Genomic DNA, 143065 nt, shown 5'->3' on the forward strand with positions numbered 1-143065 from the left:
AAGGTAAATGCTGTTGAGTCGCATGGGGCACTAACCACATTTAAAACTTGCCAAATACTTTTTCTAAGCCCTTCAAGTGCTTTTTGACAAACAGGACTAAAAAAATGACTGATTCCTTTGAATCTTTTCAAAATAAGTTTTGTTTCTAGTTGTTTTTATTAATATCTTTGTCACGATTTTTTTACGTTTGATCGGCCCGTGTACGACACAAGTTTTAGTCATCCGAAGGAAGGTACGATAGGTACATGCTGCTCAATTTGTGACATTGCGGTATGAAAAAGAAATGTTTTTCTTGGCAGAACTTTCATGTCAATGTTCGTCACGCATTTTTCGACACGTTACACGAGACGTTACATAAACTGAAGTGTAACAGTGATACCCCTATGTAACAGTGATTACATTGTTTCACGTTATTGTGGTATCACTTTTCTGACCCGTATCAAAGCTTTATCGCACGAGGGAGTGTCGGTTTAACCCACAGGCGATCCTTGAGACTGATCGTGCAAGGCGCGGATAGATCTCGAAACACCTTGAGTTGTGAAGTGCTTTAGCAATCATGGAGCCCGCTAAAAGCTCGGAATTAATGATTGACGATTCTTCGAACATCAAGTTTGGAAAAGGGCCATCAAAAGTGAGAATACTCACACTTGTTGTGTTAGCCGTTGGAATCATCTTCTTAATTGTGGGAATTGTCTTGATTGCAATGGCAGCAGCCGACAAGAAGAGTGAGGAGAAATCGTCAGGTGGCAATTCCAAACAAGGCGGACAGGAAGATAAAACAACGCCCTCGGTTCCCCCAACAACGATGCGCTCATCTACACTCGCTCCAACATCAACCCTCGCTCCAACTGCGACCACCGGACCCTCAAGTAGGTGTGATTACTCTGAGGAAGCGAAACGAGTGGGACTTGGTGAATTTCTCGCTCGAGTCAAGGCAACGTATTACAAACTTCACCCCTACGATGTCTACTATGATCCTGATGTGACCACGGATAGAGTCAAAGAGGAATACGTTGCCTACGATCCTACACCCGCAGTTATCAAAAACCGAACGGATACTGCTATAGCTTTGTTGAAGGAAATAAACGATAAAACGATCAATGCAGACGCGTTGAAACCCCGCGAAAGGAAAGCGCTCGCTCAGGTCAAGCATTACCTTCAGCACGTGTTTGGTCAGCCCTATGATGTGAATTACTATGCTGGGGATTGGATGATGGGACCGAATTTGTTTTGTTGGCAAGAAATTTGCTATCATGGATACGGTGTTTACAACGGACTGGGTCGCCATCATAAACCCAACAGTGTCTCAGATGTAGAACTGATTGAGACGAAACTTAAGACTCACAAAGCAGGCATTTTACAGTACATCGAAAACATGAAGATGGGGGTGCGTAAAGGAATGATTCGAAGTGTGGAGGAGTGCCAAGCTGGAATTAATTCCATCAAAAGACAGTACTTAAATGTTTCCTTGTACAATGCAACAGGTGAGAGACTATTGCACAATTGTTTTTTTTTTTTTTTTGCAAAGTACAAACAGTTCGCGCTAATCTCCGCCACGCTATTTCAATAACTATTAACAAACACATACGACTATAATAATTTCCGCTTTCAATTCAACAGAACACGCGATGCTATGTGAGCTTAAAAGCTTATTAAATCCACTCGAGTTTTCCTTTTGAGTGAAATCGTGCCAGAAATTTATCAACGCATCAGACCACCAGTTATTTTAGAGTCAAGCGGGTTTGATCTGTGTTGACTTTTATTGTACCGCGCGATGGAAAAAGGCTTTGTCTTATTAGCTTATCTAGAATGATTGACAAGTATTGTGAGAAAGTTGTCCGTTAAGACAATAGATGATTCTGTGACTGCTTGAATTGGTCATTATAATTACATGGAGCCAATCATGCAAACCCTTTCAACTATCTTCACCGAAGTCGCAAAAAGGTTGCCAGCAAGATTCCCTGATCACTCATCGCTAGAATGATTAATGCATGTACAAAACACATTCATTCTGCTCCTTATTGACGTCACTTTGATCACGCGATGAAACTTTGGTCACGCAAACTGAAAATCACGAAATTCAACCAGCAAGATTCAGAGCATGTTGGTGCCTGACAACAAAGTTGCTTTATAGTTGTTTTGATTCTAACTGTGAAATATCTCTCCCTTTTATCCTTGTTTTACGTGACTTTTTTTTTTTCTATGAAATATCGGAGACAATAATCTCCACAGTGGTTTCAAAGGGGGCGTAACTTGCGCCAGGTTGTTGTTTTTTTATAGCACGTCTGGAGGAGTTGTGATTTTTGGCGTCCGGCCTGCGAACTGATAACTTTCTGCCTGAGGTGCCGGGAAATTAGTGTTGTGTCTGACAGGGGAGTTACGATTGAGTAGAGATTGCCAGTACAATATACTATACTACAGTAGCCATACAACCAGCCATAAGGTCCAGTTTACACGAGCAATTTTTGTGTGACAATTTTCATATGAAAATTGTTGATTGCATGTGTAAACGAAAATTATTCAATTTTTATGTGACAAATATATCTGTCAAGTAGCTGGCATGTTAGTTTTTGTGTGACAAATAACAGTTGTCACATGCGAAAATTGCTCCTTTAGACGACTCTTCACAAAAAATGTGGCAAATATTGCGTCAGTATTGGTGGTCCACAATCTCCCAATCTCCCCCTGGGCACTGTGCAAGCTTTGAATCGATAGTGTGGACGGAAAAAATTTGATCCGTTTTCGCATTTATCTGCATTAGTGTGGACCGGGTCTTTTTGCTACCTTTTCACGTGTGGCGACTTCAAATTAAAATATCGCGGGAAAAAAAGCAGTAAGCCACTTCCTCCCTAAAGCGTCTATTTTTTCGCCCGTTGTAACACTTGCTCTATTGTTTTCCAGGGCTAGGGGCATTTTTGTTTTCAAAACCAATAATTTTATTATGTCTGATTTCAAAACTAACTGACATGTCCCATTCCGAGGGGTATTCAATGTAAAAGCCCGTTTATTAACCCTATAGTCAGATTATATGGTTATCTGTGTTCGCGCTCATTTTCTTCGAAATGTATTTTTTTATTGGACGAGAACGTACCACGTGACGCGCGTCAAACTAATTGAACTCCCTGGGGCAAACAAAACTCACTAGCTTCCAGGCCTCTTTGGACTTTCACGTGATCAGGAAGTACGGCTCGAAACCACTGTGTGAACGCGAAGCAAGTTTAAGTCGTGGACAAAAGCAAGCTTTAATTTAGTGTTTTGTTCGTCTGTCGGGACCCAACAGTTGAAAAATATAAAAATTTTGGCCCACAAAAATTTCGTCGGACTCAAAGAAGAATATATCTCAATACGAATTCGAAAGATCAAAGCATCGCGAAGTATTAATGAATAAATTCATGCCGTTTTAAGAAGAACTAAAATTTAGTGGTGAATAATGAAGACAGCAGAGCGTTTAATTTCGGTTTAAACTTTTTCATTTCCTAATAATAGCACATCGTTTTATTTATCATAGGTGTCCTAAAGACGTGGTTCGTTCGACCCTTGCTGGATCCTAACTACTACAGTAACATCACAGAAGAGATTGATAACCAATGGAAGGCAAAACATAATGGAAAAAATGTCAGCGATACTGTAAAGGAATACCTTGTGACGTATTTAGGAGAACCACTTCACCAGTTGTTAAGGTACTGATAGTGGAAGTTTAACAATAAATGCGTTGCTTATTCGCCGTTAATAGTCAATTATTAATTAAGTAATAATCAATTATTTGTTTTGGCGGAGGAGGGACATCTGCTAAGAAAAACTATCGTTGCGTATGCGTAACTAGTGTCAGCCCCAAAGCGTGTGTAAAAATCCCTAAAACTTGGAGGAAAGAAGTTAGAGTTCCGATATTTTTACGAATAAGAGATGACATAGCCTTCTTTATAGTCTGACGAATGGAATTACCATTTACACGTAATAAATGACCGCTACTGAAGAACGACTGTAAGTACGGGCGCTTATAAAAACATGCGTAACAATGGGTGTTCTTTATCTATTGGCGCTGATTTAATTATTTTCATTTAGTCTTTATGTCATTTTTTATTTGACTTTTTTTTTAATTCTGGTCACGTGACTTGTCAAACATGACCACCAAAATATGACAGTTGAAACCTTTTTTAGCAACAATTTTGCAGTTAAGGGGAACTCCTTACTGACTTGGCTTGTCCCTTGGTAAAGACCGCTAGCGAAGTTCAATCAAACCACAAAAAAGCAGCATTCTGGCGACATCAAGGTTGTTTTCAAATTTTTTTAGCTGTGAAATGTCAAATAAAACGATTCAAATAATCACCCCCATCCTAATAAAATAAAGGTGTGGTGTATAAGAGAAAAAAAAAGGACAAGCACATTCTTGTCTTCAAATCCTTGGAACATATAGTTTTAATTTTTAATTGCAGATATGTCGAATTTGAACACATCCGTCACTGCGTTCCAAGCAATGTGTCCAGCGGTTTGGCCAAACTTCCTCTCAAGTATGTTTGGGTGGATAGAAACGAGAACAAGTCCTGGCCAACAGATCCAAATCTGCCATTTGGTGAACCGCTGAATGGTTCTTGGGCGTATTCCAAAATAATGTCGTATTTCACAACAAACGCCATGACCCCGATGGACGTCCACGAGCTTGGTAAAAAGCAACTGGATATACTATATCCGATGGTGAGTCTCTGCAAAACAACAACAACTCTTTTCCCAAATGCTTGAGGGATAAAAAAAGATATTGTTTGCTCATCAAAGGCATTCCAATTATAAGAAATAAAATCACATTTTATATTTTTCATAAGGCCTGGTTCACACTAGCGACCAAACGATGTAACGGCAAGGTCGCGCAAATGCAAAAAAACACCTTATGTTGATGTTTTATGTCACCAGTGTGAACAACATAACATAACGACATAGTTGGAACATAATGACATAAGCATAACGACACAAGGAAAGAACTGACCTTTTCTTTATGTCGTCATTTCCATGTCGTTATGTCCTTATGTCGCTAGTGTGCTAGTGTGAACTAGGCCTAAATGATAAGATAAGTTTAAACATGTTACTTAGTTACCGTCATCGATCATTGCCACAACGCTGTCTTTGAACCACTTCTTCGCCAATTTAAGCCGTTTATCTGCCACCATGCTATCCGTGCATAAGTTCCTGCTATCTTGCATCTATTTCTTTGCCATCTTGCATCTGTGTTTTAACCTTGTTGATCTTTAATGCGTTTTTTCTCCATCATGCATCAGTTTCTGGAGGGGGGGGGGGGGGGCACTCCCCTATATGGCCTATACAGGGACGTGACGCTGGATAGGGTATGGTTTTTGACTCCTCCGGCCCTCATAAGAGGCGAGCGCGCCGGGCGGGCGGCGACCGCCGCCCAGGACCGGCCGCACCGACGACGACGAAGCCAAACCAACCGAAGCCCACCCCATGAGACCCCTCATTAGGGTATATGATTTCATGCTCCTCTGACCTAAAAAGGGGCTGAATTTGTCCTAGACAGGGTATGGCTGCAAAACTGTCGTTGAGTATTTACATTGTTTTTGCTTTCGCTTCAATGAAAAGCATACCTAAACATAGGTCAAGTACGCCCCCCCCCCCCCCCTCCGGGGCAGTTTATCCACTATCTTTTATCATATTCATATCTGGATAATTAAGTTATGAAAACCAATTTCATTAAAGCCTGATACTCAGGCTTGACATGTTGCGGTTAGCTTGCAATGCAGGCGTTTTCCGTTCCGTGGGCTAAACATCCGCCATGTTGGATGAGGGCGGAGAGAGTTCAGCCTCATTCCTTCTCCCTGGGACGCGTTTGCTTCTTTCCCCAATCTTCTCCCGAAGACGAATCCAAGATGGAAGGGCTCTCGCCAGATCAAACTGCGTTCGCTCGCTAGGCTATTTACCACAGCTGATTTTATATGTGCCTATTTTTATATTAGTATTTATTGTAAATAATTTTTGTAATTTGTTCTGATTGAGATATCCTCAGTGCGATATAACAAAGTTATCTTATCTAGAAAATTTATTCAAAACTTCAAACCTTCGCCCTCCTTTCTACCTGCGAGTGTTGCATGAATTTAAAGAGAAATTTAAATAAAGATTTCTTTTATTCTTTTTTTACAAATCAGGATTTTAAATGGCTTCTTTTCTATTTCTAGGTTGTCGAGGTTGCAAGGCAAGTGACGGGAGAATCGAACAATCAGACCGCTATAAAGAAATTCAGAGAAAAACTTAATTCGTCTGAGAGTTACTTTAATGAGGAACCCTTTCCTGCAAACGAGTCCGATAAAACGGCACATAGAAAATGCAGTGATATTGAAGGAGCAAAGAAATATTGTCCTAAGCGCTGGGCTGCCCTGGAGCTGTGGATGGCTGAGTCAAGAAAGGCAAGTTTCTTCGTTTTAATTGTCGCTTGTTAGGGCTGTAACCAGACCTTTGGCACAGACGAGGCAAGATTTTTCTAGGAAGTTCTGGGAGCACCCCCTTCAGAAAATGTGGAGAAATAGAAGCTCCGATACTCTTTTTTAACATTTTTCATGTATTTCTTGAAAAAGATCAATCTTGTTCTTTTTTTTTAACATTTTTCAGGTATTTCTTGAAAAAAATCAATCTTGTTCTTTTTTTTTTTTTTTTTTTTTTTTTTTAACAATTTTCAAATATTTCTTGAAAAAATCAATCTTGTTCGACTGGTAATTATTTTCTTTCCAACTAGACATATTTTCTGGGATAAAATCAAGACAAGGCAAGTGCCTCATCGTACCTCTTGCTAGTTACGGCCCTGCTTGCACGTGTAATGCCCAATTTTCTGCCTCGTCCCCAGGCGTCCTCTTCTTTGTTCGTGCCGTTCTTTGTTTTGTGGGTGCCGTTTGTCTTTGGGCCTGGGGGGGGGGAGGGGACGGCCCCCCGCCCCCCCCCCCCCCCCCCAACCCCCCCCCCCCCCTCTTCCCCCCCCCCCCCCCCCCCCCCCCCCCCCCCGGGGGGGGGAGCCCAATTTTGATGTTTTAAAATTCAGACTAAAAGAAAAGACATCACAACGAGTCTCTGGGCAATAAACCCCACAAACTCTATAGTTCATTCACTGGAGCCTCGTACTGAGGTGTATTGTTTTAAGCTGAATTTTAATATATCGAAATTGGGCTATTGTCCTCTTATAGGAAGCGTCCTTTTGAATGCTGACCCTAACCCAAATTCTAACAATAACCCTTAATGCAGTGTTCGTGTGTTGCTAGTTGAGAGCACAAGTCTGTGTTTCCAGTCCTTATGTAGAGGTAAGAGTTACAGGTGGGAGGCCACTGGCACCGAATAAGACTACCTACCTACCTAATTTATTTCTTTTGACTATTTCAGGTCATGAGTTTGCTTGCGCCCAAGACAATTCCATTGTTCCACTTTACTGGAGATTATGCGACAACACCCATATGTCCAGTTGATATGCAGCCTAATCTGAACCCATCGAGTGGAGCTCAAAGCTACCAAAGTGCTGGCGCAGCCTGTACACGAAGTGCAAAATACAACCTGCCATTCTTCCTGGAAAATTTAGGTCCCAGGTTCTCTGAATGGAGTGTTAATGCTCATGAGGCGAGGCCCGGGCACCACACCCAGGTAAAAGTGTTGGTAAACTTGCCTTAAAAATGATAATACCATTTAGATTCATTATGAATATATAAACCTGTTCTGCCACTTTAATTAAATTAGGTGGCACGAGTAGGCAAAAGCCTGAGGTCGTTATTGGACTATTTAATTTTACGATAGCTATATTAACAATCCGATTATTCGCTACCGTTTTTCATGAACGCGCATAATTAAGACGCGGTGGAGTATACTCAGAGTTCACTCATGTAGCGGAGGCCGAGTTATCTGAGAAACTGAGTTATCTAACTGTTCTCGAATTTGCAGTAGAGCAGCCACAACGAGTGTTTACTTACAGGGCATATACAATTTCCCATTTTAATACACCCACATAATCAGATACAATGATAAAATGTTGTTATTGTGACGGGCAATAGACTGGTGTACTGAGGCAACCGACTACAAACTGAAGTAACGTACGTCGCCACAAAACCTAAGGGCCTTGTAGCCAAGTTTTAAAACACATTAGTCAGCAGGCTAAGGTTCGAACGCGAGTCACGCACCAAACTACCACGCGTGATTGACCAATGTCCATCTTCATCCTCGTACCCAGTGTCTTCGTTCCCATTGACCAGCAAGCGACCCTGGAAATTTCCGATTTGAAGTCCGAAAATATCGGACTTCCAGTTGGTGCGCTCCCTTTTTCAAAAGCCTCACCAATATTTTTTTTGTTTTTTTTCTCCCCTTTTTTTTTTTTTTTTCCACCCATTTTTCCTCCAACAAAATTTTCCCTTTTTTTTTTTTTGACAGAAAAGAAAGAAAAGCGGGGGACAAGGCGGTCTTCCTTTTACAGGTTCAGGGTAACATAGAACATTTCCGTGACAGCTGTGGTGGTGGTATTGGTTGGATTGATAGTGTCACCTATTACACGGCGTTTACAGAGGGATGGGCCTTATACGCTGAAAATCCGCTCATTGCGCAGGATACTGACACCTACAAAACCGAACCTATGCAGAAATTTGGAATGCTGAAGTGGCAGGTAGGGCACCAGATGTACGCATCTAGGGTCCCACGTAGTGATAAGGGGTAAAATGAGAACTGGGATTGAACTGGAAAAATCTGCATTGGGAAAATGAGATTTGGGTTACTGTGACTGGGATTTGTTCACTGGGAATTGGAATCACAGACATAAAAACAATATCAAAATGTTGATAACTTTAGGAACAGGACAACTTTCTTTAATTTTACAAACATGTTTAGATGGTTACATTCGTCATCTTCAGTGCAACGGTTGTTGTTACAAAGTGGACTTAAATAGCGTGCAATGTGAGCGTTATATAATACGTTACATAACAAACGCGAATATATTTGATTTAAACTTTCAACGGAACTACAAAGTGTGCGTGCACCTGGCCGAAAGAGCCATTCGTCAGCGTGCCTTCAAAGAAAGCGTTGAGTTGATGTGTTTGGCCTGTTGATTCAGGTCGGGCTTTTCCCATTTTATGCACATCGCTTCTTTTAGCTTAACCCTTTAACCGGCAATCGTACATATGTGTACGATAAACACCAGCAGTGATTGAAAAATCTCTAGCTTTTACATATCTGGGCACATGATAGTAATGACTGCTTTTTATGGCAAAGTGATAATTTTCACAGCTTTAAAAGCCAACTAACTGACTACAACTCCTGATTTCTGTTGCATATGGTTGTTTGTTCAGCAGCAAATCTGAAAATGCCCGTTTTCTACGTAACAGGACAACAACAACAAACACACATCTTTGCCTCCATTTTTTTAATGAAAAAAATAATTCTGACTTCAAAAATATACATTTGCAGCAAACTTCAACCCTATTCCTTTCCGTTCACCAAGGAAATTTCCCATCAATCATTCAGCAGACTCAGCAATTACTATTCGATTAGAGCTATGCTTGCAAACCTGTAATTTCCTCGTTGCTGACCGAAAGGGATGCTTGGGAAAAACAGTCATGGCGGCGGCATGAAAGGCTTCCTACCTTTATTCCATATATCCACCCAATCCTGCCGGCAAAATGTTGCACCGATTGCATTCTTTGGAAGTCAGAACTCGTCCAAAATGCCTTGGCAGGTCTTAGAATCCACCCACAGAACGGCCAGAGAGACAACTTTACCCATGAACCGCCATCTTTGGATTCGAATATTTCTGGCGTTCCAATCAAGACAAAATCATCTCTCACCTCTGGTTTCTTTCAGATGCTGGCCTCTACCCACCATTCTAGCTTAATGATGCCAGCCTGGGGGCTTCTGCAGTGAAAAATGACTCGAAAAATCACTTATAAACACAAAACGAGCCAAATCCAAGCCCAACAGCTCGCCTACGAAAGAAGCAACTGCCGACTACTGACGTCACAATAAAAATCTGAGCCCTCGGTGTTTCGAAACAGCACACATTTTTACTTGAACTTCTTATATGCAATCACGAAGTTCTACAGAATGTATAAGCCCAGAAAAAACCTTTAGAAAGTCACAGAAATCTGCCGGTTAAAGGGTTAACTTGGTACCTAGTTGATGAGTGTAAAACCTCAAAGCAGTCTGTTGAACACAAGGCAAGACAAGTCTCTGAACTCTGTAGATGTTTGAATACATTGGAAGATCTGTCCAATGATAAAGTACTCGTGCACACGCGTAGAAAATGATGCCGCCTTGTTTCACCAATGTAACAAGCATTACAAATTGCACATGAAAATTTGTAAATAGGATTTATACCCCTCCTTCAGGACCCTCTTAACAAGGCTGCAGACGCCGATCTTAACAATCAGTGAACGTTTTCGCTGAATTATAACAACGTTTCAAATGATAATGATTGCTTAATGATGCCATCAAAAAATTACTAGTTGCGTTATTAATTAAAAACAAACAATCAACAGCAGCAGCTGCAGCAACAACAACAACAAATCAAAATTTAATTTGTTTGCTTGTAATTAATTGTAGTGATACAATTATAGATTTTCCAAGAAATTATATTTATTTCCGACAATGACATTATTTCTACAGGAAATAGTTTTAGAATGCCTGGTAAATAAGGCCACTTCTAAGGAATAGCAAAATGACGCCAGTTTCGTCATGCAACAACAGCGCTTATTCTAAAATTGATGACTTTACATGCGTTAACGGAGGCGTTCCCCGGGACTTTGCTTATTATATTTTGTCAATGTAGGTTTGGCGAGCTCTTCGGTTGATCGTGGACACTGGTTTGCACTATGTTGGTTTCACAAGGGACACGGCTCTGAAATACTTCAGCGAGTTTGCCTGGGACGATACAGATCTTGCCAAGAAGGAGGTAAGAAAATACTGTCCGTAGTTACGGCAATAAATATCCACTTCCCAGAAAAACTACGTACATCATCAATATCGAAAAGAATTATGGTAAAATCTGTTATTATATGAGGGTTGGACAAGGTTGTGACCCCCGTTCCTTAAGCTATAACGCAAGGTACGTTATTGTTACGTTGTTCAAATAAGTTTGAAATGTAGTTAGGTCCGTTGTTCTTAATGCAGTTAAATAAAAGATATAGCGACTGCAGGAATCTTCTATTTTAAATGTAGCTATTGTTTATCTTAGATCTACTTATATTTTAACCCTTTGATGTATTTTTATCTTTTTATCCTTGTGCGTTTATATATATATATATATATATTTTATCACTTGATCCATTGATTTAAACTAATTATACAGTAGGAGAAGGGGGTGGTATTAGTTTTGTTCTTGTTTTTCATTCTATTTTTAATGGGTGGGATAAATTTTTATATTTTTAATAGCATATACTTAAGTGTATTTTAATTTTAGTCCTACGTTTTATACATGAGCCTCTGGCTCGGACATTGAGGGAGACCTCGTCCCACGTATGGACAATAAAATTGTATTGTATTGTATTGTATTGTATTGTATTGTATTGTATTGTATTGTATTGTATTGTATTGTATTGTATCGAAATGTGTACAGAACCGCCATTTATTTTGGGACAGTGCAAAACCGTTTAAAAACAAAGACAGAACAATTCATCTTCCTTAGAGAGCAAATGTACGACGACTCAGGACGTAGATTTTTTCTTTCAGTGTTCCCTGCATATGCTCGTTACCGTAAACTGGCAAATAATGATACCTACTTTTGCAATTTCATTCATCATACAGTCAGCGCTAAAGTACTTTCTACACGACAGAGTAACTACTTTCTACAACAACAACAACAACAACAACATCTACGAGACAAAAACAAAAACAACAACAACCAATAAACAACAAGCAATGGATGGTCTGCAATCTTAACCTTTGTAGTTCAGATCGCACCTCCCGTATTTAAACAGTAGCCGTGAAAGTATGACGAAATGATTTTATATCACAGGAAGACGAAAAACCTGGGTAACGAAATTCCTGAAGAGATCACTCGGACTGTCGTTTATTTATACAAAAACAAAACATCAAACAACTGTTCTTTTAATGCTCTCGTCAGGTGACTAGGTACCAGAGCGACCCTGGACAAGCTACCGCTTACATGATTGGTCAGTTGGAGATCAAGAAAGCCAGAAAGTATTCCAAGGATAATCTGGGAGATAACTTCAGCCTGCGAGACTTCCATTATCAGGTAAATTTCCTTTCACTTGCATTTTGTTGTGTTGTGGATTTTGCAAGTGTTAGAGAACAAGGGGGGGGGAGGGGGGGGGGGGCAAACGTATTAAAGAAAAAGGCAGCTATATCAGTTGCTAACTGACAAGCTTGGTCACCCAAACAACTCAAATTTAGTTTTTTTTTCATACGTGACAATAAAAGAAAAGGAATGTCCAAGAGAGAGAGAGAGAGAGAGAGGGAATTAGGAAAAGATAGATAAAGCAGGAAGCGTTTAGGGGTGATTTGAAAGTTGCAAATGTCGGTCTTACTCACCTAACCAAAAAAAAAAATATGCAGTTTTCCCTCCTACAGGCAAACAAACAAACAAAACACCTTATAAAATGATCGGGGGACGCTTTCTTAGAGGAAACATAAATTGTTCTTATGCCTCGAAGGAAAGCCAAACGGTCTATTAGGTAAAGACTTGTAGTTTATATCGTATGGTACAGTAAATGAGAAAAAATCGTTATACTTCAAATAAAGAAATGTTTCTCAAATAGAAGAATAGAAAAAATATTAAACCAACCTTGCTGATCCAATCCTGGTACAGTCAGACAAGTGTGCAGTTTTGATCAGCGAAGGAGCGAAATAAAGGATGCTTTGGTGACAAACTTTTAAAACAATTTTGGAACGATAATTCCTATTATATCGTAGCGAAATTAAAGCAGTGCTGTTTTCAGATTGAAAGTTACAGTGACGTAAATGACAGAGTGTGTATTTTGTTTTTTAAGGTTCTTGCCCAGGGATCCTCTCCACTCGCTTACTTAACCGATCACGTGAAAAAGTATGTGGCTTGCGTCAAGGATAAGGGAAAGGAAGGTTGTGACGTCATCCTGAACCCTCCAAAGAAAACTGAGGCAAAGAAAAGAACCAAGGCCGACCGCTGGCCAATGATACCAAAACCCATTGAGCACCACATATGAAGCATGGTCGAGGAATATTGGTACTACCAAGAAAACACACTCTTTCAGTTCAAATTTTAAATCGCATTAACTAGAAAATAACGTACTGATTTAATTGCTTGCTTGCTTGTTTGCTTCGTTGATTGATTGATTCTTTGATGAGTCCATATTATAAAGGGCAGGGGATTTTATCAAATCTTCTCCAATAATGAATATACTATTTTGCAAACCTCCAAACTATTTTGTCCGCGGTTGTCGCTGAAATGTAGTCGTAGTAAAGGGAAAATTATACGAGAAAATTAGCAGATGACATAAGTTGGTTGATGACATGGGTTTTGCATGTCATAAAGTGTCGAAAGTTAAGAATACTTTGTAAATCACTTTTGTTTCTTAATCATCCTAGTCCCCCCGTTCAGACCCTCCTAGTCGCCTGTGATTTAATCTGACCCCTTGTGGCAATCTAGGATTATGTGTAAAAACAATCATTCCACGTATATTTGTGCTGCCATTGTAATAAGATAAAAAATTACTTCGTTCTCAACGGAATTATGCAAAATGCTGAGTTATTGAAACTGCTTGTCATGCGTTTGTTTATATCTTTTTTTAGTTATAGTTGTATAGACGTACACGATTATAGCTTGTCAACTGTTTTATGTGAATCAATAAAGTCAATTTTTGTCAAACTCAGGTGACCTCGTGAGAGTGTAAAGTCGTCTCGACACAAAACAATGTATACAATGCGCTATCAGTTTTTTTTATAATTAGGACCTTTAGCGAAGCAAATAGGATTATTTTCGCTCTCCTTATAATTGGATAATGCTAGGTTTACCATATTTTTTTTAAAATTCCCCGACAACGATATTGTACTGGTACCCGCTAGGCGTAAAGAGAAGCACTATCAAGTAAAAGTTCTCGCCTGTAAAGGGCACATTATTCAAATACATAGAGTAGGAGTCAAACATTCCACCATAAGTACCGACCAAAGTCCAACCATCAAACAACTTAAACATCACACGCTAAGTAACTGCACAGTGAAGAAGTAACTGCAAAGTGAAGAAGACCTTTACATAACAGTGAAGCTTACAGCGATATATTTGAGCGTAGTTTAATTTGTAGTCCTTTATCATTTAGGTTTTCTGGTGTTGGATTGTGTTCACGGCTGGACAGACAACGATGTCAGTAGATAAAGCATTCATATCTTACATTGCTCCATTTGTCATTATGAACCCTATCTTCCCCATAAAAGCCTGACTAGTTTCCAGTCGTCCGGCTAATGAGGAAATTACAAAACGCGGAGGATGATGGGCAGGCGGAAATCTCTTCCCATCGTTTCCTCGTCTCTCAATATCATCCTCCTAAGGGGCGACTGCATTAAACCGTATCTAGATCAAGGGAGTGACTACAACCGACCATTTAAACGAACAGTGCAGGGGTAGTGCTTTAACCGATACTTAATTTCAAAGTTTTTCGAAATATCTCTGGTGTGTCTTATAATGGAACCCACTAAAAGCTCGGAAATGATTATTCCCGATGGTCCCGGGATCTCGTTTGGAAATAAACTTTCAAAAGAGCGAATCGTCACACTTGTTGTGTTGGCTGTTGCAGTCATCATCTTAATTGTGGGAGTCGTGTTGATCGCAGTTGCAGCAGGCGACAAGAAGACTGGGGAGAAAGCTTCAGGTTCCATTTCCAAACAAGAGCAAGAAGAGAAAACAACGGCTTCGGTTCCGTCAACGATCCGCGATTCAACATCAACCCTCGCTTCAACTGCGAGCCCCGGCCCCACAAGTAGATGTGATTTTTCAGAGGAAGCGAAGCGAGTGGGACTTGATGAATTCTTCAATCGCGTCAAGGCAATATATTACAAACTTCATCCCTATGAAGTCCATTTTGATCCAGATGCATCCCCGGAAAGGATCAAAGTGGAATACGTTGCCTACGATCCTACGCCGACCGTCATCAAAAATCGCACGGACACTTCCTTGGCTTTGTTTAAGGAAATCAATGAAACGGGAATCATCATAAACGCGTTGAAACACCGCGAGAGAAAAGCACTCGCTAAAGTGAAACATTTCCTTCAGCATGTGTTCGGTCAGCCCTATGATGTGAATTACTATGCTGGAGATTGGATGTTAGGACCGAATAACCGCTGCCTGCAGGAAATCTGCAACCACGGAAATGCTGTTCTCAAAGGGTTGGTTCGCCATCATAAACCTCACAATGCCTCGGATGTGGAGCTGATAGAAACGAAACTTAACACTCACAAAGCAGGCATTTTGCAGTACATTGACAACATGAAGATGGGGGTGCGTAAAGGAATGGTTCGAACTGTGGAGGAGTGTGAAGCTGGTAGTCTCGCCATCAATAGACGGTACTTAAACGTTTTCTTGAACGGCTCAACAGGTGAGGAAATCTCTTGTTTTCTGCCACGTTTACTATATTATAACCACTCTTTTTAAGACGTTAGATGATTCTGCAATACATTAGTTTTAGTAGGAAGCTCATGATACACAACCATTTAGCTGCTCTTTGCGACATTTATGACGCCAGTTTCGTCATGCAAAAAACAGCGCTTATTCTAAAATTGATGACTTTACATGCGTAAACGGAGGCGTTCCCCGGGACTTTGTTTATTTTATTTTGTTAATGTAGGTGTGGCGAGCTCTTCGCTTGATCGTGGACACTGGTTTGCACTATGTTGGTTTCACAAAGGATGAGGCTCTGAAATACTTCAGCGAGTTTGCCTGGGACGATACAGATCTTGCCAAGAAGGAGGTAAGAAAATACTGTCCGTAGTTACGGCAATAAAAATCCACTTATAGCATAATAAATTTTGCATTTACTGAAGAACTCGGAAAAAAATTCCGAGTTCAAGATGGATTTGAACCCACGACCCTCCGTGATCTAGTCGGATGCTCTTCCACTGAGCTACTGGAGACTCTATGGTGAGCAAGGGTGAAATGTGGGTCTTGACTAGAACCGCATCACGCAGTCACATAGTCAAATCAGTACAAGTACACATAGGACTCATAACTGCATCGCGCAGTCACATTAATTAAAGCATACCTGAGTTGCAACCATCCCGCCGCCCAAGTGAGTCTTTATGTGGAAATATAGCATGATAAATTTTGCATTAACTGAAAACTCGAAAAAAAAAATCCGAGTTCCAGATGGGATTTGAAACCATGACGACCCACAAAGAAAAACTACGTACATCATCAATATCGAAATGTGTACAGAACCGCCATTTATTTCGGGACAGTGCAAAACCGTTTAAAAACAAAGACAGAACAATTCATCTTCCTTAAAGAGCAAATGTACGACGACTCAGGACGTAGAGTTTTTCTTTGTGTTCCCTGCATATGCTCGTTACCGTAAACTGGCAAATAATGATACCTACTTTTGCAATTTCATTCTACAACAACAAAACATCTACCAGACAAAAACAACAAGTAATGGATGGGCTGCAATCTTAACCTTTGTAAGTAACGCTCAGATCGCAACTCCCGTACGTAAAAAAAAAAAAAAAAAAAAAAAAAACCTGGGTCAAAAAATTCCTGATGAGATGTTTGGAGATCACTCGGACTGTCGTTTATTTATATAAAAACAAAACATCAAACAACTGTTCTTTTAATGCTCTTGTCAGGTGACTCGGTACCAGAGCGATCCCGGACAAGCTACCGCTTACATGATTGGTCAGTTGGAGATTAAGAAAGCCAGAAAGTATTCTAAGGATAATCTGAAAGATGATTTCAGTCTGCGAGACTTTCATTATCAGGTTAATTTCCTTTCACTTGCACTCTGTTGTGTTGTAGATTTTGCAAGGTATAGGGGGAAAGGGGGAGTGCAAACGAAAGGGAAAGGCAGCTATAGAAGGGATCAGTTGTTAACCTGACTGACAAGCTTTGTCACCAAACAAATGAAAATCAGCTTTTCCATACGTGACATTGCCAAGAACGGGAGAGTCCGAGAGAGGGGCCGGGAGTACAAAAAGATAGATAAAGGAGGGTGTGTGGGGGGCTAATTTGAATGTTGTGCGAGGGTCGGTCCTACTCACCTATACAGCAAAAGTGTAACAAACAAGCACGCATGTTACAATGATCGACGCATGCCTCGAAGGAAAGCAAAACGGTTTATTATTTATTAGTTAAAAACTTGCAGTTTATATGGTACAGTAAATGAGAAGAGAATCGTAATACTTCATAAATAAAGACAAGTTTCTGAAATAGAAGAATAGTAAAAATAGTTACGTAAAACAAACCTTGCCGATCCAATGAAGGTACAGTCAGACAACTGTGCAGTTTTGATCAGCGATGGAGCAAAATAATAGATTGTTAGTGGCAAATTTTTAAAATAACTTCGAAGAGAGAACAATAATTTCTATCATGGCGGGACATACATGACACACTTGTATTTTGTTCTTGAAGGTTCTTGCCCAGGGATCCTCTCCACTCGCTTACTTAACCGATCACGTGAAAAAGTATGTGGCTTGCGTCAAGGATAAGGGAAAGGAAGGTTGTGACGTCATCCTGAATCCTCCAAAGAAAACTGAGGCAAAGAAAAGAACCAAAGCCGACCGCTGGCCAATGATTCCAAAACCCATTGAACACCACATATGAAGCATGTTCGAGGAATATTGGTACTTCCAAGAAAACACGGTCTTTCATTTCAAATTTTAAATCGCGTTAACTAGAAAAAACGTACTGATTTAATTGCTTGCTTGCTTGTTTGCTTAGTTGATTGATTGATTCTTAAATGAGTCGACATTATAAAGGGCAGGGGTTTGTATCAATTCTTCTCCTATAATGAATATACTATTTTGCAAATCTCCAAACTATTTTTGTCCGCGGTTGTCGCTGGAAAAGTAGCCGTAGTGAAGGAAATCTATACAAGGAATTTTCTAGTTTTAATCAGCAGATGAAATAAGTTTGTAGATGACATGAGTTTTGCATGTCATATAATATTAAGTGTCGAAAGTGAAGAATACCTTGTAAATCACTTTTGTTTCTTAATCATCCTAGTCGCCTGTGATTTAATCTAAGCACTTGTATAACTCTAGGATAATATGTATAAACAATCATTCCACGTATATTTGTGCTGCCATTGTATTAAGATAAAAAAAATACCTCGTTCTCAACGGAATTATGCAAAATGCTGAGTTATTGAAACTGCTTGTCATGTGTTTGTTTATATCTTTTTAGTTATAGTTGTATAGACGTACACGATAGCTTGTCAACTGTTTTATGTGAATCAATAAAGTCAATTTTTGTCAAACTCAGGTGACCTCGTGAGAGGGTAAAGTCGTCTCGACACACAACAATGTAGGCAATGCGCTATCAGTTTTCTTTATAATTAGGACCTTAAGCGAAGCAAATAGGATTATTTTCGCTCTCCTTATAATTGGATAATGCTAGGTTTACCATAATTTTTTTTAAATTCCCCGACAACGATGTTGTACTGATACCCGCTCGGCGTAAAGGGAAGCACTATCAAGTAACGTATCTTGTCTGTAAAGGGCACATTATTCAAATACATAGAGTAGGAGACAAACATTCCACCATAAGTACCGACCAAAGTCCAACCATCAAACAGCTTAAACATTACGCACTGACTAACTGCAAAGTGCCGAAGAAGACCTCTAAATAACAGTGAAGTTTACAGCGATACATTTGAACGTAGTTTGAAGTCCTTTATCATTTAGGTTTTCTGGTGTTAGATTGTGTCCACGGCTGGACAGACAACGATGTCATAAGATAAGGCATTCATATCTTGCATTGTTCCATTTGTCATTATGAACCTTAACTTCTCCAATCAAGTCTGACTAGTTTCCAGTCGTCCGGCTTATGAGGAAATTACAAGACAAGGAGGATGATGGGAAGGTGGAAATCTCCTTCCCATCATTTCCTCGTCTTACATGCAATATCCTCATATTAAAGACTGTAATAAGCCCTATCTACATCAAGTGAGTGACTGCTTGAAGAAGACGGCCGGCCACCAACCCTTTGAACGGATAGTACACGGTAAACGGTGTTGTTAACCGATTCTTAATATCAAAGTGTTTCGAGATATCTCTGGTGTCTTATAATGGAGCCCACTAAAAGCTCGGAAATGATTATTTCCGATAGTCCCGGGATCACGTTTGGAAGTAAACTTTCAAAAGAGCGAATCGTCACACTTGTTGTGTTGGCTGTTGCAGTCATCATCTTAATTGTGGGAGTCGTGTTGATTGCAGTTGCAGCAGGCGACAAGAAGACTGCGGAGAAAGAATCAGGTTCCATTTCCAAACAAGATGGAGATGAGAAAACGACAACCCTCACTCCAACAGCGACCACCGGTCCCTCAAGTAGATGTGATTTTTCAGAGGAAGCGAAACGAGTGGGACTTGATGGGTTCCTCAATCGCGTCAAGGAAACATATTACACACTTCATCCCTATGAAGTCCATCTGGATCCAGATGCATCCACGGAAAGTATCAAAGTGGAATACGCTGCCTACGATCCTACGCCGTCTGTGATCAAAAATCGCACCGACATTTCCTTGGCTTTGTTTAAGGAAATCAACGAAACGAGAATCAACACAAACGCGTTGAAACACCGCGAGAGGAAGGCGCTCGCTAAAGTCAAACATTTCCTTCAGCATGTGTTCGGTCAGCCCTATGATGTGAATTACTATGCTGGAGATTGGATGTTAGGACCAAATAACCGCTGCCTGCAGGAAATCTGCAACCACGGAAACGCTGTTTCCAAAGGGTTGGGACGCCATCATAAACCTTACAGCGTGGCGGATGTGGAACTGATAGGAACGAAACTTAAGACTCACAAAGCGGGCATTTTGCAGTACATCGACAACATGAAGATGGGGGTGCGTAAAGGAATGGTCCGAACTGTGGAGGAGTGTGAAGCTGGTAGTCTCGCCATCAATAGACGGTACTTAAACGTTTTCTTGTACGGCTCAACAGGTAAGGAAATGATGTATTTACTGCTAAGGTTACCGATAAGTCTTCTACCTCTCGCAGACATTTTTGCGTGAAATAAGCGATGTTATACGTAAGTTTATGCCAAGTATTCCTAAAATGAATCAGACAGCCGTAAATGCAGACAGCTGGCCTGCGTGATCTGCCCTGACCTGTATGATCGGAAACCGCTTTACCTGATAGGCTGATTACGTTATAAGCTGACTAAATTTAGTCAAGTATTGCGAGAGAGTGTCTGTAAAGACAAAGGATGATTTCGTATGAAGATCATGATGAAAAACCATTTAGCTATTAGTCGTCACATGACAGGCTATAAGTAATCTTTATTCACTTTTTCTTATATGACTGAAATTCCATTTCACTGGTTTGCGTGAAAGTATGTTTCAAACGTGATGAAAAAACAAAGAGGTGTACATCCTTAACAATATATTAAATAATAATAATAAAACTTTATTTAAACTCGAATTTAGAGTAGCTTGACAAGCTAATATTTCCGAGAACGAAATAGATAACAAAAAATTAAAATAAAAATTACTATTTACATATTTAAAATTGACTTATATTAACTAATTATAAAAATTGTCATTTACATGCTTTATGAATTGGCTTTGCAGATGTGTCTTTTAAAGTCAGATAAGTTACATAGCCTTATAAAATTATATAATAATGTACGCGGGAACAGCGGAACAAATGAATACGGAACTAAAAACGGGACTGCATGCTGCATTTAAAATAACTATAATTGACATAGAATTCCCAGACAAACGCTGTTTTCAGACCCCTTTTTAATTTCTCTTGAGCTCGCCGAGAGCACTAGCAAAGTCGATCTAGCAAAGTAAATTGAAGTTATCATTTCGGGAGCGAACGGCAGTAACGGCGAAACCGTAGTCACGCGGTTTCACGTGCTGTTCAGTACGTTGACGGCCTCATTTCCAAAATGGCGACATCTATCTTTTATTAAATTCCATTGATACCTGATTGCCAGTGGTTTGGTCACTGCAGGCGTCTTAAAAGAATCGTTCGTTCAACCCATGCTTGATCCTGACTACTACAGTAACATCACACAAGAGATTGATAGCAAATGGAAAAAGACACACAATGGAAAAAATGTCAGCAAAACTGTAAAGGAATACCTTGTGACGTATTTAGGAGAACCACTGAACCAGCTATTAAGGTATTACATTAACTTAAGTTAACATATTAAGGTTAACTATTTATGCTCAAAATTGTTATTTTTTTTCAATTTTCATACGAGGAAGGAGAGCGTATATTAATGAGGGTCCTCGAAAGGCCTTTCGGGATCCGGTGTTTGGCTTAATTGAAAGATTCGGTATTGAAAATACAAAATGAAATTGGCGATTTTAGGTGGCGGGATTCGAAAAATGCCACTTCGTTAGTAAAAGAACCCACACTAGGAAAGTCCGGTTACGAAAAAAATGTACTTGTAAATAAAATCAAGTTGTGGTTTTCGTGGACGTCGCAAAAAGCCGCACAGAGCGTTTATTAAAACATACAAAAGTTAACCTTGTTTTTCAAAGACTTCCATACCAGTGCTAGGAGAAAATATAAACCCACTGAATTTTATCGTTGAGGCAAGGGATTTATAAATGATTGGGATCAGGATATGCCGATAAAAACCTTCGAGATTACGGGATTGAGGGAAAATTTTAGCCGGGATGGCAGGATCCTGAAACCTATTGGGGACCCTCATTAATGTGTATGGGTGTCGAGTGTTGGTAAAGGAGAGTGCCAGTGATGTAGGGCCGCCCGGTGTACGTTTGATTTCCGAGTTTCTGAGAGTTTACTTTTCAATTTCCTGCAGTGGTGGTTCCACAAGTGTTCAAATTCGGTGTTATCATCGCAAGTCAATTACAAGCCAATGAGGTTAAAATTTAAGATTTTAGCTTTAGTATTTCCATACAGCCAGTTCTTATTCACAGCAAAAACCTTCTCTGTCCAGAACGTAAAGTTTTTAATTCATTTTTAGGTATATCAAGGAGGAACATAGCCGCCACTGCGTTCCAAGCAATGCGTCCAGCGGCTGGGCTACTCTTCCACTTAAGTATGTCTGGCTGGATGGTAAAGAGAACACGTCCTGGCCAACAGAACCATTTCTGCCCACGGGTGAACCACTGAACGGATCGTTGGCTTATTCCCAAATCTTGTCGTATTTCACAACAAATGACATAACTCCGATGGAAGTTCAAGAACTTGGTAAAGAGCAACTGTCTACTCTCTATCCCATGGTGAGTTGTTTTTGTCACGCCAATACCAAAAAAAGCCTGACGCGTAATTCTTTCGAAAATTTTCCTACGACGTGAAAAAAGGTAGAAAGACTGCAGAGAGATGTAAGGTTGGTTTGCACGTACAGCATCCCTAAAAGACCCTGTGGCATTGCTCACAGTCTCCTTACGATATGAATTATTTGGATCATGGTCTTGTCGCGTCATTACACGATGAAAACTTTATTATAAAAAGTTAGAAACAGCTTGTCTGGATCTGAACATAACAAACCTTAATGTTGTGTATTTACCTTACATCTACACGATACCATCTGATATCTTTATTTCCGCGTCTTCATTCATTTTGTGCGCCATACATACACATACATAGCCTTAATTTCAAGAATAGCATTTCTGCTAATTCCTTTGAGCAAACTAATGTTAAAGAAAAAGGAAAAAGTTAAAATAAAAATTAGCGAAAAAGAAAGAAATTTAAACATAATTTGCGAAAAAAAAATCTGATTTTGGTTCTGTATCGCGGATTATATTAGGCACTTTAGACCCTCATAACCCTCCACAAGTAAATATAAAATGTATATGCATGCATAACATTTATTTCAGAAAGAAAAAAAACAACCAAGTTTCAGAAGTTGCCAGTGTCATATAGCAATAAATCTTGCATGAATTTTGCATGGATTTGCGTGATATTGAATTGAGCAGAAATTAAATCAAAAATAGAATTCTTTCCTTTTTCATATTTTTTTATCACAAATTCTTTCCGTCTACATTTCTTTCCTCCATGGCGGAAATGTTTTGTTAAAGGTATTAATATTTAAATTTAGGTTGTCGAGGTTGCAAAAGAAGTTACTAAAGAAAAAGACAACGAGACCGCCGCCATAACGAGGTTCAGAGAAGAACTGAGGAATGCGTCGGCGATTTACTTTAATACAGAACCTTTCCCTGAAATTGAGTCTAATAAAACGGCACACAGAAGGTGCATTGATATTGAAGGAATAAAAACATATTGTCCAAAGCGCTGGGCTGCCCTTCAGCTGTGGATTGCCGAGTCAAGAAAGGCAAGGCAGTTTCATTGTTTTAATAGTCGCTTGCAGTTTGACTCTATGCACTGGGAAAGGGCAAAATCTTCCCACAAGGACCCAATAAAGGAAGAAACACTTATATTGTCCGTGCAAAGGAGCTTCATTAGAGAACGTGGATGTAGGGGAAATTCTAGTCGAGAGGGGGGAACGTAAATGCGCGCCTTACACTTCCTTTTTAAATTTACCTCAGTGAACAACATTTAGTATGACATGCGCATATGCAATCCTTTACATAGCTTGATGTTTTTATGGAAACCATACTTCAGTTGCCAGACATGTTTTTCTTCAAACTTTGTTAACTTTCTCGTTGGCTTCTGTTCGGAAAGCATGATGTGATCACGTTCCACGTTATTTTTATTAGGTCTCAACATTGAACGTACTTTATATCCACTCCCCTTCCCCCAAAATTTATTGTTCTTTAAACCAGGTGGGCTTAGAGTTTAAGTTTAAATATCTAGTAGCAGAGGTACCATGTATTTTTTTTTTTATTTCAGGTAATGAGTATGCTTGAGCCTAAGACTATTCAAATGTTCCACTTTACTGGGGATAAAGCGACTACGCCCACTTGTCCAATTGAAATGGACCTTAATCTAAACCCAGCAGTTTCATATCAAGGCTACCAAAGTAGTGACGCAGACTGCACCAAAAGCGCAAAATACAAGCTTCCATTTTTCAAGACAAATTTTGGTCCCAAATACGAAGAATGGAGCGTTAATGTTCACGAGGCGAGGCCCGGACATCATACACAGGTAAACGTGTTAAACTTAATGCTTGATTATTTTTTGTATTGCTTTGTCGTCTCTGTTTTATAGAATTTAGGTGGAGGGAAATTGAAATATTATCACCGAGATGCCATTGGAATTGTATAAAAATGATGAAAGTACTGTACAACCCCGGTAACTCGAGCTTGGATAACTCGAACAACCCTCTAACTCGAGCACACCTCAATTTACCTTGAATTTGACCCCATTTTTCAGTCATTTTTACTCGGTTAACTCGAACTCGGATAACTCAAAAACCCCGCTTACTAGAACTAAATTTCGTTTCCCTTGATCAAAATTTGGGACATATTAACCCCAATAACTCGAAATCTGGTTCTTGCAGCTCGCCAAGGACGCCCATTGAATTATACAGTGAGCTTTTATTGTCGTGTAATCGGATTTAAACAAACACTACAGCAATTTGAGTAGAGCAACGAATAGATCACGTATCTGACAGTCATTTTCCACTCTTGTCATAAAAATATTTGATCGTGTGAGATTTTCTGACGAGATAAGTTCAATTTGTACTGTACTGTGTACTAAAGTGCTCACAAATTGACAAACTATCAATTATTAACGTGCCAAATTGAATATTCAATCGAATTGTTTTTCGTTTCCCTTCAGAGTTCGAGTCGCTGGCGTTCTACTGTAGAACTTTTCGACACTGAAAGAGAATAAATAGTTCTCTAACCTGATTGGTTCTAGGCACGCTCTATCTTTCCAGAAATTGTAACGAAAGCAGGACAGGTTTCAAGTAACAGAGTGTCAAATGCAAAAACAAACAAACAAAAAAGTGCATGCAGCATGCGCAGCGCGCGCGGTTCACTGGTTCTATCATGTGACTTATTACTCCCTCTTTATACTTCTTAAACCTTTTGTCAAAGCTAAGCATGATGATTATAAGGTCCATTACCTCGTTTTACAGGTCCAGGGTTACATTGAGCATTTTCGTGATAGCTGTGGTGGTGTTATTGGTTGGCTTGATAGTGTCACTTACTACACAGCAGTCAAAGAAGGGTGGGGCTATTACGCTGAATATTCGCTCATAGGTCAGGATACCGACATCTACAAAAACGAGCCTATGCAGAAGTATGGAATGCTTAAGTGGCAGGTATGGCGTCAGAAAATCAAAAGAAAACTGTCTATGTATTTGTGCTAGTATAGGAGAGTTTGATTGAAATTTTTATGTGACATTTATGTGAGAGGCACAGTGGCCTAATGGTTAGTGCGCTGGACTCTGGATCGAGCGATCCGGGTTCGAGCCCTGGCCAGGATCATTGTGTTGTGTTCTTTTGCAAGGTACTTTTCTCTACAGTGCCTCTCGTCATGAATCGTGGTGTATGATTTGGTACCAGCCAAATACATGCAACCAGTGGCAAGTAGGGATAACCTTTGCAAGGTGGGACACTTCAGCTCGGCGCAGACTCACTTATTAATAGATGTAAATATTGTAGTTATGTCTTGAAATTACTTAATGTTATTCAGTTAATTGGAATGCCAGATATGGTTTTCATAGAAAATTTATCTTTCATCATTTTCATTTTTAATGCGTGCTAAATGAGGTCACTCTATGCCCATGCAAAGTTATCAAGCAATCAATTAACCATTTTTATCCACTAAACGAAAAGAAATGGTCGATCATTTTGACAGGATAAAGGAATGCACATGTTTCACGATGACTGTTGTGTAAGTCAGTTCTTCCATAGGGCGCAAAACTGGTGTTGTACTATCAAAATACGGCGGTAATCCTCTCGTATTCTTACAATTACAGGTGATTGCAGCTCTGCGGTTGATTATTGACCCTGGTTTGCATTACATAGGAAACGTTAAAAGGGACGCGGTTTTGAAACTTTTAAACGAATTTGCGTGGATGCGTACAGAAATGCCTACAGATATGGCACAGAAAGAGGTAAGAAAGATGGTTCCTTTTGTACTTAAATTACTCTTTTATATTACTTTATTTAGACACGGTAAGGATTATAGCTGTAAGCTTGTGGGGCTGTGTATTCCCGATCGAATTAGAATTTGGAAGTGTTGGTTTTTGTGGAGGGAGGAAAACCGGAGAACCAGGAGAAAAACCTTCGGAGCAAGGACAAGAACCAACAACAAACTCAACCCACATATGACACCGGGCCGGAATCGAACCGGGTCACTTTGGTGGGAGGCGAGCGCTCTCATCACTGTGCCATCCCTGCTCCTCCCTAATGACAATGAATTAATGTTTTTCATACATGGTCTACGAACTTGAAGTGAATACGCGTGGAAGGCTACGTAAAACAACTAAAAATAAAATACAAAAGCAAAAACTTCAAAATTGTTTGAAATAAAAGACATTCTATAATAGCAGTGGGCATACGTAGCCTTTACCATGACAGACCCGATAATTTTCAGACGCGCTTGCCACTCAGACAAAAGAAAACATTGCTGACAAATATGGACGTTACAAAGCCTAACCGAGGACAACGTTGGTCGGGCTAAGGAGGAAAAACTCCAGCTATTGACAGGATTACGGGTATTCAGAAACGATATTATTTTTATATGTGCACAATCTTCTTCCAGCGCACCGCACGCTATTTGTGCACATACTATTATAATTTAATTGCACAGCCACACTTTTTTAAGGATTCCTAGAAGTTTTTGTAAGATAGGATGCCATTGGAAGCATTGAAAATAAAAACACGAAAACCAAATTATAGTAAAACAAAAATAATATAGCTGACAAGAAAAACTCGGGTGTGGATAGAGAATAAAAGTTACGTGCAGTTATCGCCACCCACTACCACGGGTTATCGTCAAGCACAACAGAAATTTGCCCAGCAAATAAAAACACAACCACTTAGCCACGTCTTTAAATGGCAAATGGCGCACTAGAAACAGACACTGATTCAATCCATCCAAAATTTTTTTTTCTTTTCGAGCGGATATCACGACATTAGATATCGAAAATTATCACACGTTTCAGTTCGCCTACGCCAAAACTTAGTTTTACATTTCCGTAATCATTTTTTACATTTTGGCTGATCTGGCTGGCGAAATAATGTGTGCTGAGGAAGCTAGACTTTTGAAAATGCCCCGTTGAAAATTTTGATGCGAATGACCAAGTAGGTTTTAAAAGATTTATACGTAGATGTTTTCAAATTGCTGTTAGTCTAAGTGTGGCAAGTCAGGGCCTTAAGAAAATACTCGAGGTAAAAACAGTGTTGAAGTAAAATTGAATCTGTTTTTTTTTTTTTTAATTAATATGCATGTTCTTGTGCTGTTCTGAAGTTTTTACTACCTCACTAGGCGACGCGGTACCAGAGCACCCCCGGGCGTCCCACCGCTTACATGATTGGTCGGCTAAAGATTATGGAACTTAGAAAGTACTGCGAGTACCAGTTGGGCGATAAGTTCAGTCTGCGAGACTTTCATTATCAGGTAAAATCTATCTTTTGCTTACTGTGAATTTTATGACGTACAGTTAAATAAAAGGAATACAACTTAGCTAATAGCTTGTCGGAAGATAGTGCACTGGCAGCAAATATAAAGTATTCTCGGTTATCAAACCCAACCCATCCAGCGCAGAACTAATGTACCAAAGTTTGTTCTAATCACTTAAAGCACAACTTGTAGTTTTGATTGTAAAATTCTTTTTGGGACCATCTTCAGTTCTCGCCATTTTCGCTATTTCCGCAACACCAGGATGTCAATTAAAGTAACATATTTGTGTGTGTGTTTTTTTAGATTCTTTCCCAGGGAACTTGTCCACTTGCTTACCTATCTGATCACGTGGAAAGATATGTGGACTGCGTAAAGGATAAGGCAGGTGAAGGCTGTGACGTCATCCTGAACCCGCCAAAGAAAACTGAGGCGTCAACTTAGGCAAGGAAAGAAACCAAAGCCCTCCCAAAGATGCTGAAACCGATTATGAATTCGAAGTTAATGAATTCAATGAATGAATGATAAATTGATCGAACGATTAATTGATTGATTGCAACTAATTGTAAGACTGATTGATTGTTACTGATGATTGAAAGTTGATTATTTGTTTCTTTCTTTGTTTAAGTATAATGCTGCTAGAAAATTTAGGACGTGTTTTCAGAGACCATGGAAAATAGTTGACAGTGAACATTTTTTTTCTCACTTCGCTGGCGCCTTTCAAGCAAACACATTGCAGGCGCGGAACCAGACCGGTTTCCACCGTTTCACGGAAATCGGTCAACATCTTGTCCGAATGACTTAAAATACCCAGGAATGTTATTAAGGAAGTTATACCTAAAACTTTTCCATTCTCGTCCCCATAGCCCTTTCGTTTCTCTTAGGCGGCTGGGCCTAAGCACGAGGAAACGAAGGGCTCTGGGGACACAGAATTTCCAGTCCTAGATTCTAGGACTTCCGGTCCTCATGTATGCAGTCATGACGTTTCAAAAGAATGTATGACAGAGTCGTTTGGTTTTCGACTTCCGTTTAGGAATTCTTTGTTCCAAACAGCTAATCAAAAAAATTCGATAAATTCAAAAATCCTATGTCCCCAGAGCCCTGCGTTTCCTCGTGCCAAGCCGGCTAAGAGAAACGAAAGGGATATGGGGACGAGAATGAAACGTTTCCTGAAAAAGCACGCCCTAGACCTTCCTACGGGCTCCCGTCTTTGGCGTTCGAGTTATCGGAAAACGGTCGCGTATTTTTCTGGATCCGCGCCTGCATTGCTTATAAGCCTTGCGTAGTCTATTATTTCGGTTAAAGAACAGGTATACATTCTCTGGATAAAATCTTCACATTAACCTTAGGAAGTCCTATAAACCAACAGCTTTCAACGGTATCAGTTGAAAGGGAGATGGAATTCAGTACCACTGTATACTATTTTACATCCACCCCAGCTATTTTTGACAGCGATCCGCAACATAAAGGGATTAAGAAGGGAAGAAAATTACTCGAGGGGTATTTTTTTTTTATAAAAGATAATACTGATTATAAAATATATCAAATGCAATTAATATAAAGCTACAGCAACCCAGCATACATAGTGGTTTACTATTTCTATAGGTTCTCGTGGAAAGAAATGCAAGTAGATTAGTAACTGCACAAGAATAAAGTACTTTTGTTTGTTAACTTGTGTTTGTGTGTTTTCTTTATGACAATGTCACAAGAGCTGCCTCAAATTGTAAAAGGAATTGCCCGGGGGGGGGGGGGGGGGGGGGGATTCTATAAATTTTTTTCTCGGCCTGTTGGCGGGGAGTGTGCGTCGCAGCTTTTTGAAGCCCTACCTCAGGCTTTCAACCTAAAATATATCATTCAAAGCCTGACCAAAAAATCACTACCCTTGTGTGGACCTATTGAAGCTACTAGAGATGGCTTACAATCAAACTGGCGAATATATAGCGGAACAGTTTCTTATTAGTTTTATTCGCTGAGATAAGTTTCGTCTCTTTTGAAAAGTGCAAGAGCGTTTTCTCAATCTCTGATCTTGGTACAAATTTTGGTCATTTCTTGCAAAAAAATTTTTAGCGCGAACTTTAGAACCGAAGATTAGATTAATCGAAACTTGTTCCTTTTCTTTCACTCTTAAGGTGAAGTTATGAATCAAAATCAAATACAATTAAGAAGATTCATTTTGAATATTCAAGCCTTACGTCGACGAGCGTTCATGCGTGAAGCGTGTTGACTGTAATAGAAAATGTGACAGAGGATCAGGAATATTTGTATCTACATCATTGTTTAATTTGTTTTATGATGTCACCGTCCTGCTACAACAAGCCTTGGTCTCTGGGATTAAGGGAGTGGCTGTTTAGCCGACAACAAACTCTTTCTGACTGATCTTACAAGGCACAGAGAACATACGTCGTCAAGGTGTTTGCTCGATCGATCATGGAGCCTTCTAAAAGTTCAGAAATGATTATTTCCGACGGCCCTGACATAAAGTTTGGAGATAAACTCTCGAAAGGGAGAATCATCACACTTGTCGTGTTGGCTGTTGCAGTCATCATCTTGATTGTCGGAATCGTTCTGATTGCAGTTGCAGCAGGCGACAAGAAGACTGAGAAATCATCAGGTTCTGGTTCCAAACATAGTGGAGAAGACAAAACAACAACCCTCACTCCAACAGCGACCCCCGGTCCCTCAAGTGGTTGTGATTTTTCAGTCGAAGCGAAGAAAGTGGGGCTTGCTGAATTCCTTGGTCGTGTCAAAGCAACATATTACAAACTGCACCCCTATGATGTCCAGTACGATCCAGACGCGACCACAGAAAGGGTCAAAGCGGAATACGTTGCCTACGATCCTACGCCGTCCGTCATCAAAAATCGAACGGACACTTCCTTGGCTTTGTTGAAGGAGATTAACGCTAAAAAGATTAACGCAGACGCGTTGAGACCCCGCGAAAGGAAAGCGCTCGCTCAAGTGAAACACTACCTTCAGCATGTGTTCGGTCAGCCCTATGATGTGAATTATTATGCTGGAGATTGGATGATGGGGCCGAATCTGTTTTGCTGGCAGGAAATCTGCAGTCTTGGATACTCTGTTTACAACGGACTAGGTCTTCATCACAAACCCTACAATGCATTGGATGTCGAGCTGATAGAAACAAAACTTAAGACTCACAAAGTGGGAATTTTACAGTATATCGAAAACATGAAGATGGGAGTGCGTAAAGGAATGGTTCGAAGTGTGGAGGAGTGTGAGGCTGGAATTAATTCCATCAAAAGACAGTACTTAAACGTTTCCTTATACAACTCAACAGGTGAGAGAGTATTGCAAAATGTAGTAACTGTTGTCTTAACAAAGTGCAAACAATCTAAACTAATTTTCTCCTGGTTGTTAGTTTTCGGCCCTTTGTGATTTAGGCGCATTTAAAGATTAAATGAAATTATGACAAATATTTAATCAACCATACCACATACAAATCATTTCGTCTTTATGCTTCTGACAAGTTGCAATCAAAGCGACTGAAACATTGTGGGAGATTATTTAGTCTATACGCTCGCAACAGGAGAATTTGCCGCGCTTTTTCTTTCTAGAAGCGCAAGACCTCCCGATGTTGTTGAGGTTCCATTAAGCGTGAATTCAATCCAGGCTATACCGCAAATATTTTTTACCCCTCACTGATTTTCATACGTTTATAAATCTTTTTATGTTAATGTATGTGTTCACTTCGCGAATTAGTTGTGCGGAAATGCTTACGTTGTGCAGCATCAGGTCATGAAGTCAGACTTATTAGAGTAAGATCGTGAATTTAGAACACCAATGAGAAATTGTGGCCTCATTCAATGAGACCGGGGGTGCTAGTCAACAAAGTTTACGTGGAGGCTCATATATTTATGAGATCCAAACCATTACTGACACATAATTTGTGACAGAAAAGGTTACCCATCTTTTCAATACCTACATTAATTAGGTAAACTGACATCGTTTTGTATATCTTTGGACTGAACTTATTGAACCAAATCCCCGGATAACATCTAGCGGCCTACCTTTATCTCGTTTAAAACGCAAAATTCAGGCTCATTATTAGTAGTTATTTATTTTATTTTTCCTTTTTTTTTGGGGGGGGGGGGGGTGGGGGGATGGGGTTGGTGACGTATGCGGGTTTGAAAGCCACGCAACCTTCTCCCATCCTCTTCTTCCAACCATCGCTCTGTCAATTTAAAAGAAATAGCAAATTGGTTTTACCCAATTAAAATAAGAAAACCTTCGTGCCTTTCTCAATGTTATCAATGTTATCACAATAAACATTATGATAGATGAAATGATCAATCCTGTAAAATGTTTACAGTAGGTAAGAATAATGTTTAAGGGGACCCAGCTAGGAAACGTTTGAGAAAAATTCCAAGAATATCGATCAAAATCCTTCCGAAATCACGAGAATCAAGAAAAGAATTCCCTCAAATTCAGTTATCAATTTTTAGGCAATGTTATGTTTTACTTATCCTAAGTTATTTAATTGGTCTCTCCAAGATTTATTTCTCTTATTTATTTATCAATGTGGTTACTGCAGGTGTCTTAAAAGCATGGTTCGTTAAACCCTTTCTGGATCCTGGCTACTACAGCAACATCAGAAAAGAGACTGATGACGAATGGAAGGCAAAACACGGTGGAAAGAATGTCAGCGAAACTGTAAAGGAATACCTTGTGACGTATTTAGGAGAACCACTCGACCAGCTGTTAAGGTATTAATTGTAAAAATATTATAGCTAGAAATCAAGCCTTTGAATCAGTAATAAGGAAAATACCCTGAATTATAAATACGCCCCGATTTTGGTGCAGCCATTTGCAGAAAGTTTACACAAAATTAAGAGCTTTATAGCAAGCCTTGGAAAAAAGGCGGGAATCGGATCATGTTCTCATACATTCAATTAAATTTTCAGCGATCAAACGAGAGACTGAAAACTGTATAGTAGTTTAGTGAATATACATAAAAAATAGCGTCATATGGTTTGATTGATAAGAAATTTTTTTTTGTTTTGGGTTTTGGGGCAAGGTCTTTTACGGGGGGGGGTTGGGGGTTAAATCCTTTTTTAAAAAAAAAAAAAAATTAATGCCTCTCGTGTGTTTTTATAAAACTATGCAAACAAAACGTTGCCAGTTAATAACTTCTACTACCTCATCTCTATTTTTAGATATGTCGAAGATGAACATATCCATCACTGCGTTCCAAGCAACGTGTCCAGCGGCTTAGCCACCCTTCCACTCAAGTATGTTTGGTTCAATGGCACAGAGAACACGTCCTGGCCAACAGATCAATCTCTGCCAACGGGTGAACGGCTGAATGGATCGTGGGCTTATTCCCAGATCATGTCATATTTCACAACTAACGCCATGACCCCGATGGAAGTTCACGAGCTTGGTAAAAAGCAGCTGAGCATTCTCTACCCTATGGTAAGCTGCTACTTTAGTCTTGGCAGTACATGTAACTCTCTGTCAATTTTTTTTCACCAAACTTTTTCCTAATAGTATAGAGCGAAATGAAGATCCCACTACAAGAATGTGGCATCAAATTAACCTATTTTGAGATTAACAAGGATTTTAGAGGGTTAAGAAAAATTCCATATAATGTAACGATATAATTGCTAAAACTTACTAGACTTGAACCCTGCTCTGCTAAATAGGATGAAAGACTGACGCTGTAATCTAGTTTATGATGTCATCGCTACGCCGTCTTCATGGTCTGCATCCCCCTATAGGATCTGTGTTTTGGAGAGTTACCCCAAATTAAATTAGCTATACCTAACCAACTAGCACACGACAACTTTTTGTTAGCTAGCAGTCTATTTAACGTCTGTCATTCTAGTCGATTCCAGGTCAGCCTAAACCTTTTACATAAACAGCACATCCCTGCATGCCTCTGACGCCAATGACTGGTATTTATCACAGCAGAACACATGTCGTCGGTTTTTTTTATTTTCCAGGTTGTCGAGGTTGCAAAGCAAGTAACTGGAGAATCGGACAACCAAACCGCCATAACAAAATTCAGAGCTAAGCTGAATTCGTCTGCGAGTTACTTTAATGCGGAGGCCTTCCCTGAAATCGAGTCCAATAAAACGGCACACAGAAGATGCAGTGATATTGAAGGAGCGAAGAAATATTGTCCTAAGCGCTGGGCCGCCATTCAGCTGTGGTTTGCGGAGGCAAGAAAGGCAAGTTCCTTTTGTGGTGAACATTTAATTTTCTTTACGAATTTTGCTGGTTATTCCTACCTTTCTTCCATCCATCCATTGATTTATTTTTCCATCCAACCATCCATCCATCCATCCATCCATCCATCCATCCATCCATCCATCCATCCATCCATCCATCCATCCATCCATCCATCCATCCATCCATCCATCCATCCATCCATCCATCCATCCATCCATCCATCCATCCATCCATCCACCCTTAGGCATGAATAGATTGTGCTAGTAAATTCAAGAAAAGTTGCTTCACAATATACCCAAAAGTTGCTCTAAAGTTGCTCAAATATCAAAAAGTTGCCACCAAAATTAGAAAAGTTCTTGCTCTTAAGTTTTTTTTTAGATAAATACTCAAACTTTTTTTGATTGTTTCCATTTAAACATTTTCATTAATGTTCTTACAATCATTAATTAAAAGAGGCCAAAAATCCATTGTTATGCTGTGTGCTGCTCACTTGTATTTAAAAGCAAAATTGTTTTTTTAATTAAAAAATAAATAAAAAAAAATTGAAAAAAATTGAAAAAATCAGTTTTGATAAAACCAGTTTTACTAAAATCCTTCGAAATGAAACGACCTTTTATGGTTTGGATCGGTTTTATTTTATTTGTTGCTCAAAAGTTGCCAAGAAAAGCAAAAGTTGCCCTGGGTTGCTGGTACTACAAAATGTTGCTCAAAACGCTAAAAGTTGCTTAAAAGTTGCCGAGAACAATCTATTTATGCCTATCCACCCTTCGTTCTTTCGTTCATTCGTTCCTTCCTTCATTCCTTTCTTCGTTGTTTCGTTCGTTTATTCGTTCGTTCGTTCATTTGTTCTTTCCTTCCTTCGTTCCTTTCTTCGTTCGTTCGTTCCTCTCTCCCTCCCTCCCCGCCCTCACTACCTTCCTCCCTCCCTCCCTCCCCTCACTACCTTCCTTCCTTCCTTCCTTCCTTCCTTCCTTCCTTCCTTCCTTCCTTCCTTCCTTCCTTCCTTCCTTCCTTCCTTCCTTCCTTCCTTCCTTCCTTCCTTCCTTCCTTCCATCCTTAATTCCTCACATTCTACTACCTACTTAACTGCGTGACTGCCTGCCTCGCCTGCCTTTCCGCCTTCCTGCCTGCCTACCTCCTACCTACCTACCTGCCTTCCTAACCTAACTTCCTTTGTTTTAGTACTCATTTTAGTATTCATGTAATATTTAATACTTATTTATTACTCTATTTTTAAGGTCATGAGCTTGCTTGAACCCAAGACTATCCCAATGTTCTACTTCACTGGAGATAAGGCAACCACGCCTACTTGTCCAGTTGACTTGAAACCCAATCTGAACCCTTCTAGCGGAGCACAGAGCTACCTGCTGAGTAATGCAGACTGCACAAGAAGTGCAAAATACAACATTCCATTTTTCCTGGAAAATTTGGGTCCTAAATTCTCAGAATGGAGCGTCAATGCTCACGAGGCGAGGCCTGGGCATCATACCCAGGTAAGCGAGTGTCCAAACGAATTGTCATGATTGAAGTGCATTTTAATCCCTTAATGGCTTATTGCCTTATTGAACTGAGGATCAGTAAAATACGCTGAAAGTTAATACTTTTTCACTTTTATCGTTGCTAATATAATAATTGTCGGAGCTCGGGGCAGCTCGATCGGGTAGGAGAAATGTTTTGGCGGCCCGTACGCCAGGTCCATTCGATCATTCCTCGGGAATGATCGAATGAGGGCAAAAATCAAGACCAAAAAAATCCCTAGGGCTTCAAACAGAACGCAAAAAAAATCCCTGGACCAAAAAGTAACCTCCCCAAAAATCCTATGCCAAATCTCACACCTTAAATGTCTAGAAAGGAGGAATGATATTACACAAAAAAAAAAACATTAGAAAAACACGTTTGTTTCTACTTTATCCTTCTATCACCGATCCGCGTTACTTGAAATTCTGAGTTCCCTCCCCCCCCTCTTCCCCCTGGGGTTTCAGGGCAACCATGGGAACACCAGGTTTTGCGTTTTTTGGTTATATTGATGAGATTACGTCCTATAGATTTGTTTTAGTATTTGTTCATAACGTTCATCTTGTCCATTTCATACATAGGTTCAGGGCAACGTAGAGCATTTCCGTGATAGCTGCGGTGGTGTTATTGGTTGGCTTGATAGCGTTACTCGCTACACGGCGTTTACAGAGGGATGGGCCTTATACGCTGAAAATCCTCTTATAGCTCAAGATACCGACACGTACAAGAACGAACCTATGCAGAAATTTGGAATGCTGAAGTGGCAGGTAAGAACAGAAATGTATATAGTAAAACTAATTAAAATGTCCAAGCTTTAAGACTAACATCTATGTTCTAATTACTAACCTTACACATAGAAGCTAGATGCTGGTTGAGAGAATGAGGTCTCAGTTCATTTAACTTAGTGGTAGGGTCAGCACTTGCACTGTCCCTTTTCGTTTTTTTTTTTTTATTTTATTTTATTTTTTGGTCAAATTACATTATGGAACCCATCAAAGATTGCCAAAACTTGTCAGACGAAGTCACGATTACTTACAAACTTTGCGTAGTAACAAAAATCACCAAAATTTATTATGTCTTTCTACTGGCTGGTGAATTCTACATGTAGTTTCGTCAACTTGCCAATAAAAGGATTCGTAGTCTTTGAAGGAAAGTGAACTGTCCTTAAATGGGTCAAATTAAGACTGCAAATTGAGTCAATTCTGGCATTAAAGTTTCTTCGACATCCTGTTTATAGCTTCGGAACGATTTGAAGAGAACATGTTTGTCTAAGTTGTTTGCGTCGTTAAAAGCCATTTTTCAGTCTTTAGATTTGTCATTTGTCGACTAAAAACACGGCCAGCTGCCTTTTTGCCCTACCTAGACTCTTCCGTTTACTAAATTGCCCTTTATATGCTTTCAATAAATTTATTTTTAGGTGTGGCGAGCTCTTCGGTTGATTGTGGACACTGGTTTGCACTATGTTGGTTTCTCAAGGGACGAGGCTTTGGAATACTTCAGCAAATATGCGTGGGACGATACAGATATTGCTAAGAAAGAGGTACAAGAACATTACTCTATAGTCAAAACGTTGTAAAAAATTAAATGCTTAAATCTGTACTGAGTTAACATACCATAAACGTGCAATGTCAAAATTTTAGATTGAAATTTTTCGAAAAGCTGTTTACCTTTTTAAATGACTGATCATTTTTTTTTTTTTTTGCTTTTTTGCGTAAACATTGCTTACAAATGTGTTCTGACTTGAATGTTTGCACACGAAAGTTAAAAGAAGTGAAACTTTCTTAACCACGGCGCTTACCTTATTGTTACTTATTTTCGCGGGAACTTAATTTCGCGAAAATGGAACGGGCATATTTCGCGGGACTAAAATTTCGCGATTTGACCAAAAGAATACATTTAAAGGAACTAAATTTCGCGAAAACTTTGTTACAAAATACTAGTCTACATTAACAAACAGTAAGTCTCAAAATTAACCCAGGACCGATTTTAATTTTCTACGAAAGATAGAGGGGGTTTCCAATGGCACTGAACAAAACCATCATAACAAAACGAAGCTTAAAACAGTTTGACATGAGATCATTGAGGCACTGCTAAATTTGTCGTATTTTTAATCATTTTCGACATCGTCGTGAATCTCTTGTTTCATTGTTGCCTCAGGTGACTCGTTACCAGAGCGACCCCGGACAAGCTACTGCTTACATGATTGGTCAGTTGGAGATTAAGAAAGCCAGAAAATATTCCAAGGATAATCTGGGCGATAACTTCAGTCTGCGAGACTTCCATTACCAGGTGATTTGACTGTGACGTGCAATATATACCTGATTGAAAATCGTTGACCCATGAAAAGCATAAACCACAAACGATGCTACCTAAATGTTTACTGGGAAATCGGAAAAATATTATTATGACAGAATAAGAGAAAATAGACCGGATCGACTCTAGGTCCAAAGAAAGATGTCGATTATAAAAAGATAGCACCAAAGGTCTACCCAGATGCCATTGGGTCATATCGTCATGGATGCTCAGGAGTCAACGTTTCCAATTAGGTATATCTGGTAGTTTAACAACCATTATTATATGCACAATAGTCGCGCGCCATTGGCGGAGCGGGATTATTTTCTTGTAATGACCGGGAAGAAATCTCGGTCGAGGTTTTGAGTGGAGAAGCGAGGGGAAACAAAAAATGCCACAAAAATAAATCTGAAGAAAGAAAAATAAAGACGACCAGATGAGCGACGAAGAGACCACAGAGAGCGAGAGGAGAGCGAGTTACCTCCAGTGTTTTTCCCTTGTTTTATTTTATAGTCAGGAACAAACCTCGCCCGCAACGGGAATCTCAGACCTCGACCGATGGCCGCGTCGCTCGCATACATCAAGACGGGATCCCGATGCCTCACCGGTTAATAAGTAGTATTTGTTTGGTGGCACATTAGCCAAGGGCTAACTTACGACGTTGACTAGGTAGCTTGGTAGTACTACAGCATGGAATTTTAGGCAAGCGGGTACTTGCAGCTGGAACAGTGATTCTTATCAAACAAAATTCACTAAGACACGTGGCAATTTGACTAGGTAGTCCTTCATAGAAGATAAAGGATATTGTAACTTTTGTAATACTGAGATATTTTAATCTTTTAGTCACCAATAACATCCTTTTCACGACTTCTGTGGTGTTTCTGTTTTAGAGATCATCATTTCAGGTTTCCAAGCCTGAGAACAAAATTATTCGTTTTGTTATGTTCGGAACTCAACCCTAATTCTCGTTTTTTCTATATATATATATATATATATATTTATTCAGTCCAATTCATGTAAGGTTTGTTGTTGTCGTTGCTGTTGTTTTTAATAGTATAAAAATCTGAATCTCATCCTGATTACCATGGACGATAAGTGTAGACTTCTCGTTGTTGCCACCTTAAGAATACCATCATCACCATCATCATCACTGTAGCAAGTAACACCCATGCTTTTTGCATTTTGTTTTTCCAGATTCTTGCCCAGGGTTCCTCTCCACTTGCCTACTTATCCGATCACGTGAAAAAGTATGTGGCCTGCGTCAAGGATAAGGCAAAAGAAGGTTGTGACGTCATTCTGAACCCGCCAAAGAAAACTGAGGCAAAGAAAAGTAGCAAAGCAGTCCGCTGGCCAAAAATATCTAAGCCCATAGAACACTATATATGACGCGTGCTCCGTATACTCCAGTCCAGGGCCTGGTTGTTCGAAAAACTAACCCAGGATTAAAAGTTGATCGTGGGTTTAAATACTCTTGTAAAAAAGTGTTTTTATTGTTTATGTTTTATGGAGTTTAATATTAAACGACGACAAAACTAGAGAAAATATGAACAAAAAGCATCGCTGAGAAGTTTTAAAAACTGAAATCAAAATTCTCTTTAATTCTAGATCTGGATTAGCTTATCGCCCTTTGAACAACCCAGCCCTGTGTGGGTCCTGCGTATAACTTGGCAAGAGTCCCAAGTGTTTTGTCTGCGGTTTCCTCTGAAATATAGATATAGTATAGATCAAAATTAATCATAAGAAGAAAAGGTTTTAAACAGGAATGATCTGGTAGATGCTATGCGTTTTTCATGTTATATGATAAATTGCTTTATAAAGAAACGTGAAGATAATAAATCACTCTACAAACATATAACCGCCTGCGTTTATTAATTTATATTGTTAAATCTGTTTTTACGGTGTATTAGCTGTGAGGTGAATTAAAAAAAATAGCACTAGGTGGATTTGAAGTTTCCTTTGTGGTTTTATACTCTAACGCAAGATGATTTGTTACTAAACACAGTTAAAAAAAAACAATGAGGTTCAACTTTGTTTATTATAATTGACAATGCTACCACACAAAACTTATGTTTGTTGTTCCTGCTCCGGGGCAGTAAAGTAAACACCTAACATCTATACATCGTGACGCGACAATCAGTTAAAACACGGCTGTGCTTGATCATGGAGCTCGCTAAAAGCTCAGAAATGATGGTTTCCGAAGGTCCCGACATCAAGTTTAACAGTAGGCCTTCGAAAGTGAGAATCGTCACACTTGTCGTGTTGGCTGTTGGAATAATCTCCTTAGCTGTGGGAATCGTTCTGATTGTAGTTGCAGCAACCGACAAGAAGAATGAGAAAGAATCGACAGGTTCTATTTCCAAACAAGAGCAAGACGTGGGAACAACGACCCGCGTCCCAAAATCAACTCTCGGTGCAACATCAAAACTTTCTCCAACATCATCTATCGCTCCAACAACGGCCCCCGTTCCCTCAAGTAGATGTGATTTTTCAGAGGAAGCGAAACGAGTGGGGCTTGACGAATTCCTCAATCGTGTCAAGACAACATATTACAAACTTCACCCCTACAACATCTACAAGGATCCAGATGTGACCACAGATAGGATCAAAGCGGAATACTTTGCCTACGATCCTACTCCCTCCGTCATCAAAAATCAAACAGATACTGCCCAGGCTTTGTTGAAGGAAATTAATTCGATACAAAGATCAACACTGACGCATTAAAACCCCGCGAAAGGAAAGCGCTCGCTCAAGTGAAGCACTACCTTCAGCATATGTTCGGTCGTCCCTATGATGAGAATTACTATACTGGAGATTGGATGATGGGACCGAATTTGTTTTGCTGGCAAGAAAATTGCAATCATGGATCCGCTGTTTACAACGGACTAGGTCGCCATCACAAACCCAACAGTGTCTCGGACGTGGAACTGATTAAAACGAAACTTAAGACTCACAAAGCAGGCATTTTGCAGTACATTGAAAACATGAAAATGGGGGTGCGTAAAGGAATGATTCGAAGTGTGGAGGAGTGTGAAGCTGGAATTAATTCGATCAAAAGAGAGTACTCGGATGTTTCCTTATACAACGCAACAGGTAAGGGAGTATTGCATGATTGCGGCTAAGAAGTGTTTTAACAAAGTGCCAACAATCTGCGCCAAGTTTCGTCACAGTTGTCAAATCAGTCTTTGGCTCTCCGCGTTGACGTTAATTAAAAATTTAAATGAAAGTAGGACAAATATTCAAATTAATAAGTATTCTCAAAGCGATTGATATGTCATGAGAAATAAAGCTTTTTGTTCACTACCGGGGATTAAGCCAAGTAACGACGGCGGGTCACCTGGCTAAGATTATCCGGGCGTTAGGTTGAGATCATTCTTTTGAATACTTTGAAGACCAATTTTAACTTAGTCGCGAAATGCTTGAAAGACTGTTGGTTTTAGAAATACCTTGTACGTCAGGTCAAGGTATTTGTATGTGTTTTTTGAGTCAATTAACAAATATGAATGCCATGACAGAGGAAGAAATATAAACAAATACCTCAACTACTGAAAGCTAATTAGTTGTTACTCAGACCTCAAATTAGTTTTCAATCTTTGAAGAGGTATTCCTACGTGCAATAAATTAGAATAACGTCACAAATTGATTGACATTTTTAAAGGAAACATGACAGTACACGTTTTAGCACAAATAAGTTTGCAGAGATGTCCATATGCTGTTCCAATTTTTGCTCAAGAAGGACACAATTGGAAAGGACTAAATGAACACCAGAATAAGGAACTGAAGAGGAAAGTTATCATGCCAGCAGAAGTTTTCCAACCTCGTCCCTTGGAAAAGCGCCCTGGGGACGAGGTTGGTAGTTTTCTACTCATAATAAAAGAATATTTCTATATACATAAAAAAATCCATATTTTTATTTTGCGTTTGAAACATTTTAATTTACAATTGCCTCTACAGTTCTTCTTCTTTGTTGCCTTGTCACAATCTTCTTATTATTGATTCTATAAAACTCTATTCACCTCCGAAAACTCGTGCGAAAAAATTGTAATATTCGATAAGAATAAACTAGTCAAAAATCATCCTTTTGGGCTATATTATTTCACTGTTTTATTATAAACTAAAACAACTATTCACCTTAGTTTCGGTGGCTAGTGGTGAATATTTACCGAGCCGCGAATCCACCACTAGCCACCTCCACTTCGGTGAATAGTTGTTAAGTATTCATCTCATATTCATTTCTCGATCTGTAGCTTGTTTTGTAACTGACGATGACAATGGACACTTGAATTGTTGTATTGTTTCTTAGGATGCAATCAACTTGTAGGGCCTGATTCACACTAGCGATTCACACTATACTGGCAAAACGGACATAGCGACATAAAAAGAAAAGAACATTTTTTTCTTATGTCGTTGTGTTCTTGTTATGTTGTGTTGTTCATCACAAAGCATTACCGTAATGATTCGATTTAGCGCCCGGGGCGCTTATTTACTTTTGGCACCTCAAGGGAGGGCGTTTATTCGAGACAGGGCGCTTATTCGGGACAGGGCGCTCATTTAATTTTTTGAGAAACAACCAAATGTATCTAACAATAACAGGAACTATAACAGTTAGAAATTGTTAAAAGTTCAGTAAATATATACATGGACTGTACGGTGAACAGTCAGTAGTTCATCTAGTTGACGTCAGTGACTTCAGTAGGGGCAATTATCCACAAAAGGGGCACTTATTAGAATAGCGGTGTTTATAAGAATGGGGGCGCTAATAAGAATGGGGGCGCTTATTTACAAAAACACATTCGAAGGGGGGCGCTTATTCGGAAGGGGGCGCTTATTGGAAGGAGGGCGCTAAATCGAATCATTACGGTAAGTATGGTTTGATAATTCCGTTCATCGCTATATACCAGAAGCATATAACCCCGAAGCGTATAGCTCGCGGCCACAGCTGGGGATTTTTAAATCGCGCGGGGAGCCAATCAGATTTTACTTCCTAATATGGATCAATTCATCGCACGCGCGACCATCGCGCGAGTATCAGGGAAAACCTCAAAATGTCCGCCATTCGCTGTAGGAATAAACAAACCTGTAATGTAAGAGAAAACTCTACTTTTGTGAGGTAAATTTGACCACAACAGTTATACATATTAAGAAAGATGCCTAGGCTAACTTCGCAAAGAAAAAATCCGGTTGAATTAACAGGAACTAAGAGTGAAGGCGCGAACAAGGGAAAGATCCACTCGGCAGCATTCCTGTTCAAAAATATCGATGTATTGCTCCTCGACCACAGACAACGAAATCACCCAGGCTAATAGCAACGAACTCTGTAAATAAAGAAAAAGAATCCGAAAGTCCAGGAACACCAAGAAGTACGATGCTTCAAACATGCCTAACGGACAAGAACGTTGAGCGTGACGAGTTTTATTTATAGTTTCGATCGAAACGGCCCTTCGACATCTTCATCCAAATTCATGGATCGGAGTTCAGCGATAAACACTGCCCTATATCCCTGCACGATTTTATCCTGCAAGGATCCAGACAAAGTTCTTAAATCAGCGATGCATTTGGACAAATGCTACCTCTCTTTAATAGCTAGGTTTCAGTTCTCACTCATTTTCCAGGCCTAGAAGCTCCAGCGATCAAGTCAGCATGAAGAGAACGGGGTTTTCCGTTTAGAAAAACTTACAGCCGAAGCACTGCCTTTTAATTTTAAGTTGATTGCAATATAAAAATGAGCGGGGTGGAGTCTAAAGAAAGGCACAAAAAAAAAAAAGATAAGGAAAAAAGAAAAAAAAGAGAAGGTGAAAAAAAAAAGATCTCCCTAAAAGAAAAAAAAAGGACGAAAAAGAAAAAGACCATAAAAAGAAAATGAAGAAAATAAAGAGCAACGAAAAAAGAGAGAAATTAAATACGAGAAAGTTTAGTAGCTCTGTAAAAGCCCTCCCCACCCCCATTACTCCCCCAAAATACCATAATTAGAATATAATACAAAAGAAACAACCCCAGAGTTACGTAAGATGAGGGGTGAGGTGGGATACCAGGTAGGAAGTGAAAGCGCCCCCAACCCAATGTCGAGTCACAAGAAAGGCAGAAAAATAGGCCGGCGACATCGAGCAACCAGGACGGGTCGGAAGGTAAATCAAAATCAAGGAGAGATACCCTTTTTCTCACCGACGACATGCCCACTTTTCCAGCACAATCAAAACCTACCTGCCAGGGCCAGATTCAAGACTCCTCTTAGCTCGTATAGCAGGTGCGAAAAGTCAAAGACCAAACGCTCTGCCCAGTCGGATAAGGTATTTAATGAAGCAAAAAAAAATTGTAAATGCTGAGCAGTTGCCGTTCTGCCCATCTTTCTGCACAGATCCAACAGAGTTTTCTTTTGTTTGTGAATGGATGAGCGAAGACACCCAGGGTTTTAAGAAAGAAGCGACACCACGGTAGGACATACGCACCTGAGGTAAAGCACACGACTTACTGATCACGAGGTTGAGGCAGTGTCCATGAGTGAACGTACGTGGCTAACGGGGCCTCCTTCTTGATCCGTGCTTGTACGCATACTGTGCTAGATGACAGTTCTTGCACCGTCGTATCCTTGCCACGATTTGTTGCTGGTATATTGTTCTCTTTGAGAAACGCAGGATGCCTCTGCAATCTTCTCACCAGTTATCCTTTCCAGCTTAATAAATGTTAAGAACTCCTCTCTAACATCTTTCTTTTCGTCACGAACCGGGCCAGAAGCAAGATGCTCTTGTTGTGGGACGTTACCTCATCGGCTAAAATAGAGTAGTAAGTGCAGATAAATCCACCCTCAAATAAGTGCTTGCCCATGACCTCATATTGGTGACATGAAAATGACTTTACACACTGTCTGCACCCAACAGGGAAATTCCAGCTAGATCCTCATATCGCCCCAAAGCATAGCCCACAAACAGCACCGCTCGGGAATCAATTTTGCGGAGTTCCAGACCGGATCTGACAGACTTCCCCAGACCGCCAGGCGACCGAACCCCGCCTACCTAATTAAAAAAAAATGGAGACGCAAATAAACCAGCATAATTTATTTTGCACTAAACCTCTAGCCTATCGATCTGTGCACAGGATCGATTTTTAAACTTTGCTTCGCCTTCGAAAGCGATTGCAATGTATCTATAGCCTCATTTATTTTAATACGAATGACGACAAAAACCTAGTGACGTAGTCTAAGAAGAGAAGCACGTCCCCAACGTAATTGATGTACATGAACTAACACGAACAAACTCTTCATACAGGCAACACATAAAGACGACTCGAACGGTTCAAGAACGACCAATGACACTGCTGCACAGACTCGCAACACCTACCTGCAACCTTGAAAACCTGACTGAGTTTAATTCCCTTCACGTTCTCGAAAAAAAAATTGTTGTACGCTCAAATCTTCAAGAATAATTAACGGAAACTATGCATGGCCATGCATTGGTTACCGCGACTCGAGTTGACTTTCCATTCGCAGTTAATGCTCTAAATTCAACCTCAAACGCATCCCTGACCTCCCTGAAGACCATTTCAAACACATTTCCTTCTGTCTTAGACTTTCCTGTCGGCTTAACCACCAGAGTCACCTAAATCGTTGCTTTTGAGACCATCTTCTTTGACTTTTGTGGGTTTCCCGTAGCGGCCGCCATTTTTTGGAGCTGCACACGATTCATATAAGGGCAAAAAAAATCCGCGTTCCTGATTGGTCAGCTGGGAGCTCTAATAATCCCCCGCTTTGTCCCAAGGTCATAAAGGGAAGTTAGACGCTTCGGGGTTATATGCTTCTGTATATACCTATTAGAACGTATTTTAACGTTGCTTGCTTTCTTGCTGGTTTAACTTTGGTTTTATAGGTGATGCACGGCCTAGGCTAATACTAACGCAATTTTCAAAGTAACGTGGTGTCCATTTCAAAACCTGGCACCCACCAAGAAAGAAGTGTCGCAAAAAGAGTTATATACTCTTTTTCCAACGAGTTGTATACGGAGCCGTTTTTATTTATTTTTTCTGTTACGCACCGCCATACCCATATGCATTTAAAACAAAATGTAAATAAGAACTAGTTTTACGAATTATTTATTAATATGCAACCTACTGGCCTGCCTTAATTTTAATAGATATATAAGCAGTGGAGCATTGATTTTGCATTGACCAGTTGAAAGATAATGAATATTTTGCCCAGTTCACTGCTGTCTATTTATTTCCTTATTTGGTTATTGCAGGTGTGTTAAAAGCACGGTTTGTTCAACCGCTGCTGGATCCTGATTTTTACACTGGCATCACAGAAGAGATTGACAACGAATGGAAAGCAAAACACAGTGGAAAGAATATCAGCGAATCCATTAAGGAATACCTCGTGACTTATTTGGGAGAACCACTGAATCAGTTATTAAGGTATGCAGGCCGTTGAGTTCAGTGTAGTTATTATGGCATCCTTTAAGCGACTTTCAAGAAATACAAATACCGTAGGCTGATTCAAATTTTGTGCTACCGTCTGGGCAGATCGTACAACATTTCAGCATTATATATAACGAGCTGCGAGAAAAAGCGGTGGAACGTAGAGATCTAGAGATAATATATTAATAAGTATATTCTACAAATGTTTATAGCCTAAAATCATAAAATTATGAACTTGCAATGTGTTCAAATTTAACCAGGTTTTCTAAACGGTCAATTCGCCAATTGGTTAGTGCCTTTATCCTCCGGTCTAGCAGTCCAAGTTTTAGCTTGTCTTGGATGCTGTTGTGTCTTAGGCAAGACACTAATCAGAAATAGAGCAAGACAACATTTTATTAATAGAAAATGGCGTGAGTTGTTTCGTCACACGAATACAGTTTTAGAGAATTCAAAAGTTTGTGTAAAACCAGCCACAGGAAAAGTCTTTCGTTCCATTTTTTTCCAATCAAGAAGCAGCCGGGAAACAATTTTAATTTATCTTTTTAGATATGTCGAAGAAGAACACATCCGTCACTGTGTTCCAAGCAATGTGTCCAGCGGATTAGCCAATCTTCCACTCAAGTATGTTTGGCTTGATGGTAAAGAGAACAAGTCCTGGCCAACAGATCCATATCTTCCCACTGGTGAACCGCTGAATGGATCGTGGGCTTATTCCCAGATCATGTCGTATTTCACAACAAACGCCATGACCCCGATGGAAGTTCACGAGCTTGGTAAAAAGCAACTTGACATTCTCTATCCGATGGTAAGCTACCAAATAAGCAGAAATAATGTCGTTATATATCATCAGCATACGCTCAATGCTAATGTCGTCGGTTTTTTTATTTTCCAGGTTGTCGAAGTTGCAAAGCAAGTAACTAAAGAATCGGACAACCAGACCGCCATAAATAAATTTCGAGATATACTTAATTCTTCTGCGAGTTACTTCAATGAGGAGCCCTTCCCTGAAAACGAGTCCAATAAAGAGGCATACAGAAAATGCAGTGATATTGAAGGAGCAAAGAAATATTGTCCTAGGCGCTGGGCTGCAATGGAACTGTGGATGGCAGAGTCAAGAAGGGCAAGTTTTAAATGTTTAATTTTCTTTTTACGACCTTCTAGGGAAGAACACGAAACGCTCTACTTCCCTTCCTTCTTTAATCTTACTTTATTCTATTTTTAAGTATTGATTGATTGATCGTTCGATCGATTTAATGATTGATTAATATCTATTGTACCACTGATTTATTTTTAAAGGTGATGAGTTTGCTTGAGCCAAAGACGATCCCAATGTTCTACTTCACTGGAGATAAAGCGACCACGCCTACTTGTCCAGTGGATATGCGACCCAATTTTAACCCATCGAGTGGAGTACAGACCTATTCCCACAGTGATGCAGACTGTACAAGAAGTGCAAAGTACAATGTTCCATTTTTCTTGGAGAATTTAGGTCCCAGGTTTATGGAATGGAGCGTTAATTCTCATGAGGCGAGACCCGGACATCATACACAGGTTGAAATGTTTTCAAACTTTGTTGTTCTGTTGAGAGAATTTCGGATGAATGTATTTTTATTGGAACCCAAATGTCTTATTCCTCATAATTACAAGTGAATTCATACCCCACCGTAGTTCAAGTACGAGTTGATGGTACGTCACCTTAAAGGTTCGTTCTGAAAAGGGAAAGCAAAATTAAGTTACAACGGATAGAAAGCCCTTAGCTTTCTTTACAAGTTGACGATTTGTTTTGGCTTTAATGTCGTAAAGCACCATTAGATCCACCATTTTGAATCCACCATCTTGGATTTCACTATATTTCCTTAGAAAATAAAAAAAAAAAAGAAAAATATAAACAAAATCGATCCATAACGCAAATGTGAAAAATTGCCCAGTCGTACAGCTTGGGCACGAGAAATGTTATCATTGCGACCGATTTACTTGGTCCAGAAAACACGTACGAGACTCCGTAGCTTCGTTGTTTGTCGTAGGTTGTTTGGGTTGTTACATCCTTAAAGGTGGATTTCCACTGAAGCGTAATCTTTAACGTGCGTTTACTTGCGTGAAATTTAGAGACAATGAATGAACGACTTGCGTAATCGTTCATACATTGTCTCTAAAATTTTTCACGCACGTGAACGCACGTAAAAATTACGCGTCAGTGGAAATCCACCTTAATCTTACTCCGATGTTTCGATACATTATAGGGGTATGTGTTATTTAAAATCCCTTATCCGCCAGCGCCAAACAGCTTTCGCTCGTGGAGATCTGGCTTCTTTTCGCAGTTTGCGAAATCGTGTAAATCGTGTGCGCAAGTCGTGTCGCACAAAATACTATGCTTCCAAGGTAGAGCACTGAGGAATTGTGACCCGCGCACTTGGTGGAAAGAAGTGAAGACCCTTGGGGGCACAAAGTCTGCTACTCGATCAGATCCTATGTCTGTCCTAAGGCACATTGACACAGGACTTAATTCTGGTCCTACTACCCTTGCTAACACGATCAACAAAGCTTTCCTTGATCCCATGAGCATTTTCGTACCTCTGGCCCCGGACGCTATCACAGATCACCGCCACTCCAATCCACCTTTGGTCTCTGAACACTGCGTATTCAAAAAACTCTCCACACTAAACCCAGCCAAGGCTTCAGGACCGGACATGATACCATCCTGGCTGCTGAATGAAAACGCGGATTTGTTGGCCCCAGTTGTTACTGACATCATCAACTGTTCTTTTGCCGAGGCCCGACTGCCGCTGACCTGGAAGCATGCCGATATTGTACCGATACCCAAACAGGTGCCTGTGTATGACGTAAACAGGCATTGCGGCCAATTTCCCTAACACCTGTACTATCGAAAGTGGCTGAAGAGTTTGTAGTCGATCAGCACATAAAACCTGCTGTCCTCGCGAAAGTGGACCCTCGGCAGTTTGGTACTATTCCAGGTTCAAGTACCACAGAGGCACTCATCAGTATGACGCATGCGTGGAACTGTGCCACGAGGAAACGGGGACTAGGGATTATTCGACTCGAAGCACGATGACTTCCATCCAAAGCTTCGCCTTGACTTCATGAGGCCGTCATCGCTTGGATCTTCGACTTCCTATGTTGTCGCAAACAACGAGTGAAACGTCAGGAGTTTTCAGAGTGGTGTGATGTCCCGGCAGGTGTCCCCCAAGGGACCGGGCCCCTGGCTCTTTTTATAATGATCAACGACCTGATGTCCCTGGATTGAGTTAGGAAGATGCGATGATACCACGACCTCTGAAACAATACCCAAGGGACAAGCAAGCAACATCCAGACCGCTGTGGAACTTTTGCCTCCGCGCAGCCGACAAGTTCCAGCTAAACGAGGCTAAGTGCAAGGAACTGAGGAATTTAGTACCAAGAACACTCTCGAGCTTGATCCTTTTTTAATGGCAGGCAAATTGATACCGTTAAGTATGCTAAGATTCTAGGCGTAACCGTTTCGAGCGACCTAAATGGAACCATCACATCGCTGAAGTTGTTAAGAAAGCTAGAAAACGCCTTATTGTCTTTCTCAGTTAAAGCGTTCAGGCCTAGGTCCTAACGAGTTAGTACAGTCTATCGTACCTGCATTCGCCCTATCACTGAATATGCCTGTCCAGTGTTCAATGAAAGTCTACCTGCGTATCTTTCCCGTGAGCTAGAAGAGTGAAAAGAGGGGATCGCATCATTTTTCCGTTTTTTACGTATGAAGAAGCGCCGAAAGGCAAGTCTAGTCACCTGTCAGGTGACAAGCCCACGACAATTTACAACATTTAGAGAACAATGACAGTAGGCGAGGAATTTACTGCCCCCATCTTAGTAGTTATAACCAGAAAGTCCGCCAGTTTAACCCTTTTTTAAGACTAATAATAAAATAGTTTTATTTCTCTAATGTACTAATTTGATTTATCACTCTTTTTTTTATTTTACTTTTTCGTTAGTTTTTATAGCTATAAATTGTAAATATGACATAAATCAACCTTTTAGGTTGCGAAGTTGTATTAATAAACTATCTATCTATCTATCTTAGTGCTGTCGATGGAGGAACCTTCTATATAATCAATGTAGTTATTTGTTTGTTATAAGTCCGGTTGCCCCCTTTCACAGGTTCAGGGTAACATAGAGCATTTCAGTGATAGCTGTGGTGGCGTTATTGGCTGGCTTGATAGCGTTAATCGCTACACGGCGTTTGCAGAAGGATGGGGCTTATACGCTGAAAATCCTCTCATAGCTCAGGATACAGACGTGTACGAGAACCAACCCATGCAGAAATTTGGAATGCTGAAGGGACAGGTAAAGAGAGAAATGTTTAAATAACTAAAATTTCCAGCGGGTTTACACAATCTGCTGGCCGATTAAAATCTAAGTTATCATCCCTAATCTTATCAATTCTTCAATGTCAGTAAGAGAATTAGGCCTCAGGTAGGATCATCTACAGCCTGCTTTCTAAGCCTCAGAATTGACATAAGAGTGTCAAGACTAAACAAACACGTTGTAGAGTGGCAACAGAAACACTCAAGCGTGCATCACCGTAATCCATTACGTCACTATTATTACGTCATTGTCATCATTACGTCATTCTACTACTTTATTATTATTATTTCATAATTTATTGATATCTACTACCTCAGTCTACCGACTGACTGATTATTAAGAAGAGACGAGGATCTAAAGTTTTGGCTATAAAACGTTTTCATCCAAATTTAAAACAGAAAACATTCCTTCTCCAGTCTTATTTCATATTTGTTACCTACTGATAAGTAGAATTCTATTTATTGAGCCAAATCGAGATTGTGGATTTAAAGAAGACTTTCTCTTAAATGGGTTGGCTCTAGGATAATTTGTATTCTTAGATATATTCTCCATAGTTTCAGAACATTTAAAAAGGAATAGGTTTGTCTTAGTAATCGGCCATTAAAGCCAATTTTAGCGTCTGTAAGGGTAACCCCTATTGTCAGTTGATCTATAAACGTTCAGTTAATATATTTTTAGGTGTGGCGAGCTCTTCGGTTGATCGTGGACACTGGTTTGCACTATGTTGGTTTCACAAGGGACGAGGCTCTGAAATACTTCAGCGAATATGCGTGGGACGATACAGATATTGCTAAGAAAGAGGTACATGCAAGAACATTACTCTAGTACAAGCGTTTGGAATGCTTTTACCTCTACTTGATTTTAAAGGTATCGACTAAGATGGTTCCACAAAAAGTTTATAATTATGTCTTTGCGGCCTGTCACTGGTTTTCGAATTTGAAATATCAACCTAGTAAATGGCCCAGCTCACCACGAGTCTCTCGTAGCTCAGTTGGTTAGAGCGCCCAACCGGTATCTGGGAGGCCATGGGTCCGATTCCCGTCGGGGACTCAGAATTTTTCTTTATCCCATGCTCGTGTCATTGTTGAAAAATTCATCTTCAAGTTTAAACAATTAACACGATACCGCAACTCAAAGCGTTATCATCCTTCGCACCCAATATATATTATTGCCAACGAGACAGCCGAGCCAAGAGGCGAGGCTGTCGAGGCGGCAGAATCATAGAGCCGTGTGCGTGTGAGTGTATAGGCAGAGAAAATCTTATGTTCTGCGTAAGGGACTTTTTTTTTGACCATATTTGGGTGTAAGTAAACCCCATATTTGGGTTGTATTGTTCTTCCCAACTGGTTCCTAGTCTCTCACTCCTTGCTAGAGAGCAAATGACCAAAATGGCGTCCACGCGGCTCGCTGTTAACATTTTCAATGTGGTCATTCATCCCTTTACCGATAAAGGGAATTATTAATCGAAAGAAAATACCCTACAGAATATTCGACCGCCGAAAAAATTGAACATCAAGGTCTTCAAAGCGACGAAATAATCTTTCGACAGTTGGAGTCCTTTGATTTACGATCGAAGAGAGACATGAAAATTAAAAGCGGACTGTTGACTTCAAATAGAGTTTTCTTGACTTATGAGAATGCTTAAGTCGGGTAAATGCTTCCTTTTAGTGTTGATTGTGTTTATAGTAATTGTTTGACCGATGATTTATTCCAAATCAAATACCGTTTATATTTTATTTGGCACGCATTTTCGCTACGCGTAGGAATAACATCAATACAAAGCGACGCTTACTAAAATTACTGCATGTCATACACACAAGAAAGTCAAATGTTTTTTCTTCTAACGGCAACTGTTATGTTAACTTGAATAAAAATTTTGTCTCCAAATAATCCTTGACCGTTCAAGTTTTGTTTTCTGTTCAAATTTTTCAAGTTTTGCGTAACTGAACATTACACTTCGCATGCGAGACTGAAATCTGACCCGTGCATTACTGTCTCTGATTACTGAAAATTATTTTTAAAAAAGCATCTTAGCAGTTTTGATTTTGGGATTTGACTTATAAGAAGTTCTTCAAATGCAACTATCCCTTTAGTGAAACATTTTAACCATCGCGTGTTGTATTTAAAAAACAGTGATTAAACCTCTTGAAAAGAATTTAAAGATGTGTCAAAAGTTATCAATCTGTCAAAACCGTAGCCTGCGTAGCAGACATCTGTGTACGTTTTTTAGTGTGTTTAAAAGGGTGCGCGATCGCGGGAATACACGCGCTGGAAACTACGGCGCCTGCTACGCAGGGTATCAAGCCTGTGTCATTTATGAACACCAGAGAAATAGTAGCACTTTTTTTGCATATTACCTAAAATACAATTTACCATATTTTGGTCATTTCAAATATAGTTCTATCAAAAACCATTCAATATCTGTTCTTATGAACAAACATGAGTATTTCGCTCGTTGGCACTTACCGATAGGTACAACTAGTATATCTTCATTACATTTATATGTTTGGCTGACTAACTGCCAATTTGAAATCTAATTGGCTACACAGGTACCATCATGACGATTCACTACAAAAGATCGTTCTCGGAAAAAGCATTTTAGTTGAAGCTACTTGTTAATGTTTTACATCTTGCTGAATTTGTTGCTCTTTTATTATATTATGACATCAGGTGACTCGGTACCAGAGCGTCCCCGGACAAGCGACCGCTTACATGGTTGGTCAGTTGGAGATAATGAAAGCCAGAAAGTATTCCAAGGACAACCTTGGAGATAAGTTCAGTCTGCGAGACTTTCATTATCAGGTGATTTGACTTGAAATGTGAAAGATAAATAAAAATAATAGAATTAGAACTACAGTCGAAGCTCTCTTAACGGACACTCTCGTAAGCGGACAGCTCTACTAACGGCCGCCTTGTTTGAAACCCCGTTTTAACTCCCATACAAACTCTGTATTTTTACATTCTCGTAAGCGGACATTCCCGTAAGCGGTCGCGGACACTTTCAGAGATTACGACTTAGACTTTTTCTTTGTTTTTAAGCTCCCATAACCGGACACCCCCAAAGCAGGCAAAGAAAATCCTATTAACAACCTCTGTGTCTTGTTTTTATCAACCGACTTTACATCGCCGTTTGTCACAATGATTTTACAGTAATTACAGTACCATATTTCAGTGTTTGTTTTGTCGACATCCACGTCCAGTTACATTTCGAAACACCCTTACATGCATATTAGCATTATGTTAGCTGGGCAAGCTCCCGTAAGCGGCCATCTATCCCATACACCTCTAGTGGCCGCATACGAGAACCATTCTGGTAAGCGGCCAGCTCCAGTTGCGGACACTTTTTTCGGGTCCCGAGGGTGTTCGCTTACGAGAGCTTCGACTGTATATAAATTAACTAAATAGATATTGCTCATTACAAATTCCTTTGTTAGAGTAGTCAGTTTCAAATGTTCGTGCTTTGTTCTTTATTAGATTGCGCCATACACTTTAAAAATATAAATTTTCTTGAGTTCGCAAACTTAGCACTTACTTCATATGTTTAGATTTTAGCCCCTAATTATTGGATGACTGTGTTATTTAGCAGTTTATGAATAAAATGTCAATCTGAACCCGATTTAAGAAGGCAGAAAAAACTTTAGGAATTATCGCTGCTGACATCTTTAATATTTCAAGCTAAACCTCGCCATCATAATATTAAAGTAACACTTACGTTATATGCGTTCTCCGTTTTTACAGGTTCTTGCCCAGGGTTCCTCTCCACTTGCTTACTTATCCGATCACGTGGCAAAGTATGTGGCTTGCGTCAAGGATAACACTATAGAAGGATGTGACGTCATCCTGAACCCTCCAAAGAAAGCCGAGGCAAAGAAAAGAACCAAGAAAGCAGTCCGCTGGCCGGAGATGGAGAAACTTATTGAGCACTATATATAAAGCTTAGCTAAGCTTGTTCGCTGAATCACTGTCGCTGAATTCATAGTCGCCAGTTTGCTTAGTTATTTGAACATATAGTGCAGCCAACTGACTGACTTACTGACTGACTGACTGACTGACTGACTGACTGACTGACTGACTGACTGACTGACTGACTGACTGACTGACTGACTGATGATGACTGACTGACCGACTGAACAAGTTAAATACCATTAAAGGGACTGTGTCACAGCTGTGTTAAGTGTGCGTTTTGCCAGATATTGCTATTAAACAAAATTTTTGCAATTTCTAATCCTGTGGACCCAAATGACAAAACCATAGCTTCGTTGTAACCAAATGTGTCTCCATAACTTTAAAACTCTTCAGCCCTACAATATTTCAAAAACCCATATTGCAATCCGTTCTAATCTTCATCTGCCTCGTCACTCTTGGCCATTTATACCTTCTTTTCTATTTGCTGTGTTATTGAAATGTTCCTTAACTGTTTTAAGAGGTTATTTTTGTATTTCACCGAATTTGATGGCCGTTTCCGATGCCTTAATTAATTTGGCTAAAATCCGTGACACAGTCCCTTTAATAAAACAACCAATCTAACGAATAAACTATTAAAACGAAGCAACGAATCAATGGTATAATTTGTAGTACGTAATACCCTTCTCGATCAATGACAGGAGCCCATTTATTGAGTAGAGATAAATGAAATCGAGCACAAGATTGGAGAAACTCTCACTGTTTTTAGTCATATACATGTACAACAAAGAAAGAATTCAATTCATTTAAGAAATTTCCCTCTATATCCATTAATGTCTCAAGTTTGAGCGAATTCTCGTGCATTGTTTAGACTTTCCAGGGCTCTTTTATATATAAATTGAGAACTGACTTTCCGAGCGACCCACGACCGACCGATCGATCGACCAACCAACTGACTGACTGACTGACTGACTGACTGACTGACTGACTGACTGACTGACTGACTGACTGACTGACTGACTGACTGATTGCCTTCCCGCCTGCCTGAATTTTTAGTAAGTGTTTTAGGATCAGCACCCGATTTTGAACAATGAATATTCCATTTCCCAGTTAATCATTTGCTTCTGTTTCAAAAGGAGACTTGGCGCAAAAACTAGGATGTACATTAAATCGTAGTGTCCATATTTTTTAGTGCAACATAGTGTACGTAGCATCCTCTTGTTCACTATTAATAAATTAGAGCGCCCGTGTGCAGTTCCGCCCAAACTACACGCTGCCATAATGCAAACTTGCTGAAATTTAATATCTTAATCCGAACACAGATACAACCAGCAGAAAATACAAACCCGTAAAAATGTTCCTTAAAACTTTAATATACATAGAGAATTTAATGACTATTTTCTACTTAATTTTTTTTTCAACTTGTGTGAGATTTCTGAAGTTCAACGTTTTCAATGCTTTCATTGTATATGTTGTTGTTTAAATTAAGTATCGTTGGTTTAAACTTTTTTCAAACTGGTTTAACTTTTATTTTTCATTGCATGTTTTAATTTATACTCATTTTGATAATCTGAAACGTTAGGAAAAAAAATAAAACTGGTTTGAAATTGTTTTTAACCAAAGATATAAATTCACACCAGAACATATATATGAAAAGTCCCTTCTTACTGTAACAAACACCCTCGCAACGTGATTAGGTATATGTGTCGCAATGGTGAATTGTCCGTAATGACAGACTGCAGCAGTTCAGGGGCACCCAACGGAATATTTCGTTAAAATATCTGTTCGGAAGACGATTTGTGATCTAGAATTTTCGGAACATTCATTGTAAATTTTTTTCTTGCCTGCCTTTCCTAGGATTTTCGAATATCTAAAAAATGGTATAATTGTTCATTTTTAACGGATTTGTTACTCTAAAAAGGTCACCTAGAATTTTCGGGAGCCTTTCTCTGGCTGGAATTTTCGAAAAGGTAAGTTTTGATCCCTATAACTTTCGGATCACTAGACTTTCAGCTAGGAAATCCGAACAGATAAAAAAAATTTAGGGGATAAAAATATGCCTATATCTACCGTTTAAATACTAAAATACGTTAAACGGTGCTATTTTTAAGTGGTTTTGAACTATATTCTCGATGGGTGCCTCTGACAGTTGTTGTCATAAAATATTGTGCAGATTTCATCTGACCAATATGCAAAAAGTGACAAAATAGTGTGTCAAAACCGTGTCCGCAACTCTTGAATTTCAGCGAAGAAAATCACTTTAAACATCAAAGTTGCTCAGAATAGTGATAAAAAGCGCTCAAACAGCGACAGAAAAATGATGTGCTTTTATGCTTCATTACCAAAGTTATTGAATAACAACAGATGCATGAAAGGCGAGGCTTATTCATTTTCCGCTTTGTACTATTGTTTATGTCACGGATTATGCAACTTCGAGCACAAAGATTAAACCTATAGAAAAAACAGGCTTCAAACGAAGTACAAACGTGTAAAACTTCAAATAACAAAAGCAAACAGAAAAACCTCATAGCTCTTTAAACCCTTAGTTTTTGTTTAATTAGCACAGTCGCCTATGTTGTTGCTAAGCGTTGACGAAAATTTTACTTTGCTTTTGTTATGTCAGCTGCTATTGGCGTCAGAAAAAAAAAATATGAAAGACCAATTTTTCTTTTAACTACTCAGTCGAGCTAGCTATGTGCTCAACGTAATTTTTAATTTTATTACAAGTTATAGCGAAGAAGCGCTGGCATGGATGGCCTAGATTTAGGGGATTACACATTCACGAACATAAGATTAAACTCCTGCTAATTCTTTATCTAATTGAAAAACATCATTGTCCGTTTGGCAGCAGGTGTCAATATGATACAATGCAAAGAAAAAAGCCGCCACTTGATGGCAGAGTGAAATGTTTATTCTTGAATAATTCAAATTAAGAGCGTTTTCACAAAGAGCGGATAAAGACGCACATAAAACAACTCAAGATGGAGCCTTCAAGCAACAAAGGCTCGGAGTTTGATAATATGTTAAACGAGCCCAAAGTCAAGCAAGGAAGAAAACTCTCAAAAGAAAGAATCATCACACTTGTCGTGTTGGCGGTTGGAATAATCTTCTTAATTGTGGGAATCGTGTTGATTGTAATTTCTGCAACCGACAAGAAAACTGAGAAATCATCTGGTTCCAGCTCCAATAATGAAGAACCAACTTCCATTCCAGTGCCTTCCACGTGTTCTCTTTCAGACGAAGCGCAAAGTTCAGGTCTTGTTGAATTTCTCAGTCGTGTTAAAGCGACATATTACAAACTTCACCCTTATGACGGCTACTCAGATCCAGACGTCACTACAGAAAGGATCAAAGTAGAATACGTTGCCTACGATCCTTCGCCATCCGCTATCAAAGATCGAACAGACACTGCTTTGACTTTGTTGAAGGAAATCAACGATAAAATAATTAACACAGACGCATTGAAACCACGCGAAAGGAAAGCGCTCGCTCAGGTCAAGCATTACCTTCAGCATGTGTTCGGTCAGCCCTATGATGTGAATTACTATGCTGGGGACTGGATGATGGGACCGAATCTGTTTTGCTGGCAGCCAATTTGTTCTCACGGATATGGCGTTTACAACGGACTGGGTCTTTATCACAAACCTTACAATGTGTCAGATGTGGAGCGGATAGAAACGAAACTTAAGACTCATAAGGAAGGCATTCTGCAATACATCGAAAATATGAAGATGGGAGTTCGTAAAGGAATGGTTCGAAGTGTGGAAGATTGTCAAGCTGGAATTAACTCCATAAAAACAAGTTACCGAAGTGTTTCTTTGTATAATGAATCAGGTAAAAATACTTTGCAAATTTATTTTTTTTAATCTTGCATATCTATTTTGGGAAAGGTTGTCGGAAGTAGAGCAAAACACGTACGTGACAGTGCCGAAAGGTTTCATGGGTAGTAGTTGTTTATCTCCGTTGCTCGATCGAAGTTCACGGTATTTACAGCGCTTTTGAAAAGGAAAGCATGAATACGTACAATCAAACACTGTGAACTCTGACCAAGCAACGGAAAACATCTTCATTTATCTGTCTGTCGTATAATGCGGAAGAAATGAGAACATAACCTTGAAAATCGGTAATCGAATGGAATAAACAAATTCTACGCCATTCAAAAGATTTGAAACACCCTTCACACAGCTGGTGAACGCTATATAATCAATCACTGCCCATACATTATCTTAGCACAGCAACCCTCCCTCTGAATATACCTCTTGCTTCTATTTTTCTTTAAACATAAACATAACAACAGGGGCACCCAGTACCGTTTCGGTGAATATCTGTTCGGAAGACCAATAATCGCCTACGATTTTCGGATTAAAGTGTGATGAAAAACTGGAGATTTCTTTAACTCAAACTTTCGTGACATGGGAAAAGTAATGACCGTTGTTTTCGGAGAGAGAAAATGTCGTTTTCGGCACGAAAAAAAGGCCAGCTACGATTTTCGAGAAGGCAACAGCGGCTCGTAAATTCGGGTAATAAGATTTCGTTCCCTTAAATTTTCTGAAGTTAGAAAGTTCAGCTAGCGTATCCGAAAAGATACACTTTTCCTAGCGTTTAAAAATAAAGCTTTAAAACGCACAAAAAGGACACTTATAATGTAAAAAAGATGTCCCGAAACCTTTAGTAAAATTTTCTCGTTGGGTGCCCCTGATAACAAAGATCCTGAATACGATTGGTTTTTGGAGAGCGTGCATGTAAGGTGTCTATAAACGCGCGCGCTGTATTTAGTTCCCTCTTGTGGCTTCCACTTTTTCTACTTGTGGCTTTCTGAAACCTTTCACAAATGAATTTTTGTAATCTGTGAATTTTGCGTTAGAGACGACAACAGGCTTCCCTTTGTCTAAATTGTTTCCTCGTGTTTAACTCAAAACCTTGCTTAATTATAAATACACAAGGCATGCAAAATAAAGAACATTATGCCTGTTTTTGTGACAAGCCAGTCAAAACATCTTTATAATCTTTTGTCATATTATTCAACATGCAGGTGTCTTACAAGAATGGTTTGTTCAACCATTGTTGGATCCTGACTATTACAGTAAAATCACACAAGATATTGATAACGAATGGAAGGCAAAACACGGTGGGAAGAATGTCAGCGAAACTATAAAGGAGTACCTCGTGACGTATTTAGGAGAACCACTGAATAAATTATTAAGGTACCAGTAGTAAAATTTAAATGGTATTTAATACAATAAAAAGCATGCTAACCATGTTTGAGAATGATATGAAGGTAACTCGTATTATCAATCCAATTGACGATTCTCGTATCGCGATACCCATCTCGTACCTGACGTATTTCTTACAAAACTTATCAGTCTTCTTGTATTAGACGTTTCTCGTATCTCGAGTTAAACGTATCGGCTCTGTAAAAAAAATTCAGGTAGATTATATTATTATAAAGCGCTAATCGGGAATCTCTGTCAAAGACTCGTTTATTGATTCTTTATCTTTTGTGCTAACTACAAGCTATGTGAAAGATTCCAGCAAAGTAATGGAAGATATTTCTTAGAAGGGGTGTTACGTTTAACAGAAAAAGTACAACTTGAGTTACATTCAATTGTGTCCATTAGAAGTTAAATACGCCAATATGACAAGAATATTACTTCGTAACAAAATTGCTCGGTGTACGAGAGTGAATTGCCCAGCCCAAACTTTTTGACTTGTAATTTCTGGGTTACCACGAATTTTATTTAAATGTTACATCATCACTATCATTGAATTTTAGATATGTGGAGATGGAACACATTCGTCACTGCGTTCCAAGCAACGTGTCCAGCGGCTTGGCCAATCTTCCACTCAAGTATGTTTGGCTGGATGGTAAAGAGAACAAGTCCTGGCCAACAGATCCATATCTGCCCACTCGTGAACCCCTGAATGGAAAAAAGGCTTATTCCCAAATCATGTCGTTTTTCACAACAAACGCCATGACGCCGACAGAAGTACATGAGCTTGGTAAAAAGCAACTGGACATTTATTATCCTATGGTAAGTTACTTCAGATAAGTGAAAAGAAATTTAATCAGTTAAAAATGCATATGAAGCGAAGTTTTTTCTTACAACGTTTTATAATACTGCGATAAAAATTGTCGATTCAAAAGCGCTGAGAGTTGCGCTCTTTTGCCTTCAAAAGTGGCATTCGAATCGCGCGGCCAAAATACGACCTGACATCAAGTGTGACGTCAGTTTGGTTGCAAAAACTTAAGCAAATATGGCCGACAGCAACAACAGGAAGCGTAGAGGAGGACAATATTGCGTTACCTGTGCACCAAAAAACCAAAGTACCTTGCCAAAACACATCATACACCTGGGCGATTTAACATCACTACAGCGTAAAACGTACAAGCTGTTAGAATACTCCTAACTTAAGTTGCAGGGATCTTAATGTAAAGGTATTAAATTTATTGTAGAAATGCTTCAAATCATTTAACTACTATTTAGTAAAAATCAATCATTATTCTAAGCTCTTGTGCCAAATTTGATGATCAGTTAATCTGAACATTTATTTTCTTTTTATACACGAAATTAATTCTGAACCTAAGTATCACTATAGTTCATTGTTGAAGTGGTTCTTACGATTTTTTTTATCAGATTGTAAAGGTTGCCAAAGAAGTGACTGGAGAATCAGACAACCAAACCGCCATAACAAAGTTTAGAGCTAAGCTCAACTCATCTGAGAGTTATTTTAATGCAGAACCAATCCCTAAAAACGAATCTGACGCAGAGGCACACAGAAAATGCAGTCATATTGAAGGAGCAAAGAAATATTGTCCTAAGCGGTGGGCTGCCATTCAACTGTGGTTTGCTGAATCAAGAAAGGCAGGTTTTTTAGTGTTTCCTCCAACTCAGTGGTTAATATGATTTCGAGAAAATCGAGTTACATATATTTCTCAGATTCCCAGGGGGGGGGGGGGGGGTACTCGGGGTTTCAAGTGACGGGGATGATCAAATGGGGGCAAAAATCAAGACCCAAAAAAACCCTTAACCAAAAATTAACCCCCACGAAATCAACAACAAAACAGGTTTGTTTTTACTTTATTTGCAGAACTATGCAGCTAAAGCACTACCACAAATCTTAAGATCATTTTAAATACCCCCCAAAAAAAAACGGAATCGAAACTTTGAAACCCCAAAAAAATCCTTCTATCATCCCCGTCACTTTAAACCCCAAGTACCCCCCCCCCCCCCCCCCCCCTGGGCTCAGATTTAGAGTAGATTTCTCTCTTAAAGTGGCTTGTCTATTGTATTTCAGGTAATGAGCTTACTCGAACCTAAGACGATCCCTATGTTTCACTTCACTGGAGACAAAGCGACCACGCCTGCTTGCCCAGTTGATTTGCGACCTGATCTGAATCCGTCAAGTGGAGCACAGAGCTACAGTAGGAATAATGCAGACTGTACAAATAGTGCAAAATACAATATCCCATTTTTCCTGGACAATTTAGGGCCCAGGTTCCAGGAATGGAGCGTCAATGCTCATGAGGCGAGGCCTGGACATCATACACAGGTTATGAGTTACATTAATTGCTGATTTGATAAATTGGGTATTGAGTTAGGTTAACTCAGAGAAACAAATGTTTGAACATTGCACATTAATCTCCCATAGCTATCAAGCAGAGATAGACAAATTAAAGAGCTGTAGTAGTGTTATTCGTTGGCGCGATAAAATAATCCTTATAGAATTTAAACCACTGATTGCAATGGTCACACGCACATCTCCACGGTCTGTCCCATATAGAACTATGTAGGAGCTGTGGCTGGGACTGTAAAAGAGTCTCGGTAAACTAATGGGTAAGAAGATGTGGATCCACCAAATTAATAGGGTTGCATGTGTATATGGAGCTGGGGTTTAAGGTCATTACTCTGATTGCAGTGCGCATCCTTACTGGGGATTACGAGCGCGACAAATGATGGCCAGAGCTAGTTCGCGGAGAATCGTCGCTCCCAACGACATGGAGACCACTTGGGACCAGGGAATGTACTCAAGGAGAGGAAGACAAGGTCCCGCCACGAAATGGGGACCCCACTCCCGGCGGGTTTGTTCAGTTCTTTCGGGACAATTACCTAAACAACCTTTGAGTTCGCTCTCTGGAGTGAAAAGCGTGGTCTATGTTCTTATGTGAGTCCATTACGCCTAGACTTTGCCATGGTAATGATTCCTAACAATGACGAAACAGCTGTCCATGGCTGCTAATCTACGGGTAATAGGCTGTGCGCATGCGTACAAGTCCTGGCCAGACCGTGGAAATATGTCGTGTGACCATTGCATTCAGTGGTTTGTAAAATTCGGTTTGTGGTTGTACATGTAATAGCATCCACTCTCTCTCTCCATAGGTTCAGGGTAACATAGAACATTTCCATGATAGTTGTGGTGGTGTTATTGGTTGGCTTAATAGCGTCACCTTCTACACGGCGTTTGCAGAGGGTTGGGGCTTGTACGCTGAAAATCCGCTCATTGCTGAGGATACAGACACCTATCTGAATGAGCCCATGCAGAAGTTTGGAATGTTGCAGTGGCAGGTAAACACATACACAGGATTTTTCGAAGTTTGGATACAGGGATTTATCAGGAATGGGATTCGTGCCCTGAGTAATCCGCGTTGTACGGCAAGCGTTATTATTTATATTTATTTTTTTTGCTTTTCTCTGTCAGCCGTAAAATGTGCATGGCATTTGTTTCCGTTACCGTTCCGTTGCCGGTGTTATTTCAAGCAACCTCTGAATATAACTTGTTCAGAACTAGTTAAAAGAAAATCGAGAATTATATTTGCTGACGAAGAAATGCGTTATATGCCTCGCTGTCTGTTACCACAACTGTATGATCTCCACAACAATATAAAAAACTGGCAAAGGACTGTTTGTGTATGGTATCCGGAAGTACCGCGGAACGTTAGCATCTCAAAGACAGGAAAGATACTCTATATGTATTGAGCGTTACGAGAGCACAGATTTCTCTTACAAAACGTCCGTCGTTAAGAGCCATTCTTTAGGTCCGGAACGCTAAGTTAACATTATCAGCTGCCTTTTATCTCTAAGTAGACTCTTGTTTACCTAATTATATACTTGCCCTTTATATATACATTCAGTTAATTTATTTTTAGGTGTGGCGCGCTCTTCGCTTGATCGTGGACACTGGTTTGCACTATTATGGTCTCACAAGGGACGAGGCCCTGGAATACTTTAGCAAATATGCCTGGGACGACACAGATGTTGCCAAGAAAGAGGTATAAACGACTGGGATGATATTACCTTACTTCAGTCAAATTAAACTTCTCCCTCTTGCATTTTTGTTTTTTTGTTTTCTCTTAATTTCAATAAAATTGTATAAATAGATAAATAAATGAATCATGTTAACCATTTCAAGAACGTCACGAAACGTTTAACCTTGAAATAATGTTCATTAACAGCAGAAGCGGTGCGAACATCACTTGTCAAGTGTAATTCTCTCGACTGACGTCGATGAAACTATCTTGTTTCAATTGTTGCCTCAGGTGACTCGTTACCAGAGCGACCCCGGACAAGCTACCGCTTACATGATTGGTCAGTTGGAGATCAAGAAAGCCAGAAAGTATTCTAAAGATGAACTGAAAGATATGTTCAGTCTGCGAGACTTTCATTATCAGGTGATTCGCTAGCACTTGCAGTCAGTCCACATTTTAAGTATCATGTGTGAGTGAAAAAGTACGTATAGAAACTTGATATACAATTTAGTAACGATAGTTCCTGTAAGTATTTGAAAAAACAACGGGAAAGTCTCCTGTACGAGGTTTGTTGGTCAGTGGAGTTAAGGTAAAGTCTGCATACGATCCTAATGGCTCATCAGGCCGGAGCTTATCCCGGTTTCAGTAGCATAAAGCGACTATAGGAGTATTTCTACTAGCACTCCTCCCTGGATGGGATGCTAGTCCATCGCAGAACTAGTTGCCGGTACCCATTTATACACCGGGGTGGAGAGAGGCACTATGAGAGTATTTGTCTTTCCCAAGAACACAACACAATGACCCAAGCCTTTGCTCGAACTCAGCCCGACTGCTCGATCCGGAGCCCAACGCACTAAATAGGCCACCATTAGGCCACCACGCCTCCCTAACGAGGTTTGCTGAGCAAGGATTATTTTTATTCTGCAATGCCGATTTCTCACTGATAATACAAGAGTAGTAAACTGGCCACATTAGGGACAGACCAAAAACTCCCAGTTTCCCTTCAAGCAGCACTATGTTACAGTATCATACACTGGCTTTTGCAATTATAAGTTGGACAAGCAGTAAGCATCTGTTTTCTAGCAATATTTAAGTCAACTTTTAATAGATGTTGTCAATTTACCTCTCCTTTCAATACCAAAGGTTCTCGCCCAGGGATCCTCTCCACTTGCTTACTTATCCGATCATGTGACAAGGTATGTGGCCTGCGTCAAGGATAAGGTAAAAGAAGGTTGTGACGTCATCCTGAACCCGCCAAAGAAAGCCGATGTAAAGAAAAGACCCAAAGCGCTGGAAGTCCGTTGGCCAAAGATACTGAAGCCTATTGTTCACTACAAATGAGTGTTGCCTATCAATATTTAATCAAATCAGTCAAATGAGACGCTTTAGAAGAGGAAAAAGCTAGAGTTCCGTCTTGGCAGAACTTTTAAGTTCATTTAAATATCGTTTTTAGTGATTTCTAGCTTTAACAATTGAGGGCCTTATCGTCTGACACCCACAGGGATAGCTGACATATGCATGTATATGAATTTACTCTGAACACGGCCAATTCGTTACAATATTTTTTATGAACATCGTGTTTTTGTTGTTTTCTGTTTTCCTTTGCTTGAGACATGTTTCCTTTTTTTTTATTGAGTTACAGCTTAATCAATATCGACTGAAAGATTAATGGTATAATAGTTTCCATCTTATTATCATTTTTTATCCTTCCTCGCTTTTATTTACCCATTTATTTATTTATTTATAATTTTTTTTACGGTGCTGATTTTCCCATCTACTTCAAATTATAGAATTTCATGACAATTGTAATAAAATAGGATTCTTCTTGGACAGTTTTTGCCTAATTCATGTAAATATGCCTTCCAAACAATAAGATTATGAGCTGGAGATTTCTTCGCGGTGGCTGATAGTGTTCGATAGTTCAGCCAATCAGATTGCAGCATTTGTATTAGTATACCAGTAGAATTTTACTAATTAACAATTGGATTATAAGCTCAACACTTCTATGAGGCATACACAATTTAAACGAATAAAGGTGCCTTTCAATAGGTATTTCATGCGTTTATTATCATTTTCATTTGACTAGCTTACTAGACTTACTAAGATACGACATTCGCACCGGATTGCTCGACGGCCTGTCTTCGACACTGCGTTTATGTAACTAGAGAAAAACATAGACACGAAGAAGATCTAATATAAACCATAGGCTAGATATTGTCTGTGTATCCCTTAGAACAGTACCAGATATTGAATTTGTTTCTGCATTACAGCGATTTCATAATATAGAGCAACTATGACCTTGCCTTCAGCTGTCAGCCGCCATTTTCCATAGCCAAACAGCGAATCAAGAGGGTAAAAGCGGACTAGTACCAGTCCCTCTGTAGCAGAGACGCTTGTATGCATGCCCGTTCCACCGCCCTCTGACGCTTTGACACTGCTAATAAGGGACGGACCATTATTTTTTTGGAGAGGGGGGGGGGGGGGATGAAAAATATTGAAAAAAATTGTTTGCAGGGCCTGGAAAGACAAAAGAAATTGTTTGCAAAACGATATGTATAACAAAAAATAGTAAGAATTTCGAAAAAAAAAGTTTGCAGAGGTGCATAAAGTAAAAAAAAAGTTTGCAGAGGAAATTTTTTCACCCCCCCCCCCCCTCCAAGAAAATAATGGTCCGTCCCTAATAATACTTGTGTAGCGAAGTATCCCTGGCCCACTTACGTTCACAATTTTATTTAAGAAAAACTTTACACGTGATTTGGCGTGAAAAACTTAAAAATAAAAATAAATAGATAAATAAATAAAAAATTCTAAAAATAAAAAAAATTGTTTTAGTGCTAGAGTTGGGAGGTGGGAGGGATTTGGGGGTAGGAGGTTATACGGGTAAATACCAATCGAATGATTTTTCATCTCAACAATAGCACAGAGGCAGTGAGTAGATTTTGTATCCCCAGCGTTGATTGACTTGTATTAAACTCGATTGTGTACTTTCGGTCACCAAGTTCCCCGTTTAGTCATATTTCAGTCATATTTCAGTGAAGTTCAACGCTTTTCCAGTTACAGTTCAAAAGTGGGTTCAAACACACAAAGCAGGAAAAACCTATCGTCACAATACCAATCGCGTGATTTTACATCTCAACAATAGCACAGAGGCCATAAATAGATGTTGGTATCCCCCAGCTTGCAGTCACCACGAAGTTATGTAAATAGTTGGCGCTTAGGTAAACAACAAGCTATCTTAGCAAAGCTGTTTTTGTAGGCATATGAAATCTGATCTGATTTCCGTGCTGGGAGCTGGGAGGACATAACTAAAATGCAGGTCGATGAAACTCTTGCGTTCAAAGGCAACAAGTCCAAGGGTAGGATTTGGCTGATTGTCTTTGCAGTAATTGCTGTTATCGTTTTGATTGTGGGGGTTGTGTTAATAGTTCTAGCCATCAAAAAAGAAAAAGATTCAGAGGAAACAGAGAACAAAGGTCATGGAAGCACGGGCGAGCAAACTTCTTCGACTTTTTGTGAGTACTCCAAGGAAGCAAAACGGATTGATCTGGACGGCATTCTCTCGCGCGTGAAAAAGGCATACTACGAGAAGCTTCCTTTTAGGTTACCAGATGATCCCGATGCGACTCGTGAGGAGATTCAGAAGAAGTACAGCGCTTACAACCCGACGCCTGAGTACATCAAAGATGTCACAGACACGGCAACAAATCTGCTCAAATATGTGAACGAAGTAAAAGTGGACTCCAACAAGCTGAAGCCACGGGAAAGAAAAGCGCTGTCGCAGCTGAAGCATTACTTGAAAACGATGTTTGGACATCCTTTTGACATGAACTTTTACGCTGGGGATTGGATGATGGGACCGACCTTCTATTGCAGCAAGCAACCCATCTGCGAGGTTGGAAAGTATTTGCAGGGGATGCTAGAAAAACTAAAGCCTGAAAACTTGGACGACTTGAAACTGATTGAGGACAAGTTGAAAGGTTACAAGGAGGGGATTTCGAGGTACATGGAAAACTTGAAAATGGGAAAACTCCACGGGATGGTTTACAGTCAAGAGGCGTGTGTATCGGGACGAAATGCGCTTAAAAGGAAATATCTGAACATCGGTTTAAAGAACGAAACAGGTTAGTTTATTTTTATTGATAGACGTTATTAAGGTACGGGGAAAATGCGATATCTATATTGTGGTAAATTCCGTGATATCTATTTTTAATTACGAAAGAGTGATTTTCGACATAATTATTGGAAGTGTTATAGTTAAACATTTTTGATGGAGGTTAGGTCGTGCTGCTTTTTAGCCTTGCGTAGTAGTCTTCAAAACTAGTCAATATTAGTTAAAAGTGACGTGGAAATACAATTCAACTACTGAAAAAAGCCACATTAGTTTCATTTGGTTTGAATACCTGAATTGCGTGACCTAACACACCGATTAAATTGTTGTCTTGGTGGTTTGCAGTCAGTTGCTAAGAAGTATTTGATTAGGCAATCATGCTCAATCACGAGAACGAATTAACACGATAGAGGTCAACAGACAAGCAACACATATATACCATAATAACATTGGAACTTTAATAAAGTATAACGTTTTAAAATGAAAATCGGCAATTGCAAGGTAAAAAGCACAGAGGTGAAATTGCAACAATTCAGTACACTTAGTTAACAAATTTGAAAAATAAACTGTCAGAACAAAAATAGCTACGTTGCTTTGTTTATCTTTTGGCTACATTTATTTTTCCTCAAAGTGACACCAACGGAATTAAAAACCCCTCGACAAAAACATCAATCTTTTTTTCTATAAGGTACATCAAAAGATGAGATTGCAAGAGAAAACGCTAAATTTTCATTTAAAATCCCATCGTTTACTTTTCACATAGCTTCGTTGCGTTGTGATTGTTGTTAATGCATAAAGGATTATTGAAGACCATTTCATCACACTTTAGGTGATTGACAGATTCGTTCAAATCAGTTTTATTAACAAGCGAATAATAAAGGTTTATGTATCCATTAAGGCAAATCTGTCAATTTTGTTTATCCCTGATAATAAAAAGATATTTTTCTCCGGACATGTTGCCTTGACCCATAAGCGCGTGTTTACTTAAAGGGGTGGTCTGACGTGAACAAAACCACGTCCGGAATTAATCCACTTATCCATATCGTTTTAAACTATAACGTCATCGTAATAATGGAGTCCGTTTGACTAAGTCGTATTTGTTGGCTTAGAGAGGAATCAGACTCTCAGTTTCGCTCACAGTTACTGACCCCTTCGTCCTCGGAAACCAAGGGACAGTTTGTCGCGGCGAAACAAGTAGAAATCGTAGCGGAGCGTGCAACTTCCATACTTCGTCTGTGAAACGGAGTTTTCACAAGTAAAGTTATGCTTTTAAGGTATGTTTTCCCCGAGAATTGGTTTCGGATAGCCAATCACAAGTGATTTCGTAATAGGCTGTTGATAGGTAACTACAGCACCTCGTCCACCTGGAAAGTTAACATAGCGGATACATGAGAGGAAACTTTTTCGTAGTGTCCTGACAGCATTTCAAGCGAGGATTTCAGTATTTCCTCACGAAGTATAGAAGCGGACTTCATTGGAAGCAGTAATTTTCGCGAGAAGGGCTTTGCTAAAAATAACTTTACTTGTGAAAACGCCATTGCACAAATATACGGAAGTTGCACGCTCCGGATAATGGGCTCCTGTAGCGATGAAAGTTTTTAAGAGTTTTGTCACTACGATTTCTTCCCTTCGTTTCGCTCGACTTACTGCCCCTGGGTCTCCGAGGAGGAAATTGCTCGACTAAATTTGTTATATCCAAACCACGAACGGGTCTACTGAAAGAAACCCGAAAATGCAATTTCTGCTGAGTTAAAGGCAACCACAGTGCTAATAGATTAAACAGGTTTTGAGAAATCCACTCTTGCCGAAAAGCTCTGGTCGTCAGAACTTTTAACGGCACGAACTTGGTTGGTGTCAGTACCTAGGCTAAATGGGAAGTGGTTTGCTGGCGTTGCACAGTCTTCGAGCTTCTTGGACTTTTCAGGTCAAGCATACCATCCTGTTCATTTTTTTACTGTACAGGTTCTACTTTAAACCACACGTCGCTACATTAATCTCCCTATTTCTATATCCCAGGTGTTTTGGAGGAGGGCTACGTCAAAGATGCTCTCGACGATGCCTACTACTCTAACATTACAGACGACATGAAGAACAAGTGGAAGAAAGATCATGGCAAAACTGTAAAGGAGTCTTTAATTAATTACCTTGTGGAATATATGGGAAAGCCGATGAGTCAACTGCTGAGGTAAATCTAATAGACCTAATAGACCGTAGTCGTATTCTCGGTATTGGACTGGAACTAGCTTGCAATGGACGAGGCTAATGTGGGGGAATATCATTTAAAACAGCTTTATGTCATTTGCATTTGAAAAGACTACCCCGCATAAGCTTCCGTTGCAAGCTAGTTCCAGTCCAACATCGAGGATACGAATATGATCTATTCGCGCTCGAACGCCCCTTCTCCTTCCTCTTTGAACGCCGGCCACGCAGGCTACGCTTTGTTTTGTTATTTCTTGCAATGTTTAAAGAGCAATGTCACGGTATATTAAGCAATTTTTCTAATCCTTTTCAAATTGAAGGGAAACCTCAAAATAATAATCTTCTAACGTAGAAAAACAACAAAGGAAGCCGAAATAACCAAAAATATTTTCGACAGATAGAGATTAAGACAAATTTCGAACGACAATTCAGTGACAATTTTGAAAACTTTGCAAACTTTTTTAAAATGTGTTGTCCGTGACGCAAATCCTTTAAGAAACTTCCTTGCCGGACGCGTCTTGGATAAAGCATAGATTTTTTAACTAGTTCATTGTACACAATCCGTCTCAATCGTCTCTGTCCAGTATATTAGTATTTTAATACCTTAGTAAATTATTGATCTGAGTTTCCTATAGAATTTTAGGTAATATTGTTGTTAAGTGAATTTTTAAGTGTTATTTACTAGAATAAGTTTGTATTTGAACATTTGTTCCCACAGTACTAAGGCATGCTTGGGAGTTGTTGCTTACATGGCACCGTAATATGAAAATCTGAAATTTCCAATCTCTACAAGGTACAAGAAGGAAATCCCTGTCAAAGCCTTAAGGAAAAATTGCGCCCTCTCCAGTTGGATTATCCTAACTCCTTTGTCGCTTGAAGCTTTTAAATCATTTGCATTTTTTCAAATCGAAGAACTCGGCATCACATTCGCTTCATCGAGGAACTCGCTGAAGGAAATGGGTCGGGTTGCGGTTCTTGCAAGGTCTTACATAAATGGCCCACTACCATTTGAGATTACAATGGAACAAACAACAGGAAAAATGTCCTAAACCCCAAAACAATAGCAATAGCTACACGACATACACTAGAGAACCAGTAGAATAGTCCATTTTACAGTTGTCTGCTTAGTGACCTGGCCTTTGAATGGAAGTGAGGCTGGAGGTGACCTTGTTTTGATACAGACCTCACTGCTTTTGTTGTGTTAATCATGCTGTTTTGATGCTAACTAGTTTGCATTTACATGATAAAGCAGGGAGGTTTGTATCAATGCAAGGTACCGGTCACCCTCAGCCTCACTACCATTCAAAGGCCAGGTCACTTAGCAGGCAACTGTAAAATGGACTATTACAAGCTTACGAGAGCTGCTACACCATTGAAAGCTATGGGTCGTCTGGCTGTTCGTTAAAATAACATTACTTTTTACCTTAAACTGTTCCTAGGTATCTACAGTACGAGCATTACCACTATTGCGTTCCAAGTGATGTTTCAAGCGGCTTAGCCTCACTTCCACTGACTCATGTATGGTTTAATGGTAAAAAGAACACATCTTGGCCAACAAACACAAAGTTATCTACCGGCGACAAGCTGAACGGTTCAAAAACATACGCAATGATATTACCATATTTCACCACTAATGACATGACGCCAATGGATGTACACAAATTGGGCCAAGAGCAGCTGAACAAGCTTTACCCACTGGTAAGACAAAATAACATTTGTATTCTAAATACAAACGGGATTTGAGTCGATTGTCTTACAAACCGAAACTGAGTATTATTCTAACTGGACTTAAGGGCTGGACTTCTAACACCGTTTCTACTGACAAAACACAACACTAAAGCTTTATTTGCATGGCTTTAAAACGTTACAGCATTGCAAAAGCAAAATGTAATGAAAAATGTTATAAAAACACAAACAACAATAAGGAGAAAAAACAAAACAAATAACAATCAATTATTAAGCTTTTTACATAGAGAATAATGCATGGTTTTGCAGAGTTATAAAGGATAATACATGGTTGTGGGGTTGATTTTTTTTTTTTTTTTTTTTGTTTTTGGTTTTTATGGATTTTTTATCCATACATGTGTATATCAGTAATTATTAGTGGAGTTCTTAATTGCATATTTAATATTGAAATTGGTTTTTTCTTGGAAATCTAGAGATTTTGCAAGGAGGTGTTACTGATAATTTTGTTTTTCTCGTCCTTTTCGGAATATCGTAAGATACCCCTTATTTTTGGAAATGACTGTGTACCTGTAGTTCAAAAATAAACGTTTGTCACATTGCATTTTATCTGCAACCGATATGATCATATTCATAGGCCATAGAAGCTGCGAAAAACGACACTGGAAAAGACGACGAAACTGAAGCCATCGAAGAATTCAAGAAGAAGCTAAACTCATCCGATAATTACTTCAATGATAAAGCCTTTCCTGATAACGAGTCTAATGATAAAGCACATGAACTATGCAGCGGTGTTGACGGGGCAAAGAAATTTTGTCCAGAAAGATGGAAGGCTCTACAAAGTTGGTTTAAAGAGGCCAGAATGGTAAGAATTGAACCAAATATATAAACTTTCTCGCTGGATGTATTACCCCATTGTTTCTTGTAACCAAACTAATTCGTTTTATGGGTAGGTATTTTGCAAGTATGGTAGCATAGGTTGTTTAAAATGCTCTGCGCCATCTCTTCTCGGGTGGGATGGCGCAGTGGTGAGAGCGCTCGCCTCCCACCAGTGTGGCCCGGGGTTCGATTGCCGGCCGGACCCGGCGTCTCATATGTGGGTTGAGTTTGTTTTTGGTTCTCGTCATTGCTCCGAGGGTTTTTCTCCGGGTCCTCCGGCTTTCCTTCCTCAGAGGGACCGAGAGCCACTACTACGTGGACGTGTGAGCACTGTAAAAGCCTATTCCTATCCCTATTTTATTGAAATATGAGATCATCCACTCCATGCATACCACGTCCTCAAAATAGCTATGTCATTTTATGCTTTTATTGATTTCATCAGGTGATGAGTATGTTATATCCCAAAATAACGGACATGTTCTACTTCGCTGGAGATAAACACTCAACACCCAACTGTCCAGTTGCATTAGTGCCTGATCTGAACCCGTCCAGCGGTATACAGAGTTACGACGGAAGTGATCCGATGTGCCATGAGCCGGCACGTTACAACATTCCGTTCTTCTTGAACAGGCTGGGGCCTAAGTTTTCTGAGTGGAGCATAAATGCCCATGAGTCACGGCCAGGACACCATATTCAGGTATTGTCATACACTTGAAATTTTTCTTCGTGTTTTTTTTTAACGGGGATTGGAGAGAAACTAAATATATACGTGCAACTTTAGCAAAATTGTGCCGAAACTACAGTTCAAGAAGCTAAAAGTCACAGTAGTTTTATGGCATGGTGGTTTGACGGTTGAGCGTTCAATAAAACCGAACTGTCTCCTGATGGTTAAACTTCTATTCGTTGGACCTGTCGTTTTGGGCCCTTGAGGTTAATAGGTCAACCGACTAGACCCTCCGGTTTTTTGCCTTTTTTGTCTCTCGACAGTCCCGTTTTTAATTTTGTTTCTGTTGATTCTTAGGTCCACTGACAAACTTAATCAGGGAACCGTTGAGATGGGGGCGCCAGTGTGGCTCACACCTTCCTTCTCCCCCACACCGCCCCCCCCCCCCCCTTTTTTTTTTTTCTCTTCTCTTTCTTTTTTTTTTCTATCTTTTTTTTTATTTTTTTTTTTTTTTAAGGGGGTCAGCTTGTTACGTCTTCTGAAGAGGGCGGAAAAGTTCCCCATCATCCTTCCGACATTTTTTCTACTAAAACTTGTGCTAGGCTATCGTTTTGTAGTGTTTAAATAGCTAGTGGAGTTCCCCTTTCTCAAAGGTAGAAGGTGACTCATTATTTTCATCTCACTTCTCGATTAGAGAACATCTGTGTGGGGAAGTTATGGGTTCGACTTCGGTTGGGAGATTCCAAAGCTCTTTTCGAATAGCTTGTGTTGTTAACTGAACAACGACAATCTCATATCAATCTTTCTTTACACAATACTAAATTTCATACTGTTTTGTAGTTCGTAAGTTGTCAAGGAAGCCATTTAAATGCCACAACGCGCGCTGCAATTCAGTATTTGTAGAAATATATATATAGAAAATTGTGTTGTTTTGTGTTGGGGGGCCAAACGGTGAAAAATTTTCCGTTGATTTGCGTGCAAATTTAAACTCGCCCAAAGTGAACGGAAGTCATCCAAGTCACTGCAAGACCCTGACCTAATCCTATGCCTAAGCCTACGGAAATGGTACGATAAGATATGAATTTCAACATTATTTCATTTCTATCTTTTTAGATCCAAGGATTTCGGGAGCATTTTAGGGACACTTGTGGAGGACTGATTGGTTGGTTAGATTCCAAAACATACTACACAGCCTTTTTGGAAGGCTGGGGTCTTTACGCAGAAAATCCACTGATATCAGACGACACAGATGTTTATGACGGCGAACCAATGAAAAAGTACGGCATGCTGAAGTGGCAGGGGTAAAAGCTGTTGGTAAACAAGACCAGACATTGTATAATTGTTATCATTGCAACACTAGTTCTCTGGATGGATAGCTGCATGTTTAATGAAGAAACTCTCTGGCCCCAAAACACGTCACGAATCACTGAAATATCGTATGGAATCCGCAAAAACGATCATTTTTCGGTGACTGAGAAATTACCCAATCCTTTACTTACCTTTCGGTGATTGTGAAGCTGCCCAACCCTTTACACTAGACAGTGAGTTAATCCAATTAACAGCAATGTCTACTGAAGGGTAACTAAAAAGCCAGAAGTTGGTTTTTCAAGGTTTTGGTTTAACGTTTCTTCAGATCTGGCGGGCAGTAAGGATGATTGTTGACACAGGACTACACTATACTGGAATGAAAAGAGACGAAGCCATCAAAATGTTTGCTGATAATGCATGGGATGATTCTGACTTCACACGGAAAGAGGTACGAAGGTTTTTTTTTTTTTGTTTGTTTGTTTGTTTTTTTCATGTCAGGAGGAAAGACGCTGTCAGTACTGACCAATTATTTTTGAGTCTATACCGTTTATCATCCCGAGTAAGAACTGATGGACGAGCCAAATATCTGATCATTTGATATTTAGATATCTTTTCCACTGCTCGTCCTATATATGTACCACGCTTTTTTTTAATATTATACCCGGCATGCTAAAAAATGTGTCTTACATAGTAGTACTTATAAAATAGGTCGTCATACTATTTTTACTTTACTCCTCTGTTGTGGTAGGTATCACGTTACCAGAGCTGGCCAGGACAATCCACGGCGTACATGGTTGGTAGGATAGCAATTTTAAAAGCCAGAGATCATGCCACTAAAGCTTTGGGTAAAGACTTCAACCTTAAAGATTTTCATTACCAGGTGAGTTTATTTTGGATACCAATTAAAGGTTATCATCTCATCTCTCTCTTTGTCAACTGGATACCACCGTGTTAACATTTCATAAGTATGCATGTAAAATTTAAGATTTACACTACAATTTTTACACGGACGATGACGGATGACATGTTGATATATGCGGTCGGCAACTATTGCTTATTGCTTTTCTTCTCTGAAATCCTTCAGGTTTTGTCCCAGGGATCGTCTCCACTTGCCTTCCTTCAAGAACACATTGAGAACTACGTCGAATGCGTAAAAGACCCCGACAAAGAAGGTTGTTCTTATATTCTTAAACCACCTGTGAAGACACCGGCAAAAAATGAAGATAAGAAGTCTGGAAAGCAGCAGTACTTTGAAGCTAACAGACATTACGCTTAGAAAAAGATAAAAGTCACCCCCTTGCATCACCAAGATTGAAGAAAAAGGGACCATACATCAAATTTAACTTTTGCAGACATCGACATACCCCTGCTCACACGCATAAAGCACCTTAAATTGACTCGAAGCATAAAAAACGCTTTACGTAAAACTGCAGCTTTATACCAAACAGAAAAGAAGTTTACTTATATTTTACGGTTTTTCTCACAGCTTTCTTTCTATTCAATAGTGAAAGTGAAGTGTTTGTTTTGCCAACATTAAAAGCTGGAAAAGAAGAGGGAAGATTAAGAAAACGTTTACATGAAGAAACCTTAACAAAGTTTGGTATGGTCCCTTTTACTTCTCTTGAAATCTCCGCTTTAAGTCCTATAACGCTGGGACCGGCTCTGTCGGCTCTGACCAAACATTAAACTTTGCTTTTCACTTTCGCTGATTAACATCAATTTTCTCCTCAAAAACGTCTGTTAGAAAACATTCGTCTTTGTGTCACATTTTCAAAGCTATAGCATTAGTAGGTATGATACATTTGTAGGTGTTAAGAGAGTTGTGATTTGTTGCTTGCTTGTAATAAAAGAGGAATGATTTGCCGTTCAACGCGTATTAATGAACTGACCTGTTTTCTCATTTTTTTTTCTGGAAGCACTAGTTCTGAACCGTATCACTTCTATCAATCAGGCAAGGACCACTTAACAACAAGAAAAAATGAAGCAGCTGGATCTTGGTGTAGCTCACAATCAGCAATGGAATAAACAAACTATAAAAAAATACAAGACTGATGACACAGCTGAAAATGTAATAAAAAAGAAGAACATAAAGTATGTTTTACGTTCTTAGCCCCTGGTGAGGGTTGGTTTTGTCCATCCTAAATATTGGGCCAAAATAAATCCTTTTTACATTTTCAGCTGTTTGCTCAGCCTTGCAATATATTAAAAAAAGAAAAAATCCGGTGTAAAGCCCAAAATTGTTGTGTTTTTCTGTGAAAGCTGGCAAATTCTCCCGGGGGGGGGCGGGCAGGGGGAGGGGAGGGGGGTAAAGGGCACCAGAATTTCGTTTTGTGGGCGTGACTGCACCCATTATGATGGTGCTCAGTAACGGCAAAGTTGTAATGCGAATTTAAGTAACAATGAAGTCAATATAGCAAAGAAAATTGCAGATCGCGATCTGCATCCGACGGTCACGAGAATTCTACAGAAGATCACACGCAGAGTTTCGACATTAACCGAGAACTTTTGGACGTTCTAAAAAGATCCAGTAAAGGTATTTTATTAGGTTTTTGTTTGTATAAACTAATAATAATTTTCTTGTGTAATTTGGAGTAAACAAACTCTCAAGTCCATTATTATCACTACACGTGCAATTTTCTTATAGCCTTTTTAATATTAAAAAAAAAACATAGTCCATGTTCAGTTATTCCAAACAGGCCAATGCCCTGTAACAGGGTTCCGAGGCTAAAAGAATAATAGAAAAATGTTTTTTTATCCTTCGACAACCTCGATTTGGTTCCTTTTGTTTTTTTTTTCCCTATACTTGGAAGGCACGATGGCCTAATGGTTAGCGCGCTGGACCCCGGATCGAGCGGTCTGGGTTCGATCCCTTGCCGGGGCACTGCGCTGTGTTCTTTTAAGGCAAGACACTTTACTCTCGTAGTTCCTCTCTTCACCCAGGTGTTTAAATGCGCACCGGCGAATTTACTGCTGGGGTAACCCTGCGATTAACTAGCATCCCATCCAGGGCGGAGTAAAAGCACTCCTAGTCGCTTAGGCTCCCACGCAGACTTTTTATTTTCCTATACCTTTGGGGCCAAATTATCGAAATAGGCCTTTTGCGCTCGAAATAATGTGATCACTCCTTTCTGAACATCTGCCTGAAATCCGTTCACTAAGTGACCAAATAGCAAAGCAGGGGCTAAGTAGAGCAGTTTTCAAGTAGTTACTCTGGCCAATCAGAAAGGACACAGACAATCCAGTGAACCAATCAAAACTCGAAGCAAATACATGTTGCCGGCACGAAGCGCAGGAAAACGTGCGCGAGCGAGTCACGATTGGTTTTGGTTTTACTTGTGATTGGCTGAGAAAGTGGCGCGAGATTTTTAAACCAATCACTAAGCGTAGTAATGCAAAACCAAAGCAAACGCAATTTACTTTCGACACTCAAGTGAAAACCGCTCTATACAATTACGTGACATAAGGTGGATTTCCACTGACGCGTAATTTTTTACGCGTCAGACAATGTATGAACGACTTGCGTACACGTTTGCGCTAGTCTTTCATACAGTCATACATGGTCTCTAAATTGGTTCACGCACGTAAACGTACGTAAAAAATTACGCATCAGTGGAAATCCAGCATTAGTGAGGAATGCAATGATGCGTATAGCTATAGTCAATGTGATAATCCGGGCTTTTATCAGCATAGGTCAAGATTCAAATCATAACACGCAACAGACCTTTGTAAGCTTACCACATTAATAGGGAATAGTACTGTTATTGACGGTACCAGTAAACGAACGCACTGTTCATGTAAATAGCTGCATCTCGGTTACCCGTGTCGACCGCGTACATCATGAAATTAAAATGGTTACGAGGCGTTTAACTATTGCTTAATATCAACAAATTGCGCCAAACGCCTTTATGTTTGGTTAATTAAAGGATTAATTAAAGGATGATTCCTTTCAAATTGAAGGAAACCTCATATTAATTGCTTTCTAACATAGAACAAAAAACAAGTAGTAACAGAAAGGCAAAAATAACCAAGAATGGTTTGGACTGATAAAAATTAAGACAATTTGATCAACAAATTTTAAAAAAACTTTGCCAGTATTTTAAAATTAAAAATGGGTTTTCGTGACATAAATCCTTTAATATCAACGCATTGCGTCAAACGCCTATATGATTGGTTAATTAATCTTACGGGATTACGTGTTCTAATGGACTTTTTTATATATACCTGATATATATTACTTGAAGCCTTCTCTCTTCAAAGCTGTAGAATAGATTATAATCATTTGTAACATTATCTGAGAATTGCATTTAGCATGATTTTTATGGTTATATTAACGGAAAAAAGACAATCACATCCAATTTTTCTTTCGCCGTGAAATTGATTCATTAATTTTAAAAAACTGATTATTATATTAAATAATCTCAAGTCAAACTGGATGCTTATTAGGCTACTTCCAAATTTCTCACAAATTTTCCTACGTTTTCTTGTTCCATTCAGTTTAATTTAAAACAAAACTAATTAAGGCGGAGAAGACCATTGATACGTACACTGTGTTTATAGCCCGGGGTTTAGACTTCGTGCAGCTCTTTGTATACACCTTATTGTAATAAGGTTGTCATAGAAAAATGGAAAAAGTCAAATAAAAATTTATCGTACAAATTGCCCCAAAACACGAATAAATCAATTTATCTTGGACAGCATAAAAAAGTGGACTTTAAAAGTGCAGGTAAAAACTGTTCTCATTATATGCTATCAGTCATGAAATATTACTACGCTAATTAATTCCTGTTTAGCTTTTTTTCTTTTTTCCATGACATCGATTTAATTAAGTTTATTACTTGTGCTCATCATGCAATATTCCGTGACCAGCTACCCTGGGTAAATAACACCTTTTGACTAATCAAATTTACCAAAACAGTCCTACGTTTTGACAGCAAGGCAGCAGCTTAGCCGTAAACTGGCTAACCTACTACTTACTCACTTAAGTGTTCTGTGTACCACCAGCTTCGTACGGTAAGTCAGTTTAGACCGTGATGTTATTCAATATATCAGTATGCCTTATTCAGCGCCTACCTTGCATTAATGCGTTTTCGCACGGAGGCTTATCAGTTATGAAATTTTTGTAGTATTGGTAAACTATGTTGCCCAAGATCAACTCAACGACGGGCCACCGTTCGAACGCGGACCGATCGATTTGATTGTCACTTGACGTGGTATTTTATAGTATATAACTCATAAATAAATACATTCTGCGTTTAGACCTTGGCCCAGTTGTAGATAGCCTCCAAGGACTGCGTGGGAGGCTAACTTGTAGAAGGATGGATAACACTTTCCACTGGTTCAAACTGGTCAAGTCACTAACCCGGGGGATAGCGTCGTTGGGTTCAAAGTAAGCAAACAATCATAGCCTCTTGGTACGTTTCGGAGAAAAGGGCAAATATATATACATGAGAACTTCGGTTTAAGCATATCCTATTAATGCGGACACTTTAAATTTAGCAAGTTTCTTTTGTGGGTCCCACTGACTGTACTGGCAAAAACGGGTTCACGCGTCGCCGGTTTAGTCGAATTTTTTAATAAGCGTCTAGGTACGAGCTAGCAGCAGAACGAATAGTCCGAATGCTTGGCTTTGACACAAGCTTAAATTAAATTAATCAGAATGAATTATTGTGACTCGCAATCGCGACCATTTAGAATTTCCTAACTAATAACTAGCTTGAACTACAATTTGAATCAATGTTTTCAATAAGTCGGCAATTAAATTAAAAATAATTGAACATGAAAAAACAAATTTCGTCACTCTGGGAGAAAACTTTTGCCTTCATTTTTGTTGACTATGGTCATTTTGGTTATAATAAGATTTATGGCAAGTGCTGTATTTACATGATTCGTTACATATTAATACAAAATTTATCCTCCTCAATGAAACATAACAAACTAGCAGAGTACCGTGTGCAAAGAAATCCAATTTTCCAGCTTGCCCTGCTTGCCCGCTTTGGCTCGTCTCCCTAGCAGCCGTTTTTAGTCTTGTCACACAAAACGGCTGCGAGGGAGACTAGCTATGGGCAAACTGTAGCCAGGATGTTCTAGCCCGAAAGTAATCCTTTTAGGCGGGGTTAATTTCCTCAAACATTTTCCCTGAAAGCTTTCACTTTCCCATCGGGCAAGTCACGGATAAAATCCACTAGCCTGAACGCAAAATCCGCTAGCCCCGGGGTATTGGACATGCACTTCTTTGCACGCTAAAAGTATGTCAGTTACTGTAAGTCTGTCAGTGTTCTTCAATATTCACTCATTTTAGCATAAAGCTATAATTTTTAGCACACTCAATTCCGTTCTTCTCTTTCTGAGCCTGGTAGTTCTAAGGACAATAGAACAATAGAATTTCACTTTTGTAATACGTAAGACTATTAGGTTGCAAAAAAATATTGCGGTAAAACCTTGATTGAAGTTTCAACTCTCCATTCCTGGACCAGCAATTTGCTTTTAAAAAAACTGACTTTATTGTTTTAATTTTTATGTATCTTGCTCCTTCTTAATTAATGAAAACATACTTATTTGTAAGGTATTTGTGCTGCTTTGGCTGAGCTCTGTTTGCTGGGACAAAAACAGACATTCCCATTTGGGATATTTTGGCCACAGGTGTGGCCGTTTTATTTCAAAACAATCAGTTAAAGATGACATTAGAAAAACAAACAAGGAAATATCCCAGCAAAGGTGGGGGAAAACCCGCCTCACGTTCGGTAAGATATAAGACAGGGAGCAGAGGGAGGGAAAAATGGAGTAAGTTCGCCATGTTGTGGTAATGCTTCAACAAAGGTCGAACTAGTACCCAGGTTACCTAACTTTCATGTTAGGAGCAATGATGTAATCCCTCACCGAAAGCTGGGAACTAATGCGTCGCAAGTTACATAAAAACATTTATTTTTCCTGCGTGAAATAAATATCCTTTTTATTACTCTTATTCTTACTTAATAGTCATCTTCTTCTAAGGATAATAGCTAAATCATTTTACAGAAAAAAAAACCAAGGGTGACCACATGTAATCAGTTCTCATCCTTTTAAGCAGTTATTATATAATCAGAAAACAAACACAGCTTCCAGTTGATCTCTAATTGAATTAAATCTGCATACAATTGAATCAAATCTGCATGCAATTATTGGAATTTAATAAAAGTGGTCACACGTTTGTGACTCATTCCACAATAGTTGCATATTAAACAAACTGCACTTTTACTTCAACCCAGAATTGTAATATTTTGATGTTATGACATTATGACATTAAATTCATGCATGCTAGCTTGGAAGTTAAAGGGTTAAATGGTTGACGGCGAACTGATGTAGTCACAAATCGCCTGCGTCATCAGCATGCAGGGGATGCTTTTAGGTCCCGCAGATTTAACAGGCAGAAAGCTATCAATTTGAGTAGCGGATAAATACAAATATTTTAGTCTGAAAACTTTCGTTGCTTGTCCTACCCACTCTATTTCTATACAGGGTACAAGGTGTTAGATTCTTGCTCCTTATGGCTGTGACTGATCAAGACGTTAACACTTAAAGGAACAAACTAAGTTAATGAGGGCCAGTTTGCATTATATATATAAGTCTATCTATCCCAGCAACAAAAAAAACTGCTTGAGAAGTCGTAAAGCTAGAAAACTCGGAGCGATCCGTATGAGGGGTCCAGATGGGAAAATCCGGACCACTGGATCGCGCGCAATTAGCCAATCAGGTGGGACCATCCGCTGCCCGAGCGCCTTTGCAATTAATCATATGCGATTTGGAACCACAGAAGCCACTTACTAGGGGAGGTGTATGGAATTTCGCATGCTCCACATGATGACTTAGGAATGAAGTGTAATGATAAACAAACAAGCTACCGGGCCTGGTAAATCCATAAAAAAGACACTAAATTTTGCAGGCCATGAAACATGCATTAAAACAAGGTTTATGATCTTGCCATTCTCGCGGATGTTATTAAATTGTAGAGGAGCCTTTTGAGATAGAGATGTGTGGCTCCCTTTCACAGCTCATCAGAGGCAGAGGTCTCTCTAAGGAAATTAGAAATCTCGCAATAGCATCTAAACATTTGCCTGTCAGCAACTCTTTCAAAGCGTGACTGCTACTGTGTTGCCGCAATGTCATGTTCTGAATGATTAGTGCTTCATTTTTACATAAACACTTGTGTGGTATGCAAATTTTATATAACTAATAGGCCGGATATTACTAAAACTTCCATTAGCAACAATGTAAATTTTCCTCAGAAAATAAGAACCTGTTAGGAACTTAAATAGCCTAACTCATTTGTGCTAACTATCATTTTTGTAAGGACCTGTTTAGGCTAACCTGGAAAAAAACTTACTCGCGGGTTTTACCGTATTTCAAATAATGCCTCCGGGCGTTTTACGAATAAAACAGGGAAAAAAATCGATAAGATAAATATTCAGTCACCCGCAACGGACCGTCTGGGCGTTGTTTCAACATTTTGAGGCAACCGAGATACGTGGCAAAGCAGGTCGACCGCCTTTTACTTCTAACTGAACTGTAGATCTAGAGCCTCGTTCCGCGAATTGCATTGGGTGCACGATTGAGGTAAGACACCTGTAATGTTTACTACTCAAGCATCAGCGGGACGTTGCGAAATAATCGATCACTTCGTGATATGTGCGTTTATGAACGACGAGGTAATATAGTGAGAATAACAAAAAGGAATATATACGTTTTTCTAGTTAAGGAATTTGAATATCCCTTTTCTAGTTCACATATCTGCAGGACTAGTGTGGAAGGAAGCTAGAACACCAAAGGGCTTCTTTATTTGAACTTTTCAAATAACAGAATTCGTTATATTAGACATAAATATCCGCTTTCACTCATTACCCTTAAAACCTGTCTCCAAATTCTCAAAGGTCGGTTCTCTTGTAGACAAAAGCCTGTATTTCTCGTCCCATTTTGCTTAATGAAAACCCAGGCCAGTGCAAGAAAACCTTGAAGATAATTTATGGCAGAAACCGTCAGTAGAAGCTAAGTCGCGAAGAAATGTTTGTTCATCGAAACGTTTATTCCCTCACGCGCCTAAACCAGCAGCGATTTCATGACGATCTTATCGCATCACATAAAATCACCTTTATTTCACCTCGGATTTACAAGGGCAGCTGTATAGCTAATTTCTCCGAGCAAGAAGAAATTGAAGATTGACTCATTTGCAGTCATGTATGGCAGAAACCGTTAGTAAAAGACGCGTAGAAGTATGCATTCATCGCATTCGGTGTTCATTCCTCGATTTTACATTAAGCTTTGATTTAATGTTTCAATATTCAGCTCGCTCAATTCAAGCCATGGACCTGGGTTAGTTTTATAACCAATATATAAATTTGAAATAATTAACTTTGTATAAAAAAAATTTTATTTTTCCAAATTATTTATTTTTTTTTTATTTAAAAAATTAATTATTAAAAATTTTTTTTTCTCTCTCTTTTTTTTTTTTTGTTTTTTTTCTTTTTTTCATAATAAATTTTTTTCTTTTTTTATTCACACACCCCTTCCCAATTTTTTTTTTTTTTATTTTTTTAAAAAACAGCTGGCGTTTGCAACTGAAACATGCAATGAACTATTAGATTATACAGTCACGATATCGTGCGACCTTTTTAGGCCCTAAGGCAAAAGCCTGTCACGAACCTTGTCAATCATGAAAAGTGTTGCGGAACGAAATCGATTCCAGAAATTGAAGACTAGTTGCAGGATAAAAAATTCAACGAGGGATCCTGGACTTGCAGACAGTTTACAGTAATTGTTTTCTTGTGTGTGTTAGTCAATAGAATAGTAGTACCTCTGCTCTTCAGTGAATTCTTCTACTACCACTCCCCCCCCCCCCCCCCGAGACAAGTCCCCCTCGTGTCGATACGACTGGGCAGTCATTCATGAGATATAAGGGCGGTAAAGATGTTTGCCGCGCCCTTATAAAGCAAATTACAAAGCGCTACTATATGGCCTTTATAGTTCGCGGGCTTTGAAATATATGAAAATCGTGTATATATTTTTCGAGTAACAGTAACTGAACGATATTCCTAGAAAAGCTGAGAATTATTATAAACCTTTCAGTCCAAAATTAGAGCTTTGTGATGAATAATATGTTTATTGACAACATCCTATATTATGCAAGAAGCAATACCTACACCGGGAAAAAAATTGGGAGGTAGGAGGAGGGAGGAGGAGGAGGAGGAGAGGAGGAGGAGGTAGGTAGGTAGGTAGGTAGGTAGGTAGGTAGGTAGGTAGGTAGGTAGGTAGGTAGGTAATACTAAAAAACACGGTAAACCCAGGAACATAATAAAAAAGGAACAAGGGAAAAACACAACAAACTAACTAAGAGAGGCTAACTACTAGTAAGAACAAACAAACAAAAACCTGCTTTACAAGGATGCCGTGTACAAAATGAGACGAAATTGTGATTTTTCAATTTGTTCTTAAATTCGTCAAGTGTGATGGATAGTTTTATTTCATTCGGTAAGCCATTCCATAACACAGCCCCGCTGTAGCTAAAGCTTCGTTTACAATAATTAGTGCGCAGCTGTGGTATGGATAGCTTTCCTTCAGTATTCCTAAGATTTATGTCAAGGCTTCATTACGCGGGAAAAACCGAGAACTCAAATAATTCGGAGTCAGGTTGTTCACAGCATTATACATCATAATCGATTTACTCACGGCCCTTTTAGTCAGTTAGCGAATCTTAACATAAACGGCGCGTGTCTTACTTGAGCTTATCAATAATACCTTGCAGGTATGACGGGGGAGCGGAGTCAAATGATGAACGAGGACACTCCGACCTTCAAAGGGAATAAGTTTTCCAAGGCTAGGATTTTGCTGATCATTTTCGCTGTAATTGCAGTTATAATTTTGATCGTGGGAATTGTGCTGATAGCCCTTGCTAGCAAAAAGAAGGATGATCGTGAAGAAAAAGAGAACAAGCATCCCGGCAGCAAGGAGGAGCAAGCATCTTCATCGTTCTGTGAGTACTCCGAAGAGGCAAAACGGATCGATCTAGATGGCATTATTTCGCGTGCGAAGAAGACCTACTACGAGAAGCTTCCTTTTAAGTTACCAGAGGATCCCGATGCGACACGCGAGGACATAAAGGAGAAGTACAGCGCTTACAACCCAACACCTGAGTACATCAAAGGCGTCACAGATGCAGCATGGGACCTCTTGCAGCAAGTGAACCAAACAGAAATGGACTCCAACAAGTTGAAACCACGGGAAAGGAAAGCCATCACGCAGCTGAAGCATTATTTGAAGACGGTGTTTGGACATCCTTTTGACATGAACTTTTATGCTGGAGATTGGATGATGGGACCGACTTTTTACTGCCAGCAACCCATCTGTAATATTGGTAAGGATTTGAAAGCCATGCTGGAAAGTCTTAAGCCTGAAAACTTGGAAGATGTAACACTGATAGAGAACAAGTTAAAAGGTTACAAGGACGGGATCTTGAGGTACATGGAAAACTTGAAAATGGGAAAACTCCACGGAATGGTTTACAGTCAAGAGGCTTGTGTTGCTGGTCGAAATGCGCTTAAAAGGAGATTTTTGAACATTGGTTTAAAGAACGAAACAGGTACGCTTCGTTAAGCCTTGAATAACTTATAAATAACGGGAGCAAAATATGTAACTAATGTGCTTTTTTAGTTCCGTTTTCTTACGTTGTTGTTTTTTATTCCCGCTTAAATATTTCAGAGCCATTTGTCAGCTGAGGATTGTGTTTACTGTATTTACAGCTTTAGCTGTGTGACAAATTTAGTTCCTCTTTAATGTGGCGATTTCATTTCATTTGCATGACGAAGTTTAGACTGATTTTTTGTCTGTGTGACAAACTTCAGTTTCTATGTCTATGCATTCCCCCCGAGGTAATGGCTTGTGTTTTTCATAAAGCACTCGCTTCTTCCCGCGTCCAGACTCACTTCCTCCCATAATTTATCCTAGTTTGTGGCGTTTGAGAGTCAGGGCATCCAATGACATATATTTTATGGCAAACTATGGAATTCAAACTAAGTACTATCACAATTTACAATTCCTAATTTTCAGGTGTCTTAGACGAGGACTACGTCAAAGATGCTCTAAACGATGACTACTATTCCAACATTACAGATGACATGAAGAACCAGTGGAAGAATGATCACAGCGGTAAAACTGTAAAGCAGTCTTTAAGTGATTACCTTGTGGAATATATGGGAAAGCCGATGAACCAACTGCTAAGGTAAATTTGTCAATTTTTAATTGTAACAGGCTCATTACGTAGCAATGTTGAAGAGGTCAGACAACTGAAATAATGTGATTTCGTGCTGTGTTATAACAGAACTCAAATGACTCTTCCAAAAATCGTGCTCAAAACTGTGACTGATGCAATGACATGCCCTGATGCCTCCTTTCTCTTAGCTATCCTTACATTAATCTAGACTCTTCCCTTCCGGTTAATAACTGCTGCCTCATCAGTTCTCGACTTTGCTCAGTTCAGTCGGTATTCGAAGACCCCTTTCTTTCTAGTTTTTCTTAGTTTCCTTAACGTCCTCTCTTAAGCGCCTAAATCTCTATGATTTTTTCGCTTAGTTTCTTCCGCTTCCGCTGCTGGGTAATCTGATGCTCTGTTCTTTCTCTGGCGATGTTCAATATCACTCAACTGCTCCTTTATCCTCTTCCATTTTGGCCCAGTGATTCTGATTTTTCTCTGTATTCATCCTCCTTTATTACTTACTTTTATTTTTTCAGATTCTTTTTTGGTCATCCACGACTTGGCCTTTCTCCAACCAAAAATTGCATAATTTATCTCAATTTTTACATTTTTCCGTTTCATAAGAGCTCGGATACCATTATGTTTTTTCCGAGAAAATTGGTAACACTGAGAGTCCTTTCTTTAATTGTCATAAACTAACATTTCCATTGATTGACAGGTATCTAGAGGACGACCATTACCGCTATTGCGTCCCAAGTAATGTTTCAAGCGGATTGGCATCACTTCCACTGGCTCATGTTTGGTTTGATGGCAAAGAGAACAAATCTTGGCCAACGGACCCAAAATTATCTACCGGAGACGAGTTGGACGGTAAAACGGCGTACGCCATGATATTACCATATTTCACGACTAATGACATGACGCCGATGCAGGTGCATAACGTGGGAAAGGAACAACTGGATTTACTTTACCCACTGGTTAGTGCAATTGTTTTGCTATTGCGAGATTGTAATTTGATTTAGTAGAAACTCAGCTGTGTTCTATTGGAAATACGCGAATCTGATTGGTTCTCTCACTGTTTTCTATTTGCCGTTATAGTTCACCACAAAATTTTCTCCGATTCTGATTGGTTTAAATTGAACACGTGACGTGATAGTGCCCGTCCGCCGGAGGGCACTATCAGCCCTTATAGTTCACCATTAAATTTTCTCCGATTCTGATTGGTTTAAATTGAACACGTGACGCGATAGTGCCCGTCCACCGGAGGGCGCTCTGATTGGCTGCTGAGCGGGCATTATTTTCTTGTAATGACCGGGCATTATGAAAAATTTTCTCGGCTCGGCGGTTTTTACATGGTTTTTTGAGTTGTGAGTAAAAGCTACTAGCGCAATTGCGAGAACGACAATAAATACCGACAAAATGTAACTATCTTTTCAACAACTGAAAGAAAAATACTAGCATACCGATACTTCTTTAGTATGAGAGACGAAGAGAGCCACAGAGAGCGAGAGCGAGTTTCACCTCGGTGTTTTTTAGATATTTCAGTTTAGAATAGCGCTAAAGGGCCATATAATAAATAACTTATTAACCTCGTCCGTTCGGTCATTACAGGGCAATCTCAGACCTCGGCCTTGATGTATAGACCTCGCTATCGCTTGGTCAATACATCAAGGCCTCGGTCTGAGATTCCCCTGTAATGACATCACTCTCGGTTAATAAGTAGTATATAGTGCCCTCCCGTGAAAAAAAATGCCCGGATCGATAGTTATTTGCTTTGGAAATGATTTCGTCCATCGCAAGAATGACTTCTTATTGTGCCATAGCTTCTTTTCGATCTTTTACACGGAAAATCGTATCGGTCATGATGTTTCATGATGTGCAAACTGGTCATAGTATGAGGCTCTTAGTCATACTATTTTAAGCAATCTTATTACTCATAAACATAGCCTGTGTAGCAGGCGCCTTCTAGATTTTAAAAGGCCACATACGCGCGCTTGAAAACTGCACAGGCACCTCCGACACAAGCTATCACAAACATGATGTAAACGATTGAAACCCAGCCCTAGACATACAATGATTTACCAGTAATTACACAAATTGCATATAACGAAACCTTACAGTTACACGAGTGCGGATGGTGACAATCTGGATAACAATTAGACTTTCAACGGAGTTTTTTCATGAGTTAGCGCCTTGTTGAAGAAGACAAGGACAAGTAGATGTCACTTTATTGTGCATTTTAAAGCCAATTTTCCCTTTCAAGAGGAATGTTCGTTACGTTAGCGCGATCGTTCCACAATGGAGGAACCATACAATTAAACTTGCGGATTTCCAGCAGGAACCACGCTGCGTGTTTGCTGCTTTTGATGAGCACGAGGTTTGTTCTTGTGCTTCTCAAAACAGACGGTATCCGCGACCGTATCAAAAATAACAGTGCATCCTCACCATATGAAGGTTATTGTTTATGTGTAACACAAGGAAGAAATGTGATGTGTCTTTTTATTACAAATTAAACGAGCAATGGTATATTGCAATTCCTGAGCTTTGATTGGTTAACAGGCAATGGAATATGAGCTCATATTCAACTGATCACAACTGAAATGGTTGTCGATACGCGTCAACAAAAACAGCTGGGGAGATGAAATGTTGCAATTCTCTAGGCTTTTTTAATAAAACAATAATTTCACTCGCGCTTCTTGGATATGAGATTGTTATAGCCAACTTGGCGCGTAACTATCTACCATCTCATATCAAACGTACGCTTGTGGAATAATTGTTAAATAACCGAGCAAATATTCTCATTTGTGTTTTGTAGGCCGTGGAAGCAGCTAAGGGGGATACTGGAACAGACAACGAAACGGAAGCAATCAAACAATTCAGAAACAAGCTAGACGCTCCGGATAATTTCTTCAATGTTGACCCCTTTCCTGACAACGAGTCCGATTCACAGGCACATGTGCGATGCAGCAGTATTGACGGGGCAAAGAAACACTGTCCAATGAGATGGAAGGCTCTGCAAAGTTGGTTCAAGGAGGCTAGAATGGTAAGAGGGCAGTCATTATTAACAAGGATCGAAGGAAGACTATTCTGTTTTATTGTAAATTCATTGTCCCGACAAATTTCCCTCCTAACTTCCCTCCTATTCAAGTCTGAACAAGTGAATGTCTTTCGCGTACCAAGTTATCTCTAAATTGTGTACAAAGAAACTGTTTTACTCCTATTTAATTAATTTAAAACTGAAAGGGAGCATATCAAAGTTAGAAACATACAGCGCCTGATAAGAACACCCTATCAATAAATTAAATACTGTACTGGCTGTAGCCAATCCAAGCACATCGACAAACCCCACTACACTCTGTTTTTTTTTATATAGGAATACAGTTGTTCCGACCCAGGCTGAATATTCTTATTTTTCTGCCGATTTTAGGCTGAAAATATTCTTATGAACATTCTTAGAAAATACCGTTTGACATTTCCGTTTTAGCAAGTATTGGGTAATCAATTTCAAGTGTTTGGTGTCCAGATCTGTATCGTGTTACATTCATTTGTGTACATGTTCCATTGCTATTCGTTGCAGCCTGGCCGTTTTGGCTTAAAACAGAGCATTCCTCACAGAGATAAAGTGACGGAAATGAAAATACCTGATTTTGTTTCAACTAAAAACTATATTCTTTTCAAAATCTCAGCCTCGGGTTTATTCTTAGAAAATTCTTAAAAATTCGCAAATTTCTGCCTCGATATTCTTATAAACTAGATTCTTATAAAAAAAAGAGTGTAAAAAGAAGTTTACAAGTACAAAGAACGAAAAAAAAAGACGTCGAAGAGGGTAAGAAAAGTTAAAAAACTGCGAGAAAAATTCATATAGTACTGGGTCGACATGAAATGAGCTAATGCCAAATACGCTTTGGCGACATACGGTTCATACCTTGGCGAAACGCAATCGAAATTTAATCACTCGTTGCAAGGCCAAACAAGCCTTATGACTCCTGAAGCCAATAGTCAAATTTCACAATTAAAGATATTTACATGTAATATCCGGTAAACATTTTTTTTTTTGGTACTGGTGCGAGTAACTGATAACAGTGACGCTAGAGTTTACTGTTCTCTTTGTCTCAGGTGATGAGCATGTTATATCCTAAAATAACTGAATTGTTCCACTTCGCCGGAGATAAACACTCAACACCAAACTGTCCAATTGAATTGCGACCGGACCTTAACCCGTCCAGCGGTATACAGAGTTACGACGGAAGCGACCCAATGTGCCTAAAACCGACGCATTACAACATTCCGTTCTTCCTGGACAAGCTGGGGCCTAAGTTCTCGGAGTGGAGTATAAATGCTCACGAGTCTCGGCCGGGACACCATATTCAGGTAAAGTCATAGAAGATATTTCTACACAGTGGTTAGTTAATACGAAATTTATCTTCGTGTGGTGAAAACAACATCCTTGCGGCCATTATTTCTTAATTTCATGATGATGATGATGATGATGATGATGATGATGATGATGATGATGATGATGATGATGATGATTATAAAGACGATGCATGACGATGATAATACCTGCGAACTTTTTGCCAAAGATCATATAATATCAGAAGATTTCTGAAGATGTCTTAACGCTATTGAAAGGTTTTCAAACACATCTGGAAATAATTTTCCTGCATGTATTGTTTTTAATTATTGTAGATCCAAGGAACCAGGGAGCATTTTAGAGATACCTGTGGAGGTCGGATTGGTTGGTTAGATTCCAAAACATACTACACAGCCTTCCTGGAAGGCTGGGCTCTTTACGCAGAAAATCCACTGATTTCAGACGATACAGATGTTTATGACGGCGAACCAATGAAAAAGTACGGCATGCTGAAGTGGCAGGTTGGTAGACATGAATAAGAAATACAATTATCCTGACACGAGAAATGGATAAAAACTGATTAAGTTTCTAAAGAAAGCGATATTTAAAACAAGAAGGTTAGGGGCATGTATCCTCCTCCGACTATGCGAAGGGAGAATCCCAGAGGGAGCCTTCGTAGCAAGAACGAGAACCAACAGCAAACTCAATCCACATGTGACGCCACATCCGGGAATCCAACCCGAAAACATTAGTCAGAGGCGAGCGCCAACAAACTCAACCCACATGTGGTACCGGGCCGCAATCGAATCCGGCCGGGGCCTCATTGGTGGGAGGCGAGGGCTCTCAGACCTCCTTGTCCAGCCCGCTTTAATTTTATATGTTTCAAAAAGGCGATGCGTTTTCTTTTTTTTTTTTTTCTCTTCAGATCTGGCGTGCAGTGAGATTGATTGTTGACACCGGGCTGCACTATACTGGAATGAAAAGAGACGAAGCCATCAAAATGTTTGCTGATAATGCATGGGATGATTCTGACTTCACTCGAAAAGAGGTATGAATAATTCCCTGTAGAGCGGCAGGAGAAACAAAACCTGTCCTAAGACGCGACCCTGGAAAGTTTGACTGACAAATGGTACCTCCCCGCCTAAACTGACAACTTATAAACCATCAAAAATTAAAACGAAACCTAGAAACAAAAACCGATCTGACAGGTGACATATCGCACCCACCCCAGAATTTCAAACCTAGACAGGCCAACGATCAAATACGCACGTACTCTCTGTTGCAGAACAGCTTGAAAACACAAAATACGGGTTGCTTTGCAAGACTAGTATTTGAAACAAAGTTTAGTCTCATTTTAACTAAATTATACAGGCTACTTATTATAATTTTTAAACCAAATGTTTTAAGCGCGCTGATCTGCAGTGGGAATCTTACACACGATCCACGCACAAACGCAGTTGTTCTAAGTTTTTCCCCAAGGTATGCTCGGGCACGGCATCTCACAAATTTAAATCCTCACAATTGATATATTCTCACAAACAAACGCAAAACCATTAATAAGTCATATATCAAGATATATATATTTGTGCAAAAATTAATCTTTAGAAATTTTTGCTCGTACATCTGCGATTTATTAGTATGATTTTTGTTGTGGCAGGTAACCCGTTACCAAAGCTGGCCAGGACAATCCACAGCGTACATGGTTGGTAGGATAGCAATTTTAAAAGCCAGAAATTATGCTACTACCGCTTTGGGTGAAAAATTCAACCTCAAAGATTTCCATTACCAGGTGATTTTTTTTTTAGTTATTTTACAATCAATATACGGGTACACTTTCAATTCAAGGTTTGTAACCCCGGAAAGAGAAGGGAGAATTCCATGTAAATGTGACGGGGTTGCTTTTGTCCCCCTTATTGATCAGTGCACTAGAGTAGGGCTCCGGCAAGGTTTTGCAATTCTTTCGAAGTTGGCACGTTGTGTTACACTGCGGTTGGTTAATCATTATTCTTCAAGAATGGCAACACTCAAAAACCTTAGAATCCAGTTTGAAATTGGTATTTTGTTAGAGTTAATTCAATTGATTGTCTAAACCAACCAAAGTAATACTCTGGCCAATCACAAAGGACACAGACAATCCAGTGAACCAACAAAACTCGAAGCAAAAGAGGCGAAGGGGGATGTGGCGACGAGAGGATTGGTGTTGGGTTATTCCTGATTGGCTGAGAAAGTGGCGCGAGATTAAGCCAATCACTAAGCGAGTAGCAAACCAAAGCAAACGCAATTGTACTTTCGACACTCAAGTGAAAACCGCTCTAAGGTCACAATTTGTCCATCAACATAATTGGCACAACAAGACTAGATCAGAGGGTCTGGATGGGGTTGCTGGAATCTCAGTTTTCAGTTAAATTTTCGGAGATTTCTCAGCTATCACAGCTACAATTTCAAGACAAACAGCTAACATATCTCAGATCACGCTGGAAACAACCGAGTTTTCAAACCAACCATATAATGACATAACTCACCAGTCAGAAAGAAAACGTATCTGCAATTAACGAACTCGGGCTTTCTCCAGACAATACATTATGTATGTAACCCAGTAAACGATCTATGACGCTCGATAAATTCCAAACTGATTTGAACGTTGTTGATTTATTGCCGTTCTTATCTTTAACTTCTCAGGTTTTGTCCCAGGGATCGTCTCCCCTCGCCTTTCTTCAAGAGCACATTGAGATCTATGTCGAATGCGTAAAAGACCCCGACAAAGAAGGTTGTTCCGATATTCTCAATCCACCCAAGAGGACGCCGGCCAAAAATGACGATAAGATGTCTGGGAAGCTGCAGTACTATGAGGCTTACAGACATTATGCTTAGGAAAACATGAACTCCACGTCTTTAGATTGCGAAGTTCAAGGAAAAGTTTTGATACGATGCGTGAAAATTGCAACTTGTAGTTTTTAGAATCGGTGTGTGTTTGTGTATTACTAAGGGACCTTGTTAGTTTTAGAACTTATGTAGCTTATGTAGCTTCATTCGCGCAATAAAACGGCACACAAACATGACGTTTTTATTCACTAGTCAAGTGACTCGACGTGTCTATAGCAGTCAGCCGAAAACAAACCCCAACCCTTAGGGTTAACACTAACCTAACGTTAGCTGCCAACCTAACATCTTTGCCAAGTGCTCAGAAACGATCTAGAATATCTCAAACGATCCAACATATCAACCCCCAGCTTATAGCAGAATGCAAAACAATGATAAAGTTACAAAGAACCACCCAACTTCCTAAACAACTGTCCAACGGTCGAAAGTAGCCTGTCCACCCACCCCCAATCATTACCTTTATTTCCAATCGCCATTCATCGCACTTATCCCGTTTTTCGTGCTGCTCCCCAACTAACCGAACGCCCCGGGGGGGGGGGGGAGGGTACTCCGTATAATGGCCTAAACGGGGAGGCTTCGCCCGAAAGGGGTACCTTTTTCAGGCTCCAGGTATATAAAAGGGTAAGGATTTCACAAATTTAAATATATGAAAGGGTAGGGAAACCTTCCAGAATGATATTTTAAAAGGCCTTTACATTAAATATTTCGAGCAGACGCAACTTTAGTCCAGTCCCTGAACTCTCTCTTCCGCGCGCCCGTTATAGGGGTTGAACCCAGGCGCGCAAAGAGAGAGTCCAGGATAACTTGCATGCGCATGCTCAAAACGAACCAATCAGAAGCGATAAATGTGGCGGCAATTGCTTGGAACGCGCACGCTAGGTTAAAAATGCTCGCTCAAATGACGAATTCAACTACGCGACCAATAAATGCAAGAAAAAATTTTTGCTCATTTGCTTCCAAAACTAATTCAATAAATAGCTACAAAATACTAGGAATAATTGACGGATAGCGATTTGTGTTTTGGCCGTTAGCTTTTAGTAGACACTGACTGTAAAGCTAGGCCTTTTTAAAGTTATTCCAGTGATCCTGCTTTATATTAGTACACGGTCGCGTAATTGAACTCGTCATCCGCGCGCGCGTTTCAAAAGTGCTGCCAAATATGGTTTTTCCCCCAATTTTGGGGGAAAAACTGGCGCATGCGCATGCAAGTTATCCTGGACTCTCTCTTTGCGCGGCTGGGTTCAGCCCCTATAAAGGGCGCGCGGAAGAGAGAGTTCAGTGACTGGACTAACGCAACTTTTGAATTTATCGTCTTAATTTATTAAGCACTACATAAAAAATACAAGAAAACATCCCGTTTTAGGTAAATGTGATGTTGTGTAGGTATATGAAAGGGGTGCCTTTTTGCAATAAAAGGTATACAAAGGGGTACCTTTTCTATCAAAATTGTATATAATAGGGTAAGGGGCGTACAACGTTTTCAAGTCCCCCCCCCCCCCCCCGGGACGAACACCTGGAACAGGCTATGCCCAGTGGTGGTTTGCTCATTACGTATGTTGTTTATTTACGCTCCCTTCATCTGTTTAAAAAACTAAATCACAGCCATTGCGTTACGAACCTTAAGAAGGTAGTCTATTTGTGCAGGTGAAATTGTTTTTGTTTGTTTTGTATTTTGAATTAATTACAAGGTGAGTATAGGGTCAATTATTTGTGGCCCATCTTCCAATCTTTCGTAACAAGCTCCACCTTGTTGCAAATCGCATTTTCCGACGCAGTGTTACGGTTTTGACAGCAAGACACTACCTGAGCCTTAAACGGAGTCAATTCTTCAACTTGAGAGTTCTGTGTAGAACCAGCAAAGTAAGTCAGTCTTGTCCTTGATAATGCCCATCTTATTTAATGTGTCAGTGTCCCTCAATCAGCAACCATCTTGCATTAATACATTTTTGCAAGGACGCTAAGAGAATTATAAAGGCCAAATATCCAAATTCAGGCCATATTGGATGTGACGCATTCACATTGGCCCGAATAGGGATCCAAGCTGCGACTATATTTAGTGGCCACAGGGACTAGAGGTTTGGAGCTGCCGATTGGAAGACTACAAGAAGACTGCTCCAGACTATTGATCAGACTATGATCCGAACTGAAAATACTCAGAACTGGACTGTCTTTGAAAAATCAGTTGTTGTGCTATTTAAACAGATTGGAGACTTACATGAAATGAAACGTTAATGTAACGAATTGAAAAAAAAAAACAATTGTATTTATTGCATTTATATAAACGGGTTTTATTTTTTTGAGGTTACGATCGCGAGCGTCACGACGCTCGTTACACCTGACTGGACTCACGAAAGTACTTGTAATTAACAAATTTGCCCTTTGTGCGTGACACATGTACAGCACACGTGATGATTTTCGCTTTTTTCGTCTTCAAAAAATCTGTGGTGTCTGGATCCAGGACACATTTGATAAATGCATATCGTATCAGTAAATGTGTATCATTTTAAGTCGAGGACATAAAAAATGTTCCCCAACGTATAATAGGCCATTTCCGAGTTACCCTTTGCCTCTGTTTCAAAAGGAGTCTACGTACGAAACCATTCAAATGAAAAATGAGTTTGATTTGCATGAAAATGGACCTGTAGGCGAAACTTATTGTTATATGAATGGTTTCGCACGTAGACTCGTTTTGAAACAGAGGCATTGGGTGAGTCGGAAATAGCCTATTGTTTCTATAAAGTAAACTGCTGTAAACACAGTTGATAGGTTTGAGTTTACCATAACAAACAAACCTTCTTGTCGAAACAAGAAGCATATTCTGTATTTGCACGGTCAAACTCTTTCACATTCAGTTCGCACGTTGAATGATGAACATTTTACGTAAACACGATTGCCAAGCGTGGCGGTTCATGCGTACTTTAGCTGGGCATCTGTCGGCCGAGTATCGATCGACACTATCGGCTGACTGTCGTTTGACAAAAACGGCCGATACATCGATCGATACCCTGTCGAGCGTCGATCGCCATGTTCTTCAACTTGGTAGACCCTCGGTCGCCACTATTGGTCGACACTACTGTTAACTGAAATCAGTCGTCTTTCAACACACTCTCCCTCCCTCGACCCACAAGGGCGCAAGAGAAGAGTTTCTCTCGCCTTTGTCCATACTATGTAAGATACAGTGAAGATACAGCTGACACTTCTGATTAGTCCCCAGATGTCTGTAATTTTAAATACATTTCTAATGTGTGCAGGGCATTGAAGGTCACTAAAGTTGTCAGTCATCGACACACTGTAAAGTGATGTTATCGTGGTCATCATTATCATATTCGCCATCATCATCACCATAAAAGATTGCAACTTTACATAACTTTGGCATAACTATATTGTCTTCATAGGAGCCCATTACTAGTCTCCATTAATTCTCTGTTCCATTGAATTCATTTATGTAATAAAATGATGTAACGTGTACAAATTGGAAAATTTTAAAACATCAAATCTTCAATATTTCTTATTTCCCTCAATTTTACTCAATCTTTGAGAAAAACTATCTCCTCTCAAAAAGTCGCCAATGAAAAATTTTAGTCGCCAAAATATGTAGAAATCTAGGGGCCAAAGAGCGTTAAGGAAAGGAATGTTTAACGCTACATATACATTATTTCTAACGAACGACTTCCAAATAGTTTCGAGTAATTGTTTCCTTGAGTGTCCTAATCTTGGAACACGTCCTTACGATCAAATTAATGACTCAGTGAAATCTTCTTACTTGATGATGTCGCTTTCGCATAGTTCATTACATACGCACGCTGGGAAATAATGCCTCCCATTGCGGCGGTCTATATAGACTTCATCACCATAGAGTCCTCCAGCATTTTAATCGATAAGAAAGCTTAAAAGAATAAACATTCAGTCACGCGTTACTGGCTGGGTGTTGTTCCTGCATTTTCAGACAGCCTTGATGCTTGGCAAAGTAGGTCGACTGCCAGACTTTTGAACACCACTGACTTACGTTTAACTGAACTGTAAATCTAAAGCTTCACACCAGGACTTGTGTGCAAGATTGAGGTAAGATCGTCTCAGTGTTTAATGCTCAAGCATCAGAACGTTGAGAATAATCGATCATCTTGTAATGATGTGTGCGTTTATATACGACGAGGTTATACGGAATAACAATAAGGAACACGTTTTTCTAGCAGCGACATCAATTGAATATGCCTCTACTACAGTTCACAAGAAGGAAATATCTGCAAAACTAGTGCGGAAGCCCGGTGCGGAAGGACTGGCTAGAACACCAAAGGGCTTCTTTTTATTTGAGCTTTCCGAACAACAGAATTCAGGCATTATAATTTAAAACATAAATATCCTTACACATTGGCCTTAAAACCTTTCTCCAAATTCAGAATCATCATTTCCAGTGAAATTCTCAAAGGTTATGATTCTTGTAGACATGTCTAGAGTTTGATGTTCTTTTAACTGGCATACCCTATTATTAATAAAGTCTTGAAAGTAGTGGAAGTGTCTGAAAGCATCTCAGTCAAACCCCGTTAAGTTGTGTGACGTGACCTCTTTCGAGTTGACGAAATAAAAGGCCTATATTTCCTTGTCTTTCTGCTTAGTTTAATGACAGCCCAGGCCAGTGCAAGAAAACTTTGAAGATTGACTCATTTATGACAGAAACCGTCAGTATAGTAGAAGATCCGTAGAAATATGCGTTTATCGAAGCGTTTATTTCTCAATGGTATATTAAGCTAATTAGATTCAATGTTATGTTTTGCTCGCTCAGCTCAAGCAGTGGCCCCGGGCTAGTTTTGTATGAAACCAATATATAACATCCTTTAAAATAACTAGCTTTATATAAAAGTAAAAGTCGAGTTCCCGAACTCATTAAAATACGCAATATATTTTAAAAATTGCGAAAATTGATACTGTGATAAGTAAATCTTGTCTTTTCAAAGGAGTGCTCACTCCACTTTGCGATCACGCTAGGCTGATTTTGATTGTAAATGGCTCTGTTACCAAATAAAGAGTTGTTTATTTGCTCACTCAAGTATGAAAGGGACCTGCAACTTTAAAGGAACGTTTTTAAAAGTTTTTGAAATTGCATGTCTCCTTTACTGAGTTAGCACGTAAAAGACATTGTCAAAAGAACATGCAATGAACTATCATAATATATAGTCACGAAATATATCCTGTGATTTTAGTCCCTGAATCCTGTCAAGTGACCTTTTCAATCATTTAAAGTGTTGTGGAATAAATGGATGCAAGAATTGCAGACTATAGTGGAAACCCGCATAACGGACACCCGCTTGTTACGGATAGTTTTGTTTTTCCCGACGAAAAGCACATACATTTTATTTTACATTAACCCACTTTAAAATACGGACACCGATTAACACGAACAATGGATACTTTTCTGTGTCCCAAGTGAAACGCTCTCATTAAGTTAACCTCACTTAACGGACACTTTCGGTCACTGCTTATCTTTGCACCGTACATTTTTATTTGTCAAAATTTTGTACCCTGTTAGAAAAATAAAAACCTTAAGATCTTTAACAGGTCAAAGCACTTTTATTAGACATTTGACTCATTGAATGAGCGTAACGTTTCTTTAGTTTGAACGAAAGTTACAATAATTTAAAACTTTATATTTGTAAAATATGTGTCTGCTTCTCAGAGCCCGCTTAATACACCCTGGTGTCTGTATAAACGGGGTTCCACTGTAGTTGCAGGATAAAATATTTCAACGAGGGGCTTCCAGACCGTTAAGAGTAATTGTCAATCGAATGGGAAAATAAACCAATAGAATATAGTCTTTCTGCACTCAGTGAATTCTTTTACCTCCTCCTTCTCCCTTAACAGGGTGGCAAAGGGTTTTCGCGTGACGCGTGATGCCCCCAAAATTAGCAGCGTGATGCGTGATGGAGCCAAAATAAGCTGCGTGATGCGGGACTGGACATCACAACGTGATGCGTGATTTGACTATTTTACAAGAGCGTGACACGTGATTTACTTCAAGGTTATCCGTGATATTTAAGTGTAATACTCCATAATTTTCGAGCTTTTTTTAAAGTTCGCGGACACCGTACCTCACCGATTTCGCTGAAATTTGGCATGCAGTCTTGTTTTAGGGTCCTAACTACCAAATGGATATTAAAAAGTTTCAATTCTTTTTATTTTGGAAAATATCGAGAAGGCCGATTTGAAGCGTCCGTGACGGCCCGCCAACATGGCGGATCGAAGGTGTTCTTGTTAGTTCGACACTGAACCTGCCGTCACAGTTTCTCGATCATACTTGGCATAGTTATAAAGAACTATCTTTCTTCTTTCTATATATCAAAATAGATTTGGCAAATGTTGAGTTTGGATGATCAACGGCCAAGAAGTTCGAAGGTATGTTAACGATGTTTTGAACAGTCTCAAATTTACTACAAAATGAAAGGCTTATAACTCCACTGTTATCTCGATTTAGAACAAGCCATTTACCATGAACAAAGCTTGTTCATTGGTGAATTGATTCCATTAATAAAAAAATTGGGGAAATGTAACCGTTAAGAATAAAAAATTATGGAACCTCTAGTAAATTGGCCATTTCAGCGCCAATTCAGCGGATCAGCTCATTTAACAGCAAATAATCGGGAGAAACATGAAAGGGTTACAGTCGTTTATAATAAGCAGTTTCCATGTATTCTTTGCTTATCTGAAACAAATACATGATCTTTGCCAAAGATATGGCGATTTTTGAGCGTACGATCGTTTCTCCAAATTTTTATGTCGGCAACTTTATTTTATTTGTTGTCGAGATTATACGCTGTTGTTATTCAATATTCGTTTCACAAGAACTTCTGTTGCTCGCATTTCCCAAATCACTGTTTAAGAAATTGCCCATTCCGTAACAGGGTCATTCTTACTTTTTCTTTAAAAATTACTAGGAAAGCAAGAATGTCATAGAACGGTTTTATACTAGTAAAAATACCTGTCAGACAAAAATTCAACTGTTTGTGTTATCTGGCTGTTTTCACAAATATGCAAATTTAGGAATTCTTAAAGTGCCTATCTTTAACTATTTCACGCTTAAAGATTCCTCTAAATCTTTTCGCCTACCTTTAGGACAAACGAAGTTTTGTGTCTCCAAGCAGAATGCTCGTTATCAGCAATGAAAGTCGAAGAGATACAGAAGCTCGAGTAAAATTCTAACTGCTGTGAAATGAACATCGTTTGAGCTTGACGTGTATTTATAGATTGCTCATTTAACAGCAAATAATCGGGAGAAACATGAAAGGGTTACAGTCGTTTATAATAAGCAGTTTTCAGGTATTCTTTGCTTATCTTAAACAAATACATGATCTTTGCCAAAGATATGGCGATTTTTGAGCGTACGATCGTTTCTCCAAATTTTTATGTCGGCAACTTTATTTTATTTGTTGTCGAGATTATACGCTGTTGTTATTCAAGTATTCGTTTCACAAGAACTTCTGTTGCTCGCATTTCCCAAATCACTGTTTAAGAAATTGCCCATTCCGTAACAGGGTCATTCTTACTTTTTTCTTTAAAAATTACTAGGAAAGCAAGAATGCCATAGAACGGTTTTATACTAGTGAAAATACCTGTCAGACATAACTTCAACTGTTTGTGTTATCTGGCTGTTTTCACAAATATGCAAATTTAGGAATTCTTAAAGTGCCTATCTTTAACTATTTCACGCTTAAAGATTCCTCTAAATCTTTTCGCCTACCTTTTGGCCAAACGAAGTTTTGTGTCTCCAGGCAGAATGCTCGTTATCAGCAATGAAAGTCGAAGAGATACAGAAGCTCGAGTAAAATTCTAACTGCTGTGAAATGAACATCGTTTGAGCTTGACGTGTATTTATAGATTGCGCTCGAGCTCCGTTAATTAAGTTTATTCATTTGGCGATCAGATAAAAATCAATGAATGATCAGAGTTATTAAAGTCCATTTCTAAGCACGAGAGACACGGAAGTTTGTTTCAGAAGCATTTATGCATAGAAATACCGGTTTATTTTTGAGCGGGAAATCTGCATTTATAATAGCTGGGAGTTTGGGGTGTTTTTTGGTGTAGTTTTTTTTTTGAGGGGGCTCGGGGGGGGGGGGAGGGGGGGGGGGGGGGGGTGTGGAAGTGGTGCCTTCGTATCCTCGTTTGTTCTTTTACACAGTGGCCTGAATTTGGAACAGTTCGGGGAATTGATTATCAATTACTCTTCGTTATGCCATGTCACCCCTTAATGTGGGAGCGCCGTGCCTCAATTTACGATAAAAAAATTTATGGCCGCCCGGTCCATTTATGTAGTTCTCCGCCAGGTCTCTCAATAGGCAGGTTACGAGCCTAGTGGCCCATCCGGCCGGAGCTCATACCGGTTTCCGCAACGTGAAGCGACAACGAGTATTTTTTACTCCACCCGGATGGGATGCTATTCCATCGCAGGGTTACCTCCCTTCCCGAAAAGCTAAAGATTGACTGGTAATCATTTTTTAACCTGGGTAAGGAAAGGGACTCTGGGAGTTGAGAGGCTTTTCAAAGAACTTAACGCATTGTCCCCCAAAAGCTCTATCCAGGACTGTTTGGTCCAGAGTCCAGCGCAGTGACCATTGTTAGGCCATCACGCTCCCCAACCGTGTAAGAAAGTGCAAAAATCTGCTTGTATAAGCCCTGGGGTTGTACAGTTTGGTACGAAATGTGGGCTTTCAAATGTGGTAGGTCTTATATCCGTGGTTGGGGTGCGGTGGCTTAAAGCGAAATTAAAAAAAACTTCTTGTTTTCTGAAAAACGTTTTTATAAACTGATTTGAATTACATTAATGAATTAAAGGGACAGTGTCACCAAGATTTAATAAAATTTAAAACTCTCAAGACGGTAACCTGGTAGGAAAAAAGTGGCCTTAAACTTTGACAGTTGACTTGGAAGAAATATATGGGCCTTGAATTGGGAGGGCTTATGAGAGAAAAGGATAAAAAGGGGAATTTCACAGAATCTGCTCAACAGCGTACTCTCGAACAGCTTTCATTTATCTGCCCACTGTCTTTTCTCTCTCCAGGTTTTAGTAAGGCCAGACCGCTATGAGTGGATTTACAATTCATATTAACACTTTTTTGAGATTTTTAAATCCCGGTTCGAGCTTTGGGGGGATATTGCGTTGAGTTCTTCGGAAAGCCTCTGTACTATCATACCGTATCTACTCGAATAAGCGCTGCCCCCGAATAAGCGCCGCCCTCGAATAAGCGCCGCCACCGGCGCCGCAGTCCCGATGCGGCGCTTATTCAAGGAAATCTGTTTAACTAGAAACAGAACTACAAAGAACTCTTAAACAAACTTCCATTTCTTTCCATCAAAAGCGACGTTCTGCAGTTCAAAGTGCTTGTTTTACCGCTCAGTTTTTCTATTGAACATTCTTCAGTACAATCTTCAGCAAGAGACGACTTTTGGCAATCAGGGGACCCTATTTTAATAAATGTAAAGGATTAGATTCTTTGTGGCGTCAAACTTTTTAATAAGCGCCGCCCTCGAATAAGCGCCGCACTGGAGGCGTAAAAAATTTAATAGCGCCGCGGCGCTTATTCGAGTAATTACGGTAGTCCCTTTCTTCACCTAGCTAGGTCGGCGATAAGGACATACGTGATGTAAGTCATGACGCATCACGAGAGGTGTCCTTATGGAGCTCGAGAGGTTCGACTTTAATAAAAAAAAAAGTCCGAGATAACAAAAACAGCCAAGTTCTCACCTGCTTTTTTTGTAAAAATCTGGACGAAAAACATTTGTATCTTTTAACTTGCCCTAAAAAGAATTGATTCGAAATTCATTTCAAATCAATGAGGAAAATGTGTTAGCTTCACTGTTATGTTGTTCTTGCCGCGAGTAAGCCACGCCTTCTTCGAACACGATAATTACTGATGACACAAACGTAAAGTCATGTTCATTTCAAAATCAGCTCGCATTATGCTTATTAACAGATGAGCTCTTTTGTTCAACATTCAGACCACTGTGTCAGAGATCTAAAGAGGATTCGGAGGCACCACTTCCACCCCCCTCCCCCCCGCCTTCCTACAACAACACCAAAAAAAAACCCCAAACTCCCAGCTATTATAAATGCAGATTTACCGCTAGAAGCCGAGTATTTTTTAACCGCGTCAGTCAATAATAAACCGGTATTTCTATGCATAAATGCTTCTGAAACAAACTTCCGTGTCTCTCGTGCTTAGAAATGGACTTTAATAACTCTGATCATTCATTGATTTTTATCTGATCCCCAAATGAATAAACTTAATTAACACATTTAAAAGCCCACATTTCGTACCAAACTGTACAACCCCAGGGCTTATACAAGCAGATTTTTGCACTTTCTTTCACGGTTGGGGAGCGTGATGGCCTAATAATTGTCACTGCGCTGGACTCTGGACCAAACAGTCCTGGATAGAGCTTTTGGGGGACAATGCGTTAAGTTCTTTGGAAAGCCTCTCAACTCCCAGAGTCCCTTTCCTTACCCAGGTTAAAAAATGATTGCCAGTCAATCTTTAGCTTTTCGGGAAGGGAGGTAACCCTGCGATGGAATAGCATCCCATCCGGGTGGAGTAAAAAATACTCGTTGTCGCTTCACGTTGCGGAAACCGGTATGAGCTCCGGCCGGATGGGCCACTAGGCTCGTAACCTGCTTATTGAGAGACCTGGCGGAGAACTACATAAATGGACCGGGCGGCCATAAATTTTTTATCGTGAATTGAGGCGCGGCGCTCCCACATTAAGGGGTGACATGGCATAACGAAGAGTAATTGATAATCCATTCCCCGAACTGTTCCAAATTCAGGCCACTGTGTAAAAGAACAAAAGAGGATACGAAGGCACCACTTCCACACCTCCCTCCCCCCCCCCCCCCCGAGCCCCCTAAAAAAGAAAAACAACACCAAAAAAAACACCCCAAACTCCCAGCTATTATAAATGCAGATTTACCTCTCAAAAATAAACCGGTATTTCTATGCATAAATGCTTCTGAAACAAACTTCCGTGTCTCTCGTGCTTAGAAATGGACTTTAATAACTCTGATCATTCATTGATTTTTATCTGATCGCCAAATGAATAAACTTAATTAACGGAGCTCGAGCGCAATCTATAAATACACGTCAAGCTCAAACGATGTTCATTTCACAGCAGTTAGAATTTTACTCGAGCTTCTGTATCTCTTCGACTTTCATTGCTGATAACGAGCATTCTGCCTGGAGACACAAAACTTCGTTTGGCCAAAAGGTAGGCGAAAAGATTTAGAGGAATCTTTAAGCGTGAAATAGTTAAAGATAGGCACTTTAAGAATTCCTAAATTTGCATATTTGTGAAAACAGCCAGATAACACAAACAGTTGAAGTTATGTCTGACAGGTATTTTCACTAGTATAAAACCGTTCTATGGCATTCTTGCTTTCCTAGTAATTTTTAAAGAAAAAGTAAGAATGACCCTGTTACGGAATGGGCAATTTCTTAAACAGTGATTTGGGAAATGCGAGCAACAGAAGTTCTTGTGAAACGAATACTTGAATAACAACAGCGTATAATCTCGACAACAAATAAAATAAAGTTGCCGACATAAAAATTTGGAGAAACGATCGTACGCTCAAAAATCGCCATATCTTTGGCAAAGATCATGTATTTGTTTAAGATAAGCAAAGAATACCTGAAAACTGCTTATTATAAACGACTGTAACCCTTTCATGTTTCTCCCGATTATTTGCTGTTAAATGAGCAATCTATAAATACACGTCAAGCTCAAACGATGTTCATTTCACAGCAGTTAGAATTTTACTCGAGCTTCTGTATCTCTTCGACTTTCATTGCTGATAACGAGCATTCTGCTTGGAGACACAAAACTTCGTTTGTCCTAAAGGTAGGCGAAAAGATTTAGAGGAATCTTTAAGCGTGAAATAGTTAAAGATAGGCACTTTAAGAATTCCTAAATTTGCATATTTGTGAAAACAGCCAGATAACACAAACAGTTGAATTTTTGTCTGACAGTTATTTTTACTAGTATAAAACCGTTCTATGACATTCTTGCTTTCCTAGTAATTTTTAAAGAAAAAGTAAGAATGACCCTGTTACGGAATGGGCAATTTTTTAAACAGTGATTTGGGAAATGCGAGCAACAGAAGTTCTTGTGAAACGAATATTGAATAACAACAGCGTATAATCTCGACAACAAATAAAATAAAGTTGCCGACATAAAAATTTGGAGAAACGATCGTACGCTCAAAAATCGCCATATCTTTGGCAAAGATCATGTATTTGTTTCAGATAAGCAAAGAATACATGGAAACTGCTTATCATAAACGACTGTAACCCTTTCATGTTTCTCCCGATTATTTGCTGTTAAATGAGCTGATCCGCTGAAATGGCCAATTTACTAGAGGTTCCATAATTTTTTATTCTTAACGGTTACATTTCCCCAATTTTTTTATTAATGGAATCAATTCACCAATGAACAAGCTTTGTTCATGGTAAATGGCTACTTCTAAATCGAGATAACAGTGGAGTTATTAGCCTTTCATTTTGTAGTAAATTTGAGACTGTTCAAAACATCGTTAACATACCTTCGAACTTCTTGGCCGTTGATCATCCAAACTCAACATTTGCCAAATCTACTTTGATATATAGAAAGAAGAAAGATAGTTCTTTATAACTATGCCAAGTATGATCGAGAAACTGTGACGGCAGGTTCAGTGTCGAACTAATAAGAACACCTTCGATCGGCCATGTTGGCGAGCCGTCACGGACGCTTCAAATCGGCCTTCTCGATATTTTCCAAAATAAAAAGAATTGAAACTTTTTAATATCCATTTGGTAGTTAGGACCCTAAAACAAGACTGCATGCCAAATTTCAGCGAAATCGGTGAGGTACGGTGTCCGACCAAAGTTCGAATCTTATAGACTATGACAATTAAAGCTCTTCAAATTAAATAAAATACATTTAAATGAAGGTCAATAAAGAGGCTCGCTGGTTTCAATTCTGGAACTAAGCTTTATTTTAAATAACCTCGCCAGTCTTCAAAAATTGAAAAATTTCACCGAAATTTGGCATTGGGATTATTACAAATTGTCCAAAAAACAATTTAGTAATTTTATGTTCAAAAATTAACAATAACAGGCAACCAATCCAAGAAATTTTGCCTACAATGTAATTTTCAATAATACATCATCAAAAAGTTGAAATCTTCCAAAATTAGCTCAGCACACTTTCTTATTTTTACGTGATGCGTGATTGTTTAAAAATGTTCTCCGTGATACGTGATTTAACTTAAAAATCCAACGTGATGCGTGATTGGTACTTCCCCCCCCCCCCCCTTTGCCACCCTGCCTTAAGGTAAATTCCCTTGTGTAAATGCGACTGGATAGTCATCCGTTGGATACGTTCCCTTGTGTATACCATCCTTATAAAACAAATTTCAAGCTATCATATGGCCTTTGTTTTTTTGCGGGATGACATATTTGAGAATCGTCCATATTTTTTTTTGAGTAAATGAATTTGTACAATATTCCATGAGCCACACACATACAAAAACTGAGAATTGTTACAAACCTTTCAGTCCAAATTTAGAGTTCTTTTGTTTTTAGCACGTGTATTGATATCATCCTGTATTAGTGTTATGGCAGGTGAGCAATACCTTCTTACATTTCTTTGCTGTCGATTAATATCTTATTGGTTTAATCAGTTAGAAAACTTTTAACAAAAATGATTAGCTGCGTGTCTTACTTGAGCTTATCAATAATACCTTGCAGGTATGACGGGGGAGAAGAGTCAAATGATGGACGAGGAAACTCCAACCTTCAAGGGGAATAAGTCTGCCTTCTCCAAGGCTAAGATTTTGCTGATTATTTTCGCTGTAATTGCAGTTTAATAATTATAATAATTTTGATTGTGGGGATTGTGCTGATAGCTCTTGCTAGCAAAAAGAAGGATCACGAAGAACAAGAGAACACATCTCCTGGTAGCAAGGAAGAGCAAGCCTCTTCATCGTTCTGTGAGTACTCCGAAGAGGCAAAACGGATCGATCTAGATGGCATAATTTCGCGTGTGAAGAAGACATACCACGAGAAGTTTCCTTTTAAGTTACCAGAGGATCCCGATGCGACACGTGAGGACATTAAGAAAAAGTACAGCGCTTACAACCCAACACCTGAGTACATCAAAGGCGTCACAGATGCAGCATGGGACCTCTTGCAGCAAGTAAACCAAACGAAAATGGACTCCAACAAGTTAAAGCCACGGGAAAGGAAAGCCTTATCGCAGCTAAAGCATTATTTGAAGACGGTGTTTGGACATCCTTTTGATATGAACTTTTATGCTGGCGTCTGGTTGATGGGACCTCCTTTTTGGTGTACCCAACCCATTTGCGACGTTGGTAAGGATTTGCAAGGGATGCTGGGAAGTCTAAAGCCTGAAAACTTGGAAGACGTGACACTGATAGAGAACAAGTTGAAAGGTTTCAAGGACAGGATTTTGAGGTACATGGAAAACTTGAAAATGGGGATACTCCACGGAATGGTTTACAATCAAGAGGCTTGTGTTGCTGGTCGAAATGCACTTAAAAGGAGCTATTTGAACATTGGTTTAAAGAACGAAACAGGTAAGTTTTGTTTAGCCTTGGATAACATGTAACTAACGCGAGGTATGTGTATAACTAAATAGTCATAATTTTCTTTGATTACTTGGCATGTGGGCATTCTCATTTGGGCCTTCATGCACAACAGTCCCCTTACTTGACCTTTCTCACAAGCTAACCATTCAATGATGTTATAATTTTCGAGCATCCATCACCCATAGGAGTGTTCATTATACCTAATTTTGTATAAATAGGCTGTTTTATCTTATTTAGTCGTCTCTTCGTTAATATGATCATGCATGACTGCCAGACTTAGCTTTCCCTTGGCGAGCCGTTTCGTTTGCGTTATTGCTGTGCCTCTTGACTCGATTCAGTATTTTCTTATATGATGTATCCAGTGATAGAATCCTGCAGAAGGGGTTTCAGTAAAGGCTGTTTCTGGCAACCTAATTTGTCGTACATTATTTTAGCATACTTATCCATTATTACTAAAAAGAACAGTAACTAACAAATCTTACATCCCAACAGAGTGGAAACTTAAATGTCAACCTTAACCCCCCGCAACCTCAGTTTTAACTCAATTTGTCTGATACATCCTACTCTTCTATTTTTCTGTTATTTTATTTTATATTTTTATTTAATTTTGATTTTGTTATGCTGCCTTGTGGCAGACGTGACTGCTTTGCAGTCCATTGGTCCAGCAGGGATGGCGCAGTGGTGAGAGCGCTCGCCTCCCACCAATGTGGTCCGGGTTCGATTCCGGCCAGGTACCATATGTGGGTTGAGTTTGTTGTTGGTTCTCGTCCTTGCTCCGAGGGGTTTTCTCCGGGTTCTCCGGTTTTCCTCCCTCCACAAAAACCAACACTTCTAAATTCCAATTCGATCGGGAATCCGAGGGCCACAGGTTTGTCAGTCGAAGACTGTTACGTGCAACCCTCGTAAAACAAAGTTGATTTATTTGGTCCCTTACGCTTACAACACAACCCTTTCCCAAAACCTACACACATTTTCCATCCCCTTTATATGTACCCGCTGATCTCAGTGGTGGCTTGGGAACCCATTCATTTGTGGATCCCATACTATAACACCTCTAAAGCCACAAAGGATGCTAGTGAATCTACTGTTTTTATCATTTGTTTTTACACAACACAAGCGACAAGAACAGCATGGACCTTAGGAGGCCAGAGGAAGAGCGTTGTAACGGTTATAACGCTCTTTCTCTGGCACCGCGCGCCGTGGTTCCTGAGTTCATGTTTTCTTATGTTGTTCTCATTCCCGTTTACGGTTTGCTTAGATTTATATATTTCAGGGTCCTCGGTCGGGAATGGTGTTTATTAGGACTAGATTTAGCTGTGTAACAAATTTTAGTTTCATTCTGTGACTTTTTTTTGTCTTTGTGACAAATTTCATCCTCTTGGTCCCGCAGTAATGACTTGAATGTGCTTTCCTCTCACTCATTCCTCTCACTCATTCGTGTACGGAATAGCCACTAATCATTGAAAATTTACAAAACACAATTTGAAATTTAAAATTTGTAATTTTCAGGTGTCTTGAACGAGACCTACGTCAAAGTTGCCCTCGACGATGACTACTATTCCAACATTACAGATGACATGAAGAACCAGTGGAAGAATGATCACAATGGTAAAACTGTAAAGGAATCTTTAAGTGATTACCTTGTGGAATATATGGGAAAGCCGATGAACCAACTGCTAAGGTAAATTTGTCTTTTTTTTAATTTTAATAGCTCACTTTGTAGCAATGTTTAAGAGGTCAGACAAAAATAATATGTTTTCTTGCTGGAGTTAAAATAACTCAGATGACTCGTATGATCTTTCAAACGTCTTTCACAAAACTATGACAAGGAAGATACATTTCTGCTCCCTGTAAGCTTAGTAATTTAAATTACTGATGCCTCGTCAATTCTCTACTTTGAACAGTTCTGTCAGTATTCGATGATCAATTCTTGCTAGGTTTAATTTTTGCCTTCTTAGTTTCCTCAACTTCCTGTCTTATAAGCGTCTTAATCTCTATGATTGCCTCGCACTCTTTCTCCCCCTTCGTTTTGAGTAATCTGATGCTTTTCTGGGGATGTTCAGTAAATCGCTGAACTGCTCTTTTGTCCTCTTCCGTTCTGTCGCAGTGATTCTGATTTTCTCTGTACTCAGCCTCCTTTATTCTTACTTTAATTATTTCGGTTGTTCCCCTCTCAACGTTGAGCTTCGCTGCCTTTCTCTCTGATACACTTTGCCAAGTTTGTTTTTTGCTTATCCACGACTTGACCTTACACTTAAACACATTATCTTTAACAAGAATTTACATTTGTTGACAGGTATCTAGAAGACGACTATTCCCGCTATTGCGTCCCAAGTAATGTTTCAAGCGGGTTGGCCTCACTTCCACTGGCTCATGTTTGGTTTGACGGCAAAGAAAACACATCTTGGCCAACAAAGACAAAATTATCTACCGGCGACAAGTTGGACGGCAAAAAGGCGTATGCCATGATATTACCATATTTCACCACTAATGACATGACGCCGATGCAGGTGCAAAACTTGGGAAAGGAACAACTGTCCTTGCTTTACCCACTGGTTAGTGAAATTAAATGTCGCTGCTATTGCAAGATTGTAATTTGATGTAGTATAGGTTACGTCCTTTAAAGATGATTTCCAGTCCGTACTGCGCAATCTACGCCTGTGATATTTATTTGAGTCTCACACGAACGAATGTTTACTAGCAAAAATAAGTCCGGGAAAAATTTACGTTTTTTCTTCATTGTTAGCACCGAATATCCTTGCAAAAGAATATTAATGATAAGAAGGGCTTCGAAGCTATTCCAAACCGACGTTTCAGCTGAACAAAGCGACCCGTAATGGCGGACAAAAAACTTCATATACGCTATAACCGAAGTATAACGTATCAAAGGATTTAAAACGATAATTAAAACAAACCCCGGGACTGTGCAGTACGGACAAGAAATAAGCTTTAAAGGAGCTATGTCATGGAATGTCCATCTTTAAAATTTAGCCCAAACTTTTTCACGTTCGGCGCCTATTATAATTTTTCCGTTAATTATTATTCCTTTTTGTTTGCTATTACGTCTTTGGTCTTTTTTTACTTTAGTTTACGAATGTTGACTTTCCATTTACTTTGAAAGTAATTTTGTTCATCAAAAGAATGACTTCATGTCGTGCCATAGCTCCTTTTCGATCCTTTAGAAAATCGTTTCAGTCAAGATGTGGAAACTGATCGTAATGTGAGCCGCTTAATCATCATACTATTTTAGGCAATCCTGTTACACTCAAACAGGATATAAATCGATTGAAACCCAGTTCTAAACATGCAGTAAATTACCAGTGCCAGATACACGAGTGCATGAGCGAGCGCCTCCTCATCCTCAATTTAGTCCCCAGAACCTACGTCCCGCTAGACCAGTGGTCGGGAAACGCATCGGCTCTGGGTGACTCAAAAAATGGAACCAGAAATTCCTAGTTCTGGTTTTATTGTACGCGTACGGCGGAGATTGTGAATGAAATGAGCAAGATTCAACAGCTACAGCTTTGGCGAGCTTTTGGCGGGCTTTAAGTCGATTCTTGTTGCCGACCAAAAGAATCGCGGCCTCTGGGGATGAGTATACCTCATCCTCGAAGACCCATGCGACCAATACATATGAGTGAATAGACCACAATGTGAGAACCAATCATATTCGTGGATTTTCATCAGTTTGATTAGCAAACCGATCTTACAATTTTTCGAGGTTTGTTCTTGTGCTTCTCAAAACAGATCGTATCCGTGCGTAAATATCGGCACATCCTCATGATCACCATATGGAGGCTTTTGGTCGTGCGAAAAACAAGGAGACATTTTTACATGTCTTTATTATCAAGCAATTTTTCTCGTTGGTGTTTTGTAGGCAGTGGAAGCAGCTAAGGGGGATACTGGGGAAGACAACAAAACTGAAGCCATCAAACAATTCAGAAACAAGCTAGACGCTCCTGATAATTTCTTCAATGTTGACCCCTTTCCTGATAACGAGTCCGACTCAAAGGCACATGCCCGATGCAGCAGTATTGACGGGGCAAAGAAACACTGTCCAATGAGATGGAAGGCTCTGCAAAGTTGGTTCAAGGAGGCCAGAATGGTAAGAGGGAAGTCATTATTAGCTAAAAAGGAGGGCCGTTGGAAGATCATTGTCAAGTCTCAAATGGTGTAGCCCTACCCCTGCCCTGCGAGCAAGCAAATGTTTCCGCTCTCCAAACTTGAAACTAAGAAACTGTGTGTTCTCCTCTCTTATTTAATTTAAAAATAGGTCACCAAGGGTGACATGAGTCTAATGCCGTATGGCATAATGATACAGATTGCGCGGTTTTCGTAAGCCGGTTAAAATTGGTTAGAGGTTTGTGTTCGGGAGTTTAATTTAAAATGCTTATAGCAAGCTAGGGGCATCGTGGATGATTATGGATGAAAACGAAACAGTCATAAATGTTATATGCTTCACAAAAATTTAAAGTATGAACAGGAGTTGATGTTACTTCTTCCGTATTGTCCGTAAAAGCAGAAACGATTAAACATTTGGACAAGATTACGTGACGATTTACAAAAAGCATGTTCATTACAACAAGGGTTGAAGAACTTCACATCGTTTTCTTTCAGATTTTTCACCATTTTGATGATGACTCTTGAAACAGATTTTGCAATAAAAGCACTTGAAATAGTGACTGTTACTCCATTGTACTGTAAGCACTTAGTGACAGATTTTCCTAAAAACGGGTGTAAATGCTCACGTCAATATAATGATGACCTTTTGAACGCTGGAAACTAGGCAATTATTATCGAGCTACCATACACAGGAGCGAAGACTGTTTATCATGATGTACAAATTTCGCGAATCATCACTTCCATATCAATGTAACCATTTTATGATTTTTCTAGCTGTAAGAAGAACTTAAGATCTCTGAGAGTCGTAAAAGCATGAAATTCGATTTCAGTGTATGGCAAAGGCCGGGACAGTGTAATACTGCAAAGCGGCCAAACAAACGCATTTTGATTTAGTCGCGTAACTTGATTTACATTTATCCATGTACATCTTTTATTTTTGAAGGTTTTTGTTTGCACTGTAAAGAAAAAATTGGTCAAAATTCGAATGACTTAAATACAAAATACGAGGTAAAGTTTTCTATTTTTTAAAACAAAATAAATATTTGGTCGCATTGTGTAAATAAACGCGAGTCGCCGTCGAAACATTTTTTCTCAAAGACGTCTTGCTTTTTAAGCAAGACGAAAACACAAGTGCTTAACTGAACTGAAAACGAAGATTTATTTTCACAAAAAGCTTACAAATGTCTTAACTGGAAAATTATTACGTCCTGTTCAAGTGTTGAATAATCGTGACTTGAGAAAGAACTTTTAATTATGCGTGGGAACACGTGTCGCTGATTGGCTGTTTTTAATTGAAACTAATCGTGCGTGTCCGTACGGAGTCCGTTCTTGCAGCTGATCATTGTTTTCTACATTACAGCGAACGATTATCGATCCCGAACCATTCCCTTGGGATTGCTAACAGCTTTTTTCATATAACAAAGAGTCTAATGCGCATGCGCAAAGCGCACGCAAGCATTAGACTCAAAAATGAAAGGGTATTTACAGTCAACTCTCTCTAAAACGGACACCGTTGGGACCGGACCCAACTGTACGTCTTAGAGAGGTGTCCGTCTTACAGGGAGTTTTGTTACAGTAAAATGACTGAAAAACGGCAGGGACGGGACCAACACCAGGTGTCCGTCTTAGAGAGGTGTCCGTTAAGAGAGAGTTGACTGTATATCAAAGTAAAACACATAAATGGGCATGGAAAGAATTTAAAAACTGCACCAGGGAGATGTACTAATAAAGCGCTTCAAGCATGAAAACATAGAAAAAGTATGTCGCCGACTAGTACTAGAGCCGGTGAGAAGACAGTGATATCAGAGTTATACCAGGTCATATGTAATACCGTTTATTATTTATAGTCATAACTGATATCAGCGACACTATATTTCACTATTCTCTTCGCTTCAGGTGATGAGCATGTTATATCCCAAAATTACTAAACTGTTCCACTTCGCCGGAGATAAAGACTCAACACCTAACTGTCCAATTAAAATGCAACCGGATCTTAACCCGTCCAGCGGTATACAGAGTTACGACGGAAGTGACCCGATGTGCCTAAAACCGACGCATTACAACATTCCGTTCTTCCTGGACAGGCTGGGACCTAAGTTCTCGGAGTGGAGTATAAACGCCCATGAGGCTCGGCCGGGACACCATATTCAGGTAAAGTCATAGAGAAAAGTTTTATGTGGTGGTTCGTTAATGCGATATTTATGACTTGCGCTGTCATAACTTCATAATATCACATGATGACTTACAAACTGGTTTCGAAGGTTTCCAAAGATAACCGAAGATGTTTGAACACTATTAAAAGGTCCCGAATATTTCTGGAAATGCCTGCATTAAATGTTTTCTATTTGTTTAGTACCAAGGAACGATTAAGCATTTTAGGGACACTTGTGGAGGTCCGATTGGCTGGTTAGAGTCCAAAACATACTACACAGCCTTTATAGAAGGCTGGGCTCTTTACGCAGAAAACCCATTGATATCAGACGACACGGATGTATATGACGGCGAACCAATGAAAAAGTACGGCATGCTGAAGTGGCAGGTGGGTAACATGTAAATAAGAAAGTAAGTTTCTAAACAAAGCGTAAATTAAAATAAAATCTCACTAGAATGATTCATCCGATCTAAGATTTGTTAAACACTAAATTTTCGGTGTCCTCTGTCCACCTTCATCACCTAAAACGATCTAAAAGCCTATAAGGGCATGTTTTTTTTTTATCTAACTGGAGGAGGAGGAACTGTGGAGGGAGGAACCCGGAGAAAACCTTCGGAGCAAGGACGAGAACCAACAACAAACGCAACCAACATATGACGCCAGGTCTGCGAATCGAACATTTGCGTTGTGGCTTGTGTGATAAAATTGGCTCCGATTAAGGCTAAGGCCTGCCGACATCTTGTCAAATTCTTTAAATCTATTTATTAACCTTTAATAACCTTCGAGTTGAATTGAAAATAAATCCACTGTTGAACAGTTTTACAATTTAATACGCCCTCTTCTTCATTTTTTTAAAACTCAGAGGATCATCTACAGGTTGGAACTTCAGGTTTTCTAGAAGAAACTATAAGTGTTGTCCTCCAGTGAATGGGATGCCAGGCTTACCGTAATGATTCGATTTAGCGCCCGGGCGCTTATTTACTTTTGGCACTTATTCGAGACAGGCTTATTCGAGACAGGGCGCTTATTCGGGACAGGGCGCTTATTTAATTTTTTGAGAAACAACCAAATGCATCTAACAAGAACAGAAACCGTAACAGTTAGAAATTGTTAAAAGTTCAGTCACTTTTAAAATAATTGTAAATTTCAGCAGTAAATATATACATGGACTGTACGGTGAACGGTCAGGAGTTTATCTAGTGGCCGTCAATGACTTCAGTAGTGGCAGTTATCCACAATAGGGGCACTTATTAGAATACGGGTGCTTATAAGAATGGGGACGCTTATTAGAATGAGGGCGCCTTTTGGAATAGGGGCGCTTATTTACAAAAACTCATTCGAAGGGGGGCGCTTATTGGAAGGAGGGCGCTTAATCGAATCATTACGGTATCACATATTACCCTAAGTAACTATATGACGCCCACAACAGTTTACCGGTATCCATTTTCACTCCTGGGTGGAGAGAGGCACTGTTAAGTGCTTTGCCCAAGAACACAAAAAATTACGTAACAGTCGTTCACTAAGCAAACGTAATGAAACACTGCAGAAAACGCCTATTAGACAAAATAGAAGCGACACAAATGTAAATGTAATTTATTTAGCACCTGAGACAGAAGAGCTCAGGAGCTCGTTAAGGCGCGTACGTGCATCCAAGATCGAACCCCAGCCATATTTGGTGGGAGGCGAGCGCTCTCGACCCGCTTTAACCCTATTTAGACCGGGCGTTTTTGTAACTATGTAACTTCTAGAATATTTAAGCAATCACAATGAAACTTATAGGATATATAGTATGTCCAAACATCTATCTTTTGGTATACGTCACATGGGATGAAAACGTCACATCACGTGATAATGACATCATGATGTCAAAACAGCCGCCATCTTGGATTACACAATTTTTCCAAAACGCCAGAAAACCAGCCAAAATTACTGCAAAGAACTCAAAATGAATAAAACTGTGTTTAGAAACCGTAAAAAGGTAAAAATAATTGCATTAAAGACATTTTCATTAATAGAAGCAAGAAAATTACAAATTTGGTTAAACATGCCTGTCAAAATGCCGTTGCCATGGTGTTGTCAAGTTCCTGACACAATACTGATCCTACCAAGTTATTCCTAGATAAATTTTAGATGGCTTGAATCTTGAAAAAGTTATAAGTGGTCAAAGTCAGTGTGGGCCTCAAAAGTCCCCCCCCCCCCTCCCCACCCCCGTTCTGAATAGGTTTAAGTTTATATGTTTCAAAAAATCAATAGTTTTCTTTTTCTTTCTCTTCAGATCTGGCGTGCAGTGAGATTGATTGTTGACACAGGGCTGCACTATACTGGAATGAAAAGAGACGAAGCTATCAAAATGTTTGCTGATAATGCATGGGATGATTCTGACTTCACTCGGAAAGAGGTATGAATATTTCACTGTACAGCGGCAGAGAAACAAAACCTGTCCTAAAGCACGACCCTGGAAAGTTTGACTGACAAATGGTACCTCCCCACCCGAACTGAAAACTCCTAAACCATCAAAGATAAAAGCGAAGCCAGCTGTAAATTAAAAAAGGTCCACACACGATTTGACAGTTGACATCTTTCGCACCCCCAACTCCACAATTTCGAGCCGCGGCAGACAAACAAACAAATACTCACGTTGCAGATTAGCTTGACAACAAAACATACAGGTTGCTTTGCAAGCCTAGATTTGAAATAAATTCTAACCTCATCAACAGGCTACTTATTATAATATTAACAACCGAAACAATAGAAACGAGCCCAAAACGAGATTAGTTCTTTTCTTTGTGAAGTATACACGGGCATCTCTGACTCACAAATAAATGTAAATACCTCTTTATAAGTCCTCATCTTTAAATTCTGCCAAAACTAATCTTTATAAAATTCTGCTCGTACCTCTATGATTTATTAGTATGATTTCGTTGTGGCAGGTAACCCGTTACCAGAGCTGGCCAGGACAATCTACAGCGTACATGGTTGGCAGGATAGCAATTTTAAAAGCCAGAAAATATGCCACTACCGCTTTGGGGAAAAACTTCAACCTCAAAGATTTTCATTACCAGGTATTTTTTTAACCCTTAACATGCTAAGCGCGGATTATTCCGCGATTTGGAGGAATGGCCATTCTGCCACTTATGACGTCACCAATTTACACGTCAGCAGATTTTTGTGATTTTCATCTTATAGAGCTTGGATAGATCTTTCCACAGGACTGTCCATCTTCAATATTGACTGCATTCCGACAGAGCTAATCGAAGAAAACGTGATCAGTTTTTGGTGTAAAATTGGTGCTAAAACAGGCCAAAATACCCGTACTCAAAACTTTTCAGGCCAGTAGAAGGGGTGCACAGAGTAAAAGATAGAGAGAATAAGAAAGCAGAGAAAAACGAAAAGGAAAGGAGCAAGGAAAAAAATCGGAACGGTTCAGCAAAAAAAAAAAAAAAAACAAGTCCAAATTTTGGCTTATGCGCATGCACCAAAGTATAATATTGTACATTTTTCCATGGAAATTTCATCAAAATCTTCCTGCATTGTCAGAAAGTGCATTTTTAGCAAATTTAGGGAAATTTTGGAAAAACAAAAAACATACGATTTTCAGAATGACAAGTTCTATATTTATTCAAAATTTCAGGTAGCCAGTATCAAAAACGAAAAAGATGAATGAAGGTGAGCGTTTTTGGGTCACTTTGTGCCCACCGTGCAAAGTACTCGGATCCCGTAAATTTGCTGCAAGAAGATTTTTCCTGCTAAAGCCTCTCAGTTGCCAGAAAATTAACCCAGCCCTTAGTGTTAACCCTAACCCTCGGGTTAAACCCTAACTTTTTCGCCAACAGCACAGATTCCGAAAATTTTCAATAACCCCTAACTGTTCGATGGGAATAGTAAATTAAAAGAGGATTTTCCCTGCCATAGCCTCTCATTTACCAGTTAAAAAGCTGACTATTACCCTATCTCTAACCCTAACTTTTTGCCAAGTGCTAATATCGTAGAAATGTGCATCAATTCCTTACTGTTCCCATCGAAATAGTTGATCGAAAGAGGATTTTACTGAAGCAGCAGTTGCCAGAACTAACCGTAATATTTAAGGTTAACGCTTACCCAAGTTTCTTACCCTAACTATGTAAAAAGAAAATTATTCACATCGATGATTTTTGCATTGAAGTATTTCCCGTGCGAATATAATCGCAACAGATAAATTCCATTTACTACAACCGAAATACCTGTTAGGTCACTTGCAACACAAATTTAAGACTTGCTACGTCATATTCTACACAATTCACACCAAACGCATAATCTACGCCGTTTACTACACCAAACTCACATGCTACACCATTTCTCACACTTGCTACGCCATTTGCTACACCAAACACACTTTTAACGCCTTTGTCCATACCAAACACACTTGCTACGCCATTTGCTACACCAAATGCACCTACTAAGCAATTTGCTACACCAAACGCACTTGCTACGCAACTTGCTACACCAAACACACTTGCTATGCAATTTGCTGCACCTAACACACCAGATGTGCAATTTAGTACACCAAACACACTTGCTACGAAAAAACACACTTGCTACGCAATTTGCTACACCAAATGCACCTACTAAGCAATTTGCTACACCAAACGCACTTGCTACGCAACTTGCTACACCAAACACACTTGCTACGCAATTTGCGGCACCTAACACACTTGCTATGCAATTTGCTGCACCAAACACACTTGAAACAAAATTTGCTAAACCAAACACACTTGCTATGCAATTTGCTACACCAAACACACTTGCTGTGCAAGTGGCTACACCAAACACACTTGCTACGCAATTTGTTACACCAACCACATTTGCTATAAAATGTGCTACCCCAAACACACTTGCTGTGCAATTTGCTACACCAAACACACTTGCTATAAAATGTGCTACCCCAAACACACTTGCTGTGCAATTTGCTACACCAAACACACTTGCTATGCAATTTGCTACACCAAACACACTTTCTACGCAATTTACTACACCAAACAAACTTGCTACGCAATTTGCTACACCAAACACACTTGCTGCGAAATTTGCTACACCAAACAAACTAGCTACGAAATTTGCTACACCAAACACACTAACTACGCAATTTGCTACACCAAACAAACTAGCTACGCAATTTGCTACACCAAACACACTTGCTACGCAATTTGCTACACCAAACACACTTGCTACGCAATTTGCTACACCAAACACACTTGCTACGCAATTTGCTACACCAAAAACACTTGCTACGCAATTTGCTACACCAAAAACACTTGCTACGAAATTTGCTACACCAAACACACTAACTACGAAATTTGCTACACCAAACACACTTGCTACGAAATTTGCTACACCAAACACACTAACTACGAAATTTGCTACACCAAACACACTAACTACGAAATTTGCTACACCAAACACACTAACTACAAAAATTGGCTATTCCAAACACACTTGACACACTTGCTACGCAATTTGCTACACCAAGCAAACTAGCTACGCAATTTGCTACACCAAACACACTAACTACGAAATTTGCTACACCAAACACACTTGCTATGCAATTTGCTACACCAAACACACTTGCTGTGCAAGTGGCTACACCAAACACACTTGCTACGCAATTTGTTACACCAAACACACTAACTACGCAATTTGCTACACCAAACACACTTCCTACGCAATTTGCTACACCAAACACACTTGCTACGAAATTTGCTCCACCAAACACACTTGCTACGCAATTTGCTACACCAAACACACTTGCTACGCAATTTGCTACACCAAACTCACCTGCTATACAATTTGCTACACCAAACACACTTGCTACGCAATTTGCTACACCAAACACACTAACTACGCAATTTGCTACACCAAACAAACTAGCTACGCAATTTGCTACACCAAACACACTTGCTACGCAATTTGCTACACCAAACACACTTGCTACGCAATTTGCTACACCAAACACACTTGCTACGAAATTTGCTCCACCAAACACACTTGCTACGCAATTTGCTACACCAAACACACTTGCTACGCAATTTGCTACACCAAACTCACCTGCTATACAATTTGCTACACCAAACACACTTGCTACGCAATTTGCTACACCAAACACACTAACTACGCAATTTGCTACACCAAACAAACTAGCTACGCAATTTGCTACACCAAACACACTTGCTACGCAATTTGCTACACCAAACACACTTGCTACGCAATTTGCTACACCAAACACACTTGCTACGCAATTTGCTACACCAAACACACTTGCTACGCAATTTGCTACACCAAAAACACTTGCTACGCAATTTGCTACACCAAACACACTAACTACGAAATTTGCTACACCAAACACACTAACTACGAAATTTGCTACACCAAACACACTTGCTACGCAATTTGCTACACCAAACATACTAGCTACGCAATTTGCTACACCAAACACACTTGCTACGAAATTTGCTACACCAAACACACTAACTACGAAATTTGCTACACCAAACACACTAACTACGAAATTTGCTACACCAAACACACTAACTACAAAAATTGGCTATTCCAAACACACTTGACACACTTGCTACGCAATTTGCTACACCAAGCAAACTAGCTACGCAATTTGCTACACCAAACACACTAACTACGAAATTTGCTACACCAAACACACTTGCTATGCAATTTGCTACACCAAACACACTTGCTGTGCAAGTGGCTACACCAAACACACTTGCTACGCAATTTGTTACACCAACCACATTTGCTATAAAATGTGCTACCCCAAACACACTTGCTGTGCAATTTGCTACACCAAACACACTTGCTATAAAATGTGCTACCCCAAACACACTTGCTGTGCAATTTGCTACACCAAACACACTTGCTATGCAATTTGCTACACCAAACACACTTTCTACGCAATTTACTACACCAAACAAACTTGCTACGCAATTTGCTACACCAAACACACTTGCTGCGAAATTTGCTACACCAAACAAACTAGCTACGAAATTTGCTACACCAAACACACTAACTACGCAATTTGCTACACCAAACAAACTAGCTACGCAATTTGCTACACCAAACACACTTGCTACGCAATTTGCTACACCAAACACACTTGCTACGCAATTTGCTACACCAAAAACACTTGCTACGCAATTTGCTACACCAAACACACTAACTACGAAATTTGCTACACCAAACACACTAACTACGAAATTTGCTACACCAAACACACTTGCTACGCAATTTGCTACACCAAACATACTAGCTACGCAATTTGCTACACCAAACACACTTGCTACGAAATTTGCTACACCAAACACACTAACTACGAAATTTGCTACACCAAACACACTAACTACGAAATTTGCTACACCAAACACACTAACTACAAAAATTGGCTATTCCAAACACACTTGACACACTTGCTACGCAATTTACTACACCAAGCAAACTAGCTACGCAATTTGCTACACCAAACACACTAACTACGAAATTTGCTACACCAAACACACTTGCTATGCAATTTGCTACACGAAACAAACTAGCTACGCAATTTGCTACACCAAACACACTAACTACGCAATTTGCTACACCAAACACACTTGCTACGCAATTTGCTACACCAAACACACTAACTACGAAATTTGCTACACCAAACACACTTGCTACGCAATATGCTACACCAAACAAACTAGCTACGAAATTTGCTACACCAAACACACTAACTACGAAATTTGCTACACCAAACACACTAACTACGAAATTTGCTACACCAAACACACTTGCTACGAAATTTGCTACACCAAACACACTTGCTACGCAATTTGCTACACCAAACACACTTGCTACGCAATTTGCTACACCAAACACACTAACTACCAATTTGCTTCACCAAACACACTTGCTACGCAATTTGCTACACCAAACACACTAACTACGAAATTTGCTACACCAAACACACTTGCTACGCAATTTACTACACCAAACACACTAACTACGCAATTTGCTACACCAAACACACTTCCTACGCAATTTGCTACACCAAACACACTTGCTACGAAATTTGCTCCACCAAACACACTTGCTACGCAATTTGCTACACCAAACACACTTGCTACGCAATTTGCTACACCAAACTCACCTGCTATACAATTTGCTACACCAAACACACTTGCTACGCAATTTGCTACACCAAACACACTAACTACGAAATTTGCTACACCAAACAAACTAGCTACGCAATTTGCTACACCAAATGCACTTGCTACGCAATTTGCTACACCAAACACACTTGCTACGCAATTTGCTACACCAAATGCACTTGCTACGCAATTTTCTACACCAAACACACTTGCTATGTCATTTTCTGCACCAAACACACTTCCTACGCACACTTCCTACGCACTTCACACTTCACACTTCCTATATCCATGTGGACGTGCCGGATGATAGTGACTCTACAAAATTTTTAGATTTGTTGGAGTCTTTTAGTCTTCAACAGCATGTGATGGGCTCCACCCATATTCATGGTCACACCTTGGACTTGGTGATCACCCGCCAGTCTGATCAGATTCTTCGATCTACACCTCGAATTGATCGTTATTTTTCTGATCACGCCTCGGTGTTGTGTCATCTTCATTCTATCAAGCCTTCTTTCTCCTCCAGGACACTTTCGTTCAGGAAACTAAAATCAGTTAACATTGAAAACCTGAATGATGACTTGGCTAAGTCTGATTTATGCAAAAATCCACAAGATGATCTTGATGAGCTTGTTGTTTCTTATAATAAAACCCTAACAGCTGCTTTGGACAAGTATGCCCCTGTAAAGACCCGAACCATTGTTGTGCGGCCGCGAGTTCCATGGTACACTGAGGACATTAGACATGCTAAAAGAGAGCGTCGGAAAGCTGAGAGAAGATGGAGGTTGTCGAAACTTAATTCCGACTTGGTCGCCTTCAAAATCAAGCGCAATGCTGTTAACAATCTTATGAACAAAGCACAGCAGGCGTTTTATACTAACTTTATTGAGGAAAACAGCTTTGACCAACGTAAGTTATTCCGTGCTAGTAAGCGCTTGTTTAATCAGTCTCAGGACGACGGGCTACCTCCAAACCTGCATGCTCCGACTTCTGCTAACGAACTGGGAAAATATTTTGTGACAAAGATTGATACCATCCGGAGACAAATTGATGCTGATATCACAGATTTAACGGTCCCCGTGGAGTCTATTACTGTTAATAGTAATGCTATGGTAATTCCAACGTTATCTGCCTTCAAGACTTTGTCTGACAAAGATGTTAAATCACTAATCCAGAACTCGGCGTTGAAGACCTGTCCACTTGATCCCATGCCCTCCCGCTTGGTCAGCAAATGTGACGCTCTACTTCCGGTCATCACTTCAATCGTAAATAAATCATTAAAAGCTGGTCACTTTCCTGAGAGTTGGAAGGAAGCGCTAGTTTGCCCATTACTCAGGAAGCCTGGTCTCGATATTACATTTAAGAACTTCAGACTAGACCAGTTAGCAATTTGGCTTTCCTATCGAGGCTTACGGAGAAGGCAGTCTTTCATCAGATACATGATCATATGGTTGATGTGGGCTTATACCCGATCGCGCAATCGGCTAACAGGGAGAACCACAGCACTGAAACTGCACTCCTGAAAGTCAAAAACGACATCCTCCTAAACATGAATAAGCAGCATGTAACTCTACTCGTGCTGTTAGTCATTGCACTGGTGGCCTGTTAGATATCGTATAGTTTTTAAAATTTTGTTGATTACTTTTAAAGCCGTACATGGTCTTGCTCCAGCCTACATAAGTGAACTTATTTCCGTTAGAGAAACTGCTGGAAGACATTACCTGCGTTCCAACAATGGTTTACGCCTTAATTATAGCCAATGTAAATCACTCGCAACACTTGGGGATCGCTCTTTTCATGTGGCCGCCCCTAAATTATGGAACGATCTTCCAAGTGAAATAAGAAACATGTCATCTATGCAAAGTTTCAAGAAAGCCATCAAGACCTTTTTATTTTTAAAAGCTTTTTAATTGTACATTTCTTTTTATAGCCATATACATTTTAAACTTTTTTAGCTTGTGAATTTAAATTTTAAATTTTTAGTTTTTTTTAACTATATTGTAATGCGCAATTGAAAATTTTTAAATTGATAATTGCGCAATATAAGTAAATTATTTATTATTATTATTTATTAAATTTCTACACCAAATACATCCGCTGTCCAATTTGTTACACCGTTGCTTATTTCTTTAATGATTGCGTGAAATAAAGTTATTATTTATATATTAAAAAAAATTAATTTTAATTTTAATTTTAATTTTAATTTTAATTTTAATTTTAATTTTAATTTTAATTTTAATTTTAATTTTAAGTTTAAGTTTAAGTTTAAGTTTAAGTTTAAGTTTAAGTTTAAGTTTAAGTTTAAGTTTAAGTTTAAGTTTAAGTTTAATTTTAATTTTAATTTTAATTTTAATTTTAATTTTAATTTTAATTTTAATTTTAATTTTAATTTTAATTTTAATTTTAATTTTAATTTTAATTTTAATTTCTACTTTAGTATCAAGAAGATCCCTTTTAAGGTTTCACATTCTTCAGCAAATAGATCTGGTGAGGACGAGAGACGTTGGGCACGGTTTAACATAGTCATTAGAAGGGATCTTTTGTAGCGGGCATCAACATGACTTGGATAGTGAAGAAGAAGGCCCTTGTTAAGGACAGCGAAGGACGTTAAGGATAGCAGGCCAGGACAGCAAAAGGACGTTAAGGACAGTAAAGGACGTTAAGGACGGGAAAGGATTTTAAGGACAGCATAAGGACGTTAAGGACAGTAAAAGGACGTAAAGGACAGTAAAAGGACGTTAAGGACAGTAAAAGGACGTTAAGGACAGTAAAAGGACGTTAAGGTCAGTAAAGGACGAGTAAGGACAGGAAAGGACGTTAAGGTCAGTAAAGGACGTTAAGGACAGCATAAGGACGTTAAGGACAGTAAAAGGACGTTAAGGACAGTAAAAGGACGTTAAGGTCAGTAAAGGACGAGTAAGGACAGGAAAGGACGTTAAGGTCAGTAAAGGACGTTAAGGACAGCATAAGGACGTTAAGGACAGTAAAGGACGTTAAGGACTGGAAAGGATTTTAAGGACAGCATAAGGACGTTAAGGACAGCATAAGGACGTTAAGGTCAGTAAAGGACGAGTAAGGACAGGAAAGGACGTTAAGGTCAGTAAAGGACGTTAAGGACAGCATAAGGACGTTAAGGACAGTAAAAGGACGTTAAGGACAGTAAAAGGACGTTAAGGACAGTAAAAGGACGTTAAGGTCAGTAAAGGACGAGTAAGGACAGGAAAGGACGTTAAGGTCAGTAAAGGACGTTAAGGACAGTAAAGGACGTTAAGGACTGGAAAGGATTTTAAGGACAGTATAAGGACGTTAAGGACAGCATAAGGACGTTAAGGACAGCATAAGGACGTTAAGGACAGCATAAGGACGTTAAGGTCAGTAAAGGACGAGTAAGGACAGGAAAGGACGAGTTAGGAAAGTAAAGGACGCTAAGGACAGGAAAGGACGTTAAGGACAGTAAAGGACGTTAAGGACTGGAAAGGATTTTAAGGACAGCATAAGGACGTTAAGGTCAGTAAAGGACGAGTAAGGACAGGAAAGGACGAGTTAGGAAAGTAAAGGACGCTAAGGACAGGAAAGGATGTTAAGGACAGTAAACAACGTTAAGGACAGAAAAGGACGTTAAGGTCAGTAAAGGACGAGTAAGGACAGGAAAGGACGAGTTAGGAAAGTAAAAGAAGGAAAGGATGTTAAGGACAGTAAACAACGTTAAGGACAGAAAAGGACGTTACGGACAGCTAAAGGACGTTAAGGACAGGGAAATACGTTAAGGACAGTAAAAGGACGTTAAGGTCAGTAAAGGACGTTAAGGTCAGTAAAGGACGAGTAAGGAAAGTAAACAACGTTAAGGACAGAAAAGGACGTTAAGGACAGGGAAATACGTTAAGGACAGTAAAAGGACGTTAATGACGGTAAAAGAACGTTAAGGACAGGAAAGAACGTTAAGGGCAGTAAAGAACGTTAAGGAACCAAAAAGGACGAGTAAGGACTGAAAAGGAAGAGTAAGGATTGTAAGGACAGTAAAGGACGAGTAAGGACCATAAAGGATGTTAAGGACAACAAAAGGATGTTAAGGACAGCAAAAGGACGTTTAAGACAGTGAAAGAACGTTAAGGTCAGTAAAGAACGTTAAGGACAACAAAAGGACGTTATGGACTGTAAAGGACGTTAAGGACAGTAAAGAACGTTTAGGACAACAAAAGGACGTTAAGGACAGTAAAGGCCGTTAAGGACAGCAAATTAAAAGGACGTTGAGGACAGTGAAAGGACGTTAAAGACAGGGAGGGACGTTAAGGACAGTAAAGGACGTTAAGGACAGGAAAGAACGTTAAAGACAGTTAAGGACGTTAAGGACAGTAAAGGACAACAAAGACGTTAAAGACAGTAATAAAAACCTTAAGAACAGCAAATGACGTTAAGGACAGCAACACGACGTTAAAGACAGTAAAAGAGGTTAAGGACAGTCAAGACCGTTAATGACAGTAAAAGGACGTTGAAGACAGTAAAGGACATTAAGGACAGCGCAGGAGGTTAAGGACAGGAAAGCACGAGTAAGGAAAGTGAAGGACGCTAAGGACAATAAAGGACGTAAAGGACAGCAAAATGACGTTAAGGAAACTAAAAGACGTTAAGCACAGCAAAAAGACGTTAAGGACAGTAAGGACGTTAAGGACAGTAAGGACTTTAAGGACCAAAAAGGAAGGCAAAAGGACGTTAAGGACAGTAAAGGATGTTAAGTACAGTAAAGGACGTTGAGGAAAGTAAAGGACGTTAAGGACAGCAAAAGCAGGATAAGGACAGGTTCTCCTGGTTCTCCTGGTTCTCCTGCTACTCGTGGATCTCGTCGTTCTGCTGGTTCTCGTGGTTCTCGTAGTTCTCGTGATTCTTCTGCTACTCGTGATTCTCGTGGTTCTCGTGGATCTTGTGGTTCTCGTGGTTCTACTGGTTCTCGTGGTTCTCGTGGTTCTCGTGGTTCAACTGGTTCTCTTGGTTTTCCTGGTTCTCGTGGTTCTCCTGCTACTCGTGATTCTCGTGGTTCTCGTGGTTCTCCTGGTTCTCCTGGTTTTCGTGGTTCTACTGGTTCTCGTGGTTCTCCTGGTTCTCCTGCTACTCGTGGTTCTCGTGCTGGTTCTCGTGGTTCTCGTAGTTCTCGTGATTCTTCTGCTACTCGTGATTCTCGTGGTTCTCGTGGTTCTTGTGGTTCTCGTGGTTCTCGTTGTTCTACTGGTTCTCTTGGTTTTCCTGTTTCTCGTGGTTCTCCTGCTACTCGTGATTCTCGTGGTTCTCGTGGTTCTCCTGGTTCTCGTAGTTCTCCTGGTTCTCCTGGTTTTCGTGGTTCTAGTGGTTCTCGTGGTTCTCCTGGTTCTCCTGCTACTCGTGGTTCTCGTGGTTCTGCTGGTTCTCGTGGTTCTCGTAGTTCTCGTGATTCTTCTGTTACTCGTGATTCTCGTGGTTCTTGTGGTTCTTGTGGTTCTCGTGGTTCTACTGGATCTCGTGGTTTTCGTGGTTCTCGTGGTTCAACTGGTTCTCTTGGTTTTCCTGGTTCTCGTGGTTCTCCTGCTACTCGTGATTCTCGTGGTTCTCGTGGTTCTCCTGGTTCTCCTGGTTTTCGTGGTTCTACTGGTTCTCGTGGTTCTCCTGGTTCTCCTGCTACTCGTGGTTCTCGTGCTGGTTCTCGTGGTTCTCGTAGTTCTCGTGATTCTTCTGCTACTCGTGATTCTCGGGGTTCTCGTGGTTCTTGTGTGTTCTCGTAGTTCTCCTGGTTCTCCTGGTTTTCGTGGTTCTAGTGATTCTCGTGGTTCTCCTGGTTCTCCTGCTACTAGTGGTTCTCGTGGTTCTGCTGGTTCTCGTGGTTCTCGTAGTTCTCGTGATTCTTCTGTTACTCGTGATTCTCGTGGTTCTTGTGGTTCTCGTGGTTCTCTTGGTTCTCTTGGTTCTCTTGGTTCTCGTGGTTCTCGTGGTTCTCTTGGTTGTCGTGGTTGTCGTGGTTCTCGTGGTTCTTCTGGATCTCGTGGTGCTCCTGCTACTCGTGGTTATCGTGGTTCTCTTGATTCTTGTCGTTTTCGTAGTTCTCCTGGTTCTCTTGGTTCTCGTGGTCCTCGTGGTTCTCGTTGTTCTCTTGGTTCTCGTGGCTGTCCTGGTTCTCGTGGTTCTCATGGTTCTTGTGGTTCTCGTTGTTCTCCTGGTACTCTTGTTCTCATGGTTCTCCTGGTTCTCGTGGCTCTCGTGGTTCTCCTGCTACTCGTGGTTCTCGTGGTTCTCCTGGTTCTCCTGGTTCTCGTGGTTCTCTTGGTTCTCCTTGTTCTCCTGCTACTCGTGCTTCTCGTGGTTCTCGTGGTTCTCTTGGTTCTCGTGGTACTCATGGTACACGTGGTTCCCGTGGTTGTCGTGGTTCTCCTGGTTCTCTTGCTTCTCGTGGTGCTCCTGGTTCTCGTGGTTCTCCTGGCTCTCCTGGTTTTCCCGGTTCTCGTGGTTTTCGTGGTTCTCCTGGTTTTCCTGGTTCTCGTGTTTCTCTTGGTTCTCGTGGTTCTCTTGGTTCTCGTGGTTCTCGTGGTTCTCGTAGTTCTCATGGTTCTCTTGGTTCTCCTGGTTCTCCTGGTTCTCGTGGTTCTCTTGGTTCCCCTGGTTCTCCTGGTTCTCGTGGTTCTCTTGGTTCTCCTTGTTCTCCTGCTACTCGTGGTTCTCTTGGTTCTCGTGGTTCTCTTGGTTCTCTTGGTTCTCGTGGTTCTCCTGGTTCTCTTGGTTCTCTTGGTTCTCGTGGTTCTCGTGGTTCTCTTGGTTCTCTTGGTTCTCGTGGTTCTCTTGGTTCTCTTGGTTCTCGTGGTTCTCGTGTTTCTCTTGGTTCTCTTGGTTCTCTTGGTTCTCTTGGTTCTCGTGGTTCTCGTGGTTCTCGTGGTTCTCTTGGTTCTCTTGGTTCTCTTGGTTCTCTTGGTTCTCTTCGTTCTCGTGGTTCTCGTGGTTCTCTTGGTTCTCTTGGTTCTGTTGGTTCTCGTGGTTCTCGTGTTTCTCTTGGTTCTCTTGGTTCTCGTGTTTCTCTTGGTTCTCGTGGTTCTCTTGGTTCTCTTGGTTCTCTTGGTTCTCTTGGTTCTCTTGGTTCTCGTGGTTCTCGTGGTTCTCATGGTTCTCTTGGTTCTCGTGGTTCTCCTGCTACTCGTGGTTCTCTTGGTTCTCGTGGTTCTCTTGGTTCTCTTGGTTCTCGTGGTTCTCGTGTTTCTCTTGGTTCTCGTGGTTCTCGTGGTTGTCGTGGTTCTCTTGGTTCCCGTGGTTCTCCTGGTTCTCCTGGTGCTCTTGGTACTCGTGGTTCCCGTGGTTTTCGTGGTTCTCCTGGTTCTCTTGGTTCTCGTGGTGCTCCTGGTTCTCGTGGTTCTCCTGGCTCTCCTGGTTTTCCCGGTTCTCGTGGTTCTCGTGGTTCTCCTGGTTCTCCTGGTTCTCTTGGTTCTTGTGGTTCTCGTGGTTGTCGTGGTTCTCGTGGTTCTCCTGGTTCTCTTGGTACTCGTGGTTCCCGTGGATGTCGTGGTTCTCTTGGTTCTCTTGGTTGTCGTGGTGCTCCTGGTACTCGTCGTTCTACTGGTTTTCTTGGTTTTCCTGGTTCTCGTGATTCTCCTGCTATTCGTGATTCTCTTGGTTCTCGTGGTTCTCCTAGTTCTCCTGGTTCTCCTGGTTCTCCTGGTTCTCCTGGTTCTCCTGGTTTTCGTGGTTCTGCTGGTTCTCGTGGTTCTCTTAGTTCTCGTGATTCTTCTGCTACTTGTGATTCTCGTGGTTCTCGTGGTTTTCGTGGTTCTCGTGGTTCTACTGGTTCTCGTGGTTCTCTTGGTTCTCGTGGTTCTCGTAGTTCTCGTGGTTCTCCTGCCACTCGTGGTTCTCTTGGTTCTCGTGGTTCTCGTGGTTCTCTTGGTTGTCGTGGTTGTCGTGGTTCTCGTGGTTCTTCTGGATCTCGTGGTGCTCCTGCTACTCGTGGTTATCGTGGTTTTCTTGATTCTTGTCGTTTTCGTGGTTCTCCTGGTTCTCTTGGTTCTCGTGGTCCTCGTGGTTCTCGTTGTTCTCTTGGTTCTCGTGGCTGTCCTGGTTCTCGTGGTTCTCATGGTTCTTGTGGTTCTCGTTGTTCTCCTGGTACTCTTGTTCTCATGGTTCTCCTGGTTCTCGTGGTTCTCGTGGTTCTCCTGCTACTCGTGGTTCTCGTGGTTCTCCTGGTTCTCCTGGTTCTCGTGGTTCTCTTGGTTCTCCTTGTTCTCCTGCTACTCGTGCTTCTCGTGGTTCTCGTGGTTCTCTTGGTTCTCGTGGTGCTCATGGTACACGTGGTTCCCGTGGTTGTCGTGGTTCTCCTGGTTCTCTTGCTTCTCGTGGTGCTCCTGGTTCTCGTGGTTCTCCTGGCTCTCCTGGTTTTCCCGGTTCTCGTGGTTCTCGTGGTTCTCCTGGTTTTCCTGGTTCTCGTGTTTCTCTTGGTTCTCGTGGTTCTCTTGGTTCTCGTGGTTCTCGTGGTTCTCGTAGTTCTCATGGTTCTCTTGGTTCTCCTGGTTCTCCTGGTTCTCCTGGTTCTCGTGGTTCTCTTGGTTTCCCTGGTTCTCCTGGTTCTCGTGGTTCTCGTGGTTCTCGTGGTTCTCCTTGTTCTCCTGCTACTCGTGGTTCTCTTGGTTCTCGTGGTTCTCTTGGTTCTCTTGGTTCTCGTGGTTCTCGTGGTTCTCTTGCTACTCGTGGTTCTCGTGGTTCTCCTGGTTCTCCTGGTTCTCGTGGTTCTCTTGGTTCTCCTTGTTCTCCTGCTACTCGTGCTTCTCGTGGTTTTCGTGGTTCTCTTGGTTCTCGTGGTGCTTTATAATATTGTCACTCGACCCTTACCGTATATAACTCCTTAATGTTCTTGTTAAATGTGTGAAGGAAATTTCGCTCTAAGTAAGAGACTTGTCCTTCGATAGGTAACAATTGGAGGTTTTATGTTTGAGCTTTTTTATTTCTCGTGAATGCGAGATGGCGACGATTTTATCGTCGTAAATGGTGGCCATAGCGTTCTAAAAAGAACTGTTTTTCTATCAGCAAGACCGGTTTCGGAAACGAAAAGAGTCGTTCCCTTCGTCAGTTGCTTTTAGTTCTGTGCTCATGTTGTTGAGAGCGGGTTATGACCTGAAGCTCGCAAAGGTAGCGCTCTTTTTTATAGCTCAAGAAGAACTCGCAATCAAAAACTGACCAATGAGAAGTCGTCGGTTTGCATCAGTTCTATTGTTATCAATAAACAATAGACGCCAACTGGTCGGATGCAAATTCTGATGATAACAGAATGACTTCAAGTTAGTTTTAACGAGTTTGCTTTCCAACTGTAAGGATACTGAAATTCAGTAAACTTAAATGTTAACAAGATATTTAGTGGCTATAATTATGAAGAAAAAAGTTCAATGAAGCCGGATTCGTGGAGTCTAGTTCATACGGTGGTAGTGTAGTTTTTGAAGTCAAAGTTTTATAATATTGTCACTCGACCCTTACCGTATATAACTCCTTAATGTTCTTGTTAAATGTGTGAAGGAAATTTCGCTCTAAGTAAGAGACTTGTCCTTCGATAGGTAACAATTGGAGGTTTTATGTTTGAGCTTTTTTTATTTCTCGTGAATGCGAGATGGCGACGATTTTATCGTCGTAAATGGTGGCCATAGCGTTCTAAAAAGAACTGTTTTTCTATCAGCAAGACCGGTTTCGGAAACGAAAAGAGTCGTTCCCTTCGTCAGTTGCTTTTAGTTCTGTGCTCATGTTGTTGAGAGCGGGTTATGACCTGAAGCTCGCAAAGGTAGCGCTCTTTTTTATAGCTCAAGAAGAACTCGCAATCAAAAACTGACCAATGAGAAGTCGTCGTGGTTCTCGTGGTTTTCGTGGTTCTCCTGGTTCTACTGGTTCTCGTGGTTCTCTTGGTTCTCGTGGTTCTCGTAGTTCTCGTGGTTCTCCTGCCACTCGTGGTTCTCTTGGTTCTCGTGGTTCTCGTGGTTCTCTTGGTTGTCGTGGTTCTCGTGGTTCTCGTGGTTCTTCTGGATCTCGTGGTGCTCCTGCTACTCGTGGTTATCGTGGTTCTCTTGATTCTTGTCGTTTTCGTGGTTCTCCTGGTTCTCTTGGTTCTCGTGGTCCTCGTGGTTCTCGTTGTTCTCTTGGTTCTCGTGGCTGTCCTGGTTCTCGTGGTTCTCATGGTTCTTGTGGTTCTCGTTGTTCTCCTGGTACTCTTGTTCTCATGGTTCTCCTGGTTCTCGTGGTTCTCGTGGTTCTCCTGCTACTCGTGGTTCTCGTGGTTCTCCTGGTTCTCCTGGTTCTCGTGGTTCTCTTGGTTCTCCTTGTTCTCCTGCTACTCGTGCTTCTCGTGGTTCTCGTGGTTCTCTTGGTTCTCGTGGTGCTCATGGTACACGTGGTTCCCGTGGTTGTCGTGGTTCTCCTGGTTCTCTTGCTTCTCGTGGTGCTCCTGGTTCTCGTGGTTCTCCTGGCTCTCCTGGTTTTCCCGGTTCTCGTGGTTCTCGTGGTTCTCCTGGTTTTCCTGGTTCTCGTGTTTCTCTTGGTTCTCGTGGTTCTCTTGGTTCTCGTGGTTCTCGTGGTTCTCGTAGTTCTCATGGTTCTCTTGGTTCTCCTGGTTCTCCTGGTTCTCCTGGTTCTCGTGGTTCTCTTGGTTTCCCTGGTTCTCCTGGTTCTCGTGGTTCTCTTGGTTCTCCTTGTTCTCCTGCTACTCGTGGTTCTCTTGGTTCTCGTGGTTCTCTTGGTTCTCTTGGTTCTCGTGGTTCTCGTGGTTCTCTTGGTTCTCTTGGTTCTCGTGGTTCTCGTGGTTCTCTTGGTTCTCTTGGTTCTCGTGGTTCTCTTGGTTCTCGTGGTTCTCGTGTTTCTCTTGGTTCTCTTGGTTCTCTTGGTTCTCTTGGTTCTCGTGGTTCTCGTGGTTCTCTTGGTTCTCTTGGTTCTCTTGGTTCTCTTCGTTCTCGTGGTTCTCGTGGTTCTCTTGGTTCTCTTGGTTCTCTTGGTTCTCGTGGTTCTCGTGTTTCTCTTGGTTCTCTTGGTTCTCGTGTTTCTCTTGGTTCTCGTGGTTCTCTTGGTTCTCTTGGTTCTCTTGGTTCTCTTGGTTCTCTTGGTTCTCTTGGTTCTCGTGGTTCTCGTGGTTCTCGTGGTTCTCATGGTTCTCTTGGTTCTCGTGGTTCTCCTGCTACTCGTGGTTCTCTGGGTTCTCGTGGTTCTCTTGGTTCTCTTGGTTCTCGTGGTTCTCGTGTCTTTCTTGGTTCTCGTGGTTCTCGTGGTTCTCGTGGTTCTCTTGGTTCCCGTGGTTCTCCTGGTTCTCCTGGTGCTCTTGGTACTCGTGGTTCCCGTGGTTTTCGTGGTTCTCCTGGTTCTCTTGGTTCTCGTGGTGCTCCTGGTTCTCGTGGTTCTCCTGGCTCTCCTGGTTTTCCCGGTTCTCGTGGTTCTCGTGTTTTTCGTGGTTCTCCTGGTTCTCTTGGTTCTTGTGGTTCTCGTGGTTGTCGTGGTTCTCGTGGTTCTCCTGGTTCTCTTGGTACTCGTGGTTCCCGTGGATGTCGTGGTTCTCTTGGTTCTCTTGGTTGTCGTGGTGCTCCTGGTACTCGTCGTTCTACTGGTTTTCTTGGTTTTCCTGGTTCTCGTGATTCTCCTGCTATTCGTGATTCTCGTGGTTCTCGTGGTTCTCCTGGTTCTCCTGGTTCTCCTGGTTCTCCTGGTTCTCCTGGTTTTCGTTGTTCTGCTAGTTCTCGTGGTTCTCTTAGTTCTCGTGATTCTTCTGCTACTCGTGATTCTCGTGGTTCTCGTGGTTTTCGTGGTTCTCGTGGTTCTACTGGTTCTCGTGGTTCTCTTGGTTCTCGTGGTTCTCGTAGTTCTCGTGGTTCTCCTGCCACTCTTGGTTCTCTTGGTTCTCGTGGTTCTCGTGGTTCTCTTGGTTGTCGTGGTTGTCGTGGTTCTCGTGGTTCTTCTGGATCCCGTGGTGCTCCTGCTACTCGTGGTTATCGTGGTTCTCTTGATTCTTGTCGTTTTCGCGGTTCTCCTGGTTCTCTTGGTTCTCGTGGTCCTCGTGGTTCTCGTTGTTCTCTTGGTTCTCGTGGCTGTCCTGGTTCTCGTGGTTCTCATGGTTCTTGTGGTTCTCGTTGTTCTCCTGGTACTCTTGTTCTCATGGTTCTCCTGGTTCTCGTGGTTCTCGTGGTTCTCCTGCTACTCGTTGTTCTCGTGGTTCTCCTGGTTCTCCTGGTTTTTGTGGTTCTCTTGGTTCTCCTTGTTCTCCTGCTACTCGTGCTTCTCGTGGTTCTCGTGGTTCTCTTGGTTCTCGTGGTGCTCATGGTACACGTGGTTCCCGTGGTTGTCGTGGTTCTCCTGGTTCTCTTGCTTCTCGTGGTGCTCCTGGTTCTCGTGGTTCTCCTGGCTCTCCTGGTTTTCCCGGTTCTCGTGGTTCTCGTGGTTCTCCTGGTTTTCCTGGTTCTCGTGTTTCTCTTGGTTCTCGTGGTTCTCTTGGTTCTCGTGGTTCTCGTGGTTCTCGTAGTTCTCATGGTTCTCTTGGTTCTCCTGGTTCTCCTGGTTCTCGTGGTTCTCGTGGTTCTCGTGGTTCTCGTAGTTCTCATGGTTCTCTTGGTTCTCCTTGTTCTCCTGCTACTCGTGGTTCTCTTGGTTTTCGTGGTTCTCGTGGTTCTCTTGGTTCTCGTGGTTCTCTTGGTTTCCCTGGTTCTCCTGGTTCTCGTGGTTCTCTTGGTTCTCCTTGTTCTCCTGCTACTCGTGGTTCTCTTGGTTCTCGTGGTTCTCGTGGTTCTCTTGGTTCTCGTGGTTCTCGTGGTTCTCTTGGTTCTCTTGGTTCTCGTGGTTCTCTTGGTTCTCTTGGTTCTCGTGGTTCTCTTGGTTCTCGTGGTTCTCGTGTTTCTCTTGGTTCTCTTGGTTCTCTTGGTTCTCTTGGTTCTCGTAGTTCTCGTGGTTCTCTTGGTTCTCTTGGTTCTCTTGGTTCTCTTGGTTCTCTTTGTTCTCGTGGTTCTCGTGGTTCTCTTGGTTCTCTTGGTTCTCTTGGTTCTCGTGGTTCTCGTGTTTTCTTGGTTCTCTTGGTTCTCGTGTTTCTCTTGGTTCTCGTGGTTCTCTTGGTTCTCTTGGTTCTCTTGGTTCTCGTGGTTCTCGTGGTTCTCATGGTTCTCTTGGTTCTCGTGGTTCTCCTGCTACTCGTGGTTCTCTTGGTTCTCGTGGTTCTCTTGGTTCTCTTGGTTCTCGTGGTTCTCGTGTTTCTCTTGGTTCTCGTGGTTCTCGTGGTTCTCGTGGTTCTCTTGGTTCCCGTGGTTCTCCTGGTTCTCCTGGTGCTCTTGGTACTCGTGGTTCCCGTGGTTTTCGTGGTTCTCCTGGTTCTCTTGGTTCTCGTGGTGCTCCTGGTTCTCGTGGTTCTCCTGGCTCTCCTGGTTTTCCCGGTTCTCGTCGTTCTCGTGGTTCTCCTGGTTCTCCTGGTTCTCTTGGTTCTTGTGGTTCTCGTGGTTGTCGTGGTTCTCGTGGTTCTCCTGGTTCTCTTGGTACTCGTGGTTCCCGTGGATGTCGTGGTTCTCTTGGTTCTCTTGGTTGTCGTGGTGCTCCTGGTACTCGTCGTTCTACTGGTTTTCTTGGTTTTCCTGGTTCTCGTGATTCTCCTGCTATTCGTGATTCTCTTGGTTCTCGTGGTTCTCCTGGTTCTCCTGGTTCTCCTGGTTCTCCTGGTTCTCCTGGTTCTCCTGGTTTTCGTGGTTCTGCTGGTTCTCGTGGTTCTCTTAGTTCTCGTGATTCTTCTGCTACTCGTGATTCTCGTGGTTCTCGTGGTTCTCGTGGTTCTCGTGGTTCTACTGGTTCTCGTGGTTCTCTTGGTTCTCGTGGTTCTCGTAGTTCTCGTGGTTCTCCTGCCACTCGTGGTTCTCGTGGTTCTCGGGGTTCTCTTGGTTCTCCTTGTTCTCCTGCTACTCGTGGTTCTCGTGGTTCTCTTGGTTCTCGTGGTTCTCTTTGTTCCCGTCGTTCTTCTGGTGCTCTTGGTACACGTGGTTCTCGTGGTTGTCTTGGTTCTCCTGGTTCTCTTGGTTCTCGTGGTGCTCCTGGTTCTCGTGGTTCTCCTGGCTCTCCTGGTTTTCCCGGTTCTCGTGGTTCTCGTGGTTCCCCTGGTTTTCCTGGTTCATGTGTTTTTCTTGGTTCTCGTGGTTCTCGTGGTTCTCTTGGTTCTCGTGGTTCTCGTGGTTCTCGTAGTTCTCATGGTTCTCTTGGTTCTCCTGGATCTCGTGGTTCTCTTGGTTCCCGTAGTTGTTTTGGTTCTCGTGGTTCTCCTTGTTCTCCTGCTACTCGTGGTTCTCGTGGTTCTCTTGATTCTCGTGGTTCTCTTTGTTTCCGTCGTTCTCCTGGTGCTCTTGGTACACGTAGTTCCCGTGGTTGTCGTGGTTCTCCTGGTTCTCTTGGTTCTCGTGGTGCTCCTGGTTCTCGTGGTTCTCCTAGCTCTCCTGGTTTTCCCGGTTCTCGTGGTTCTCGTGGTTCTCCTGGTTTTCCTGGTTCTTGTGTTTTTCTTGGTTCTCGTGGTTCTCGTGGTTCTCTTGGTTCTCGTGGTTCTCGTGGTTCTCGTAGTTCTCATGGTTCTCTTGGTTCTCCTGGATCTCGTGGTTCTCTTGGTTCCCGTAGTTGTTTTGGTTCTCGTGGTTCTCGTTGTTCTCCTGCTACTCATGGTTCTCGTAGTTCTCATGGTTCTCGTGGTTCTCCTGGTTTTCCTGGTTCTCGTGTTTCTCTTGGTTTTCGTGGTTCTTGTGGCTCTCTTTGTTCTCGTGGTTGTCGTGGTTCTCGTAGTTCTCATGGTTTTCTTTGTTCTCCTTGTTCTCGTGGTTCTCCTGGCTCTCCTGGATTTCCCGGTTCTCTCGGTTCTCGTGGTTCTTCTGGTTCTCGTGGTTCTCTTGGTTCTTGTGGTTCTCGTGGTTCTCGTGGTTCTCGTGGTTCTCCTGGTTCTCTTGGTACTCGTGGTTCCTGTGGATGTCGTGGTTCTCCTGGTTCTCTTAGTTTTCCTGGTCTCGTGGTTCTCCTCCTATTCGTGATTCTCGTGGTTCTCGAGGTTCTCGTGGTTCTTTTGGTTCTGCTGGTTTTCGTGGTTCTACTGGTTCTCGTGGTTCTCCTGGTTCTTCTGCTACTCGTGGTTCTCGTGGTTATGCTGGTTCTCGTGGTTCTCGTATTTCTCGTGATTCTTCTGCTACTCGTGATTCTCGTGGTTCTCGTGCTTCTTGTGGTTCTCGTGGTTCTACTGATTCTCGTGGTTCTCTTGGATCTCGTGGTTCTCGTGGTTCTCCTACTACTCGTGGTTCTCGTGGATCTCTTGGTTCTCGTGGTTCCCTTGGTTCTACTGGTTCTCCTGGTTCTCGTGGTTCTCTTGGTTCTCTTGGTTCTCGTGGTTCTCCTGGTTTTTTTTTTGGTACTCGTGGTTCCCGTGGTTGTCGTGGTTCTCCTGGTTCTCTTGCTTCTCGTGGTGCTCAGGGTTCTCGTGGTTTTCCTGGCTCTACTTGTTCTCCTGGTTCTCGTGGTTCTCCTGGTTCTCCTAGTTCTCGTGCTTCCCTTGGTTTTCGTGGTTCTCTTGGTTCTCTTGGTTCTCGTGGTTCTCGTGGTTCTCGTAGTTCTCATGGTTCTCTTGGTTCTCCTGGTTCTCCTGGTTCTCCTGGTTCTCGTGGTTCTCTTGGTTCCCCTGGTTCTCCTAGTTCTCGTGGTTCTCTTGGTTCTCTTTGTTCTCCTGCTACTCGTGGTTCTCTTGGTTCTCGTGGTTTCTTGGTTCTCTTGGTTCTCGTGGTTCTCGTGGTTCTTTTGGTTCTCTTGGTTCTCGTGGTTCTCGTGGTTCTCTTGGTTCTCTTGGTTCTCGTGGTTCTCTTGGTTCTCTTGGTTCTCGTGGTTCTCGTGTTTCTCTTGGTTCTCTTGGTCCTCTTGGTTCTCTTGGTTCTCGTGGTTCTCGTGGTTCTCTTGGTTCTCTTGGTTCTCTTGGTTCTCTTCGTTCTCGTGGTTCTCGTGGTTCTCTTGGTTCTCTTGGTTCTCTTGGTTCTCGTGGTTCTCGTGTTTCTCTTGGTTTTCTTGGTTCTCGTGTTTCTCTTGGTTCTCGTGGTTCTCTTGGTTCTCTTGGTTCTCTTGGTTCTCTTGGTTCTCTTGGTTCTCTTGGTTCTCTTGGTTCTCTTGGTTCTCTTGGTTCTCTTGGTTTTCTTGGTTCTCGTGGTTCTCGTGGTTCTCATAGTTCTCTTGGTTCTCGTAGTTCTCCTGCTACTCGTGGTTCTCTTGGTTCTCGTGGTTCTCTTGGTTCTCTTGGTTCTCGTGGTTCTCGTGTTTCTCTTGGTTCTCGTGGTTCTCGTGGTTCTCCTGGTGCTCTTGGTACTCGTGGTTCCCGTGGTTTTCGTGGTTCTCCTGGTTCTCTTGGTTCTCGTGGTGTTCCTGGTTCTCGTGGTTCTCCTGGCTCTCCTGGTTCTCCCGGTTCTCGTGGTTTCGTGGTTCTCCTGGTTCTCCTGGTTCTCTTGGTTCTCGTGGTTCTCGTGGTTGTCGTGGTTCTCGTGGTTCTCCTGGTTCTCTTGGTACTCGTGGTTCCCGTGGATGTCGTGGTTCTCTTGGTTCTCTTGGTTGTCGTGGTGCTCCTGGTACTCGTCGTTCTACTGGTTCTCTTGGTTCTCCTGGTTCTCGTGATTCTCCTGCATTCGTGATTCTCTTGGTTCTCGTGGTTCTCCTGGTTCTCCTAGTTTTCGTGGTTCTGCTGGTTCTCGTGGTTCTCTTAGTTCTCGTGATTCTTCTGCTACTCTGATTCTCGTGGTTCTCGTGGTTTTCGTGGTTCTCGTGGTTCTACTGGTTCTCGTGGTTCACTTGGTTCTCGTGGTTCTCGTAGTTCTCGTGGTTCTCCTGCCACTCGTGGTTCTAGTGGTTCTCGGGGTTCTCTTGGTTCTCCTTGTTCTCCTGCTACTCGTGGTTCTCGTGGTTCTCTTGGTTCTCGTGGTTCTCTTTGTTCCCGTCGTTCTCCTGGTGCTCTTGGTCACGTGGTTCCCGTGGTTGTCGTGGTTCTCCTGGTTCTCTTGGTTCTCGTGGTGCTCCTGGTTCTCGTGGTTCTCCTGGCTCTCCTGGTTTTCCTGGTTCTCGTGGTTCTCGTGGTTCTCCTGGTTTTCCTGGTTCTTGTGTTTTTCTTGGTTCTCGTGGTTCTCGTGGTTCTCTTGGTTCTCGTGGTTTCGTGGTTTCGTGGTTCTCGTAGTTCTCATGTTCTCTTGGTTCTCTAGGATCTCGTGGTTCTCTTGGTTCCGTAGTTTTTTGTTTCGTGGTTTCTTGTTCTTTTGTGGTTCTCGTGGTTCTCTTGGTTCTCGTGGCTCTTTTTCGTGTTCTCCTGGTGCTTGGTCACGTGGTTCTCGTGGTTGTCGTGGTTCTCTTGGCTCGTGTGTCCTGTTCTCGTGGTTCTCCTGTTCCTGGTTTTCCCGTTCTCGTGGTTTGTGTTTCCTTTTTCCTGTTCTTGTGTTTTTCTTGTTCTCGTCGTCTCGTGGTTCTCTTGGTTCTCGTGTTTGTGGTTCTCGTGTTTCATGTTCTCTTGGTTCTCCTGTTCGTGGCCGTGTTATGGTTTCGTGGTTTTCTGGTTTCCTGGTTCCGTTTCTCTTGGTTCTCGTGGTTTGTGGCTTCTTGTTTGTGGTTGTCGTGGTTTCGTTTCTGTTTTTTTTCTCCTTGTTCTCGTGTTCTCCTGGTCTCCTGGTTTCCCGTTCTCTCGTTTCGTTTTTTGGTTTGTGTTCTCTAGGTTCTGTGTTTCGTGGTTTCGTGGTTCGTGGTTTCCTGGTTCTCTTGGTCTGTTTCGTGGTCGTGTTCTCCTGGTTTCTATTTTCCTGCGTTTTCCTCTTTTTTCTGGTTTCGAGGTTCTCGTGGTTTCTTGGTTCTGCTGGTTTTCGTGGTTCTATGGTTCTCGTGGTTTCCTGTTTTCTGCCTTGGTTCGTGGTTTGCTGTTCTTTCGTGGTTCTTTTCGTGGCTGTTTCGTGGTTCTCTTTTCGTGTTGTGTCTGTCTTTTGTTTTTTTCGTGCTCTTGTTTCTTTTCCTGCGTCGTGTTTTTTTGTTTCTGCGTGGTTTGTTCCTGCTCCTTGTTCCTTTCTCTGGTTTCCTGTTCTCCTGTTCGTGTCCCTTTTTCGTGTTCTCTTGGTTCTCTTGTTCTCGTGGTTTCGTGTTGTGTTCTCATGTTCTCTTGGTTCTCCTGGTTCTCCTGGTTTCCTTTTCTGTTTCTTGTTCCCCTTTCTCCTAGTTCTCGTGGTTTCTTGTTTCCTTGTTCTCCTGTATCGTGGTTCTCTTGTTCTCGTTTTCTTTCTGTTCGTCTGGTTCTCTATTCTCTTGGTTCTCGTGGTTCTCGTTTCTGTTTCTTGTTCTCGTGGTCTCTGTTCTCTTGGTCTCGTGGTTTCGTTTTCTTGTTTCTTTTCTCTTGGTTCTCTTTTCTCGTGGTTCTCTTTTTCTTGTTTCTTCTCTTCGTTTGTGGTTCTCGTGGTTTCTTGTTCTCTTGTTTCTTGTTCTCGTGGTTTGTTTTCTTGGTTCTCTTGGTTTCGTGTCTTGGTTGTCGTGGTTCTCTTGTTTCTTGGTTCTCTTGGTTTCTTGTTCTCTTGTTCTCTTGGTTCTCTTGGTTCTCTTGGTCTCTTTTTCTTGGTTCTCGTGGTTCTCGTGGTTCTCATGTTTCTTGGTCTCGTAGTTCTCCTGCTCTGGTTTCTTGTTCTGTGGTTCTCTTGTTCTCTTTTCGTGGTTGTTTCTCTTGTTCTCGTGGTTTCGTGGTTTCCTGTGCTCTGTCTCGTGGTTCCCGTGGTTTTCGTGGTTTCCTGGTTTCTTGTTCTCGTGGTGCTCCTGGTTTCGTGGTTCTTCTGTCTCCTGGTTTTCCCGGTTCTCGTGGTTTCGTGGTTCTCCTGGTTTCCTGGTTCTCTTGGTTCTTGTGGTTCTCGTGGTTGTCGTGGTTCTCGTGGTTCTCCTGTTCTCTTGGTACCCGTGGTTCCGTGGATATCGTGGTTCTCTTGGTTTCTTGTTCTGGTGCTCCTGGTATTGTCCTGTTTTTCGTGATCGTTTTTTTCTCGTGGTTCTCCTGTTTCCTGGTTGTGCTGTTTCGTGTTCTTCCTTTCTCTGGTTTGTGGTTTTCGTGTTCTCGTGGTTCTACTGTTTCGTGGTTTTTGGTTCTCGTGGTCTCGTAGTTTCGTGGTTTCTGCCCTCGTGGTTTAGTGGTTTCGGTTTTTGTTTGTTGTTCTCCTGTTCGTGGTTCTCGTGGTTCTCTGGTTCTCGTGGTTTCGTGGTTCTCTTTGTCCCGTGTCTCCTGTGCTCGTCGTTTCTGTTTTTTCTCTTTTCTTGTCCTGTTTGTGGTGGTCTCCTTTCCCTTTTTGGTTTCGTGGTTTCCTGTTTTCCTGTTCTTGTTGGTTCTCTGGTTTCTGGCTCTTGGCTGTGGTTTCGTGTTCTCGTATTCTCATGGTTTCTTGTTCTCCTGGTCGTGTTCTCTTTTCCCGTGTTCGTGTTCTCCTTGTTCCTGCTACTCGTGGTTCTCGTGGTTTTCTTGGTTCTCGTGGTTCTCTTTGTTTCCGTCGTTCTCCTGGTGCTCTTGGTACACGTGGTTCCCGTGGTTGTCGTGGTTCTCTTGGTTCTCGTGGTGCTCCTGGTTCTCGTGGTTCTCCTGGCTCTCCTGGTTTTCCCGGTTCTCGTGGTTTCGTGGTTCTCCTGGTTTTCCTGGTTCTTGTGTTTTTCTTGGTTCTCGTGGTTCTCGTGGTTCTCTTGGTTCTCGTGGTTCTCGTGGTTCTCGTAGTTCTCATGGTTCTCTTGGTTCTCCTGCTACTCGTGGTTCTCGTAGTTCTCATGGTTCTCGTGGTTGTCCTGGTTCTGGTTTCGTGTTTTCTTGGTTCTCGTGGTACTCGTGTCTCTTGGTTCTCGTGGTTCTCGTGGTTCTCGTAGTTCTCATGGTTTTCTTTGTTCTCCTTGTTCTCGTGGTTCTCCTGGCTCTCCTGGATTTCCCGGTTCTCTTTTTCTCGTGGTTCTTCTGGTTCTCGTGGTTCTCTTGGTTCTGTGGTTTCGTGGTTCTCGTGGTTCTCGTGTTCTCCTGGTTCTCTTGGTACTCGTGGTTCCCGTGGTGTCGTGGTTCTCCTGGTTCTCTTAGTTTTCCTGGTCTCGTGGTTCTCCTCCTATTCGTTTCTCGTGGTTCTCGAGGTTCTCGTGGTTCTCTTGGTTCTGCTGGTTTTCGTGGTTCTCCTGTTCTCGTGGTTCTCCTGGTTCTTCTGCTACTCTGGTTCTCGTGGTTATGCTGGTTCTCGTG

The 143065-nt window shown here is 40.6% G+C and overlaps 6 protein-coding genes and 2 pseudogenes across 10 annotated transcripts; all 8 read left to right on the plus strand.

The window, feature by feature from the left end:
- The first annotated feature begins 436 nt into the window (after positions 1-436).
- LOC144653332 (uncharacterized) lies at positions 437-18407 on the plus strand. 2 transcript variants are annotated; one of them, XM_078513314.1, is made up of 9 exons: positions 437-1484; positions 3509-3680; positions 4434-4692; positions 6180-6407; positions 7369-7623; positions 8444-8629; positions 15786-15908; positions 16780-16911; positions 17561-18407. In XM_078513314.1, the coding sequence occupies exons 1-9, from the start codon at positions 557-559 to the stop codon at positions 17750-17752; spliced, it is 2475 nt and encodes an 824-aa protein (XP_078369440.1). In that variant the 5' UTR covers positions 437-556; the 3' UTR covers positions 17753-18407. The 2 variants fall into 2 exon arrangements, with proteins under 2 accessions (XP_078369440.1, XP_078369435.1); XM_078513309.1 differs by lacking the exons at positions 15786-15908; positions 16780-16911; positions 17561-18407 and adding exons at positions 10784-10906; positions 12077-12208; positions 12963-13816 and having other exon boundaries at positions 440-1484.
- LOC144653347 (uncharacterized) lies at positions 13990-66133 on the plus strand. Of its 2 annotated transcripts, none has more exons than XM_078513326.1 (9): positions 13990-15536; positions 59291-59462; positions 60032-60290; positions 60894-61121; positions 61555-61809; positions 62637-62822; positions 63404-63526; positions 63794-63925; positions 64646-66133. In XM_078513326.1, exons 1-9 carry the CDS (start codon positions 14627-14629, stop codon positions 64841-64843), a joined length of 2463 nt encoding a protein of 820 aa, XP_078369452.1. In that variant the 5' UTR covers positions 13990-14626; the 3' UTR covers positions 64844-66133. The 2 variants fall into 2 exon arrangements, with proteins under 2 accessions (XP_078369452.1, XP_078369460.1); XM_078513334.1 differs by lacking the exon at positions 13990-15536 and adding an exon at positions 57168-58092 and having other exon boundaries at positions 64646-66132.
- LOC144653400 (uncharacterized) lies at positions 18835-29277 on the plus strand. Its single transcript, XM_078513389.1, has 9 exons — positions 18835-20091; positions 21109-21280; positions 22094-22352; positions 23171-23404; positions 23923-24177; positions 25115-25300; positions 25961-26098; positions 27475-27606; positions 27913-29277. Exons 1-9 carry the CDS (start codon positions 19218-19220, stop codon positions 28048-28050), a joined length of 2388 nt encoding a protein of 795 aa, XP_078369515.1. The 5' UTR covers positions 18835-19217; the 3' UTR covers positions 28051-29277.
- On the plus strand, positions 29828-39460 carry LOC144653391 (uncharacterized). The gene is made up of 9 exons (XM_078513377.1): positions 29828-30904; positions 32159-32330; positions 32781-33039; positions 33570-33797; positions 35037-35291; positions 35895-36080; positions 36731-36853; positions 37471-37602; positions 38800-39460. The coding sequence occupies exons 1-9, from the start codon at positions 30034-30036 to the stop codon at positions 38989-38991; spliced, it is 2418 nt and encodes an 805-aa protein (XP_078369503.1). The 5' UTR covers positions 29828-30033; the 3' UTR covers positions 38992-39460.
- LOC144653321 (uncharacterized) lies at positions 39738-55671 on the plus strand (annotated as a pseudogene). The gene is made up of 9 exons (XR_013570719.1): positions 39738-40695; positions 45831-46002; positions 46552-46810; positions 46898-47125; positions 47302-47556; positions 50149-50334; positions 51034-51156; positions 53026-53157; positions 54094-55671. The product of XR_013570719.1 is annotated as an uncharacterized LOC144653321 (transcript).
- Positions 66134-66690: 557 nt separating the features above from the next.
- Positions 66691-76219, plus strand: LOC144653418 (uncharacterized). The gene is made up of 9 exons (XM_078513411.1): positions 66691-67623; positions 69627-69795; positions 71249-71507; positions 72130-72357; positions 72814-73068; positions 74149-74331; positions 74666-74791; positions 75092-75223; positions 75428-76219. Exons 1-9 carry the CDS (start codon positions 66813-66815, stop codon positions 75617-75619), a joined length of 2355 nt encoding a protein of 784 aa, XP_078369537.1. The 5' UTR covers positions 66691-66812; the 3' UTR covers positions 75620-76219.
- A 6566-nt stretch (positions 76220-82785) lies between these two features.
- Positions 82786-93962, plus strand: LOC144653409 (uncharacterized). Its single transcript, XM_078513399.1, has 10 exons — positions 82786-82932; positions 85115-85948; positions 86416-86587; positions 87279-87537; positions 89376-89603; positions 90677-90931; positions 91250-91435; positions 91840-91962; positions 92572-92703; positions 93594-93962. Exons 2-10 carry the CDS (start codon positions 85117-85119, stop codon positions 93783-93785), a joined length of 2379 nt encoding a protein of 792 aa, XP_078369525.1. The 5' UTR covers positions 82786-82932; positions 85115-85116; the 3' UTR covers positions 93786-93962.
- Positions 93963-97721: 3759 nt separating this feature from the next.
- LOC144644626 (uncharacterized) lies at positions 97722-118355 on the plus strand (annotated as a pseudogene). Its single transcript, XR_013569156.1, has 10 exons — positions 97722-97856; positions 107558-108405; positions 109927-110098; positions 110714-110972; positions 112295-112522; positions 114436-114690; positions 114893-115078; positions 116967-117089; positions 117622-117753; positions 118323-118355. The product of XR_013569156.1 is annotated as an uncharacterized LOC144644626 (transcript).
- The last annotated feature ends 24710 nt before the right edge of the window (positions 118356-143065 follow it).

Source organism: Oculina patagonica, chromosome 1 (genome assembly GCF_052425735.1).
Source record: "Oculina patagonica isolate OP01 chromosome 1, crgOcupat, whole genome shotgun sequence".
NCBI lineage: Eukaryota > Metazoa > Cnidaria > Anthozoa > Scleractinia > Oculinidae > Oculina > Oculina patagonica.

Bases quoted from the DNA above. Each gene is read 5' to 3' on its own strand.
- LOC144653391 (XM_078513377.1), top strand. From the start codon at position 30,034: ATGGAGCCTTCTAAAAGTTCAGAAATGATTATTTCCGACGGCCCTGAC. The intron at 36,854-37,470 runs GTACAAGAACAT...TTGTTGCCTCAG, and splicing joins CAGATATTGCTAAGAAAGAG to GTGACTCGTTACCAGAGCGA. The intron at 37,603-38,799 runs GTGATTTGACTG...TTGTTTTTCCAG, and splicing joins TGCGAGACTTCCATTACCAG to ATTCTTGCCCAGGGTTCCTC.
- LOC144653409 (XM_078513399.1), top strand. From the start codon at position 85,117: ATGACGGGGGAGCGGAGTCAAATGATGAACGAGGACACTCCGACCTTC. The intron at 89,604-90,676 runs GTAAGAGGGCAG...TCTTTGTCTCAG, and splicing joins GGTTCAAGGAGGCTAGAATG to GTGATGAGCATGTTATATCC. The intron at 90,932-91,249 runs GTAAAGTCATAG...TAATTATTGTAG, and splicing joins GGCCGGGACACCATATTCAG to ATCCAAGGAACCAGGGAGCA.
- LOC144653418 (XM_078513411.1), top strand. From the start codon at position 66,813: ATGCAGGTCGATGAAACTCTTGCGTTCAAAGGCAACAAGTCCAAGGGT. The intron at 67,624-69,626 runs GTTAGTTTATTT...TCTATATCCCAG, and splicing joins CGGTTTAAAGAACGAAACAG to GTGTTTTGGAGGAGGGCTAC. The intron at 71,508-72,129 runs GTAAGACAAAAT...TCATATTCATAG, and splicing joins TGAACAAGCTTTACCCACTG to GCCATAGAAGCTGCGAAAAA.
- LOC144653400 (XM_078513389.1), top strand. From the start codon at position 19,218: ATGGAGCCCACTAAAAGCTCGGAAATGATTATTTCCGATAGTCCCGGG. The intron at 25,301-25,960 runs GTATGGCGTCAG...TTACAATTACAG, and splicing joins ATGGAATGCTTAAGTGGCAG to GTGATTGCAGCTCTGCGGTT. The intron at 27,607-27,912 runs GTAAAATCTATC...GTGTTTTTTTAG, and splicing joins TGCGAGACTTTCATTATCAG to ATTCTTTCCCAGGGAACTTG.
- LOC144653332 (XM_078513314.1), top strand. From the start codon at position 557: ATGGAGCCCGCTAAAAGCTCGGAATTAATGATTGACGATTCTTCGAAC. The intron at 6,408-7,368 runs GCAAGTTTCTTC...TGACTATTTCAG, and splicing joins GGATGGCTGAGTCAAGAAAG to GTCATGAGTTTGCTTGCGCC. The intron at 7,624-8,443 runs GTAAAAGTGTTG...TTCCTTTTACAG, and splicing joins GGCCCGGGCACCACACCCAG to GTTCAGGGTAACATAGAACA.
- LOC144653347 (XM_078513326.1), top strand. From the start codon at position 14,627: ATGGAACCCACTAAAAGCTCGGAAATGATTATTCCCGATGGTCCCGGG. The intron at 60,291-60,893 runs GTAAGTTACTTC...TTTTTTTATCAG, and splicing joins TGGACATTTATTATCCTATG to ATTGTAAAGGTTGCCAAAGA. The intron at 61,122-61,554 runs GCAGGTTTTTTA...ATTGTATTTCAG, and splicing joins GGTTTGCTGAATCAAGAAAG to GTAATGAGCTTACTCGAACC.